General features: G+C 35.9%; 9 protein-coding genes, 1 long non-coding RNA gene and 1 other non-coding gene across 21 annotated transcripts; 5 read left to right on the top strand and 6 right to left on the bottom strand.

The window, feature by feature from the left end:
- Positions 1–284: 284 nt before the first annotated feature.
- On the bottom strand, positions 285–5,594 carry LOC113730805 (transcription factor GTE6-like). Its single transcript, XM_027255735.2, has 9 exons — positions 5,189–5,594; positions 4,178–4,294; positions 3,585–3,800; positions 2,254–2,331; positions 1,655–1,879; positions 1,315–1,413; positions 1,148–1,206; positions 898–1,048; positions 285–792 (listed from the first exon to the last, which is right to left on the bottom strand). Exons 1-9 carry the CDS (start codon positions 5,189–5,191, stop codon positions 583–585), a joined length of 1,158 nt encoding a protein of 385 aa, XP_027111536.2. The 5' UTR covers positions 5,192–5,594; the 3' UTR covers positions 285–582.
- Positions 5,595–6,193: 599 nt separating this feature from the next.
- LOC140035822 (uncharacterized) lies at positions 6,194–6,880 on the top strand. The gene is made up of 2 exons (XR_011839738.1): positions 6,194–6,358; positions 6,505–6,880. It is a non-coding gene; the product is annotated as an uncharacterized lncRNA (long non-coding RNA).
- Positions 6,881–15,027: 8,147 nt separating this feature from the next.
- On the bottom strand, positions 15,028–15,099 carry TRNAP-AGG (transfer RNA proline (anticodon AGG)). The gene has a single exon. It is a non-coding gene; the product is annotated as a tRNA-Pro (tRNA).
- An 88-nt stretch (positions 15,100–15,187) lies between these two features.
- On the top strand, positions 15,188–20,624 carry LOC113730803 (uncharacterized). Its single transcript, XM_027255733.2, has 2 exons — positions 15,188–15,370; positions 19,802–20,624. The coding sequence occupies exons 1-2, from the start codon at positions 15,295–15,297 to the stop codon at positions 20,428–20,430; spliced, it is 705 nt and encodes a 234-aa protein (XP_027111534.2). The 5' UTR covers positions 15,188–15,294; the 3' UTR covers positions 20,431–20,624.
- A 12,114-nt stretch (positions 20,625–32,738) lies between these two features.
- Positions 32,739–41,677, bottom strand: LOC140035012 (protein REBELOTE-like). The gene is made up of 14 exons (XM_072074234.1): positions 41,520–41,677; positions 41,271–41,392; positions 40,756–40,816; positions 39,758–39,866; positions 39,625–39,676; positions 39,401–39,495; positions 38,015–38,080; positions 36,749–37,258; positions 36,039–36,341; positions 35,610–35,933; positions 35,271–35,477; positions 34,544–34,633; positions 34,334–34,428; positions 32,739–33,060 (listed from the first exon to the last, which is right to left on the bottom strand). Exons 2-14 carry the CDS (start codon positions 41,380–41,382, stop codon positions 32,898–32,900), a joined length of 2,187 nt encoding a protein of 728 aa, XP_071930335.1. The 5' UTR covers positions 41,383–41,392; positions 41,520–41,677; the 3' UTR covers positions 32,739–32,897.
- A 4,863-nt stretch (positions 41,678–46,540) lies between these two features.
- Positions 46,541–56,144, top strand: LOC140035011 (double-stranded RNA-binding protein 2-like). The gene is made up of 3 exons (XM_072074233.1): positions 46,541–47,277; positions 53,503–53,722; positions 54,942–56,144. Exons 1-3 carry the CDS (start codon positions 47,032–47,034, stop codon positions 55,883–55,885), a joined length of 1,410 nt encoding a protein of 469 aa, XP_071930334.1. The 5' UTR covers positions 46,541–47,031; the 3' UTR covers positions 55,886–56,144.
- Positions 56,145–57,705: 1,561 nt separating this feature from the next.
- On the bottom strand, positions 57,706–65,405 carry LOC140035010 (mRNA-decapping enzyme subunit 2-like). 3 transcript variants are annotated; one of them, XM_072074230.1, is made up of 8 exons: positions 65,155–65,405; positions 64,129–64,280; positions 63,861–63,988; positions 62,460–62,555; positions 59,793–59,945; positions 58,777–58,880; positions 58,634–58,701; positions 57,706–58,154 (listed from the first exon to the last, which is right to left on the bottom strand). In XM_072074230.1, the coding sequence occupies exons 1-8, from the start codon at positions 65,235–65,237 to the stop codon at positions 57,970–57,972; spliced, it is 969 nt and encodes a 322-aa protein (XP_071930331.1). In that variant the 5' UTR covers positions 65,238–65,405; the 3' UTR covers positions 57,706–57,969. The 3 variants fall into 3 exon arrangements, with proteins under 3 accessions (XP_071930331.1, XP_071930333.1, XP_071930332.1); XM_072074231.1 differs by having other exon boundaries at positions 58,028–58,253; XM_072074232.1 differs by lacking the exon at positions 59,793–59,945.
- Positions 65,406–73,456: 8,051 nt separating this feature from the next.
- Positions 73,457–85,660, top strand: LOC113725813 (uncharacterized). 4 transcript variants are annotated; one of them, XM_072074227.1, is made up of 14 exons: positions 73,457–73,703; positions 73,945–74,333; positions 74,982–75,220; positions 75,443–75,623; positions 76,692–76,769; positions 77,204–77,278; positions 77,411–77,530; positions 78,247–78,411; positions 78,563–79,088; positions 79,342–79,498; positions 80,458–80,567; positions 82,237–82,346; positions 82,822–83,179; positions 85,030–85,660. In XM_072074227.1, the coding sequence occupies exons 2-14, from the start codon at positions 74,004–74,006 to the stop codon at positions 85,353–85,355; spliced, it is 2,775 nt and encodes a 924-aa protein (XP_071930328.1). In that variant the 5' UTR covers positions 73,457–73,703; positions 73,945–74,003; the 3' UTR covers positions 85,356–85,660. The 4 variants fall into 4 exon arrangements, with proteins under 4 accessions (XP_071930328.1, XP_071930329.1, XP_027104987.2 ...); XM_027249186.2 differs by having other exon boundaries at positions 73,458–73,703; positions 75,443–75,599; XM_072074228.1 differs by lacking the exon at positions 78,247–78,411.
- Positions 85,661–86,569: 909 nt separating this feature from the next.
- LOC140004001 (GCN5-related N-acetyltransferase 4, chloroplastic-like) lies at positions 86,570–90,055 on the top strand. Of its 3 annotated transcripts, none has more exons than XM_072074226.1 (3): positions 86,570–87,026; positions 87,771–88,167; positions 89,190–89,628. In XM_072074226.1, exons 1-3 carry the CDS (start codon positions 86,855–86,857, stop codon positions 89,428–89,430), a joined length of 810 nt encoding a protein of 269 aa, XP_071930327.1. In that variant the 5' UTR covers positions 86,570–86,854; the 3' UTR covers positions 89,431–89,628. The 3 variants fall into 3 exon arrangements, with proteins under 3 accessions (XP_071930327.1, XP_071930325.1, XP_071930326.1); XM_072074224.1 differs by having other exon boundaries at positions 86,574–87,026; positions 89,554–90,055; XM_072074225.1 differs by having other exon boundaries at positions 86,576–87,026; positions 89,587–90,055.
- Positions 90,056–92,243: 2,188 nt separating this feature from the next.
- On the bottom strand, positions 92,244–102,987 carry LOC140035009 (uncharacterized). Of its 3 annotated transcripts, none has more exons than XM_072074222.1 (18): positions 102,819–102,987; positions 101,337–101,546; positions 101,025–101,088; positions 100,183–100,366; positions 99,518–99,570; positions 98,112–98,200; positions 97,629–97,865; positions 97,282–97,346; positions 95,931–95,991; positions 95,735–95,852; positions 95,576–95,657; positions 95,421–95,493; positions 95,288–95,349; positions 94,584–94,679; positions 94,315–94,469; positions 94,144–94,240; positions 92,752–92,829; positions 92,244–92,671 (listed from the first exon to the last, which is right to left on the bottom strand). In XM_072074222.1, the coding sequence occupies exons 1-18, from the start codon at positions 102,823–102,825 to the stop codon at positions 92,564–92,566; spliced, it is 1,839 nt and encodes a 612-aa protein (XP_071930323.1). In that variant the 5' UTR covers positions 102,826–102,987; the 3' UTR covers positions 92,244–92,563. The 3 variants fall into 3 exon arrangements, with proteins under 3 accessions (XP_071930323.1, XP_071930322.1, XP_071930324.1); XM_072074221.1 differs by having other exon boundaries at positions 92,323–92,671; positions 95,931–96,009; positions 102,819–102,976; XM_072074223.1 differs by lacking the exon at positions 101,337–101,546 and having other exon boundaries at positions 92,323–92,671; positions 95,931–96,009; positions 102,819–102,959.
- A 7,382-nt stretch (positions 102,988–110,369) lies between these two features.
- On the bottom strand, positions 110,370–114,265 carry LOC113725809 (auxin response factor 18). 2 transcript variants are annotated; one of them, XM_027249177.2, is made up of 4 exons: positions 114,029–114,265; positions 112,522–113,741; positions 110,913–111,814; positions 110,370–110,799 (listed from the first exon to the last, which is right to left on the bottom strand). In XM_027249177.2, the coding sequence occupies exons 2-4, from the start codon at positions 113,650–113,652 to the stop codon at positions 110,730–110,732; spliced, it is 2,103 nt and encodes a 700-aa protein (XP_027104978.2). In that variant the 5' UTR covers positions 113,653–113,741; positions 114,029–114,265; the 3' UTR covers positions 110,370–110,729. The 2 variants fall into 2 exon arrangements, with proteins under 2 accessions (XP_027104978.2, XP_027104979.2); XM_027249178.2 differs by lacking the exon at positions 114,029–114,265 and adding an exon at positions 113,862–113,993.
- Positions 114,266–119,301: the final 5,036 nt, after the last annotated feature.

Here is a 119,301-nt window from a genome sequence, read left to right as displayed (position 1 = left end):
TAAGAGCATTGGGTAAATATACCTTGATTTTAAACTAATAAAGCTTCATAGTATTAAGGATTTTCGTTGCTGTTACCATAATTAGTAAAATTCATCGGAGTTTGGATTCGTCCATTAAAAAAAAAAAAAAAAAAATTTTAAAGTTTTTCATCCTAGCACAGTGACCAAAATAATGGGTTAGCCTAAGGTGGAGGAAATTGGGCACGAATGTCAAGCAGGTTGTACATAAGGTCCTAAGGCTGAACATCAGGAAGACATTCACGAGCATGCAAAAGCACCCAACGCAAGAAAATGGGACAATGCATCTAAAATTTTTCACAGTATCTCATACCGTTCGATTGACTGTCTTTCTTTACAGAAGGAAGCATGTCAGAACAGGAGATATTTCTTTTCTTATTCTTCAGGTCAGGTGCATAAATTGATGACAAATGACTTTGTCAACCTTGTAATCTTCAACTTCCGAACTGGCGAATTCAGACTTCAGTACTCACTACTCATTCATTCCTTTCCAAGGAATTTGATTTTGGTACTTCATCTAAATGGCCACTGTGGTGCATCACTGCATGCTTATAACTTCACAGGCTAAGGTGCAGGCATCTTATTCCGTTTTTTGGCAGTATTGGCAAGAGCATCAGATTTATCTTTCTTCGTTTTGGAAACCGGGTTGTTGCTAAGCTTGGTGGCGGCCTTTCGGTTGTCAGCTTTATTCTCTTCACAATTGCTTGAACCCCTGCCTTGCACTCTCAATGCATCTTTGACAAAAAATTTTAGCCTCCATAAAGTGGATTCACTCTGCATTCCAAATAGAAAAGTCATGTTAGTTATGAACATGCAGGAAGAAAATACTCTTTTTTTTTTTTAAAGGAAAGGGGGGAATTAACAATGTTCAATGATCACCATGGCATCTATATCAAGTTCCAGGTCCTCATCTCTCAGCACAAATTTTGAATTCGTTTTGGCAACCATTTCCAGTGCCTTAGTGAGATCTTCAGGACGTAACTTACTGAGACCTATTCCAATGTTTCTTTTCTCCTCGAGCGATATTTTTCTACAGTAGTGGTTTTAAGGTTAATAATAGCACAAGACACAATTTTTTCTTCATAAACATTATATCAAAGTAAAACTGAGATTTGGCATCAGATGGAACCTGCACTTTTTGACTACCATGTCCCTGAGTTCTTCCACCTGTGAATCGACTTCATTAAGCTGAAAGAATGTCAAGCAGGTTGTAAAAAACGTGGGCATGTATAACTGTACAGTCTGTATATCAAAGATGACACATTTCTGCCACAAAAGTGATCATTTATCACATACCTCATTGCTTAAATCTCTAGCTGTTTTGGCATGAGCTGCCTGCTTAGCAAGCTGCATATTCGACTGTGCCTCTGCTTCCTCCTCTTCACGTCTCTTTTCCTGGAGACACAGAATTCACCTTAAACAAAGTTCCAGGAATGTCATATGAGAGAACATATGTTACTGAACATTCAGGGATCCCTACTGCTCCGTGCTCAAGCACAAATAAAGCTAAAACTTTCCTATGCCTAATCAGAAGCCATCAGTGTGAGGTTCTGCTAATAGTATTACACCATGTGAGGCTATTATACCAAGGCCTACATACAACAGGAAACCAATAAGTTTCTATAACAATAATTACCTCCTCAATGACTTTTGGTAACAATTGTAGCCACTTCTCCTCAAACTTTGCCAACAATGTTTTGGCCATCCCATGAACATCACTCTTTTCATCATTGTACTTCATCGCATTTGTGAACACCAACCTCACATCTGCACATATCTCACGAACATGCTTGTAACCCGTACCATCCTTGGCCTCCATTTGATTCTTTATTGTACTAAAATCCATGGGCCTGTCAATGACCTAGAATCAACAAATTAATGCAAGTTCAAACTCACAATTCTAGACAGCACAATCAAATTAAGGTATAAACACAGAAACATCATGATAATTCTTTTGTAGAAAATCAGCAGATTAGTACAAATTACTGAATTAGCACCCACACACCTAATTAGTTTGACAGCTTTTTCAATCTGGAAGCAGTACAGGTAAAATCTTACTACTCGTCGGAGAATCTCAGTTTCATGACACTTGCAAAAAATCAAGCTACTGTTTCTGTTCTAGTTTTTAATGTTGGTTACTTCTTTTTCCTGCTTTGAGCATCAGGTTTCCTAGTCTAGTACAGAACTGGAATGGTGGATAGCAGGGAGAAGACAGAATGAAGCCAGGTGTTCTACCTCGTAGTAGTCATCCAAGCCCAGCCCTTCAACATCAACAGGCTGCATAAATGGCCACGCCCACTTGTGCTGAGTGATCTAACACAAATAAGAAGGAAGTATGCAAATTGGTTGAGTTACATGTTAGAACTCATTCCATCAACAATTCAAGATATAATGTGCCATTTTTAAAAGCTCAGCTCAATGCAACCACCAATGCTACTATAGAAGAACAGGTGTGATACATGGTACAAGACAATATAGGCACCTGAAAATAAGCAATTTCTTTAACAAGTGAGTAACCTTAAACTTGTATCCGTGAAACATGACAAAGTTTCTTAATATACATTATCATATCATCTTTATTCTCCATTAAAAGTACAAGGGCTAGGCATAAGCCAAACTGATATATCAGAAGCCCTTTTCTCCACCATGTATAAGCAAAAGGGAAGCCATGTAAGATTCTAGTAGATAAAAGGATGGATGGGTGAAATAAACAAACATCGAGTCGCCCTCTACAGGAAAATACAACACCTAGAAAGATCAGCCAAGTTACTGAAATCAACTTTTTCCTTTCTCAACTATGAGAAATGAAGGCAGTGGACAAAATGTGCACCACAATGTTATGGTTCCGACATGATAATTCCAGGCAAATGACAGAAATTTTAATTGGTGTCTTCCATGCCCAAGCATGAATACCATACCCAACAAATTGTCTATGGAATTTGTGATGCTTGGGCTGCCAAAATATAGTAAGAGATTTTGCCTTAACAGGGCTGAGTCATATCTTAATGAAATTGGTCAAAAGGTGGACTAACATTTTATTTGATTCTTTAAGATGTTACAAAAATGTCTACGCATTACAAAAGGGTAAATAGGCTCACTCATGAATTTTTCACTAAACCATGTTGAGTTTCTCACGGTGGAGTGCAGTACAACACAGAGTAAAAGATGGACCAAAATCCTCAACAATACCCTGAAATAGCTCCCTTAGGCAACTAGCACTTATTGTTTAGAGTGTGTAATAGAACTGGTGCATAACATTTAAAATTGGAGCAGATTAAGGAAAACTATGTTACAAAAGAATCTAGACAAAATGTGTTTGGATGGAAGTCTACTCCGCTTACAGTTAACTACTAGCTCTATAGGATTGCAAATGATTCTCTTCTATATGCACCCTGGTGGAAGGAGCAAATATCGCAGAAGCAGAAACATTTCAAGACATAGTTTTGAAAAAATTGTATTTTGGAATCAATTTATGCGTCAAGTGTACCAAGCTAATAGGTTAAATATGTTAAGTCAGTAGCCCCATTCATCTCCATTCATATATAGAGATAAAGATTGATGATTGCCTGACGTAGTATCGATCCAAACTGGCGCATAAGGTCTTGCATTCTCTTTGCAGCAGCTGCTTCTCTGCGTGACGCATCCTGTTGTAGCTTCTTAAAGCTGGGCGCATATCTTTCCCTATCTTTATTGTTCCTTGAAGAGGTACTCCAGGATGTGCTTGGCTGATTTAGGCTTTTACTTGAGTAAAACCGCTCAACTTCATTCACTCTTTGATCAAGCTAAAAATTTCAGAAGATACAAATTAAAATTCTTGAATGCCAGTGACAGCAGAAATAGATTATTGCAGACAAGAAATGGATTAACAACAAATCTCATATGCTTTACTTAATCTTACAAGAAAAACAAAAACTAAATGCCAGCAATACTATTGTCCACTTCATCTAAAAACAACTAAATAAAGACAAGTTATGATAATTCATCAGCATTTAGAACTAACATTTCAAAATATGGGAAGAAAATAACACCTATGGATCCTTCTTGGGTGATCTTCATCCAGACACAATAGCCACTCATTTGAGCTCTCCTCATCTTAATAAATGTTAAAACAAAGAGAAGAAGTGCATGATTCATTCAACACTTATAGCAATAAACTCACGTTGTCAACTTCCATGGATAGCTTATCAACACTGTGCTTGACCTTATCCATTTCAGCATCAGTACCTACCACCTCTGCATTCCTAGCACGCAGGTTTGATACATCCACTTTTTCCATCTGATACCAAAATTCCAAAAGAAAAGCTCAGTCAAAGGACAAATCCAAGACTAAACTGCATTGATTGATGATTTAATTTATTCATGATAGAGTGTTAAATCTCAATCATACACAGTTATGTCTATTTCTTTATGACAAGTAACCTAGGCAATAAGCAACAGTCAAGTGTTTTTCCCATATAAATTGGCATGCGGCTCCTACAGAAAATTTGTGGGGCAATTTCTCCAATCAGCATTTCCAAATTGAGGAAAAAACCAGCAACATATCAGACTCAGAAAACCAAAACCTTGTCATAAACTTTCCCCAGTACTTTCAAAGTCCATTATCCAATTCTTGCATTACCTAAAACTGCCAATCCACGCAGCATTTCCGGAGGTTTAGAATTCCTTCAGAAGACTTTTGTGTTATTCAAACAAAACAGCACAAAGTGGCCAATCACATTTTAAAAAACAAATAACTGGAAGTGCTAGAGGTAAGAATAATTTAATCTTGATAAAACCTCCCATTAATCACCTTAAACCTTGATGTTATGTAGATTTCAACTGAAGTTGTAACGTTTACATAGCGCTACTCTCTAAATTCGGCAGACTACGCCACAATTTGAACCTAGGAAAGTGGAGAAGTAAGAAACAATATCCACCTACAGCAAAAATGACAAAATTAATAACTTTACTAATTGGATTAAACTGAATAATCCGATTCTTGATAATGTCTCAGGACTAAGCTCCAAGAACTCTCGTATCTTAAAAGAAAAACGAAAATAACCCCACAAGGAAAGGCATGATTAATCAATAATCAGACACCTTAAAGTCAAATTCAAGGAGACAGAAAAAGAAATGATAACAAAACTGCAAAATTTTCGAAGAAATTGATGCATATATAGAAAATGAATACCATTTGCGGCGGTGGTAAGGATAGAGGGAGAGGCGGAGGCGGCAACGAAGCCCTTCGATCTTCGACTTGATTTCTGGGTTCTTTTCTTTCTACGTTGCTTTGTTTTAGGCAATGGGCAGAGGCTGGTTGATATTTTTATTACTACTGCAATTTTTTCTCCTCTTGAGTGAGCTAAAATTTTCTCCTCCTAGGGGCTGTATAATGCTTGAGTTTCGATTTTCAAGTTTAAGGGTTCAATGGGGTAAAGGGTCCTTAAATTTTTTAGTGTCTCCTTCCTGAAAGAGTCTCAATAGTTTGTTTAAGAAATTCAGCTGCTACTCTCGCCGCTTCTTCTTCATTTCCCTGCTATACACCACCACCACCAGCAGTCAGCAGTGCCAGTTGAAAGTTGAAACTGTGAGTGTGTACCGTACCAGGTTACGACAGTAGATCGCATTATTGTCGATAGGGGCAAACGAATTGTGCCAAGAAAAAAAATAATGAGTAAATATTATGTACACAGACATGTATCCTGGTCCAAACATATATCCAGTGCTGTTCATATACAAAAGTTAAAGTTCGATATAAATTGAGAGAACTGCACCAATCGTCCCTCATATATCACAGACATAAAAATTTAGTTCCTCAAAACAAAAATGATCAGTTTTAGTCTCTAACAAACAAAAAACGATCACCTTTAGTCCCTTTTTACTTTTCCGACAAAATTTTGGCCGGAACTCATTGGCTCCATATGTAATGCCCAATTTTTAAAGGTTAAAAGTAACAAATCACCTTACTGTTGACCACAAATGTGATGCTAGTACCAAAATTGCCATACCGCTGCACTTAGTGTCGTACAAAGGCAACAACATAGTAATGCAAAATGTATTAAGACCAGGATTTATTATTTTCCTAATCCATGCCGTCGCTTTCTTTTACCGTAAGTTTTGTTTTTTTTTTTTTTTTTTTTTGGGTTATTAGCATAATAATTTGTTCTTCTTAATTGCCACTCTTACTATTATTCCCTCAAACAACACAATACAAAGCCCACTCTAAAATACAAAATCACACCGGTTTCACCTCTTTCCTCTGCTCTTATTCTCTTCTCTCCCTCTATTATTCTTGTACAGAGTCAAAGCTACTGAGGGGTGGTCAAGAATGGGAGAGGAGAAGAGACTCGTGAAGAGGCTAGTAAGTATGTTGTTTTGTTTCTTTTTTTTTTTTTTTTGGGCTTTAATGCTATTTTCTATAATGACTTCCTCTATAGATCCGAGTGGGTTCACTGATTTAATTGCTATGCTGACACTTTTGCTACAACTTTGAGCTGATTTGTTCAGTATTCATCACTTGTTTCGAGCGTTTGCGCTGATTCCGGGTGGTTGTTGTGCATTACTGGCTGTGCTAATTTTGTCGTGCTCAAGTCTTTTTCTGGAGTTTGAATCCGTCTTATAGTCAAGATCCGGCCGATCCCAGCTTCTAGTTTTAACCGCAGCTTCTTCAATTGTCTACATTGTCGTTTCATGGCCACAATTTACCTACTAGTGATATATTCTGGGATTTTATTTTTTTTTTTGGCTGCCAAGGCTTTTTTGCAATTTTTTCTTTTGGTTTATTTGGTTTAAACGAAGGACTCGTGTTTGTCTGCTAGTTGAAGTGGTCTTGTACTCTTCTCTATTAATATGAACTACTGTTGGGATATTCTGTTTTCGGCTAGTTTGGGCATACATTGCTCTCTTGCTCCGACGTGGTACTTGGTAACAAGGGGCCTGTTTGGAATCTGAATTTTTTGGAAATTTGTCTAAAATTTTACTGTAGTGCATTGTAGAAGTTTTTAAAAAATTTTTGTAGAAGTTTTTGTAAGGTGAAAAATTTTTTTATAGAAGTTTTTGTAATGTGAAAAATTTTGTAGAAGTTTTTGTAAAGTGAAAATTTTTTTTTGCTTTTCTTTTTTTCCTTTCTTTTTCTCTTTCTCTTTCTTTTCTATTTTTCTTTCTTTCCTTTTTCTTTTCTTTCCTCTCTTCTTCTACTTCGTCCTTCCCTCTCCCTCTTTCTCGTTACCTCTACCTCCAACCTCCAACACCTCCGCCAGTACCACCTTTCTTCTTTTTTTTTTCTTTTCTTTTCTCCTTCCTCTCCCGCCACCCTTTTCCTCTCATCTCCCCCGCCACCCCTTCCCACTCCCTTCCCCGTTCCTCCCCCCTCTGCCCGCCACCCCTCCCACTCCCTCCCCTATGCCCACCATCCCTTTCCTTCCCTCTCCCCACGCCCCGCCACTCCCCTTAGGTCGCCACCCCTCCCACTCCCTCCCCCGCCACTCCCCTATGCCCACCATCCCTTTCTTCCCTCTTCCCCGCCACCCCCTCTGCCCTTTCCCTCTCCCCCCACCACCTCCCTTAGGTTGCCACCCCTCCCACTCCCTCCCCCGCCACTCCCCTATGTCCACCATCCCTTTCTTCTCCTCTCCCCCGCCACCCCCTCTGCCCCTTCCCTCTCTCCCCTGCCATTCTCTCTGCCTCTTCCCCTTTTCCTATTCCCTTTCCCGCTTCTCACCTTCCCTCTGCCCTTTTTTTTCACATTTTCCCTCTCCTTCTCCTCCCGTCCCCTCTCATTGCTCTTGCCGGCAGATGAAGCAGTGAAACGAAATTTTTTTTTGACAATTTTCCTTCTCCCCCCTCTTCCTCTTTCCCCGCTACCCCCACCCTCCCCCGTGCGATCTGGTCTAATGACTAGATCAGCCAAAGGAGAAGGGGAAGAGTGGTAGGGGAAGAGTGGGGGAGACGCAGAGAAAAAAAAAAGACAAAGGAGAGGAAGAGTGGAAGAGGGAAAAAGGGCAAAAAAAAAGAAGACCAGCACCGGAAGAGGTGATCGGCTCCGGAGGTGGTGGCCGGTGACGAAAGTGGTGGTGGGTTAGGGTGGGGGAGGAAGAAGAAGAAGAGAAGGGGAAGGGACTTTTTTTTTGTATTTTGGATATTTTAAGTGTGTAGGTAAAAAACTTCTCAAAGTTTTTTTGGGATTCCTGTAGCAAAAATTATTAAAAAACTAGTAGATAAAAACTTGTCCAAAAACCTGGCTTCCAAACAGGTCCAAGGTCATTATCTAAAATTGGTAAATCATATGCCTGCGGTAATGGTGCTTGCTGCAACACTAAAATTTGTTTTATCTACTTCCTTGATCGTCTTCATCTCATTAAGTTCAATTCTTTCTTTATGCTTTCCCTGCATATTCTTTTAATCTATCACAGTGCATATTCTTTTAATCTATCAAAGTGGAATACGCCAATGCTATACTGTTGAATTGCTGGGTATTAAGATTTTGGGTTGAGATGAATTGCAAATAATGGTGGGTTAGTTTTTGTGTTTTTTTTTTTTTATAAATGTTTAACTAAAGTTTTGTACAGTTGGTCCCTCCAATAATTGGTCAACGGTGATTTGTCGCTTTTACCCTTTAAAAATTGGGCATTGCACGTGGACCCAGTTGGTTCTGGCCAAAATTTGTTCGGAAAAGTGAAAGGGGACTAAAGGTGATCGTTTTTTGTTTGTTAAAGACTAAAACTGATCATTTTTGTTCTGAGGGACTAAATTTTCACATCTGTGATATGTGAGGGATGATTGGTGCAGTTCTCCCATATAAATTTTATATAGTTATCATTTAACAAAAGTTAATAAAGTACATATACTGTCAGTGTATGAGAGATTAATATAAAATTAATTGACCTTAAACAAAAAATTTGTATGTCTTAAATTATAGAATGTACATTACATTTTACGTAACACTATATGTGAGGTTTACAAAATAAAATTAAATATTTACATTATGTTCAAATTAATTTACATTATATACAAACAAGATTTAAGTTCAGGTGAACCAGCCTGACTGATCCACTGGATACAAAATTTTTCTAATGTTTCATCTGATTTATCGTATCATATCCTGTGTCAATTAACTTATTAGACTCTTCAAATTAATCAATTAATTTTTTCATGAATTGCTAGGTAAGGCTAGAGGTGTCAAAATAAATGATTCAACTAGATTGGGACGGATCATAATCAGGTAATAGGTATAATTGAATCAATCCATTTGTATCCATTTAAATAGATGGATTGATTCACCAATAAATTGAATCACCAATGCGAGATCCGTCGATATTTTTGCATAATGCTATGAATATTTTTTATTTAGATTCTATCGCTTATGTGATTCTAAACATGAATTTACAGTAACTATATTAAAATTAATCGCATTAATAATAAAACAATCACAAAATAGTACACGAATTTGTCCTTAAACATAATTAACGGTAACTTTATTAATTATGTAATAATTTAATGGTTCCAAATTAGTATTGATGAAAAACTTATTACAATTTTTAATTACTATTACTACTATTACTATTACTAAGTAATCACTACTACTATTTCCCATTAATTTGACAAGTAATTACTATTGACTTTTAACATACGGTTAACTATTTACTAATTACTATTTATTTTTACTATTTACCATATGTCTTTTTATTTTTACTAAAAACTATTTTTATTAACTTTTTACTATTCACTATCTACTTAATAGTACACTAGGAAACAATAACAAAATAGTACACTAGTAGACAAGCACGAATTTGTCCTTAAACATAAAATTAACGGTAACTTTATTAATTATGTAATAATTTAATGGTTCCTAACTAGTATTAATGAAACACTTATTACAATTTTTAATTACTGTTACTACTATTACTATTGCTAAGTAGTTACTACTACTATTTCCTATTAATTTGACAAGTAATTACTATTGGCTTTTAATATACTATTAAATATTTACTATTTACTTTTACTATTTATCATTTATCCTTTTTTTTATTTATTGAAAAACTATTTATTATTAACTTTTTACTATTCACTATTATTATTTACTTGTACTATTCACTATCTGCTTATGTTTACTATACATATTTACTATATGCTATTACTATATTTTTTTACTATTATTATTTACTTTTACTATTACTATTACTCTTACTATTACTATTGTTACTGTTACAATTTACTTTTACTATTACTATTACTATTTTTTATTTTTAATATTATTTACTAAACAGTACTTATATTATCGCTTACTGTTACTATTTCTAGTTTGACATTCAGTCAATCTATTGACAGGAAGATGTAATATAACTAATTAATAAACTATTACTAATTAAATTAATTCAAATACTAATCAAATGTAATAAATTAACACCAATTAAATGTAATAAACTACTGATCTAATAGTAATCATTTAAATCAAATGTAATCAACTAATACTAATCAAATATAATTAACTATTACTATTTAAAATGACACATGGGATATGTCGAATGTAGTACCTGTTGAACCAAGTATTCTCAGAGATTCTGGCCGAGCACCACAAACTTTAGATCCTAGAAAACTGCTTTTGCTTTTTATGAACTACAAAGGAAACCAACGCACGCCAATGCGCGACAATGTATACAAACTAACCGGCTGAACAATGGTGAAAAACACAATCGATTCTTTTTTGGGCAAAATTTCTTTGAGATTTTCTCTGTATATGAGGACGAAATTCGGAAGATGATGAAGGAGATAAGTGAAAGTATACTGATGGGCTTGTTGGAGTCAAATGGCTTTATTCGGTGATATATTTATAGCCAATTGCATTGATTATATCGACGCAATCCAATTGTTCATTCGAAATTAATCAACAGCTAAAAAAAAATTAAAATTGTCAATGGAGTGTATGTGTCATTGATCAACCCATAGAGTTTCATCGCATCCGTTAATGGATGTGGCTATACTAGACACCGCATCCACATGTGACGTCTGGATTAAAAAAAAAAATTTTGCACCAATGATCAACTATTGATCAATGGTGCTAAAATTCCGCTGCATCCAAAAGTGGTCAATTTTTTTTCCAAAAAATTCACACCGTTGATCAACTATTGATCAATGGTGCATAAATTGGTTTTGGATGCGAATGAGCTAGTCACCGCATTGGCAAATTTTTTTTTTTAAAAATTATTATTCATTTAACTTATATAAAAAAACTTAAAATAAATTCAATGTCGATCAATGCCGCTTTTCTCAATTACGGTGACCCCTATTAAAGAACTAATTTGTCGAAAACACCAAATTTGTAATGATTTCTTATTTCGGCATTATTTACAGAAATTCACCCTAATCGATGTGATGATATGGTACTTTGTTTTGATCTTAGATAGCTAAAACGCATTTTTGATGGTAAGAAAGGTTATATTAAAAGATGATGAATGTGACGTGTGTTTCTCCCAGCTCAATGCCGAAAAAGTTGGTCATTTGAAGAACCCAATCAGGAACAAGGAAACGCAAGTTGTGCCATCTTTTTTCCCCATACAGCAAATATTACGTTCATTGGTTGAGTTAATTAAATTATTAGGAATTTTTGCTTTGCTAGCGAAACTTGCGGACAATTTGGGACAATTCTTTTGAAAAAAAAATTTACTATAATACTTTTTTAATATAAAATATATGAGATAAAAAATAATTAAAAAATATATTTATAATGTAAATAAATAAATTTGTGCAAATAATTCACTGTCCAAGCAAAGAAAGAGTGTTAGTGCGCAAAAAGAGGCACAGGTAAACTGTAAGGATAGTCAAGACTTCCAATTTAACCAAATTTGGTCTACCAATTGAACGCAAATCTGACAGTAGAGGCTCCGGGCCTTGACCAGGAAGTAAATACTACAACGAAACGGTCGACTTTAAACAAACTTGCAAGTCTTTTTCTAACCAAACCATGGTTGAATAGGAGGTCCTAGTAATCCAAAAAAAAAAAAAAGTATAACACGATTTAAGGAGTGACAAGAAATAGGCTAAATTACCGTTTGCTCCCCGATACTTGATGTGAAGTAACGTTTTGTCCCTCTAAACTAAACTCAGGATATACACATGTTACCATCCATGAAAACCAATCAATCGAAAACACGACTAAATGATGTTAATGCCCTCACAATATGGCTGTATGTCCACAATTGAAAGGCAATTGGTAAAATACCTACAGATACTCGGACAGGAGATTATTTGTCCAAATTTATTTGCTTATATCACCATTACAATTTCAAATACATCTTTTTATTTTTTAAATTATCTTTTTATCTCATATACATTATATCATAAAAAGTGCTACAGTAATTATTTCAAATAATCTCCTATCCAAACACACTCACTGTTAAAAGCACTTATGAACATTCAAAAATCACCAGTTTTGCTCCAAAAAAAAAAACACTTTAGAATGAAATATGTTGCATTTTAGAATGTTACATAAATAGTATTCTAACTCTATGACTATTGTATGTATAGCTCTAATGAAATTTTAAATTGTTAATCACAAAACTAGAAGGTACATGTTTGTAGAGGTATTTTGGTCACAGAGAAGACGACACTCTGTTTCTCTCTGTCAAATAGCACTAACAATCTTAATGATAGGAGATAAATTGTATATACCTAGAATTTAGGGGGGCAAAGTGTAATTAATATTTATTCACAAATATCACTGACATATTCTTTTTAATTTTCTTTTGTCAAGAAAAAAGAAATCAAATGCCAATGATGCCATATAATCATGAACACAACGTCCATCCACAAGTCCCAATTCAAACTCCAGCAAAGACTAATTGGCCACTGGAAGGTATTTTCCCACACTAGCAGCAGAAGGAATGCAGCCGAACGACCTGGCCAACACGGCAGTGAGGTGGCCTCTGCCCCGCAACGACCTCACCATATTCCAGGTGCCACTCCTCTTTCCCTTATCTGCTGCTGCCGCCGCCTTCCCACCACTTCTGACCACCGCCTTTCCGCCATCCTTTACCTGCGTTGGCGGCGACATGGTGGTACTGGTAGTCGAACGACGGCCTTGCCTCTCCTTAATAGCACTCAGCTCCATTTCTGGCTTGAACTTGACTGGCCCAAACATGAACATTCTTCTTCTGGACTTCTTTGACATGGAAGTCAAACCAGATATGTTCACATTCTGGACACGATAGATTGAACCCACGCGAGACTTAGAATTCGAAATCTGGCGAGAAACCAAGCTTTTTTTCGCCGAAGAAAGGTCCTTTTCATCACGAGAAGAAGGACGAAAAGAGTGGGATCTGACCATGGTTAGATAGTCTCTTTTTTGATACTCATTGAGCTGATCATCTCGGTCCTCATGCATGAGTTTCCCGCAGAAAACGACATCTGGGGCGCTGAAAAATTCAGGGCATCGTTCATCGCTGAAGAACTCAAACAAATCCTGAGCTGAGGAATCTCTAGGGCTTTGAAGGACGGAGCTGTCTTTGTATTCTTGTATGTTGAGGTTGCAGAAAGAAAGAGTGTCCTCCGCTTCTTCTTCTTCTTCTCCAAAGTATTCCCAAGTAGTGTTTCCTTTGTTTTCCATCTTTTTCTCCTTTCTACCTTCTAGAGGGAGAGCTAGCAAGATCAAGTAATCAAGAATTCAAGATGTATAGTGTTGTGAGCTAGAGAGAATACGTGTAGGAATGTGTTTGATGAATGAAAACTGGGTTAGTGGGAAGTCTATATATACTAGGGCAGGTTGTCCATCTTTGCATACTTTATTTGGAGAGCATGTGAGCGTGTAGAATGCGTAGTAATGGCTCCCTTTAATTGTGACAGCTTCTAGACGATCTTATATAATTTATGGTATTCTTACCATTTGTTTGGTGACTAGATCTTTTGGTTTTGGTTAGACAATCTAGAGGAGTGATTGTCAACTTTGACAATTGATGCCTTGAAGGGCACTTAGTTAATGCTTCTTTTATTAAGTGGTGAAAACTTGAAAACAAGAAGACGCGGAAAGAGTAAAGGTCTACCCGAAAAGAGAAGAATATATAGGATTACTACTAGAAGAGCAAGGAAGGGTCAAAGCTGATGTATAGGGTGGAAGGAAGCAATAAACGAACTGGCAAACGGACCAGCTCACTCAGGAGAATAAAGAAAGATCCAAATTAAGACCAAGTGCTTCTGGAAGGAAGGCCATATATGGACAGTAGAGATAAATTTAAGGCCCTTTTTTTTTTTGGCTAACGGTGCTATCGGGCGTCAACATGTCTCTCTGAGGATATATATATATATATATATATATATCAATAAGAGCATTAATGATGGATGCATTAATGATGGTTGTTAACATAAGTTGGTGCAGTATTTTGACTTGCATAATGAATGGTTTGGCAAATGCAGTTTTACATTAATGACGAGTTTAGGAAGTTCTAACCTTGATTGTGTGCTGTTTATTTCTAAATGCAATTAAGTTGATAAAATCCACCATTATATACATCAACGTGTAGAACTTTGCCCATAAACACATACTCTCTCTCTTGCACAATAACACACTTTCCATGCTGATAAATTATTTGATTATTGAGAATTAATACTTTAAAAATTAATTTAAAATAAAAATAAAAGCACAATATTTGATTAAAATATATTCTTATACATACATAAGACACAATGTTCCAATTCAGTTATCAAATTCGGATGATTATCAAACAAATGTGACTTAATAAATTTAGCAAATTTAGATTTCAGTTTTACGAAATGACCTCGAGACAAATGCAAGTGGACTTAATTTGTTGAGTCATGTGGTTGATGGTGTCTCATGCAAGCACATCAAGAATTAATCAGAATTTAATTTGAGCCATGTGATTTACAAATTTGTACGGAAACATTCACATGATGGTTTAGTGTGGCAAAAAATGGTCAAAATAATGTAAGAATGGCTTCTGGATTGTAAGCTTATTACTCGGCTAATAGGACATTTGTTGGCCCACCCCCCCGGGGGGTGGCGGGAAAAAGAATCAAATATGAGGGGCATTCCGAGAATTGAACTCGGGACCTCTCGCACCCTAAGCGAGAATCATACCACTAGACCAAATGCCCTTGCTGACATGCATCGTTGCGGACATAAATTCTTCTATGCACTACTTTCCATTTTCTTTTCCACTGCAATACCCTTGGCTGGGTGTCTGAAGTTGGAGTTAGGGTTTTCTGATCTCTCTCCACTGAAAAGAAGAAAGAAAGCGTGTTTTTTTTTTTTTTGCTCCTTTTATTTTTTTGGTAGGTTTCAATTTAGAAATGGCAAGAACTGCACTGCTTCATTTGGTCCGCTCTCAAACCCATCAGCATCTCAAATCAACGAACTTCCACTCAGGTTCCTTTCTTTCTTCACCCCCTCATGATTGAATTGTTTTTTGAGAAGTCATTTTGCTTGTAAATGATTGTCATTTGAATTTGGTTTGTCTGCATTCCATCAAATATTTGGTGTAGTTAGTGTAGGCAAAAACACACAAAGAAAAGGGCGTAAGATTCTATTATTTTTTAATCTATGATAATTCCGGTAACTTATGGCCGAAAACTTGATTTTAGGTATTTCCACAGAAAGGCTACCATAAAAATGTGATTTTGTTTTTTGTGCAATTCAGTGTGCAGATTATATACCCCAAAAAACAAAAACTGTACCAGATTATGTGTTTGCACGTAGTATATCACGGTTTATTTTGCTACTTGTGTGTTTGTGGGCTTTTTTTAAAATTATTTTTTTAAGTCTTTATATAGGGCTTTGAGGCTAAGAAGTTGTTTATTGGCGTTGCATAGTTGATTCTTTGGAATAGACAATCGAAATGCGGACAGATATGTATATTATCTCAATGAGGTCTGCAATCAAGCGGAGTCAAGTTGGGTATTTGCATAATTTAGTCAAGGTCAGTTTGTCGATTTAAATCTGCCAAGCTCAAAATTGAGCTCGAGCTCAGTCCATTCTAACAAGAAGTAAATTTGCTATGTTATTATAAAAATAACAAGAATTTTATACTTATTACCATTTATAAAAAGATCGACTAAGCTTGATCAGCCTTTGAGTGGAATACTAACATACTTGAGCTTGACTCTTTAAGCTAATTGAGCAACTCAAGCTTGACATGAGCTCGGTGAACACCAAGTCAAGCCAAGTTGCAGCTTGTGAGCGGCTTGGTGTGCTAGCTGCCTGATCTCAACTTGATAATGCATGGATATGATAATGCCTTCTTTGCAGCATTTATTTTCTTAATCACAGAACACCCTTTATTCTGTCAAGAAGCAACCTTTTGGAACCCAACCATATGATTTATGTACATTGCTGGAATTTTGATGCAGAAGCATATAAAACATGTCCGAGGTGGAACCCAACCATTCAAGGTCTAAATTTCAAGAAAACTGGCTCTCAGAAAAAGCAAATAAAATGGTAGGTTTTCTTTATAGAAAAGCGGAATTAATTGCATTATTGATTAGTGGAACAGTTGGACTAGATAAGCCAATATTTGGCTTAACATGCAGCACCTATTCTTGCTTTCTGCACAAAGTTTAACAGTGTTTGTTGAAAGCACTTGGTTGTATCATTTGGTGTCTAGTGATCAATTGATGATTCACTTGAAGTGCAATTAACTTTTCTCTGGGCGAGCTCAACCATACATGTTTGAGTTCTTAATATAATGCTCTGTCTCTGTGTGTGTTTGTCTGCATAGATTTAGGATTTGAATTCTATTGTTAAGTTAAGTTGGATTGGTCTAGCAGTGCAGTTCTTGCCATTTCTTTTATTATTTTTTATTATTCTTTTACCAGTTTTAAGGACGTGAATTTTTGGGCTGAAAGCTTTATTTTCCATCAGGAATCTTTTAACTGCTCCAGAAGTGCCTCAGAAACTATTCATCTTTAATAGAATTTATTGGGCAAAGTACATGGAAGACCACCTATCACCATTGTATCATTTCTGCAATTTAACTATTCTTAATCTCACCTTAAAAGAGACTGAAAATTTATCTCAAAATGACCACTTACATCAAAAAACATAAGTTCTGGGTGCTTGCTTATTGTAGATTTTAGATTTGGCAGGATGGAGTACCCATATCCAGTACAGACCAAAAAACCTGTTCTCTGACTGAAACTTCTCTGATTTCCAACAAAATGTTTGATAGAGGGGGATTTAGATAGGGTATTCTTATACATCTTGGTGAATAAATACATGCCAGTACACGACAAGTTTTGCTAATTTCTACCGCCTATTTACTATTAAGGTTCATGTGAATTATAGGGGCTAGTTAATCATGTTTCTCATCGTAATTTCACCCTTAAGATGTTGCTGCTGAAGCAACCTTGTTACTGGGTCCTGGAGGCCTGATGAGGGATCAATAATTAACCACCATCTTGTTATTTAGTTCTTATTAAGAATCATTTGATCCTGATAAACTTTTATTTTGACATCAATTGTTCAGCTTCTGGCATGGTCATATAACATTTATTTGGGACAATCTAAGATCCCTATTTTTATGTACTATTGGTGATTGCTTAGGATCTTGTTGTTTTTTCGTTCCATCCTTTTCTTTGTTTGGAAGGGAAATGCCTATTGATGAATTATTGCTGATCCTAAGTTGCTTTGGAGTGTCTTAGTCTGAAGCACAAGTCTACATGAATGTGCAGTACATCTATGAATTTTTTGGTTTTTCTGGTCATTCTTTGTCCTAGTCCTGTGCTTGTATCTTGCTGTTAAAGAGATATGAACATGCTGATAATATTTTAGTTAAAGTTATACTGGAAAACCAGATAATATACTTTCTCTTGTTGATAAGAAAATATAAACATTCTGCTACAATGGGCTTATCTATTCGTACTGTCATAACAGACAGGTGTATTCAATACCTTTTGCTGATAGTTGTCATTTATTCACTCCGGCACAGATAGTCTGTGAGTTAGGCGCATATAAGTATGTATTTAAACATTGGGAAAAAGTCCCAATGGTCCTCTAACTATTAGCCGGGGGAACTTTTGGCCCCCCAACAATTAAGAGTAAACTTTTGGCCCTCGATCTATCGAAAGTGTAAAATGTTGGATCTTCTGGCAAGTTCAACAGTTAAGATTGACGGAAACTAACATCATGTGAAATGCATGCCGAAATACAAAGGCCATTTTAGTCCACCCAGTAGTTTCTATTCGGTAAAAAGGGATTTCTTCCTGAACAAAAAGCTGTAGGAAGAAAATCTCCATTGCAGTTGAAGAGCTTCTACTCAAGTTTTTTGCTTCATGTGATTGAAATGGAAAAGCTTCAAAACTTATTCCATATATAGAACAATTTTCAAACACATAAAAAAGTTACTCTTCAACTGAGGTAAAATTTACGTCTACTACAATTTGATCCAATTAAAGCACTACTTAGTGCCTTCAAGCAAGACAAAAAGGAAGTTTCAAGGATTTTCTGGGTATCTGATTCAGGGTTTTGCAGTTGAGTGATTGAAGAAAAGGAAAATAAAAATGCCAGTGTCTTGGAGACAAGTCATACTGAATCAACAGTACCATAACAAAAGGCCAAAAATCAAGGCTGAACCCATCAGACCTGCAAGAAAGATTTGTGTCTTTTGTAACGACCCGGATGCTATCGATACTGATTCATCAGATGATGAAAGGGTGATTTAAAAGAAACTGATTTAAAAGAAACCTAAGAGGTTTCTTAGGGAGATTATTCTCCCTATTATGGAGTTGAAAAGTCAACCTGGTTAGCCTGTGGTTGCAGCTGTTGGCCCAGAAGCTAAAACAAGAGAGCAATAATGGGGAGAAAAACAACTCGAAGAAAAAGAAGTTAGCTAAACCGCAGAGTAGAGGAAATACAAAGGCGTCAGGTAGAGGAAATGAGGCAAATGGGCTGCAGAAATTTGCTACCCACTTACGGGAAAGAGGATCTGGTTTGGGTACTTATAATTCTTTTGAGGAAGCTTCAAGAGGTGCACTAGTGATGATGGTTGACGAATTGCAGGGGCATCCAACCACTTGCACTAGAGAGAGAGAGAGAGCGGGAGAGAGAGAGAGAGAGAGAGAATGATATAACGCAACAATTAAGTTAAACTGATCTTTACTCCCTTTTTATTGAGTGGAAGATAGTTCAAACTAAAATACTCCTCGTATTTTGACATGCGTCTCAAGTAGTGTTGGTTTCCGTTGATTTTAATGTTTGAACTTGACAGAAGGTTCAACACTTTGCGATTTCGATAGGTCGAGGGCCAAAAGCTGACTCTTAATTGTTGAAGGGCCAAAAGTTCACCCGGCTATTAGTTGGAGGGCTATTGAGACTTTTTTCCCTTAAACATTTCTGCATGTCACTGGACTCAAATTTGATGGAAATGGAGAAGAATATGTAGAGCATCTGCAGTTATGTAGCTGGGAAGTCACTGTAAGTGTGAGTCCTGAAAAAGATTAAGAGCAATGGTAGTAACTGTTAAATATAGTAGTTTTTGAAGCCACAATTTGTATCACGGCCAATGGTTTTAGTCTATTAGCAGTCAAGCTCTATACTGTTATTGGTGGGAACCGTGGAGATAATCTTCTTTAGCAGTATTCTAATTTTTTGTCTTCTAACTTGTTTAGGGGTACTCTAATTTTTTTTGTCTTCTGACTTCTAGTTATTAATATTCAATGTGGGATTGCCTTCAATTTAAGTTTCCTTTTCACTCTTAAAAAAGAATTATGAATGTTTTCTCCTGATTCAACTTGTCCTCGAAGCTTTCAAAATGAATAATGTATTTCACCTTTATGGCCTTAATTAACATATTCAACTCTTCAGGTTGTAATTTGAGTAGGCTTGGTACATTGCTGCAGACATCCAGACCCTCCAGTGGCATACAGCCCACTGCTATCCAGAGACGGTGGTTTTCCACTGAGGATGATAACAAGCTCAGCATAGGTCCTCAAAAAGGGGGAGAATCTGGAAAAGATGAAAAGGACTCGGGGGTGGTTTACTATGGTCCTATATCAAATACCATAAAGAAAGTGAAGCTCCTATCTCTTTCCACCTGCTGCCTCTCTGTTTCTTTGGGCCCTGTCATCACCTTCATGACATCTCCCGAAATGAATGTGATTTTGAAGGGTGCTGTGGCATCTTCTGTTATCTTCCTTAGTGCCTCTACAACTGCTGCCCTTCACTGGTTTGTGAGCCCTTACGTGCACAAACTCAGATGGCAACCTGGTTCTGACAGCTTTGAAGTGGAGATGATGTCATGGCTGGCAACTTATATTCCAAAAACGATCAAATTTGCAGATATCAGGCCACCGGAGACCAATAGGCCGTTTGTGACATTTAAGGCCAACGGTAAATTCTACTTTATTGATGCTGAGCACTGTCATAACAAGGCATTATTGGCAAAGTTGACTCCACAGAAACCAACTCGTGACTCGGCCTTCAAGAACTTGTGATGAGCATTATCTTTGTAGCAATGAATGATAGACATAAAATAAATTGTTTTTGGCAGATTTAGTTGATTTTTGTTTATGTATTCTGAGAACAACAGCTTCCTTCAGATTTATGTCTTTGAGAAAGCAAATGGTCTCATGATGGGTTATGTTATATACAAAGCAGCAGAGCAATGGATAACTTTTTGCAGTTCTAATGCCAGAATCCTACTCCTAGCCCAACACCTCTCCGTCTAAGAAGGTCTTGAAGCTTTATTTATACTTTTCTGTTCCCCTGTCATACCGATTTGGTATTGGAATACGTGGGATGTTGGGTTAGGGTTACTCGTGAGATAAATGAAATACCTAGTCCAGCATTGCTCCTATTTCCATTTTATGGATTTGTGGCCGAATATCCGTGCTACCATGATTTGACAATGAGGGGTCTGGGTTGTTTTCTGCATTGCAGAGAGAACATTTTATGGCTTGGGTCAGCTGAGTTCAACAGCCCAGATCAGTCCGCGCTCAACCAGGCTGATATGAGATGTTACACGCATATAGGCATGGTGCTGTTGCAGAACAATGAGAATGCCCTTTCTGACCTCCGCAGAACTAAAGAATAGATGCCAATTTCTCAAAGTTATTTGTTTCATTTTACACCCCTCTTAAAATTCTTAAGACTTCAATTGATAATATCACCAAATGATAAGAACTTTTATCAACTAGTTCTAGAAGCATTTCTTCACAAGTCCAAATTTTTTTAATTAAGTCATCCCCTCAATTATATACTACTGCCTTGACGCGCTTAAGAATGCACAAATTTCTAGATACACGCATAAATTTGTACTCCCTCCGTCCCGTTTTATTAGTTTTGGTTTTTTTTTCACACAGATTAAGAAAGTGTAATTAATTTGGTTGGAAACATAAATTTAGATTAATAATTTCCTAAAATACCCTTATGCTAATCACGAAGAGTGCATTGGAAAAACTCAATGTATTCAATGTAGTGAGTTAGTATTTAATAACAATGTATTAATAACAAGATATTTAATAAGGGTATTTTAGACAATTTGAAAGATTACTACATTCCTTAATGGGGAAGTGGACTACAATTTGGAACGGACGAAAAAGAAAAACAAGACTATCAAAGTGGGACGGAGGGAGTATGTGTTTGTGTTCTTGACAAGCATTAGAAAATCTCAAGTATTTTATAATCCAAAAATCCATAAAAAAAACAGCGCGAGTGTGTTTGGACAGGAGATTATTTGCCCAAATATATTTGCTTAGATCACCATTATAATTTTCAATATACCTTTTGATCTTCCCAATTATCTTTTTATCTTACATACATCACATCATAAAAAGTGTTACAGTAAAAATATCTCAAATAATTTACAATCCAAACACACTCACGTTATCTCTCTTGTGCTGACAATAAAGAGAACAAAATGTAACACATCTCCTCATAATCAAAAACTTAAAATATGATTTGTTTGCACAATGGAAATTAACATAATTAATAAATGGGTTGGAAGGTACATAAAGATTGTATGTGACAAGTTTAGGTTCGAGACGTCTAGTTATAAAAAAATATATAATTAATGAAAAAGACAAAAGAAAAAATGACAAAGGCATCTAAAGCGGTCATCCTTGGTTTCTAATTACACTAGAATTTTTTTTAATGAAAACGATATTTGATTATATTGATGTCAAAAGTTGTACGATTATGAACAAAGGTTCGAATTGACTACACAGTCACTGTGCATGACACTGAAAAATTATAATTTCCTTATCTAATATAATGCCTAATGTATAAGAGCTAATCTTAGTATTTATATAATTCGTATCTCTACTAATAAAATAAAAGGAGTACATTCGAAACAATAACTTAATCAATGAATGTCTTCCACCCACCAACGTAACTATTCTGATGTCCTGAGTTTTCTGAGATCGAAAGTGGTTGAGAAGCTGATTGTTTTGCACTTGAAACAGCACTTTTCTTTCTTGCAGTGTTGCAGCTAGGTCTGCAAACGAATCGAGCCGCTCGCGAGCGGCTCGAGTCAAGCTCGAGTCGAGCTCGAGCCAGCTCGAGTCGAACTCGAGCTCGAACTCGAGCTCAGAATATTAAGCTCGTTAGCTCGCGAGCTTGAGTATATATATTTATATATATTTTTTATTTTTATTTAATAATAAAATTACGTATATTATATATAAATATATTTTAATTTTTTATTTTCATAGTGAAATTACGTATATATCCTTAATATTTTATTATTTATTCAGAAAAAAATATTATTTTTTTTATTTTTTAAAAAATAAAATAATTTTTTTTTATTTTTTTCGAGCTCGAGCTCGGCTCGACTTGATTCGAGTCGAGCTCGAGCTCGAAAATTGCCAGCTCTTCGAGCTCGAGCTCGAGCTTGATAAAATTGAGTCGAGACTCGGCTCGATTAGCTCAAAACTCGACTCGACTCGCCTCGTTTGCAGCCTTAGTTGCAGCTTTGCTCGTTGAGAGCTTTAAAGCTATTAAAGCCTCACCAATTAAAGTAGAATCCATTTGGAAGGTTCCAAGTGGACAACAGATACGCTAATGACAACTACCAAAGTCAAAGGTTTGCCAACTGGTCCCAGTTCCGTGTCGGGTCCGCAAATTTCCTTGACAAGACAGGAGGCGGGCTGTTGCTGGGAGGGGCGGGCGGGCGGGCGGGCGGCAGCGATCTTTCAGCTGAAATGGGGCCTACTTCTAGAATCAAAAGCCCAGCATATTTTTCAATGTCCAAAAGGACAGTTTGAAAAGCACGCCTTTTGACTCACGGGGAACGTGACGTTGTGGTTCAGCACTTGGACCTCAAGCAAAGCACAAAAGGTCTGAATATTTACTAGCACTACTACTTAATAGGAAATTTCTAGTGCCTCGGTTGAAGAAAAACGGAAAAGTCAAAAATTATCTAGCGGAGAAGCTAAACAAATGGTGGTGCTACGAGGATGGTGACCTATGTACTTGAAAAACAAAGAGAAAAAGGATGACGGGCGGGACTCAAATTACTTGGGAACTTGGAAAAAGCAATAGTCGTTGATGGAGGCATTTGAGAGCTGACTATAGACACGTAAGCAGGTTTTATTTTTAAGGTCAATAATTAGAACAAATATCTATCGGCCATTGTGGCTGCAGTCCTCTCTCTTCTCATTTGCCCATGTTCATAACAAAGTTCAAATTGCACTTCTCATTTAGCAGTACTTTGTTTATGAAAAGTACAGTTCAAATTTGGATATGTTAGAGCCGATTTGCATTATTGTTATTTTTTGATATTTTTATAAAAAAAAAAGTATACTGTAACTATATTTGATACATAAAAAATAAAAAAGTGATTGGTAAATATATTTATAAAAAAATATAAAATTTATTTACGAAGAAAAATGACAATTCAAACAACGTGAATGGTTGAACCCCAGCAGGTATAGTCTGACTGGTTACGTAACCTGATCTATACCAGTACGTCCGTGATCGATATTCGTGTGTTATCTCACTGTGTATCTTTGTGACAAGGTTCTACATGACCTTTAAGTGATTAGCCTGGCCAAAAAACTGGAATATCCTGAGCCAAAAAAAATAAAAGCGAACGGTTGAACGCTGGACAAATGCGTACTAGGAACTCTGAGATGCATGACATTAGGTCGAGGTGAAAAGCAACGACTACATTTGCAGTCATCAGTAACCATGCTTGGGTGTGTTTTCTTCGCGGGAGCCTAGACTTTATGGTTGTTACATAACATTCTCCATAGAAGCAGTTGTCCAAAAAACTAAAGAGGAAAAAACAACCTGCCCATTTATTACTTGAAAGACCAAAACACAAGACTCTAAGAAAGGTAGAGTTGCCTTCTCATAATTACCGTTCTAAGATACCTCATTCTCCCTTCACCTGAAATTGTGATTTGTGAACTCATATATATAGAGGAAACAAAAATTTTTCAAGATGCTTGAGGGCTATCATGGTAATTCTCTTTGAACACTTTTATTCTTTTAAAAAAATTTTAACGGGTGATTAATGGACGTTCTTTAGTCTCAATTTATACTCATTTTATACCATTTTAAAAAATATACACTTGCATGTATTGATTTTCTTTGTATTTAGACATTTTCATGATCATTTTACCACTTTTTCCCAAAAGCAACTTGAGGTCAGCCCATATTCATTGGTAGTCATTTACCTTTAATATTATATCAGCTTACGCCTATTAAGGTTAGCACATAGTCATTGGCTTTTTTTTTTTTTTTTTTTGGTCAATTGTCATCCCTACTCCTACTCTTACTCTAATCAGGGGGAAACTCAACTGAACCTACGAGGAACAGATGAAAATAGAATCACCACCCGACCAAACGGGTACACTACGTACCCGTCTAAATTTGAAGCAAAATCACAAGAATGGCATTTTGGCACGAGGCATCTTGATCCTTTTCATCTTGATCCATTTTGGTGGTGGCCACCAGCCCAAGAGCTGGTGGTTAGCACATAGTCATTGGTAGTCATAAACAATTAGGGTTCGGTGGTACTTGGACAATTCCACGTAAGATTTATTGTTGAATATTCCGTCTTAAAGGAATACCCTGATTGGTACTCAAAACAAGACGAAGTCAAATTCCACTGTATATATATAGTCTCTACCTCTCTCATCCTGCTCATTCGGCAAAGTCATCACATAAATCATCAAGTACTTCTTCTGCATACATCAAAGAATCACTAATGGATTTTGAAGAAGCCAATTCTGACTCAAACATGGAGAGCTTCTATGATGATGATACTGAATCAGAAGATACACTCTCACTGTGTGATTATTCAACCAATTCAGCTGCTGCCCATGAGGAAGAAGTTGAACAAGAATACTCACGGCAACTGCTGCAAACATCAAGCTCCACCACCACCTCTGGCTCCGATCAAGATCAGCATTTTGAGTTCTGTAGCGAAGAGTGGAGTACAACCACCACCTGTCATCCACCTGAAAACATCATTTTCTGTGGAAAAATCATTCCTTACGGCGAACCCTCCTCTGAAATCGGCTTCCAAAATCTTATGAGTGTCAAAGAATCGAAATTAATCAAGAAACCGGCAGAATCCTTTCCATGGAATGGTTCCTGTAACATCAGTACTACTAATACCAGGAGAAAAGAAAAGCAAAAGTTAGAGAAGCTTCCATCAGTTGGTAATAAAATATCTGTCTTGAATTCAGTAAGGAAGTTGAGATGGTCATTTCTTTTATTTGGAGGGTCAAGGACTGTTCCAACAGAGATGGCATTGAGAGATATAAAGAATAGGCAGAGCCGTAAAAATCCATCTCCATCCTCTACCTTGTTTGGATTGGGAAGTGACCATGATAAGAAGATGGCTGCAATCAGCCAAGTTGGAAGCAAAAACAGAAGTCCTCAAGGACTACTGGGGCTGCTCAAGACCATTGGTTCCGGTGGTCAACACCATGCTAATAATGTTGTAAAAGCATCTATAGGTTGCATTCCAAGATTGTAATTTGTATGTGAATGATTTTGTATCGAGTGATGGCAGGTCCTCACGACAGTGCTGAACTCCGACCTGGACAGCAAATTTTGAACAACTGAAATTGTAACATAATCTGGATTCTACACTTACACGTATCCAACTGTTATGATTTGGGAGTTAATTAATGCTTCGTGTTGCTTGTTCCAGGGTGCAAAAGTACAAATTGACCGTACAAGTTTCAACCATTATTGTTTGATGTGTGATTTTGTTTCTGGTAATTATATTGTGGGTTTCAGATGGTAGTAATATAAAGCAACGACATAGCAACCACATAATTTTGAAGTAGTGATCAACGTCTGTTTCTGGCAATACTCTTGCACATAAATTAGTTAAAAGGGATAGTTACAAATGCAGATTGGAAAGTACATTAATGTGACTACCCCTTTTAACTAGCACATTAATGTACTTTTCAATACATTTATCCACCTAATCTCTCTGTATTTTTATACAAGCATGTGACTGTGAAGTGGATATGTATTACGTTAGATTTTTATTTTTATAACAAAAAAAAATTGATAGTTTTGGCTCCACTATTCACTACAAATCAGGCTCAGATGTATTTTAAAATTACAATCCTCACATCTGATATTCAAGCAGTTATATTTAAGGATTACAATTCTCACATCATCAGCGGTATTCCAGGGCATGCACTATCTTTTTAGAGGAGCTAACTGATACCGGCAAATAACACTCTTTATTCTAGTTATCTCTTGGTACAATGTTGTACTAAATGATTTGAAGAGACCACACTTGGTTTCCATGACATTACAGTCTGGAAATTTGGACTGCAAATTAATTATTTTGTTTGGATCGTAAGTTATTTGGAATATTTTTACTGTAGTACATTTTGTGATGTGATGTATGTGAGATAAAAATGTAATTGGAAAGATAAAAAGGTGTATTGAAAATTGTAATGATGATGTAAGCAAATAAAATTGAAGAAATAATGCTCAATCCAAACAAACCTAATTATTAAAGATGTCACCATTGCATTTTTCCTTAAAAGAAAAAAAAAAAAAAAGAAGAGATGTTACATTTCAAAAAACCAAGAAACCAAGAAAGATATGATAGCAGCAAATTTGAGCACCCCATCTTTGGTCTTCTGTCATCAGATTATAACATTTTAGCGTTGTCTTCTTGATTCCCTGCAAACCTTCCGTACCCCATATCGCCAATCGATAATGCAACAAAGTGATAGATAGGCCTAACCATGTCAAACTACCCCTCAGCCTCTTCCCCAAGCAAAGAAAGCAGGCCAGGGCTAGGGGAGTTGGGCGGCTGGCTGCCGGGGGACCCCCAATTCTAGAATCCAAGACTAGAGACTCTTCAGAGTTAAGGTAGTTGTAATTCCCAAGTTATGAGGATTTAGTAATTTAGTACTGCTTCTTCTAGTAGCAGTAGGCACGAGGGATGGCGGGCACTTGGACTTGAGACCTTTCTTACAATCAGCCGATTGACTCAAAAGAGAGGGAGAAGAACGGATGATGGGACCCAACGCTGAGTGAAAATCCAAAGTTTCTGCCTCCGTCTTTTGTGTGTGTGTGTGTGTGTGTGTTGCTGGGGGGGGGGGGGGGGGAGATGATCTAGAAAGGAAATTTAATGGGAGTAAAGTTAATATATGAAATTTTATTAATTACAGTATACGCTAAAAGTTACGCGTATAATTAATTTATAGTTTAGTAACAAAATATACATCTCTCAAATATCGAATTTCTATGAAAGGATTCTTCAACTTCTCCTCTCACAACCCTAATAAATTTTCTTTAATTTTTTCATTAAGTTGAAATAAAAAAATGAGCAGTGTTTGTGAGTTCCAATGTGTAGTGAAAAAATTTTATAAAAAAAACTTTTGAAATGAGTTTATTATGTACAGGGAGCACGTTAGCATAGATAAAGAAAGAAGAATAAATGCAAATTGAGTCTTGTTTAGACAAGTTGGTGTCATTTATTTTAAGAATTAATCTTTCCTACACTGACACTGACAGTGAATATACACTATCAGCATTGGATAAATGACAATTATGTAAATTTAAATTTGAAATTCAATTTTTGCATATATATCATGAATCCAATGATGGTAGCGTAAACATTGTCAGTGTAAGAAAGATTTATTCTTATTTTAACTGTTGCTAAATTATTTAGATATAGAGACGCATAACAAAGTGTACACTATTACTAATTTAGATTTTGTTGAAAGACAACGATAATTACTTCATTTAAGTGTGAGGGCAAACCTACAATTTTATATGTATGTATGGAGATTTTGACGGACGGGGGCAATTCTCTAATACTTAGACTTTGTTGAAGGATAGTGGAAATAATTTCATTTAAGCGCGAGAGTAAAACTACATTTTTATATATATGGATGGAAAAAGAGTGGATACGAAGAAGATTTTGGTGGGATCAGCGGGGAACAATCGTCCTCACTGCCTCCACTTTGTCTCCGTCGTCTCTGCTCTGTCCCGACTAAATTCAAACTGGTGATGACAGGGAAAATTGAAAAAAATGGCTAATCCTTCTAATTAACCAGCTAGTTTTAATTTGCCATCTAGAAGACTAGAATAACGATGGCAGTCTTTTCTTCATGCAACGAATAACGTGTTTTGCTTGAGGGTAAAATTAAATTACTACATCTGATTGGAGGCATGGACCACTTCTTCATCTAGAAAATGAAACTTAATTATCAGTCAAACTTCCACTGTTGCTGCCAGCCTAGTCTGTGGAATTTTTATCTTTCACAGTGAATGAGTATTTTCATTACCGTCTAAAGTAAAAGCCACTTATATAATTTAAATTTTCACTCACATTAATTTTTTTTCCCTCAAACACGTTTGGCTATAGTAATTCTAGAAACTCTGCCAAAAATGCAATGCAGTTTAGGCAGAGGCAAACTAATGTCTGCAAAAGGCCCTAAAATTTTTAGCGCAACGGATCTTCTGTGTCACACCCTGTGCCACTCTCTGTTCCACTTTTTATTATATTACTATTTATTCTACATAAATATCATGTTTTAGTTCTTTTTTGTTTCCGTAAGATCCAATAACTATTAACTGAGTAATACAAAAAATTTAACAAACTCAAAAAATCAAAATGCATAAAAAATTAGATTTTTTTCTGAATTTTCTGCTATATTTTTAAATTTTCTATTATATATTACTTCTTTGAAACTGTTGTATTTATTTTTTATTCAATTAATAGTTATTGGATCTTAAAGAAATAAAAAAGAACTAAAATATGATGTTTATGTAGAATAAATAGTAATTTAATAAAAAAAATGAAACAGAGAGTGGCACAGGGTGTGAAACAAAAGATCCGTTGGACTAAAACCGCTGTAGCTATAATTTAACATGATTTCAACTTCTTAGGCTATGTGAAAAATAGTCTAGTATATGAAACATTTGCTCGTTTTTTGAGACTTGTTATGGAAATTCCTAGTCTAAAACAAGGTTGTCTATTGAGAATTTTATTACTAACGATGGAATTAATTGTCAATTTATAACTATATAAGAAAATTTTCACTAATCAACTGTGTTCGTAACAATTGCATCGATCGTAATCCTACTGGCTACAACTCAGAAGCAAATTGGATTAATCAAAATATTTCTTTCAATGCATCTCCCACTATTTTATTTTGCGTAACAACTCACTGAACTTATGATCATGAGAGGAAAAATGATGCTACTATCTATAATTGTCCTTAATTGGAGCATTTAACAATTGATTATTAAGTTGCATATGCCATAATGAAGGAAAAAATAGCCGGTTTAATTTATCGAGCGGAGGATCCCATCGGTCATCATATATAAGTAATTTACGTAATTTTTTGTGGAACCATTTGGGGATTATTAGACCATCGTGGACTTGCTTTTCTCATGCCAGTCTTCTATCTTCTAGATGGATGCCTATTGTTAAAAGTCACCAACCTTCCTGACACCCGCGAACGCCCCGCGATCTTTGTGCCCGTCTAGAAGGACATCTTGAATAATAAAAATCCCTCCAAACTGAACCCATATAAATATGCTGCCTCATTCCTTAATAGCTTATTCATCAAACCTATCCAAGAATCAAACTCTTGTGCAACTCCTAACTACTCACCTTCTTCGTCTGTGTCCAATACTCCCTAAATTATTGGATCAAAGTTCCAGCTTTGTTTTGGGATAGCAATTGATCCTAATGGTTCTTGTCAAGAAGTATTGTCCCACGGAACCACAGGTAGAAAAAGTTGAGCCAAACATGCATGACATAGACGAGGAGGATGAAGAAGAGACTCTTTCCTTTTGTGAATTTTCAATCAGCGGCGATGCTGATACGTGGGAAGACTCCTCAAGAGAATCACAAAACACAAGCTTCAAATCTTCCGAGGGAGACGATTATTTCGAGTTCTTTAGTGGAGAGTTGAGCTCGGGGAAAGCTTCGTTCTCTTATACACCACCTGAAAACATCATTTTTTGTGGTAAACTCATTTCTTTCAAACAGCCCATCTCCGAAAACGCCGAAAGAATCGAAAAGGTCAAGCACAAAAAGCACAAGAGAAGAGGGTTTTTTAGATGGAAATGGAATCTTGCTTCATCCCTTAAAAGAAGAATTTCAAGAAGAAAGAATGCTTCAAATTCCACGGGTGCAAAAAAGGGTTCGTCTGGAGGCTATAAATCGTTGCCAGCACCTGAAGCATCAGATCAAGGGCACAAGAACATAAGAAGAAAGCGCAATAAAGAGCAGGATTTGTCCGCTCACAAAATGTCCTTATTAACGTCATCAGGGAAGTCGAAATGGTACATGTTCTTCTTCGGAGTCACGAAATTCAGAACGAAAATGGAGCTGAGGGACATGAAGAATAGGCAGGCTCGACGACGAAGCTCATCATTTTCTGAGACCCGATCGGAAAATGATGATAGCAGCAATAACCACAGTCCATGCATGGCAAGAAGCAACGGATTATGGGCCGTCCTCAGAGCATTGAGTTGCAGTGGCGATCCCCGCGCCACCGCCGTAGTGAAGGCGTCCATCGGAGGCATTGCAGATGTGTGAATACTGTTTTGGTCGTGGCACGAGTATTTTGACCATCCCATTTAGTTAGTTCACGGCAGCCACAGATACTTGGGGTCTCTGTCGGCGTAGTAGTTAGTAGTAATAGTCAGTTGTTGCACTTGTATGATAGGTATTGTAGCAGCAACAAATTTTGGCACCAATTCAAATTGCGTCAAAAGGCTAAATATATTATTGTCTCTTTTAGTCTCTTACTATTTGTTTGGATTGCTTCATATTTTCCCAATTTTATTTGCTTACATCATCTTTACAATTTCCAATACACCTTTTTATCTTTCCAATATCTTTTTATCTCACATACATCACATCACAAAAAGTGCTACGGTAAAAATATCTCAAATAATCCCAAATAACTTACAATCCAAACAGAGTCTTTATCCCTTTTAATCGAACGCTAATATTGACCAAGAACTCAGCCAAATGAGCAAAAGAGGCTGGCTGGCTGGCTGGCCTGCTAAAGGACTGCCTGCATGCATGGCGGCTTGGCTTGTCGAACGATCAAATCTAATTTGACCATGGTCTTGCCTAATAAAGCTGAATGGGATCTACTAATTAACTACCAAGCCAACACCAGAAGAAGAAAACAGACACGACAATTAGAAGAAACACTACTACTATCAAGTATTAACACAACTTTGTGAAGGATATGGCGGTCGGAATTGGACCAAGAATAGTAAATCGTTCAAACTGTTGATTTGGGTGGACCATGATAATTCTACTTGATATTTCAATAATTGAAATATAATGCCAAGAGCCCATCTTAATAATTGTTGTCTTTTTCCAGCAAAAGAGAATCAATGAAATAGCATCAGCAATTCCGACGCTTAACCGAGTCTTCCTGAACGGCGGAGGGCTTCATAGTTCTTACACCTGTTAAAGTGTCCAAAAGTTGCGCTCCCAATTATGCACCATGCATTCCAGCGCTCTCAAAAGCAGGAAAGAGCCATCTTGACACTCGGACAGTGCTCCCAACCATGGTTCAAAGTCGTGGTCGCGGTCACGGTCGCGCCTTGGAACGTTCCACATCGATCTCGACATATCGGTCGCGGTCTCGGTGAGACGTAAATTTTAAAATATTTAATATTCTAAAAATTATTAATAATATAAAAAAGTATGCTAAACAAAAATAATAAAAAATAGCAAAAGAAATGGCCAAGTTAATCTGTCACGGTGTAACTCGGCCAATTTCTCGTCTTGACTCGGGATAACTCGGAGTGACTCGGTGTGACTCGGCCGAGTCAATCCGTCGCGGTGACGTCTCGGCCGATTTGTCGGCGAGTCAAATATCTCGGTATCGTTTCGTCACGGTATCGTATCGGTAGGGACCGAGACGGTGACGACTCGGCCGAGTCGTCTCGGTCTCGGCCGAGACTTCGAACCGTGCTCCCAACCCCGGGTTTTTATTGCAAGAAAATTTCATTTGTTAGGCTGCGCTTCATTAAATGCCAGCTAAGCCATTAACAAAGCTATTTGCTGTGGAAAGAAGAGCAAGGGTGTTTGGCAAAACTTTCAGTCAGCAACTCATTCCACTGAAGGTCAGGACATTAGTTGACAAATGTTCAGTAAGAGTTCGGACATCTGATAGTAAGGCTTGCTGGAAGTTTTCAATGGGACGCTTGTCACGGTATAACCACATTAAAACACAAGCATACAGTTTTTTTTTTTTCTTTTTAGGAGTAATAAGGGACTTGGGAGTGTTGTGCTCCAATTCTCCAGAGAGAACTTGCCACAAAGGCATCACGAATGATCCGCTGCTTGCAGTGATCTTTTATAACCAATAAGAAACTCCAAGAACCGGCTACCAATGAATAATGCATATGAAAACGCTCAGCTTAATGGCCGAAATAGGAATCAAAATCAATCACATTTCCTCAAACCTTTAATGAAAGAACAATGCTACATTCTTTTCACTTTCGGAGTTCGTCTTTCGTTCCCCTTGAAACCCGCAGTTCCATTGGCAGCAGCAGCATTCAATGCAGGATCAGCACCCGAACCTTCATCCCTTGAATTTTCTATCAGCTGCCCTCTTTTTCTCTTTGACTTTTTCTGCTTCAGTGAGCTGCAGGAATTTATTGATAAGTAGGTCATTAATTGTGAGATGGACAACAGACATTAGCAACCATTTTGGTTCTCATGTAAGAGGCTGTCTGGTTTTAAGAAGAAAACAGCTCATGTTTGAAAAACCAACTTGTATATTTATGGCAACATTTGGAGTAAACATTACGGTTCTCGAGCCTTTCAGTCCCATATGCAATCCATTATATACCCAGATGAGTTGGAAGATAACCAAAACAGTAATTCATCTAATCAAGAATACTATATCATGAAATTTTAATGCACTAAACAGGCTACCCTATTGATGTGATTGATAATAATTCTACAAATGTCATATCTGATGGCAGCAAAATATCAAGAAAAGTAAAAATGTCAGTCGAATACATTCGTCTCCATCGTTACAACCCATTGACAAAATAAATAAAGTCAATGAAAATAACTTCAATCTATGCATCAGGAAACATCAGTCAACTGCCAGTCTAATATCTTTGGGAGAAAAATTAGAGAAAGAAAAAGTACCATATCCATTTGTTCATATCTAACTGCAACTACAAATAGTACACACTGTATGTTCCTTTTTGTGTAAGGGCACCCTGAAAATCTAACATAGACCTTTCCCACTAATAAAATCGAAATGACATGTGATACTACAAGAGTATCTGGTTAGACGAACTAAGCACCTTAATTGCACTTAATAACAGTTTAAGCTCTCAGATATTTCGGTAACATTTATGAGACCAAAGCCAGGCTCACAAGGGATTTTGGACAAGTGTCTGTCTTCCTAATTCAATAGATTCAATACTCTTTCACCTTTCTGAGAAATTTTTCATCTTATCACTTGGTTGTTTTGCTGTAACACTTGTTTTGTTTCATTCATCAATTGCAAGTGCAATTAAAAGACACACCTGCTGCAGTATATGGCCTTGTCCTGCATTGCTAAAATAATACATCAAACTAATCATCCTAGGCGCCACCTCTATTTGGACACCAGAAATCTTTTCAATGCTTTTCATTTTGTTTCACTATTTGTCTCTCTTTCCATTCTTCCTCTACACAGCAATATGTGAACTATACGCATGATTAGGAAAGACAATCCTTCTTTCAGCAAGCATATCATTGAGCATGTGCTTTCATGTTGGAGAAATTATTTACAGGTAAACATTCCTCAGAAACAGTAGATATTGTTAAACATCTAACAAATTTCCAGTCTCCAAGCATCTCAATGAAGTATTGGATCTAGCTCATCAAAACAGTTACAAACTTGAAAGTACTGGTACCTTATGTTTTCCTTGTACAAACTTCTTAGAGCAGCCCTTTCCAGGATGCTTTGGTAATATTGAGTAAATGAAGCATTCTTTCCAGACTTTTCAAGCTAATAAGAAACATTTTTTGAAGTCAGATAAAAAGGTAACAGCTTAGGTCCCATCAAAGAATGATTTAAATTCCATTAAACAAAGGTTAAGAAATTGATTGATAAGGAAGAGAACCTGGAGAAATGTTTCAACAGATTGATGATCTTTGGGCGAAAAAACTACCTCATCTCTTCTTTTCTGCACAAAGTTGACATTCTGTTCAATCTGCAGTTTTCAAAGGAAGGTTATTACAACAACGGTGATATTGTGCACAGAAACCAATAAATAAGTTATAATCTTAAAGGCAAAACAAAAAATGGAAGAAACTGATAACATCTCAATTCCTAAAATCTTCTATCATCAGATCCCATTCAGCAAGATATGACAATAACCTTGTCTGCTAGAAAGAAGCCAAACTGGCAAGATGATGCAAATGACAATATGAAAGTAGAAAACATCACAGAAACATATAGTCAAACAAGATGTGGGAGTGTAGCAGTACTCCAACTTAAAGCAGAAAAAATTAATATTTCTCATTCTCTATATCTCCCTCTCTCTCGCTATCTCTCTCCCCAAAAATAATTCCCATGTACAGGTTCACTAGTTTATGTTAATACAAGATATTGAGGAACACAATAATGGAGAAGCCAACACCATGGGATCCATGGCAACAGGACCTGTAAGGCCTGATACAAATAGTGATCTATCTATAAGGTACAAATGGCAAGAAAAAAGAAGGGAGGATTTGGGCTAGAAAAAGTTTTTATATTTGAAAAATCATGTAATTTTCTGACACATTGGAAAATAAATAAAACTATATGAGGCCCAAGGAGAGAGAGAGAGAGAAAGTCAGAGCTAAAACCTGGTCAATCAAGCGCTTCACAGTACGGCGTAGACTTTCGGCACTGGTACGATCATGAAACTTTCTTAGATAAAAAAGAGGAATAGTTGCTAACTCTGGGAAGGAAATGTGATAACTCCATTGGGAAAAGTGAAATGACAATTGCTCAATCGCAGATGAAAGACATTCCTCTTGGAAGGTTTTTGATTTTAAACAACTTTTTGGCAACTGCACCATCCAAGAGATCAAAAATTAATATTAGGTAGCTAAAGGGGTTCAGTTTCAGAAGAGATTTCCAGCTCAAAAGGAACCAATAAGAGCAGCATGCACATATGCAATAACAGTCTACTGACTACCAACCCTAAGGACAGTCGAGAAGTCTAAGGCATTTCCCAGCTTTCCACCCTCTTTGACATTATCAATTTCCAGCACATCCAACACATATGATGCAACAGGAATAAAAATGCCACTCGAAGTTGATAGATTATTAAGCCACTGGATGCACTTGAATCTCAAAGGGAGATATCTTGAACCAGTAAACATGCAAGCAACTCCATTTATGAGCTGAATGATCCTGAACAATAAAGGTTGAAGATCGTGATCTTGTATGTTGACTGATATGAATCTAACCCAAAGGTCAATGCAGTTAGCATACTCCCAACTGCATATCTTTTTCAGCACTTCCTGTGTTACGAATAAAAGACCATATTATTTGAAAGAAGCCTCCTTAACACCGTCACATTAAGGAAGAAACGAGAAGGTTATAAGACAGACAATGTCATTGTATACCTTCTTCTTTGTTTGCAGGCCCCATCGCAATATCCTGGAAAGTTGAGAAATAGAATCTAGGACCTTACGAGATGAGTTTTGCACATCCAAAGAGCAAATTTCAACAATGCAATTTGCCAAAAACAGCAAGTGTCTATTATTAAGAATCTTAGAAACCCTGCTCTGAGCCATATAAGCAACGAAAGTTTTAGCTATGCAGGTGTCAAAGTAATCAACACTGAATAGTACAGCAACATCCCGTATTATTTGGAAGGAAGTTGAGGAAAGAATCCCTCCTCCAGTTGCCCACAAATGGACTGTAGTCTGCTTCAAATGAACAAGTGTTAGTGGATGGAAAAAAGTAAAGATGAAGAATCAAAAAATTCAAAATGTATTCTAGTATATGGATTGCCTGTGAAACAATAAACCTAATCTACAGGAAAAGCAGAATATTGCTGAAAAATAGCATGTAGTAATTAATCATTGTGTTGGGTTCATAGGCACCTCATGATGGTGATAAATAGTTTCCCTGTGATGAGAAAAACGAAGCCTTCTTTGTCACCACCATACTAATTTAAAGGGTACAAGATAAAATTCCAAGTATCAACCTATAAGTTTATTTGAATCGAAAGGGAACATGCTATATGGCCTAAAAACCAATTTGCTTTCAAGAAACTACGTGGCTTTTTAATGTGATTAAATGTTACAAAAAATCTTTCAAACCGTTCTACCTTAATGAGTCTGTGCAGCAGCGATGGGAAGACCGCAAAGAATATTAGAGAAGCTCTGAGTCGGTTCAAAGCAAAATTTAGGATGTCTGAATCAGCCACTTGATCCAACAAAAACAATGTACTTCTGAAGTAGGACTTGACAAATGGCTTTATAGTTTGCCATTTAGAGGTATTCTGCAGCTCTAATATGGTTTCCTTTTTACAATTGACCAACGATATCTGCAATTGCCTCCGAAATATATCATCTGCCTCAGAAAGCACAAACATCAATATGCTACAGAAGGTCTCGCTGTTCTGAATTTGATGAACTAATGACTCAGCTCCATAGTGGCAAGCTGCTCGATATGCATTAAGTAGACAAACAAAGGCAGAACTGCTATGCTCTTCTTTGACTAATTGACACCACAAATTAATAGCAGAACTTGTAAAAAGTTTGCCTTTGTCTTCAGCAGCTTCATTATTATCTACCAGATGTATCACTTTCTTTGACTCCTCATCTTCATCAGAATACTGTAACAGGGAAAGACTGCATGTTTAATGACAGCTGTAAATACAATTGAAGGAAGCTCAATCAGCTAAATCTTTCAAACCTTCAAGCATGTTTCAACCCTAAAAGTTTATTGTGTGAGAGAAAATCTATGTCACTTTAATTTGCCACTTCAAGAAAACCTCTGGTTTTATTTAGTGTTGCACAAGTAATGTAAACTCCAATTAGAGAACTTATCTCAAAACTAACAAGACAGGAATTATCAAGTGAGACATTCAGTACCCATCTGGTTTCAAAGAGAAGATAACACTGTAAGATATGTCAAGAGTAGGCAACTCGAAGTAGGTTAAAATAACGTCAATACATCATTACTTTACTTGGAGTTCAGAGAGATGACTAATGAGGAAGCAGACAATTTTAGAGATAGTCATTCAGTAAAGCATGCTTCATGTAGTTTCTGATTCTCCCATACGTAAGTAAACAGACACTTCTGTGGGATAAATTGTAACTTGATATTCAGCTATTCTTAGTGGCTTTTTGTTAAATGATTGTTCCCAAGTTAAACCTTCAAATCATTAACACTTAAATTTTAGACAACTGGTCTACCAGTTCAGAGATCAGGATGTTAGATCAACTAGCAACGACATCTGCAACATACACATCACAGAAATGAAGATAAATAAATATTGATCCGTAGCAATATTCAATCAACATCAGAATGAGCAAAGTTCATCACCCTAACATTGACAATTTTAATATCACCAGGAACAACAACCTACCATGTTTCCATTTTGAGAATTTTCTATGCCCTTGTAGTTTTTCAAGAACTTGCTGAATTCTGGATCCTGTAAATTTTCCAAGTGAATTAGCTTTGTCACATTAAGGGGAAAAAACAGCAATCTGCTAAAAAGGAAATTGTAAAAATCCAAGAGATTGATTTACACATGAAGGACAGACATTTAGCAACAATACAAGAAACCCAACAACCTATCAGATCTTCATACAAGCACATTTTCTATAACACCAAAGACCAAGTACAAGTTTATATGTATCTTACATACAGTAAATATCATTGCAAAGCAGATTACTAAGCCAACGCAAATCAGAATGCTGATTGCTAAAGCAGGGAATGACAAGGCATTCACAAGAGAAAGAAAGGAAAAAAGAAGGGCATGATGATAAGGGAAGACTGGGATAAAGAGCAGTGGAGATTTCAATTCAGCAAAAATTAATCCTAGGCCAGCAACCCATCCATGATCGTCAGCCTTTCAATAGGCAAACCCAATCAAAAAACTTAGAGATACAAAATTTAGTCAAGAAGTCAAAAGTACCTGTTGACATATCAGGATTTGCATATTTGTGGGTCTTTCTTAAACATATTCGATCGTGAGAAAATTAAGTGGCATAAGATACTCTAGGTATTGGAGTATGTGATGCTTAATGATGGATTCAACAGTTAGGGCGGCAGGTCACCAATGATCTACAGGTGAGCATCCAATGGGATGCGTTCTACTGATCATGACAGTGGAAATCAATTTTTGAGGGGTCAAAAGGACCTCGACATGTAAAGCAGCAACCAATTATAATTAGCCCATCATCAGGTGCAGCAGCAGACACTAGGCTTTCTGGTTTTTGGAGGATGAAAACCAAACATTTTACAGCTTCTGTTTGTTGTAGCTGCAAATCTATGTGGTCTAAAATAAACCATTTATCATTCCATAAGATTTGTTGCTGGTCCTTTAGTATTCCAATATTCTAAACCTCCATACAAAAAGTAAGACAGATCATCCCTACTAGGACGTTATGGGAAAGGCATTGTAAGGTGAATGCCCATGAAGAATGTCAGCAAGGCAAGAGATACAATAACATGTACTTGACTGAGATGAGAGATTGCATTTGTTGTGCGAAGTTTACAAATGCACTTTAAAGAGGTAAGGATCCCTCACTAAGTTAATAAGGATTGTCTGAGGTGCATAACAGCACAGTTTTACCTCCTGTGAGGACATCAATTTTATTAAGCCAAATTTTTATTGGAATTTAGCCAAAATTATACAGCTTCATTTTGCAGACGTTAAGAAAAAAAAGAGATTTCAGCACGAATAAGATCCAGCATTATTATCATAAATAAGAAATGTGGATATCTCAACCCATTGAACAGCAATCACCTTCTTCCTCAGCCTGTTTAATTTTTTCTTTTGCATGGCAAGATCCTTGTAAATTTTTTCATTCTGTGTTGATAATGAACTGAAAAGTTTATTTCCTGCACACAAGTAAACCAATCAAATTGTTAACATGATGCAGACAGCAAGATCAAATCTACAGATCAAATGATAAGGAAGAAGGAACAGAACACTTAAAAGAATATAAACCAAGGCAGACAAGAAATGACCTTCTAATGATTTGCCAATCTCACTTCCTACAACATGAGGACAGCTTGAGTCCTGATGAAGGCAACAAAATAATCAGCTATTGCGTAAAAGAAAATGTCAATAAGACACTAAAGGCATGATGAAGCTAAGAACCTCTGAAAGATATCCGTCACTATCTGAAATATCAGCAAACATGTCAGAGTCATCTTTTGTGAACACAGCATCAAGAGAAGTATCCCCAACATCTTCAACATCAGTGTTTCTGATAACAATTAAGGAATGATTAGAACTCGTTCATAAGCAAGTTCATGGAGATCTGCAAACCTTGTAAGATTTCAATTGAACAAAGTGTAAGCGATGGAAAAAGGCTGGGAATTAGTTCAAAAGGAAATTGATAAAAAAGGGAAGAGGCAATAAAAAGTCAATTCATAGAGAACCAGATAACAAAGTCAGCACAATTAAAACTCGATTAATTACTAAATGTTATGTGAACAATTCACTTTATTCCTTATATTTCTACATTAGTACATGCAGCAAGCAGGATTTCAAGAAAATGCTGCAATCTACCCATATCAAAATGAAGAACTACACATGGTTATTGTCAAGATGACAATAATGTTAGTAAGTTGTGATAAGCAACAGAACCATAAATTTGAGCACCTAGAGCTCATGAGGATGCTCATCCTAGGCTCCATTACAAGTTAAAGTAATGGGAGAAAAGGGTCAAAGAATAGAGAGGAAGCGTGCCACTTTCTTTATTTGGAAGTTTTAGCAGGAAGGAAATCAAAAGAAAAGAAGAAAAGTTTTCTTGGGAAACTGAAATAGAGGAGAAACTTTTGCCAAAAAGCAATTTTACCCAGATACATTCTCTGTCACTTGTTCTATACAAAAAAAGTGAACACTATGCACAAAGCAAAATGGAGCATCTTTTGTGCAAGTTTAATTTTATGATATCCACATAAGAAAAATGTCAACAAGACGAAACTTGGCATGTATAAAAATTAATGAAGAATGCTTAAAAGGAATCACCCTCTAAAGAATTTGCCCTTCAAAACTAAATAACATCAAGGAGAAGCAGTCGTCTTAAAAAAATTTTAAAAAAAAAAAAAAAAAAAGATACTCTAGTGGGCAATAGCTTTCACCCTTTTTACCTTCCCTTAGAGTGGTCCAGAGTGTCATCAAGTTTGTCTTTCCCAGGTCTCTGATCATCTCCTGCAGCAAACATGACGGAAATAATCATCAACATTTGCTTTGCAGATGAATATTATTCTGGGATAACTATATCACATCCCCTCAAAATTTTAGGGAAAATACAATCTTAGCTACTGAAGTTCAATTTAAAGCAAGTCCTCTGACTTTTTCCTTGTATCAGAAAAATTCCAGTGCATGATACATAACTTTAAAGAACGACATTGAGTACGTCCAGAAGATTAATATGTCCCAATAAACTTCGAAATTTATAGTCTAATACCACTCTTTTAGTCTGTTTCTCAATGAAATAAGAATTTAGATTCCAAAATGCTTTATCTTTACCAAAATAGCCACAGTTAAACAATAATTATAGGTGAATACATACGAAGAATCTCACAGAATTCTTGTCCATTAAAGAAAATGTGTACAATGTGTTAGTGGCGGGGAAGGGAGAGGGAGGAGTTAGAATAGTTACTGGAAAAAGATTTCTTCTTGGATAAAAAAGCCTTATTTTTCCTTCTCTGCCGAAGGACTGATTGAAGATTCTTCTTCGCGAACTTCCTCGCTTTCTTCCCCAGCTTCCCCATCTAAAAAATTCTGAAAGGAGAAACAAAGAGACGCTACATTTTCAAAATAATCATTTGAAGAAGAAGAAATGAAAAAAAAAAAAGGCTAGGACTACATACCCAAGCGAACAAGCTAGACAGAAGCGAAGAATACTTACCTTTTTTTCTTTTTCTTTATTGCTTCAATGGCGGCCGGCTCCCTTCCTCCAAATTTGCAGGTTGCAGTAGTTGGTTGTGGGGAATTATAGCATCGTTCACTTTTCAGAGTTTCAGTAGCTTTAATTGAGCTTTCAGAGGGTTTAAGCTGTAAGCCCTTAAGCCCTAAAACGCCGCGACCGGTGATATGCTGAAGTGACTTTTCTTTCTTTTTTCTTTTTATTTTTTTTTTTGTTCTGGTCACTGTATAATTTCGTTGAAAATATTCAGAATGAAAAGGGAAAAGGTGGGGGGAAAATCCAGAGACCATTTGGATTTGTTGTTTTTTGAGGTATTTTTTAAAAATTTTGCTATAACAGAGTTTTAAAATTATATTTTGGAATATTTTTTAAAAATATTTTAAAATATTTAAGAGTAGAAGAGTTTCTAGAATATATTTTGAGATATTTTTTAAAATTTTAAAAAATTTTAACTATATTTAGATTACCTTTTAGAGTACTTTTTAAAAATTTTATTGTTTTGAAAACTGGTTTTTGAAAAACACTCCCATCCCCAAATATTAAGACACGTGATGCACAACTTTGATTTTGGAGAATAGATACCGATCTCAAATGTTACAACAATTAAAGCGTGTATTACTGAATTCTTGTAATCTAAATGATGAGTTTTAATTTAACTATAATTTGTACATCAGTATAATGTAAATATGTTAGTGTACAAAAAATCATATATATTGATAGTGTATACAAAATTTATTTTAAACATAAAAGAGAAATATACTTGGTACACAATATTCTATTTTAAGTGGTTACACTCAATAATTGGAGAGTAATTTCACTTTTACTCGTGTGGATCATGTGAGTCTTTTTTTTTTATCTGTCTCTTCTAGCAATTAGCTTTCCAGTTCAACTTGCAAGTTTGTTACTTTCATGATGGTTTTTGGTAATGTTCCAAGCAAACTTCAATTAAGCATGTTTCTAGGAAGGTAAATAGGTGTGCGGATGCCTTGGACAAGAAGAGTGTGAAATTAAATGAGGATTTTTGCTTTGTTCAACTGTAAATCCCTTTTTACATGTAAAAAACCTTAAGAATGCTTCTAGGTAGGGTTGTAATCGAGTCGAGTCGAACTCGAGTATCGCCATACTCGAGCTCGACTCGACATACAGTTAGGGTGCTCGAGCTCGAGCTCGACTCGTATGGGCTCGAATCCATTCGAGCCTTATTGAGTTCGCTCGAGCTCGAGTTATTAAATTTTATTTTCTTGATATTTTTTAAGCAAAAAGACATTATTGCCCTTTTAAAATTTTTTATATAATTTGAAACATTTCATAAATTCGACAATTCTTTTGGTTATAAGGATAATTTTATAATAATGATATATTAAATAATTAAAATTAAAAATATTAAATAATTAAAATTAAAATGCTCGATAAGGCTCGTCGAGCCTTCGAGCATCACTTCTGGATGCTCGAACTCGACTCGACAGCCTTATCGAGCTGCTCGAACTCGACTCAAACTCGGTTTGACCGAGTTCGAGTCAAGCTTTTGACCGAGCTCTCGCGAGCAGCTCGGTTCGATTACATCCCTACTTTTAGGAGTCTATGGCTTTGTAAAATTACTCTATGACATTTTTAGTAGATGCAACTCCTCTCTTGTTACCAGGAACAAAAATAAATAAATAAATAAAAACCTTTTTTTAAAATCCTATTCTATTACGAAAAGGGTTTTGGACACCTCTTGCGACTTGCTGTTCTTATTTGCTGGCTTGTCAAGTTGTGATAAAAAATAAGTCAAATAAATTTGCAACCCTGTCAACGATAAAAAAAAATTTGCAATCTTGATAGAGATAGGAGAACCCTCGGACGGTGTCCCGACCCCTGGGGGTGCTATTCGATCCTAGATAAAAGGCTTGATATGCATATAATTTTTCCGTCAAATTGAAAATGGGCTATGTTCAATCTAAAGCCCAAGTGTAATTTAGTTGGAAAGCACCAAAAACCAAAGGTCACGTCATCCAGAAAGCAGATTGTAGTCTTCAAGCGTAATTGAAGATGGGCAATATCTTCAGAAAAAAAAAAAAGATGGGCTATATTAAAATGTACAATGTCCCATCTCTTCGGGACTTGCCAACGGCAAGCGCTGTCCAGGAAAGCCCAATTTCTACTTCTCTCGGTTTGTCACCGGTACCTCTTTATGCATAGATAATGACAGTGTGAAATTACGCTTCGTTTGGTAAATAAATTTTTTGGATGTTTATTTAAAATTTTACTATAACTTATACTAAAAATATGAAATTATGCTTCGTTTGGTAAATAAATTTTTAAGTGTTTATCTAAAATTTTACTATAACTCACTGTAATGTGAAAAAAATTTTAAGATGGAAAATTTGTTTTCTTTTCTTTCCACTCTTCTTCTTATTCCTTCCCCCTCTCTCCGCCGGAAGTTGCAACAGCAGAAACAAAAGTTTTTTTCTTCTCTCTCCCCCTCCCCTTCCCCTTTTCCCTCCGCATGCCGGAAGTTACGGCAACATAAATAAATTTTTTTTTTCTCTTTCCCCTTCTTTTCCCTCTCCCTCTCCCCCTCTCCTCCCCTTTCCCCGCCGCCTCTCCCTCCCCCAACTGGAAGTTACAACAGCTGGAACAAAAAATTGTTTTTTTTTTGCTTTTCTCTATCCCCTTTTTCCTCTCTCATCCCCTCTTCTCCTCTCTTCCTCTTTCCCTTCCCCTTCCCCCACGCAATTTGGTCTCGCAACTAGATTGGCAAATGAGGAGGGTGGCAGAGGAGGGAAAAGGAGAGAAAAAAAAAAAAAAAGAGGTGGCCGGCACTAGAAGAGGTTGTCGCATAGCGAAGATGGTGGTCGATTGAGGTGGAAGAAGAAAAAATGAAGGAAAATTTTTTTGTGTGTTTTAGATATTTTGAAATATGCACTTTAAAAACTTCGAGAAATTTTTTGACCGATAAAAGACAAATTTGGCAAAAACTCAACTTCACCAAACATGGCCTAAATTTTGTTTGGATTGCCATTTCTCTTTAAAAAAAATTATTTAATCGGTGAACGTATTTTTCAATTATCATTTTATGTTACATACATCAAATCATTACAGTATAATTTTGTACAAAAACAAAAAATAAAAAACAATTCAAACAAGTTCGTAATCAAAGCGTAACTTAAATCCCCATTTCTATCGTTCAATCATCTCCACGTTTGGTACAACAAAACACAAGGTGCTGGTATTTCAAGTTACTGTAACTACCGTTACACGAAGGCTTTAGTGTAATTTACCTAAAATGGTTAGCAAACTATTCCAGTTGTTGTAATTTCTAATTGCTTCTCAACTTTCGAGGTGTCAAAATTATGGCAATACAATAAATTGACTTAAGCTTCACCACATTAGATGGAGTTTGACTTCTTTACGGTGCATATGTTGTCGACTATTATTCGTGCATGGTATTTATTTCACCCACTCACCCAAAAAAAAGGGTCACGTACATCCAAAGGTGCATGTGATTGTGTATGTTGGAAGGAACACATAATTTCCAAAAGAAAAGAAAATTGACATGACAATTGAGAAATTAATACCTCCGAACAGTGACTCAGAATAGTAACACAAGCTATATTTAGTTTTTGATGTTCAGCAAAATAAATAAAAAAATATTGATCTAAAAGGAAAAAGAAAAGGAGAGGAGAGAAAATGAAGGACGCAAGAGGCTTGGTCATTATAAATAAGCCTAGTAGAGGCGACTTGTCACAGTCGGACCTCTTTGGATTAGGTGTTTAGCTATTCTTAGGGCTGCTACTGTTTGAAGTGCCATTTGCCGGTGATTGCTATCAAAATTAGTGGACAAAAAAAAAAAAAAAAAAAGAAAGAAAGAATAGCTCGTTTGGATCGCAATTTTTTGTCGAAAAATATATTATAAGAATGTGTGTGATAATGAAAGAGCGATTGAAAAATGTATTGAGAGAATTTTTCTATAAGAACTTGCAGTACAAACAAATTGTCCAGCAACGCATTCTTTGGAATGTCATTTTGTAGAGTTTTTTTTTTGGTAAAAAAATATATTATAATAATTTGATATATGTAAAGCAAAAAATGTATTTACGAAAAATATAAAAATTTTTCATAAGAAAATCACGTAAAATTTTAAAACAAATGCACAAATCAAATCTCATGGTTAAGATGTTGTAATCACTTAACCCAGTAGCTTTCCCTTAAATCATAATTATCATACTAATTGTAGAAATTGTTCCCATAAAAATTTAGATATCCCTTACTTCTGGACTTTGATTTTTTTGTCCCCAAATTAGTCTCTATCCCCTTTGTTTCTTCTTTGTACAGCTGCCACATATCTCTAACTTTTTAATAATCAAAATTTAAACAAATCAATAATAATTGATTAACAAGTTTACTCAAAATCAATTAAAACAAATAACTCAAATTAAAATACTTGTTAGGTTTTAAGAAAAAAATGATTTGGAGTAAAAAATAAAGAAGAGTTTTAGTTGATTTATACGTTTATGGTTAATAAGACTCTTTTTTGTTAAAATAACAAAAATTTTGAGTTATTTATTTTAATTGATTTTGAGTAAACTTATCAATCAATTATTATTGAGTTGTTTAAGTTTGCCTTATCAAAATGTTAGAAACACGTGGCAGCTGTATACAGAAGCGACAGAGGGGATAGATGGTCTGTTTGGATTGTAAGTTATTTGGGATTATTTGAGATATTTTTACTGTAGCACTTTTTGTGACATGATGTATGTGAGATAAAACGATATTGGGAAGATAAAAAGGTGTATTGGAAATTGTAAAGATGATGTAAGCAAATAAAATTGGGAAAATATGAAGCAATCCAAACAAATCATAGAGACTAATTTGAGGATAGAAGGTCCACAGCCCTACTTCCGACGCATTTACAGCAGTAATTAGTCATTACCGGTCACTTTATTAAATACCCTCCCCCAGTAAAACCGCATCTCTTTATTAAACTCAAACTACTCCTTCAGCTAATATCTCCTGCATTACTCCCCACGATTGACCTCTAAATGCCCTCAGATCAACCTACAAGTCCGGTTCCATCAACTCGGACTGGTCGATCCACGGCAGAATGAACCTCTCCATCACCCATACTGCCGCATGGTATCCCATCCCGAGTTCGAGATTAACATTAAATAATACCGACAAAGAGAAGCGCTGCACTTTTCTCCGGACTTTCGTCATTTTTAAAGTTCACCAGCGAGAGAGAGGTCAAATTCAGCCCTCTCTCCTTCGGGACTTGCTGCTCCTCCCCGAGTGAGTTCTCCTCAGCTCGCTGAGTCCTCAACTCACTCTTTCACTTCGTTTTTGCTACTTTTCACACACTCACACACACATTATGTGGAAACCTAACTCCAAGCTCTTTCGATCTCATTTCATCACGGATGATCTGAGCAAACTCTAGAAATCTTCCAGAAAAGAGGAGGAGAAGATTATAGTTTCATTTTTGGTTAATATAAGTTAAATTTTGGGATAGAAAATGTATAAGAACCAGCTGCAAGAGCTGGCGCAGAGGAGCTGCTTCAATTTACCGTCTTATACGTGTATAAGAGAAGGTCCGGATCACGCGCCGCGTTTCAAGGCTACCGTTAACTTTAATGGCGAGACGTTTGAGAGTCCACACTACTGCTCCACGCTTCGTCAGGCGGAGCACTCCGCCGCGGAGATGGCTCTTAACGCGCTTGCTGGCCGTGGACCTTCCAACTCCTTAGCCGCCAGAATTCTGGTGAGTTTTTTTCCAGCTCAGCCGTTAGCTAGGGTTTTGGATTTTTTTTCCTTTGTTTTTGTTTGGATGAATTTCTTCCGTCTGCTTCTGATGCTGAAATGCTTGTTGCTATGGTGACTTTGTGCTAGTTCATTTTTCAGTTTGCAATATTAGAGCGGAAATGAAAATGGGGAGAGTGAAATTGGTGATTTTTAGTCACTGTGTGCATTGTGGATGTTCATGCCAATTTGTTGTGAAACCGTACTTACATGAGAAAATGCTGTGGCTTTCATTCTTTCTTCTTTTTCTTTTTTTCCGTATTCGAGGCTTTATGTATTTTTGCCCAGTCTGCTGACGGGTGCTATAGAGTATTTGCTATCACAGATGATTGTTTTTGCTTCTGGGTGCCTATATGTTTTGAAATGTCTAGCTGCGGAGGTTCACATACCCTAGAGTATGTATTGTGCGCATGAGGCTTGTGTGACTTGCATTTCTTACAGTTGACACTTGCATGAGCCTTCTGTTAGTAAAGGAGCTAGAAATTGGCTAGGTGTATCCAACTTTAACCCTACTTATTATGTTGACTATTAAGCATTGCTATCCTTAGGTCTCTTCTTAGTGTGCATTATAGGGGGTATCTATCAGAGAAATTGGTAACTTCACTCATTTTCCTTTTAAATTAATCAGATAGTGGGGGTGAAACTTTTCCCCTTACTCAATTTTCAGAATTTATAATTTGAGATTTATGAATATATCTGTTAATGTACCTCCTTTACAAGCTCTAAATTATTTTGGGTGCCAAAAATGGTGTTCATTAGTGTCCGGTGGATATCGTTCAAATAACTATCTCAGAGACTCAGGCTGGAGTCAAGCTATGGAAAAAGTTGCATAATTTGGGAATAACTAACCATGTCTACTTCCTAGTAGGCTTCTTTTGTAACAGTTAGCAGGTAGATACATACGTCCCTGTGCCCCACCCCCCCGCCCCCTGGCGTGGCAACATGGGGGCCAAAAAGGGAAAGAGAGGGATTCGGTTTCTCTGGCTTTGAGCATAGTGGGCCCCTGTGGGAGGCTCGCACAATGGGCTATTAGCTCAATGGTAAATTCACATTGAGAATCTGTCCAGGCCTATTCTTTTTTTCTTCTTTGCGACGTGGCTTGTCAATGACAGTCAATATAATTTGGGGTATCGGGAATGCCAAGACTTACTAAGACGCACTCGGAGATTTAACTAGTGTCATTTTCCTATGCTTTATTGTTGTATCTGTCTGCACATTTTAGAATTGAGACGACCTCGTGATTGGCTGTCATTGGATATTCTGATTGTTTCTTTTCAAGATTTCCCAGTATATCAGGAAAAAAGACATGGAGGAGCCGAAACCAATGTCAATTAAGTAGAATACTTTAGAAGATGCCTTTTTATTTCTGTGGCTTCGTTGAGTGAAAAGTCAAAAATCTTTGGTACGTGACACTTAAGTGACAAAATTAACATTTCGGAATAAAAAAATTCTTTAACATAGATGTAGGTTACTATCGTTTAAAAAAAAAAATTGGAACATATTACTTATATCCAATACAGAATTATTGGAATGAATCTCAGAAGAAGATTGTTATGCAGCCTATATCATTGTATCATTCTTTTTGGCCTGAATTGAAATTTTTGTTGAGTATTTATCAAAGTATATACAGTTTCATCTGTAGCTTGAGTGGACTTGATGGATGAAGTCAAAATCTTTGAAGACGTTGCCTTTTAAGTTAAAATGTAAAACTGTTATGGCCAAGTGTGATAATAACAGATGCAATATGTAAATTCCATTGCACGAAAATTTTCTTTTCAAATAGTTGAAGACACATGAATGCAGGGACAAATGACTTCAGTCTTTTAGTCAAAGTGTTTTTGGATTCTTCTTTGCATGGAGATATCGATTTGATGCTATTGAAACTTCTTGTCAAATCATTCCACAATATTCTCCTCATTGTATGGTGTAAAATTATTCTGCCACAAATGCCTCAGCTCAGATGTACAAGGTTTTCGGCTTAAGAAAGGGTTGACGATGCTTCAGCTCAATGGCCTTTTGGTGTATAGTTTTGTTGAGTTTTGACATTCATTGAAAAGCCTGATTTCTTGTTCTTGAATGTAGACATTGGCAAATCTATTCTTCGGACTTTTTGAGATTTGGATTTCAAGGATCTTCTAGATCAAACTTGAAAATTTCATGCAGAACATTGGAACTTAAGCAGTCCAGAATTTTAAAGCTCTCCTTCTATGTGCTTATTTGGGCATATCCTGCCCCAGTAGGAAAAATTAGGTACACATATGAAACCACACTCTCCAAATAAGGAAGCACATAAGAAACTGTAAGAGATTTTGTTTATGGGCGATCTAGAGACCTAACAGAAACAACAGAGACAGCCATTTGTAACTGGTAATTCATTTCCACTTAAATCTGAAGTGTTTGCACTGGTATCTCAAGTAAATGCACTTGATGGCTGCATCTGTTTGAGTGCTCCTTCATATAGACAGTCATTCATAGATTGGTGGATAGTCATTTCTCAAAGCTAAATTTACCATAGGATAGCGTCAATTTTCCGAAAGCTAAATTTTAGGTTTATCAATTTAACAACTTAGCGCTCAAAAATAATTTAACAACTTGGGGAAGGGCTTTCAAATTTCGATTATCTGGAACTTATAAAGAAAATTTCAATTGGAGTGTTTTTGCTAAAATGTTATGCAGGGGAATTCTTCAAACATGAGTAGAAATGGAGATTGAGTAAAGCAGGATAGCGAGTAAACTTTAGATTCTAGTATTATTTTGAAATGAGTATTGCTTTGATTCAAAGCTCAATTAGATTTGTTAAGAAAGTAATGATTTTTCTCTTACTTCTGGAAGATAAGAATTTAGGATGAGGATAGATAATTGACTGTGTTATATCTTTTTTAAGATTCAGTTTGGTTCTTGTAAATTGGATTCAAATTAGAATTGTTATGAGAGTAAATAATCTGCCTTTGTCTTTTTGAGGAAGATAAGAACTTAGGATCAGGGCATCTGGATAAATGACTGTATGTTACTTCTTTGACACTTTTCTTTTTTATTCTAGAGTATGCCCAAAAAGATGTGAACAGTGCTAAATTTTAAGATACTGCACACTAGTGGAAGATAAATAACTGTATTCTATCATATGTTCACCTTGAAATTTTGTTGTATGTTTTCCTTGAAATTGTTTCTATATTACAAAATGTGATTTTTAAGTTGCTATAGGATTCAAAATGACTTTTCAAACTTTTCATATAAATGAAAATTTTGGATTTTTTCTTCTAACGCATGAAGAAACATGAACAAGATTTACAAATTGTTTGCCTCCAAATAGGTTTATTTATACCCATGTCCTTAAAAGAGTCGGAGTTCTTTTCATACTTTTCTATGAAATGTCTTAAAATGGGAGAAAATGTTAGTTTTTTCATCCGCATAGCGAATCATAGGTGACAATTTCTGTTACCCCGTCCCCTCTCTCTCTCTCTGATATACACATACAAACACAAGCACAAACATGCATGTACAAGAAATCAAACATGAATATCCAAAATATGCCTCATGAAGCAATTCAGAAAAGCAGAAATATGATGGGTAATTAACATCTAGGAGTACCAAAATATCAAGGGGGTGAAAAAAGCATTAGAACACATTTGCTGTATTATCAGTAGTACAACTAAGATCAGATTGCCGATAGGCCCACTACAGTCTTATCCTGTGCTATGTACCTGTTATTAATATTGCAAATCTTGTTAATTTATTGTTTCTCTAAGTAGTGGAAAGGGATAAATCTCAACTATCATTTATGTACTTACTCAGTTATTTTCTACTTATTCGGAGGAATTAATGTTGAAAGGAAATTTCCTTTCCTGCATGTTTTCAGATTTAAAATACTTCTGAAAACGCAATATCCTGCTCACTCTCCACTAAGGATATCTGCAGACTTAATAGTCGAATTAAAACACCGTCATACTCAGCCACTATTTAAAATTTACAGCCAGCCACACCAACATTTTGTCACGAGGTCCTGCCTTTTCCAATCCAAAACAAATGCAAACAACTAAGCGCTGTGCTTTGCCTCGCAATCTCTGTTCTTGGTAAGCTTTTATTTTCCTACGCTCCTCTATCCAACGTCTAGTACTGCCTTTCTCTATATAAAGGCTTTGTATGTGTAACATGAACCATAAATCTCTGGCCTTAGTTATTTGAGCTCACTGTTCCAGTCACTAGCTAAACCTCTTGTTTCGTCTTGAAGTTTCTCTTAGTTGCATAGTGATGTATAAGAATCGACTACATGTGCTTGCTCAAAAGAGCTGCTTCAACTTCCCCTCATATAGTTTTGTAAGAGAAGGTCCAGATCACGCTCCTCGCTTTAAGGCCATAGTTAACTTTAATGGTGAAAATTTTGAGAGCCCCAACTTTTGCTCCACACTTCGCCAGGCTGAGCATTCTGCTGCTGAGGTTGCTCTGAAAGCCTTTGCTAGCAGTGAACCCTTCAGCTCACTGGCTGCTAGGATTTTGGTGAGTCTCCAGAAGTCCTTTTTACCATGGCTCTCGGGATTTCTGACTCATACCAGTGACAATGTCTTTTTCTGTTTTTCTACTTTTGATATTTGTATCGTTCTTTATTTCTAAGCTCCAAAATACAGAAGTTTGATGCCTTGGACAAGGCTTTGGAGAGTGCATTTGCCACCCTAGCTCTTCAATTATACACATACGATTGTGCGACAAATTTTGTTTGCCTATTTTCTCCCTCATATTTGCATATACACTGAATATTTCATTTTCCAATATGATCATAATGAAAGTAAGCTGTCGGGTGACTACTCCAAATTTATGTCTACCTGCCGATATTCTCTGCCTCTTCATGCCCCTAAAGAGGGGTGGTGCTAGTTCCCTATGGTTAGGTGGGCAATATTGTTAACCTTTCATATGTAAGTTACTGTGCTAAACATATGATACAGATTCATGTGCCAAAACCCTTGGTTTTAATTAGTAATAATTTAAAATGCCTGAAGCTGATAATAAATAACCCCACTTGAAACGCCACCCCCCCCCCCCCCCCCCCCCCCCCAAAAAAAAAATGACAAGTATAGTTCTGGTTTGAGACATAGAAGGATCAGACGGCTAGAACTAGTTGAACAATTATCAAATCAGCTACTTGTTTTGCATGTTAAGATTGAGTCCATGTTGTTCATCATAGTGGGGGATGATATTGATGTTTTCAAATTGAGTGGTTTTGATAAAGTGATTGAATTAAAAAACCATAAATGGAATAATGCTTTTAATAGGATGAAGAAAACTTGGAAGGAGGAGCAGGAGAGGGGGAGGAAGTGTCGAACGTCAAGTGGTTCTGCTAATGCCACTAAGGGCAGGTTAGGGGAGATCCTGGATTTAGAAATTGGACAATCTTATGCAACTTACTCTATTTGTGCATAATTTATTTTCATTCCTGCCATGCTTTACAACATTAGCAGTTATGGTTGGAAAAGAGCTATTGATGAATTGAGCTCCTTAGGAATATAAAATTGAAAACAAAAGTCACCTTATGTTTTCCGTTGCTCACTTCTACTGGCGGTTTACATCTTGTTAAGTTGTGAGAGATGTAGACAAAAAGAGTCCTGGGTTCTTGTCTTATATATAGATTACTGGGTTAACTGGAAGCTGGGGACAAAGATGCTCAATCTATGATGGTTAATCTTTCCTGTCTTTACTTGCTAGAGGTTTCTTTGTTCATGTATTGCTTCACTAGAGCAATTGGAACTTTATAAAATCACAAGTGAGAATTGAATTTTGAGACTATAGCGATAAAACCCTAGATTCCTAGCATATAAGTGTGACTAAGTTTTATGTTTTGTCCTTTTCATCTCATTCTGTAAACAAATTTGTTGGATTCCAACAAATGAATGTGCTTTTGCCGTGCAACCTAGAACTCCTTGCTTCTGAAATTTTTCTGCCTGACCATTTGCTACTGAATTATGAAGATCTTTTTCAATGCATCTATCAGTTACCACAGTCAGTACTTGTCATAGATAGTTGTGACTCTTATTATGAAACAATAATACACGATATCTTACTTGATGTGCTATACAGTTTATACTAATAAGGCTTCTTTTACGTGCTTCCAACTGCATCAGATTTTACTTTTGCAAGTGGGATTTCGAATTGTATAAGTTGATATTTGATTAAGTGTGCTACAATTTGTAACTTGCAGGATGAGACAGGTGTATATAAGAATCTCTTGCAGGAGGTTTCTCAAAGAGTAGGAGCATCATTGCCAGTTTATGAAACTTTTAGATCAGGCCTGGGACACCTACCTGTATTTACATGCACTGTAGAGTTGGCAGGAATAATATTTACTGGTGAACCGGCTAAGAATAAGAAGCAAGCTGAAAAGAATGCAGCCATGGCAGCTTGGACATCTCTGAAATTAAGTGAGCCAGCTAAATCCATGTTGATAATTGCTGTTAAGATTGAATTTGTTTGGAATTGTTTTTAATTCTTTTACTGTTTAGAGGATAAAGAGTGAATTGGCTGGACTTTAGGATCTACAAATATTACACTGCAATTCCCTGCTTTAGTGTTATGCAGAAGTTGTTAGAATTTGCACGTAACATACAAGTAGAGGAGAACAACATGTCTTATGAGATATTGTATCCAGTGTGATTTTATACAATTTGAATGTTAATTAACAGCCACCTGACCTTTTTATCTGGGTTTTATTTGGTAAAGGGGGGAAGGGAAAAAGACCAAAACTTAAGCGATCCCAGAAATAAGGCAAACCCTCTAATTCCTATCTTATATGCACAACTCTGACAAAACTTAACAGTATTAGAACAGGATGCCCTGTAGACTGCCAAAGGCTCTGGAAAATATATTGCTTTGTCTTCTTGGCATTCTGGCAGTTTTTATCTCTTAAAACTTGAGAATTTGGGCATTAACTACAGCAGATCACAAAAATATGAATTGTTATCTTTTGTTTTTTGCTTGGAAGTGAGAGCTTTATTTTGGCAATGCTACACCAAAATGTATCACAAGCATTCCATTTTTTTTTTTTTTTGTGTGTGGATTCCTGGAGTGAGCCTAATAGGCTAATACATAGAACTACAGGGTGTGCTTTGTTATGGCAGTATAGTGACATTGTCATACATTGGAATCTTTATTTTTGGTCTTATTTGAATTTTCACTAGGTTTATAAGTGGCATCACTACAATTTTTAATAGGAGAATATGGTTCTGGTTAGAACTCCAAATTTTTAATAAATTGTCTCTGCAATTTATCCCAAGTAATATGTGACCATAAGATTGTCTTCTGTGAATGTTGCTCTTTCTTTTTATCTGCCTTTATTATCTGGTTAATTATTGCAATTGAACTAGTGGACCTGCTATTCACCGAGGCACTTTTAAAAGAAAGTGCAAAATTTGTGTGGTGGTTGCTATTTCAGGTATGCAGCTCTGTAGTTCCTTTGACTTGGTTTCCAGCAGGCTTGACCCTTGGATGTTTGTTTCAGTTGACTGACCATCCCTAAAACTGCTACAATTCAGATCATATTGTCAAATTTCTGCACTTCTGTATATTTATATTTGACTTTCTGTACTGTACTTTTAGATGCCTGTAAAGTCTGCTTGACATGCCTTTCCTATATCTGTCCAGTGGTGCAGCAGTCTGAGATTTCAACTTCAGAAAAGGTGAAGAATGACGAGCAGGAGCATGTAACTGTAGCACGGGCCTTGCAGAAGTACCTTTTTAAGGCAAGGTTGGCAAAAGAAACATTTCCAATTAGATTTCCAACACAGAACACAAAACCTCCAACTTCAATGCAGTCTCCAGCTGCATCATCCAAAATCCTTCCCTTTATATGTCCAAGACCAGCCCGCAATAGAGCTGTCATGGCAGCTGCAAACTCCAGTTCAATAAGCTCGAAAATATCTCCTCAAAGCAGATCCCCTATGGGGATCGTAAATGAGATGGTGATCTGTCCTAAGACAACTCAAGGCCAGCCATCAAGTCCTGCTGTTAATAATAATCTCTCACTACCCACAGAGAGCCATTGGTACAGGTGTCAAAAGTTCCCTGCAGCTGGAGCAGCACCCTACATTCCCATCCGACATTTTAGCCCTCACCAGAGAATTGCACCACCAGTAACTATTCGCAATGCAATTCCTGTTTACTCTTCGCCACCAATTCCCCCACCTTCTCAATCTCCTCGGCTGATGAGGCCTCCAACATCAGGTATGGCTCCGCCTGTTTGCCTAAGGCAGGCAATTCCCAGTTACTCTGCTCCACCTGTTCGGCTGGAGCAGTTATCCTTGTTAGATGCAGCCATTGAGGAGCAGCCACCATTTCCCAAACCTCCAGTTATTAAATTTGAGGAGCCATTAGGTTCTAAAGTTCCCCAAACTCAGATAGAGAACCCGATAAGTGCCAAGGCAATTTCCGGTGTAGTTCAGGAGCCAATGCTTTCTAAAGCTCCAGCAATTCCTGTTGAGGTGCCGTCAGGCTCTAGCATCAAACCAAGTTCTGAAGTTTTGCCAGTTCGAGTTGAGTTACCAGTTCTAAAGGTATCTGTTGGTTCTCCAGCCTGCTCAACACCTTAGACGGGACCTGGAATGCAGAAACCAGAAAGCTGTGCTGGAGATTAATGGGGACTGGGGGCTTTGAAATAGCTTTAAAGTCAGCCAGAAGTCATGCAGAACCGTAGTGTTTGTACTGGGTGGAATTCTATAAGTTTTTAAAGTAGATTTCAGTTTCTAGTGTTTTATTTTTCCTCCCGTGTAGGAATAGCAGTGGTTTGCGTTAATTACTAAGTGCTGTTTTGGATAATCTTTATTAAAGTATTTGAGCAGTTTGATATCATGGATCCTTTAAATTAGTCACTTGTTTGGTCTTTCGGACATAACCTGAAGATAGCTGGGCATCACTGGCAACACTGGAATTGAACTCAGATACCCTCTAACAGGACGTGATGCTAACCAACGAAAAATTGGAATGCCAAATTCTCCGTTCAACGGGTATCGCCTTCCGCCATTGATGTAATCACCGGGGCTAGAGCCGGTGCTCTATATTTCATACAGACAAGACAAAGGACATAAATTATACCATGTGATGCTAACCAACGAAAAACTGGAATGCTAAGTTCTCCTTTCATCAGGTGTCACCATCGGCCATCGATGTAATCACCGGGGAGACTTTTCTCTGCAACCTTTGGCGTTCAGCAGATTTAATACTAAAGCGCATCTTGTCAGGTATTCGTGTTTGTTTTAGTAAGCTTATCAACTTATCAGATGGTAGACGACTCAAAAATTTTGACATGCCATATTGATAGTATTTACTATTCAGGAATTCTCCTCTTGTTCGTTCGGAAGTTGAAATTCAACAAGCGACCTTGAACGAACCTATGATGCATCAATCGGTCTAATTAGGTTAGTTCTGGTACATGCTCACAATTTACTAGATTCTGAAACGGTGATGGCAGATTTTTTTAGCTGAGGAAGTAAGATAGTAATTATTTGCAATTGTTATCTTATGAGAATCATCAAATAATAATAATAATAATAATAAAAGGAGAATGAAGTACTATCAGTTTAGGAATTACGATCAGAATGACTTGGTTAAAAGATGCTTCGCATCCACGTTTTTCATTAGCTTAGGGTCCGTCTAGTTGGATACCAATTATTCCCACTGTTTCATTATTTGTATCATGTTTTCACTTTTTTTTTTTTATGTTTCAAAATAAAAGTCTCCCTTCTCTATTTCAAAGTCAACACAAAATATCAGTTGCTTTTCAATTTTACCATTTTAAAAAGTTACTTTTTATAAAATCCCAATACCCATTTACCAAGTAGATGTTGTAAATTTAAAGATTACACATGTTAATTCATGCAATACCACCTTATGTGGACATAATGATTACATGTCTTCTTAAAAAGTTGACTTTCCAAAAAAAAATGACTTTTAACTTGTGGGTTAGAGGGAGTAGTTTTTCGGAAATGCACTCCTCAAAATTTATTTTTATATTTAACTAGTCATCTCCCTAAAAATTTTCCAATGTTTAGATAGAACTTTAATTTTTTTTAATCTCATATCTTCTGTATTTTATTTTCCAATTTTTTATAATCGAATATCATGCGTATCTGTTTTTATTTCCATAACTTTTGACTCACCAAATCAAATTGCCTTTGACAGTTCGAGTCTTATTAAGTCACCAGACTCACCATTAAGCCTAGCACATTCAGTAGATCAGTCGGACTAGTAATAGAGCTTTTGGAAGAGAGTTTTTTTTTTTTGTGGTCCATAGTTAATTTCTTCTCCTACTCTAACTCTTGACCAAAAGCCCAAACATGGGCAGCCCCCTTTTATCCAAAAGAGTTATAGCAGTTCACTACTATTATAACCCTGAATGGACGTATACAAGAAATCGAGAAAGCTACCAACTGTTTCATTCTCTCCAATGGGCCTAGTATTTCTAGTGTCCTACAAGGGAAAAAATAAGGAAATAGTCTAGAGCCCGTCAAGGGATATGTACAAGAATCTACTTTGTACATGTAGCAACTACGAATCTGCCCATGCAAAATATGCAGAAGCTAAAGTAGGATGTTATGGCGAATGAAACTAACGTTGCGGAGGCCAATATTACCAGACTATATGCACAGAAACAACAGGATGCAAGGAATTGGCCAAATTACATAGTGAACGCAGCTTCCACTGCGTGCAATATCTTAGCTGTGTCAAATCGAAAGTTTTTGAAGCTCCTGCCAGGACCTGTATCAGGGGGACGTGGATCCAATGTTGACTTGTTAACTTGATTCTCAGTGACCGCAGAGCTGCTCCCTGTAGAACTGCTCGTTGCCTTCCACACGCTGATGCCTTCCATATGGAATAAGTAGAAGAAGTGAGCATCACATCATTGCAACTATATTTTGACCTCTCACGTAATAAATATAATACAATTTCCCAATTTTCCACCTGGATGTGAAACAACGCATTCTTACAAGGCAGAAATAACCAAAAACTTCTATCTGTGACAACAAAGACAACTTCTTTTAACCATCATCTTTCAACAAAGTTCTATTCATGACTAATACCATGCGGCCCCAACAGGCGAAGGTTGTTTCTCCTATTAAAATTGGATTCTAAAATAACCAATCTCAATATTTGATTATCTGCAAGTGCAACATTTAAGTTTATCTATACATAATAAACACAAACACAGCACGACACAAAGCAGGCGCACAAACACACATATACGCATATATATATATATATATATATATATATATATAGCATACATATGCACATGTAAGGAAGAGTGTCTGCTCATGTGTATGAAAAGAAAGAGGGAAAACCTTTCAAGGGCCTGTCAGATCTGGGTGGTACTGGAGGCTGATTTGCTGATATCCATGCTTTCAGATATCTGAAAGAAAGTATTTCATATGTATGGAAACGAACATGAGGATAACAAAATATTCAAAATTCTCAAAATACTTACGTTAAAAATGGAGCAACCATATATAGTTTCAACCCAGTGATGCCACGGGATATAACATCATCATTTGCTGGCTGAAGTTCATCAAGTCGTTGCCATGCTATTTCCTAAAAGAAGAAATACAGAGTAACATTGAACATAATTATCTCATCACAGCCAAATAGAAACCAATTAGCTCTAAATTACAGCACTTTCACATATTTGTAGCAGATGTAACTTTTATACATATGTGTAGTTACAAATGTAAAGCAAATTCCTTTTGTGTCACTAGAGACAGAAGCTGTATGGAAGGTAGCAAAGTAACATAGGAAAGAGAAGAATTTACACAATTCCAAATACAAATCCCTAAGAATTTGATAGAATTATTGACACAAAACTACACATGTACCATTGCTGTTTGGGGGGTGCAGCAAGTTCCCATGTGAAATCCAGTAATTAGATCGTGCTTCACCATAAATATACCAGTGCATAAAAGATTTCACTTGTCTGAAAGCAGATGATGAAGTTCGCAAATAGCAATCAAACAGGACAAAGACTTCCAACAGCCAAATATAACAAAGAAGGCAAGTCATTATCTACTAGCCTTTCATTCTCTTATTGGAAAACTGATTTAGATATCTATTTGATTTGTTAAAAAATTCAACTAAAAGCCAAACAACTCAACAAGTAAATGTATGACAAGAAGGACTCGTCTTTTTTACTGTTTTTGGATGCCAAGAAGTTGAATCTTACAACAAGTCGAGTGCTCGGAAAATGGAGCAAGAAAAATACTTTTGGCCCTAGTTACAATAAAACAAGGTCCGTAACAAAAGAAAGTGCTAATTTTTTTCTATCCCTTTACTTCTTTCCGGTTACGAGAGAAGAGGCAACAAGATGAGAAGCCAGAAGTTTATAAAATCTGCATTATACAAGAAAGAGTATTCACGTCCACACGTAAAATTCCATGCATAAGGAGAAATGAAATCAACAAATTTTCAAAATATTATCGGTTCAAGACTCTTAACAGTAGAACCACATACGCTAATCTCTTTTTTGGTAAGTGGGGCAAAAGCAGTATCATCTTTTACTCCAGCAACTATATATAGCCGTACTCTTTGCTGACCAAATATCATTTCAATATAGTCATCTTTGTTAAGAAGTTCTGAGACATCAAAACCTGTTTCCTCAAGGACCTACATCAAAGATAGCAAAACAAGTTAGGAAGATCAGCAGGAGACGTGATGGTACTAAAGTAATAAAGAAACAAACTTTTCTTGAGAACAATCATTATAACCAAGAAGCTTCCCTGCTTCATAAAACCTTGGAGAACGCATATTATCTACAGCAATGGGCCCAGAGACAGAAAAGAATATTCTTATCTCTCTATTCTGCTAAATGGCCATTATCATAAACATTATTCCTACATGAAGTCAATGATAGGATTCCCTTCCCTGTAGGACAAATGGTAACTTCTAAAATAGCTTTCCTGTTAAATACCTGGCTTGGGGCTTGACCTACCCAAAATCCATGAAGGAACTGGTCCAAGATTTTTACTTTCCTTAATTAAAAAAAATACATAAAAGTACACAAGTACAAGGAATAGAAGTCCTACAGAAAGAAAATCTAGTAAAGTGGCCTTTTTCCAGGTCCTCAGTAAATTTATCAACACACATCAGAATGCACATTCAGTTCACAAGGAAGGACAAAGGATAACTCCATTTCATAGCAATCCAATGACATAGCAATATATATCAGTGAGGGAAACACCGACATGTTTGGTCTATCTAAATTCAACTTATACTGAAATCAACTGCATTTACTCGAGATCTTTGCTTTTCTTTTTCCCAAATCTGAAGCTATATCTGCATAAACACAATGTCCAGTAAAAGAACTGAACAGCTCTTAGGAAATTAGCTCATTCTTTCTTTGGTTGACATCTACTTTCTGTGGGTAGTGAGGTTCCATTAAGTTGTTGTTAATCAAGTTAGTAAAGCTAAGGTCAAGATCTCTAGAACAATTCATAGTTATTTTGGTAAAATTTATTACTTGACCAGTAACTGAGTAATGTATTCTATTATAGATGGGTTGGTATTTTACAACAAACACAAGTGAGTTCCAAAAGAGAGTGCCAGAGAGTTGTTGGTACACGAGAGAAAAGCTACATGGGTTCATGGCCTGGGAAACGAGTTAGATAGTTAAATGTATTTTCGTCTTATCACAAAGGGCATCCATGCTCCTGCACTGCAGGCACGGTCATTAAGCCAAACCACGTTAATTTTGTGTCACTTGTATTTTGATCTATTTTTTCCTTCAATTAATTTTTATACTATTGATTCCCAAGTATTTGTGCTCTAATAGCAATTTATTAAGAAGAAATTACTTGAGAAGCCCACTAAAGAGACCCAGTGCACAAGCTAGAACCCAACTTTCACCTAAAAGCTCAATGTATCTTGGGTCCTTACATATATATTAAGCAAATTATCTATCCCTCCCAAACCAATGTGGGACAATACTAGACTAAAAATGATCCTAATAAGTCTCCCCTTTCATGGGTAGACAGTAATATTGAAATCAAGCTCTGCTCAAACCGAAATTAATACTCAACATAAACCGGCCTCTGCCTTAATTGTGTAGATGACCCTCAAAACGCTTCATGAAACTAAGACAGTAAGACTCAGGCTCTAAGTTGCTACACAAAGAAGAAAACAACTCAAGGATACAACACCAACAACACAACATACCATGAATTGCCCAAGATCACAACCAGAACTCTCATTATCACGAGAGGAATAACAAACAAGAATCCATGCCAAGCCCAAATCTTGAGTTTCCTCTCACCCCAGCAAAAATTTTCTCACCTTTTGTGTGAAATTCACTTATTTTCATTTCATATGGCACCAATCTATTTATAGTATACTTTACTTGGTCAGCACCCAAGTAATAGCACTTGACTCAAACAACGAGGAAATTCAGTAGAGACCTTGAACTTGGCTTTAAAGCTTTGTTAGCAAATATGCCAAATAATCAACATTTATCTAGGAAACTTCTCAAATGAACATTAGTCACCACACAAAGTAAATTTTGACCAAAGAAAAAGATGATCTTTAAGAACTCATTCATGATTGAATGGAAGTTAAACTTTGGAGTCCACTGCAAATGCTCAAATCCATTCTAAGAAAACAATGTTCAAATCGAGTCCATATGCCCAAAGTATCAAACAATCAAATTCAATCTTAAGCTCAAGCCTTGTGCACCTAGGTCATAGCTTTTAAACTGGTTTCTGGATCAAGAATCAGATTACTATTGTCATTAGTACACGCCTCTGTTATATGTTTTTGAATATGATAAATAAGGTTCCATAGTATTTATTGTAGGTTACAACTCTCTGTACAGCACAATGAAAACTATGTTTAAAGATATTCAAGTAATTTGAATGTCAAGGAATCACAGAAAAAAACCCCAACTCATGACAGAAATCCCTAAGGTTCCAGAAGCTTGACTAAATACCGAAACGGCGATTCATAAAAATTCACCTTCATACATAGAGATTCTTTCACACATAATGATAGAGGGGCATGGGAAGTTGCCCTTTACAAATCTGAGCCACATGGCCCAAATAATACTTGTTATGGAATTGGATAATAGAGAACTTGGGACAGGAACAAACTCAGAGAGTTATAAAAAAATCAGGAAGAAAACATGCATACCTCTCTAATAGCACAGGTGTGGTCTTCCTCGTCTTTATTCTTTTTCCCACGCGGAAAACTCCAGCTTGTCCCTTTCCATCCCTTCACTAGTAAGCACTGTGATTCCAGAAAAGCAACATCTAAATAAAAAGTGAACACTACCGAATAAAATTGTACAACAAACTTCATGATTACAGAAAAGCAACATCCAAATAAAAAATGAACACTACCAAATAAAATTGTACAACAAACTTCATGCCTCATTGATGTCTAATGACATGTTACTGTACAGCACTTGTCATCCAAACTAGACCTCTGACCTTGAGATATTAGATGTTTGACTTACCTACAGGTATTATTTTAAAACATACCACACAAGCTTTTATTCAGAAGAGAATTAGAGTGCACATCAGAAGGCCATGAAATGAATAGATGTAAAATTTTCCAACCCTGCTTCTCAAACACAATTTCCTCTTGGGTCCACTGAAAAAGCTTAATTCTTTTTATTTTTTGTTTTCTGTTATTCTAAATAGCAATTCGAAAAGTTGCATCTAATTTGATACACATCCTTCTTTTCTGTAATATAAAGAAAAAGTCAAAAGCTTTTCACAGTCAATGGTTCTAAATTTGGCACTTAGGCGCTATAAATTAGATACAGTTACACACTAAATCCCCTCCTATTTTCTTAACCTGAAACAAAAAAGTCTCGTCCCATGTTAGGAGGGTTGAGTCCAGCCTACCAACAGTATTTTATACTGTTTTGCCTAACAATTTTTCATTAACTACAGAAGAAATTGAGCACAAGTTGCAAATCAGCAACTGCATTACAACTTATTGACTCTAGAAATTTATTTATTTTGAATACAAGGACAATCACAATACAATATTTCAGAAGAGTCAGATTGATAGTTTTTGGGCTTCATCTCACGGTCAAAGAAGAACAAACATATTCAATCTGAAAGGTGTTGAACTCTTGAAACTGCTGCTGGATCTAAAGGCGGGGAGCACCCCCTTCACCCCCACTCCCCCACCGGAGATTTCTAAAATAGTTTCATAGCCCTTTATTAAAGTTTCCAACCTACATCCTAGTAGAAATTAGAATTTGACCCCCAAATCTTATAAACCCTTCAACATCCCCTTAAGAACTTTAAACTTCCTCCAAAGTTTTTAAAATATACAAGGGTACCTTCTTATATGCACATCTCTACTAATCTTGCCCACCCCCCAAACTTTACTGTGGTTTTGCCAGTGCTTGAAACAAATTTAAATGTAGTATCATTATAAGTTGTACAAGAATGCATATACTAATTCAAAATGAAGACTCTAAAACCAACAAAATGTGTAGTAGTAATTCCCTTGAAGACATATTCCACTATTTAGGAATAAAGACGGATCAAAATGCTTGTTATACAAAAGTCTCACCCTTTCAAAAGATTCATCCAGGATAATAGCCCCAGTTACAGGAACTCGAACCTTGTACGAGGTGAAGTCCTTGAATATATCATCTATATGGGCAACATATGGCTTTAAAACATCACAACTGTTAAACACTGTAGTAGATTAAGGAAAATAAAAAATGTTCCAATGTGTAAAATATAACATAGGATAGTATCAAAATAATTCAATAGTGTGGTTAGATCAGGCAAACTAAGAAAATAGGAAGCCAGAAAAGTCAAAGAGAAAAGGATACTTAATGAAGTAAACTCTTTTAAAGTGAATGACTTCAATGAAGGGTTCTTTTCCATGGCATTGTCCTCATAAAACCAATGAGCATATTCTACGAGAAATAAAATTCTCTCAAATGACTGTTGGTCCTCTTTCGGCACATTCAGAACAAACCGACTGCAATGAAATATAATTAATTAGTAGAAACAAATAATAGTTCATCAGAAGCATGTCATTCGAAAGCAAAATAAAATCAAGCAGGAAAGGAACAAGTTCAAACTATCATTAAAGATCATGTCAGATATGCTCACAAAGCTGATTACACTCAAACTAGAAGGATGTTTATGCAACCAGCCTTCAGAAATATCATCAATATTTGAACGTAATAGGACATTATGCTCTGTACAACCATGTTAAAGTTCTCTTTCAGCACCATATTCTTGATTACCCCGAATCCCTTTTTCATGATTTCACATTTCTAAAGTCACAACGTTGCCATTTAATTTTGTTTTAACTAATGCTTGTTCACAGAAACAATAAGATAAACCAAAAAGAATAAAGAGTTTCTTTCTATAATCAAAGTTATAGGCACCTCGATTGATCAAGGACCAAGTCACAATTAAATCCAAAGAAGCCCTCGAGTTTAGCTAATTTTAACACTATCGCGGTGGCTCTGTGTAAGCTTCGCATAATATAACAATGTTTCTAGAACCACAAAAAGACACAGTTTATGCTCTCATTTCAGGTGTAGAGCTAATAGCACCCAACCAGCCAAGGGCAGAAAGGCTATGCACAACCTGTTTGGTCCAGAATTGCAGAAATATTTACAAATTTCCTGTCCTTAATTCCATGATTTTTCCAATAGGCGCACCCTTACATCAGTTAATCATATATATTTTCAGTAACGGCTATAGCAAATCTTCCTCTTCTACTTTTAATTTTTCAGCAATTCTACAAGAACCCAGAAAATATACACCCGATGCTGGCGTTCACAACGACAATATAGACTAAAATAAGCAAATTTTCAAGAAAAAGATTAGCTTTATCTAACCTGCAGAGATCGTCAAGGAGTTCTTGAGGAGGAAGGGCATTCTTGGAAGAAGCACTGGAAGATCGATGAAGCCCAGCAGACATTTTCTCTGATCGAAAGAATTTCAAAAGATAAGATTATAAAAAAAAATTAACTATTTGTTATAATAGAGTATTAGCCCTAATTTGGATGATCGGTTGCTTTCATGATGAAAAGATATGCAGCAAAGTGATGGAGAGTGGCGAATACAGAGAATTGTTCTAGTCCTTTCTAAGTCAAGAAGGCTATCAATGGTCAAAAACAGTTTTTTTTTTTTTTTTTTTTTTGTTGGATTGGGTTTTTGTTTTGTGTTTTTTTTTTTTTTGGTTGGTGGGGGGGTGTGGTCGTCGTGTTGAGCGGGCTCTACAAGGGGTACTTTGCATAGCGGTAATAATCCAATTTCAATTGCTGCGCTTTTTTATTTTTTTGGGTCAAAAATCGATATTATCGTTAATGTATGAATAATCATCTCGTTCCCGTTGTTAATTTTAAATTTTAATCCTTTTTCCACACAATTTAAGAAAATAAGTAATATTATTGAAATAATAAATTTAGCCACCCTTCTTCATGAAATATCCTTATATTAATATTATATGACTAATGATTATATTAACGAACTATCACAACAATTAAGACCATTAATGAAAAGTTGAGAATCATCAAAATCATGAATACAATAGTTGTGGCTTTGGCTGATGTTATATAGTCAGAGCCAAAATTAGCTTCCAGAACAAATCTTAGTGAAGGGACAAATTTGCCGATCATTCAATCAAATATTTATTTTAATAATAGGAGAGTCAAGTATACAGGGATGACAATACAAGTAAATGCCTGTGAGAGGAGGAATGGGGTGTGGATGAGGACAGGGACGGGGGATTTTTCTCCCCTCCTCCCCCCTCTCGTGGATAAGGGGTACAAACGGTTGCAAGTGTAACTATTTTTATCGATTGTTTACATTTTTTACTGTGCGTAACTTTGATTGCACACGGTGTAACTTTCTTTGCACACGACGTCACCTTAGAACAATTTTTTGTGTGTCCCATACATAGCGTGAAAATCGAGTTACAATATATGATCTGAGCCGCATAAAATTTTTTTGCCAAATCATAGCCATCAAATGCCAGGACACACAAAAATTTTTTACAACCGTTCCTGCCCCATTTCCCCCTCTCCTGCCTTAAATGGGATAGTGGAGCATACTCTCGCCCATTCATCGCATTAATTAAATAAAATACACAAAATTATGTATATAATCTATATAATTAATAATTATGCATAACTTATAATCTAAATAATGTAGTTATAATAGCTATAGTATTTGTTGTCGAATTATATACATTAATTGTATAGTGATTGTTTTTATATTAATAACTTTGAATGTATATCATATGTTTATGATTTGAATTTCAAATTTAATTTTATATTATGTGGTATGATCTATACACTAACAATATATATATATATATATATATATATATATATATATATATATATATATATATATATATAATATCCCTCATTGTCTCACACCTGTTATTCCTAGGTTGCTGCCATACTGTTATTCTATTATGGCAAGTTGAGAGTTGGATTTGCTGAAGCAGCTTAGGTGGTCATCTACCAATGTAGTTTTCCATGGTCATACTTGTAACCTTTTTTATATATATATTTGTTTTGACTCATTCTGAGTACACCAAGAGGGAACATGGTGTTTAGACTAGAAGTTTATAGATTTTAGATTTGTTGGAGAATACAAATACTTGTATGTTTGTTCTTAGTGCACCTAATTTGTAGCTGTGTTTTCATCTTTAAAAAAAAAAAATCTCAGCTCAATGGCATCGGTTAGGGCTTAGGATTGTGGTCTTTCTTTCCCTTACGAGAAGTATCGCGGGGCAGGGGCGGAGTCAACAAAGCGGGAGCGGGAGCTTGAGCTTGGGCAGGGGCAATAGGGCTGTCAATGAGACCAAGGCAACTTGAGCTCGATCTATTCAGTCCAAAAAGGCTTGTTAAGTCTAAATTCTAATTTAAGCCGGATAAAGTTTAGGCCTAATTTTAAATCTAAACTAAGGGTCTGTTTGGAACCTGTTTTTTAGAAGTTTATCTAAAACTTTAGTGTAGTGCACTGTAAAAGTTTTTGAAAAAATTTTGTAAAAGTTTTTGTAAGATGAAAAATTTTATAGAAATTTTTGTAAGATGAAAAAAAAATTTTTTCTTTCTTTTTCTCTTGCTTTTGCTCTTTCTTCTTCTTTTCTTTCTTTTTCTTTTTTCTTCTTTCTTTTTTTCTTGCTCTTGCTCTTTCTCTTACTTTTTCTCTTTCATTACCTCCGCCACCCCCAGCAGCAACTCCACCAATGCCACATCCTGCCACTCCTCTCCTCCTTTTTCTCTTCTTCTCCCCTCCCCCCGCCACCCCCTCTGCCCCGCCTTCCCCTTCCCTTCGCCACCACCTCTGTCCCTTCCCCCTCTGCCCCGCCACCCCCCGCTTCCCTTGTTCCCCTTCCCGCTTTTCACCATCTTTTTTTTCTTTCTTTTTTTTTCACAGAAAGGTGGGAGAGGAAATGGAGGAGACGCAGAGAGGGAAAAAAAGACAAGAGGGGAGGATGGCAAGGGAGGAAGAGGGGGAGAGGAAAAAAAAAGGAAAAAAAAAGAAGAAGACCGGCACCGGAAATCGGCACCGGAGCCGGCAACGGAGGTGGTGGTAGGGGAAGAAGAAGAAGAAAAAGGGAAGGGAATTTTTTTATATTGCGTTTTAGATATTTTAAGTGTGTAGGATAAAAACTTTGATAAATTTTTGGGGTTCCTGTAGCACAAGTTGTTAAAAAACTAGTATAATCAAAACTTGGTAAAAAACAGGCCTTCCAAACAGACCCTAAATGTGAGTTGAGTTTGGACCATATTAGATTTAGACTCAATTAAAATCCACCTTGTACATGAGTATATAATTATATCTATAATTTATGATTATACATATTATGACATAAAATGTTAATAATTTACATATAAATTTGTAGTAATTTATAATTATAAAATATATATTATATATAATTATGTATTTAATTATGAGATTGGGTGATTTGAGCTCAAGACTCATCTAATAAAGAGATAAGAATGAAGAGATAAGTATGAGAATATGACTTTATATATATATATATACACACACACAAGATCACAATTTCAGAGCCACCAGTCTCGGTTCAAATTTGAATTATATTTATATATGTGTATGTGTGGAAGAGAGAGAGAGAGAGAAAGGCATTCAGATTAATAATAAGGCTCAAAAAAATAGTGTATTCTCTTAATTTACCTAATTTACTAGGTTAGTTCAGATTACAATCAAATACACCTCTACCAAGGACGTTCGAACTAAACCATTGAGTTTTATTTCTGTAGTCACCAAAAAGAAATTAAGTTCTTCTTTGAACTGTAGATCGGGGTTTGAACCCCACCTGCAATAAAAAAATTTCAAAAAAAGGTGTCAGGGCACCCATTTAATCTAATATGATCTGTATACCTATTAGTCTGATCTGTATACCTGCTAGTCTCTTATAGATAAGGTTATATGGATGTCATCATAACAAAAATTAAAATAAGAAAAAGAAAAAAGAAAAAAGAAAAAAAAGGTCATTCAAACTAAAACCATTTGTAATGACTAATGAACTCACGCAGAAAGTTAAAGACCAGAGCCAAACAATAAATGGTTTTGTCGTATCTTTGATAGTTCAAAAGAATAATTTATCTTTAACGAACAAGACCACACCCTACACATTGCACTTATCCAATGGTGGACGGAGTTAACAAAGCTGTTTTATTATAGGGATAATTTCAGAAACCTCTCCTGAGGTTTCTGACAATTTCACTAAACTCTCCTGAAATTTGAAAAATTACACATATCCTCATTGTCATTTAAAATGACAACACCGTCCTTAAATATTTTATTGAAATTCCCTTATTTGGTATACTTATACTTAGAATGATTTTAAAAATATTTTTTCATTCTTTTTCTTTCTTATTCCTTTTTATCTTTGTTTTCTATTTTTTGGTATTAAAATTAACAATAAATCAAAACAAAATTATCCAAAATCAGTATTAAATTATGATAATCCCACTATTCAGAAAATTCATAAACTATGAATCAATTATTTCAACATTTTATTTTCTATCTTATAAATCTAAATTCATAATAAAATATCATCAAAAGTATCTTATCATAGTGATAAAATTATTATTATAGTTATTTATCAAATAATAGGTATGAACATGAAAAATTGGACACCTTTTCCTTATAATTATATTAGATAATATTGTAATTATACGGGGAAGTAAATTAAAACTCATTACACAAGAGTATTTTTGGGTATTCATTTAAAAATTTGGCCAAGTCAATAGTATTTTAAGATTTTGTTACTAAAACTATTAAATTAAGAGAGATATGTGTAATTTTCCTAATCTCAGGAGAGCTCAGCAAAATTGTTAGAAGTCTCAGGGGAGGTTTCTGAAATTATCCCTTTATTATAATTTGTACAATACTTATGATATATTTATTAACAATAGTTTTTGAGTTCTTATTTGTTCTAACTTTCTTTATGTGTGGTATCAAGAAGTCTATTCAATAGGATATGGCAAATTCAGGGGGTTCTGGTAACGTAAGTTACACCGATAAGCAGCTTGTAGCCCTGGAAGAAATGTATGCTCAATGTCCATGTCCATCTGCTTCTCAAAGGCAACAAATGAAGCATGACTGTCTACCGCTTAAGGACGTTGAGGATGAAAAAATCAAGGTTTGGTTTCAAAATCGCAGGTAAAAATTCATATTCTTATCTAAATTTATTTATGTGCTTAAGTTACCTTCTAATTTTCTTTTCTCATTCCTATGTTCAATCATTCAAACAGGTCAACACTTAATCTAATAGCAGAATCTTTTGTGATTATTTTTAAACTATTTGGTTATGAAGTGTAACGTTCATCACCAATTTTTGACTTTCAATTTCAAGGCCCGCCTTGTTTGGATTGTGATTTTCTGTCAAAAATATTTTTCGGGAACACAGCTCCCAATTATTTTTTTAACTCACAAACATCAAATAGTTACTGTACATTTTCCTACAAACAGTCCTAAAAATATCAATCCAAACATGATTCTTTTCCAATTATATATGTGTATATATACACACACATATACATACACACATATCTACACACACATATATACACATATATATACACACATATATAATTGATCATCTTTTGAATACTAGAAACAGAAGAAGAATCGAGCTTTGCTATATATATGTGTGTATGTGTATGTGTATACATACATGTACATACACACATATATACACATACAGACATACAATTATATATACACACACATATACATATATATACACGCGCATACACACAGACATATATACACGCGCACATATATATGTGTGTGTATATATATACATATATGTGTGTATGTATACATACACACATTTAGTTTGATTTTCAATCAAGTTCTCATGTATTGTCTTGAGAAATTTGCTTTATCTTGATTTTAATTTTTTAGGAGCCTTGGTAAGTTGGAGAAAGACAACGCGGAGTTTCACTTGGTTAGGGAGAGACTGATCGCTACACATTTCCTTTTGAAGGAAGAAAATGACAATTTGAAACAAACAGTGATGGACCTGCTCTATGAGAATGATTACTTGCAGCAAAACTGTAGGATGCGTGTCAAGAACCTCTAGATGTTTAAATGGTTATTCATTCATTATTAAAATAAGGTTATCTCGTGTCTTGGTTTGATGAGGGTGTTTGGCTTATCAAGCCACTCGTGAAATGAGGACCATTGTTTTTAATTTTTTTTTTTAAATTTATTATAACTTGCTACAACATATGTTTTCTGATTTTATGTCTTGATCTTTATCTAAGTTATTTGTTTTTTCCTTTTTGTTTTTTGTGAGCTTAGTTATAAGCCATACATATAGAAGTCGTATCTTAATAATCTCTTTTTAAAGGTTTTGGTTTTCACATTTGTTTTTGATAAATATGGTTCACATGTTAATACAAAAAGTACAAGCTTTATAGATGTGGTCTAAAGTTCATTAATCTTTTCAAGTATGATATGGATTTAATAATTAAAAAGATTTTAGTGATCATGAAAGTTTGATAATATGTTATTGATATACAATTAAGTAACAATAATTTATTTTCGTATTTGCATATCATACAATTAAAATTAGTTGCAAGCTCGTCATGTATTGCCTAATTAGGTCTCTATAGCTTTTTAATCAACAAAAATTTAAAGATAGAAAGGACTAGAAATCTACTTTAGTATTTTTTTTCTTTTTTTTTAATGACAAAAACAAACATACCTAATTAGGGGTATGAAACCCTTAACCTAAGAGGGGGAGGAACTTTTGAAAGGGCCATTGGAATTCATCAAGCTATCATTATTCAATATCTATATAAAAATATTATACAAAAAGGATAACGAACCGTTCATTATTATATGTGAATTTTAGTATTTTGATATTTCAAATAATAATGTCATCAATGGGTTAAAAAGTATAGCTTTGCTAATTGATCTCCCAAAAAAGTTTTGAACGACACTTAAAAGAGTAATATTTTCTTAGAATATACTGCACATCGTTTTATGGTTGACCATATTGAAGAAAAATTTGCTCAATTAGCAACTAGAAGAAACCTATATATTTCTTGAATAGTTTCTTCTCTTTAATTTAACTATCTTCCTGCCCCTATTTATCTTGCATTGCTCATTATTTTTTACTCTCCAAAACCTATACTTGTCTATTTGATTTTGTGAACATTTTAAAAATCAAATAACATGCAATTGAGAAAGAAAAAAATTTGCGCTATTCAGTAGATGTCAATAGCGGTTTCCAATATAACGTGTGCTTATTGTCAAAATTTTGTGCTATTATTGTCGATTACTATTTCCAATATAATCATGTGTTCTTATTGAGGAGATTTATAAAAAATATATATTATCATTTATACCTATATATCTAATAGAGGAGATTTATGTCTATTTTATTTATATCGAATTACTTTTTAGTTCATTCATTGGGTAGGAAATAAGAATCATATAATATTAAGAATTTTTATAAGAAATAAGAATTGATATACATCCAAACAAAAAAGTAGCAAGCTACGTAGGAAACTACTTGCTGTCTCATTAAGCCATGTAGAAAAGAGAAAACGCGAAGAGATAAGTATGAGGATACGACTTTATTATATATATATATATATATATATATATATAATTACATATTACCTCCTTATAATTATAATATAGTAGCAATTCATTCGCACATAAAATCTATAGATTGCCAGACTAACAGTCAAATGTAAAGTAGTGAAAATATGTCATGCCCTTGATTGGATGAAAATTGTCACATGACTTCAAAAATATAAAATTTCAAAAATTATTTGAGCTTTTTAAATTTATCTTGTCTTGTTGAAACGTTTCAATAAGTTTTTTTTTTTTTTTTTTTGAATTTGGCCATACGATGTAAGTCTTTATACTCTTAGAACATCTCAATAATCTCTTTGTAAGCATATAATGTTTTGTCCTCTTACTTTTTTCTATTTAAATGAGGTACACATATTGACACGATACATACAATCTTTCTATGAGTGGTTGGAAGTCTATTAACTTTTTAAAATATGTTGAGTTCAATTGTTTTTTTGGTAGCTTTACAACAATGGAAGTTAATAATATGTTATTTTGCGTATAATTGAACAATAATAAGCTATTATTTTGTTGAAGAATATATTTTGTATATAATATACAACACCTTTTATATTATTCATGAAATTGAGATATATGATTACTTAAGATAAACTTTTGATAAAATAATTACTAGGAATTTTTTTTTAGATATTAAAATAAAATATTTTAGTTTTTTCTTCTCTCTTTTTTTTTAGGGCAAAAAATCTAGATGTTCTTCAAACTTTTAAATTGATAGGTTTTTAGCCCTCTAACTATTAAATATATATTTTTGCCTCTCTGTGAAAGGTATATTCTCTAGGCAAAGGTTTGAGTAGATCCTATCTATGTAGACACCGTGGTACAAATTTTGTCACATCATTTTATCAACTCAAGAATATACCTGGCCAAAAGGGTGAAGAATATGCCTTTTATAAGTTTGAGGGGCCAAAGTATATATTTAATAGTTGAAGGACTAAAATCGACAAACAATATAGTTTGAGTGGCAAGGAAATTGACAAACAAAAAATAGTTTGAGGGCCAATTGGAGTTTTTTCATCGTATTTTTTCACATGTTTGACTTGTGCGAGGAAACAGAACCCAAACAGGTTTCTGCCTATTTACGCGACGTCGTTTAGCAGCCATTGAATTCACTCGAGAGAGCAGGTGCTTAGATCAATCTGTTTAACCAACTAACGACTCATTCCGCTATTCCCCTCCTCTATACCGTCCTTGCCTCACGTCACTGCTCTTTTCTTCTTAGTCTCCACTCTTCATTACTGAAAGTTCCACCAAGAAGCACATTTTCGCATCTCAACTTAAATAGGCAAGTGTTTATAACTCTGTTTTGCTTTTCTTGTATCTGATTTCATATTTGCTATTTATATTGGTTATTCAACGTTAAAAATCAAAGCCCAATTCATGTAAGTTAAATTCCAAGAAAGATTGGTTAATGATATGCTTGTTGAGCTTTCAAGTTTTTGAATTTTGGGTTGTTCAAGAAACTGACTTTATCTCATAAAGATTTGAACTTTTTATTCTTTTTGGTGTGGATGATTTATCTTCAGGTCAGGTGTCAGGTTTATGTTCAGTATCTTAAAGGGGTATTACGATAAGGAAAGGGAAAATGAGAAAGAGGCCCAATAGTAGTTCTGCTGCTAAATCAAATTCATCTACCAGTGGTGATACAAGTGATAAAAAGGGACCCCAGAACAGTGATGATGTAGTAGTGGCTGCTAAGAGGTCAACTTTTGTGGTTCTGACATTGTTTGTGCTGGTCGTAAATGGGAGTTGGGCTATTTATCATTACCAGTTTGAGAGTCTGCCAGCTCCACTTTCGGCTGTGCAGGTGGGTAAGAGAGGATTTTCTGAGCTTGAGGCTATAAAGCATGTCAAGGCTTTGACTCAATTTGGTCCTCACCCTGTTGGTTCTGATGCTCTGGACCGTGCTTTGCAGGTATTAATGGTCTATTTTCACTGATGTAATTAACCTGCATCCCTATCTGTTTTCAGTTAATTTGATAGTCATAATTATTGCAATTCCATAAGATTCTCTGCCATTTTTCTGTTTTCTGTCTTTTAATTTCAATAAAATAATATAAATCCTAGTGTAAATGGTGAGTTCATTGGAATCTATTATCATTTAGAAAAACCCATGATCATACTCACCCTTATCTAAAAGTTTAAAGCTTTTGATCACTAAGTGTCAATTAACTAAAGTTTGACACCCACCACCCTATGATACTGTATAATCTAAAATACAAAGAGTTGATTCATTCCGCCGTCTAAAAGGAGCTGTTAGACAAGGTTACATGTGTGATCAACAATATAGCTCTCTTGATAGTTTTGTAAATAATGAACAGCAAGTAGAAGCTGCACTTTCTAGTAAGGGTTTAATTTACATGCCACATTCATGTTCGGTAGCTGGTATTTTTAGCTACAGATATTGTGCGCCGATAATCCTTGATGCTACTTTAGAATTTAATTTTGCTTGCCACTTACTTGTGGTGTGAAGGTTGCTGTATTCTTTTTTGGGTAAATAGTATTTGCATTTTGATGCTTTTCTATGTGCATACCTTTATAATGATGCCAACTTTCTTTCCAGTACGTCTTGGCAGCATCAGAGTCGATTAAGAAAACTGCTCATTGGGAAGTTGATGTGGAAATTGAATTTTTTCATACAAAATATGGAGCTAATCGTCTGGTTAGTGGCCTTTTTAAGGGGAAAACTCTTGTTTATTCAGATTTGAATCACGTTGCTATGAGAATCCTGCCCAAATACGCCACTGAAGCTGGGGAGAATGCTATTCTTGTCTCCTCCCATATTGACACTGTTTTTTCTGGGTATGTTTTTACTTAATTCTTCTTTGCATGTCCTCAGAAATCTGTTTCTTTCCTTTGGAAAGAATTATCTGTAGGTTTGCTGATTTGTACTTTGGATGACTGTCCTTGCATTTAGTCCATTTACAATCTCATTTTTTCATCTTCATTTGTTTGTTCTAAGATGCATTCAACTTTTTTCAGAGAATCTGGAGCTTCTCATTCAATGCTGACCTTTGTATGTAGGGAAGGAGCAGGTGATTGCAGTTCTTGTGTTGCTGTTATGTTGGAGCTTGCGCGAGGAATTTCTCAGTGGGCTCATGGATTTAAGCATGCTGTTATATTCTTATTTAATACTGGGGAGGAGGAAGGGCTAAATGGTGCTCACAGCTTTATAACTCAGGTTTTGACCAAGAGATGTCTATTGGTGGGAGTGTGGCCCCTAATTATTTTGATGTATTTTTTGGTTAATATTGGTTGGTGAGAGCCGATTTTTTCATGCACCATCTCAGCATGTTGCCAAAATCAATTCTAATGCTTGGACCTCCATCATTAGGAATAGGCGCGCACACCATTATTATAAGTGAATGTACGGAGTATTAGTTGCTTAACTCCTAGCTTGGAACCTCATCATGAAAAGCTTGTTAGGATTTTCTTGGGCACTAAACCATCAAGGTTGCAATCCTCCATCTCTTCCAAGATCTGTGAATATATACGAGCAGCTATAAATATGAAAGAAGTTTTTGGCACCAACCAACCAATTATAGGATTCTAGTGCCTGGTGAGAGGAGAAAATATTGGCGTCTAGAGTTTTGACGAAAAATGATGAAATTTTGCCTGATAATGTTGAAAACATAGTCAGCATAAATAGCAATAGATTTAGTTAAAAAAAATCTGGATGAATTTTTCCATCTTAGTCAGTTCTTTTGACTAATTTCCCCAGTTCTCATTGATTTTCTCCCTCTTTTTACTTACCCCTATTTAATGCCTTATTTTTCTTATTCCTTGTACTACAAGTTTGGAATTGATATGCATTAAGTCAATCAACAGTGCTCTAAAGTTCATTACCTGATAAGAAGGAACTTGCCCATTACCTGACAAAAGTTTCACTTGAGAACAGATATGTCCTCCTCCACCTGTGACCTCCACCTGTGAATTGGATGAGTCTGGAGCTTTGGATTTCTTACTCATCATTGTACTGATAAAGATCTCTGTTGGCAAATATATGTTGGGTGGCTGTAAACTCTAGAGTCTCTCTCTCAATTAATGAGAGAAGAGAACAGTGAGAAGGAATGGGAGAGGGGGAGGAAGAGAGTAAGGCTACCATGCCTTGGGATAGAAGTTGGGTAAAAAATTCTATACACTATAATTGCAAGTGGATATCCTTGGAAATAGAATTTAATAATGCTATTGTTCTGGTGTTCAAAATATAAGTCTTTCTGCAAAGTCCAACAGATATTGAACTTGGGAGGATTGACATATAATCTCAATGCAGCACCCTTGGAGTGATACAGTAAGAATGGCTATTGATTTGGAGGCAATGGGTATCGGCGGAAAGTCTACCATTTTTCAGGTCTACTCTGTGAATTAAAATCTCTCTCTCTCTCTCTCGCTTCCCTAGTTCCCTTAGCCTTAATGTTTCTCTAAATTTATTTGCTTCTGAAGTAGCAACTATGAAATATTTGACTTTTAGAAAAAACATTGTGGTGCTTCTCTTACATGCTATGTGTGGCCTAGCATGGTTCAATTGCTGATGGCAGCAATGGGTGCCAACAAAAGGACCAAGAATTGTGATGATAAAAAAGATTAACAAGCCTATCTTATGTGTTTAATGCACCCTCACAATATTAGATACATTTAAAATTAATAGATTCTCTTGCATTTGTGTTAAACCTAGAATAATGGCCTAATGCATTACCGTCAGTGATCTATTTTCAATTGGTATCCGTCATGACTCTGGTTAGGCTGTTTCTTTTCCTTATTGTCTTCTTGTTTGTTGTTTTACAGGCTGGTCCTAATCCGTGGGCAATCGAAAACTTTGCAGCTGTAGCAAAGTATCCATCTGCTCAGATTGTTGCACAGGTCTGTTGAACGAGTTTGTTTGTGTAGTATGTGGAGATAACAATTGTGTTGAATACTGTACTGCTTTTTTACTAAATTACATTTTCCAGGCAGGACAAAAACTTATATCTTCGGGATATCTTAGTGCTGCAGGATCTCTTTTCTTCTGGGGCAATAAAATCTGCAACCGATTTTCAAATATATAAAGAAGTTGCTGGACTTTCTGGACTTGACTTTGCATTTCTTGATGACACTGCCGTATACCACACAAAGGTAACCTGGAAGATCACATAGACATTTTATTCTCATGCTATGTTGCTTGATATTAAGATTTATATGGCGCTTTGGTCAAAATAGCAATCTAATGCATTTTTCGTAAAAGGCAGCTTCTGTCATTTCTATCTGGAGCACAATTATATAGAACATAAGTTGGTGTGAAGCAGAATAATGACCAACTTTTGCTCTTCTTTTAATCAAATGAACCAGACTCCAGAGCAGATTATTGATTTCATCTGGAGTATAATACAAATCAGTTCATCAATTCTCTTGATTATTTTAAACACCTTGATTTCATCGTCTGTGAGCATGACTTTTTGGATAATGCTTGCCTCCTGACTGACCAAAATTAGACTGAGTTGTGGCTGGGATCATCTCTCTCTCATGCTTAGAAACTATTACTTAATGATATATTATTCTGATGCGCCTCTTTAAAAAAAGAAAAAAGGCATTATTCAAATGTGCATGACATGAATAGAAATCTAACTAGCCTGACAATAATCTGCTTCTCGGTGGGTGGCATGAGCTCTACCTAGTAGCATGTCTTTATGGACATGTTATGTTCATTTACAACAAATTGGAGTAAATCTTCTCTGCAGATATGTCTAATTGCTATTTTAGCCCTTTTCCTGTATTTTTCTTTGAGATATCCAAAGCTAGATGGTTTGATTATACCAACAACTTTTATTAGGAATAAGTACCTTTTTGTGCAGAATGACAAATTAAAGCTTCTGAAACCGGGTTCTCTTCAACATCTTGGAGAAAATATGCTCGCTTTTCTGCTTCAAGCTGCTGCGTCTTCTCATCTTCCTCTGGGCAAGGCAGAGGAACAAGATGGAAATTCTAGCAGAGATGCTGCTATATATTTTGACATTTTGGTACCTTAGCAATACTTTAGCAGATTATTGTAGATCTGCATTTTCTTGTTTGACTAGTCAATCTCTTGATTACATAGATGAATTTTAGTCAATCTAACTGGATACAGATGCCAATGTCATTCTTAATTGAACATGTATGCTTGTGTCTCAGGGAACATATATTGTTGTATTTCGTCAACGGTTAGCCAACATGTTCTACAACTCCACAATTATGCAGTCACTTTTGATATGGGTTACATCAATCATGATGGGTGGTTCTTCTGCACTAATCTCACTGGCTTTGTCATCTTTGAGTATCATACTCATGTGGATAAGCTCCATTGCTTTCGCTGCTGTTGCTGCCTTTTGTCTCCCACTTGTATCTGCATCACCAGTTCCATATGTTTCAAACCCTTGGCTGGTGGTTGGTTTATTTGGTGTACCTGCTCTGCTAGGAGCATTCATTGGCCAACATCTAGGATATCTGATTCTGCGTAGATACTTGTCAGCTGTATACTCAACAAGATATAGGGACCTTTCTTCTTCTGTTCAAGCTGACATTGCTAAGTTAGATTCTGAAAGATGGCTCTTTAAGGCAGGTTTAATACAGTGGCTTCTGCTCCTGATACTGGGAAACTATTATAAGATTGGATCTACTTATTTAGCTCTTGTTTGGCTGGTTTCGCCTGCATTTGCATGTAAGTATGATTACAATAGCCTGCTTCATAGTGATGAGACCTAATGCAACACTAATGATACAACCTGAGATCTGATAAAAGCTGGATGTTGTCTCAAAATAGCTGTTTAGATATATCTCTATTTAAGAGAATTTTACTTCTTTCTCATCTATGATTTACTAGAATTTTTCTTCGATAGCTATTAAGTTTTTTCAAAACTTGGAATCATATCAATCCTGCTTTGTTTTGTCTAATCTATGTGTTGGAATAGCAGATGGGTTGCTTGAAGCTACTCTATCACCAGCTCGGTTGCCTAAACCACTGAAAACTCTGACCTTGGTGATTGGCTTGTCTTTTCCATTTCTACTATCTTCTGGTATGATTATAAGGTTGACAAGCATAATGGTTGGATCTACAGTTCGTTTAGAAAGGTAAACCAACAGTAAGAGGGTAAATTTTCTTGGAAGTCCTGAGTTATATTCTTTTTTAGTGCTGATATTGACACTCCACCGATTTTATATTTTTAGCAAAAGAACATGAAGAAAATGGAGTATCTCTGCCAATATCATTAACCTTTCTTATTTCCACTCTTTCTTTTGAATAACAGAGTACCATGTTGTTCTTCATTTTCTCATGTTTCCTTGTTTCTTTGTTCCATTGTATTAGGAAATATTGCACATTTGGTAAGTTTTAGCTTCTCAAAGGTTTTTTAGACTATCACATGCATATAATTTTTTTTAAAAATAACCTCTCTAGTTGGGGGACGGGAGTTGGTTTGATTCTACATTGTTATGATTTCACTTTTTGGCTGTAAATGCATCCTCTCCGGTGTTTTGCGGGATCTGTTGAGAATCTATGGATAATTTTAGCTTATCTTAAAGTTTGATAGACATCTGACCTAGGATATCTCAAACACCGACACAGAATCCAAGAATATGTTCTTTTTTTTTTGGTTCTTTTGGATTTTGTACACAAATATTATCAGGCTGCTTGATTAACATCTTTCTGGACAAAATAAATAACCTAGGATATTTCAAGCCATATTCTTGATTGTTTCTAACAATTTGTTGCCAAATAGAGTCATATACTTATGTTACTGTTCTTTGTTTGACATTTAAAGATGATATCTTTGTCTTTTACTTGTGGTTTTTTAGGTTCCATCTTATATCAATCTTAGGTCATTAGCCACATGAAAAAAATCTCTGATGGTCAGGTCCTTTCATTATTCCTGCATCAAATTAATCAGCAGTCATAATACTTCCTTATCTCAGCAAATCTGTAGAATATAAATGCTGTCTTTCTGCTTGGCAACTGCAGTACACCAGAAATTGTTTAACCAGTCTTTTGATCCGCTAGAGGAGTAATGGGGGTCATCTTTATCTTTTTGCAGGAATCCTGGTAGCAACCCTGAGTGGATAGGGAATATTGTGGTTGCAATTCTTATTGCTGCAATTGTGTGCCTTACGTTGGTGTATCTTCTGTCATATATTCACATCTCAGGTTCTTACTCGAAAGCTTGCTTGTCTTTGCAGTTGATTATGAAAAGTTTGTCCTAATCAAACACAAATCAATGAAGTTCAAGGTTGAACTTACAATTTTCAAATACTTTGGATGTAAGCAATGTTAGGTGCATGTGTCCTGACCTTCTTAGGCGCCACCCCTTAAAGTGAGGATTTGGATTTGAATGAACTGAGTTCCTTTTCAAGTGCATAAATACAGTACTTGCATAGGGGGCAGAGAGTTGTCTTTGGTAGCACGCCCACATTTTCTGCTTTCTGGTGGCATCTTTCTGATCGTGATAGTCCTGCACACAGTACATAGGTTATGTTTTGGTGTATTGCATTTTTACCAACAATTTATTGGTTTATTGGTTATGTTTAGACAAGATGAGAGCATTTAGAGATTTGAGTTATTTATTACCGAGTAGTAACAATATCCTTCTTACGTGAACACCAATATTAGTTTGAATTGCCGTCATTTTTTTCACAAATGCTACTGCCGGCCTTTGTTTTATGGCTTCTCAATCAGTGAACTATTTTAAAAAATTTAAGTTGTAACAGTTTTGCATGACCATAATGGGAGCTTCAATTGGCAATAAAAAATTAATTAAGAGCAAACACTTTTACCAAACACTTCAAGATCTGATTTTTCATTCTAAAGCAGATCCTGTGGTAAAGTTGTCTAATTGCAGTATATCAGTCAAATGCTGGTTATTAAGTTGAAGTGCATGATGTGCGAAATCATATAGCTTCTCACTAGCTTGAACTTGTATCAAGGAACATATCTGCTTGCTATGCATAGATAGAGGCGTAAAGTATGCAACTATCCAAAATAGCTTTTCAACTACTTGGCCTCAAATTTACTGTTGCGTGTCTTGCTTTTCTGCTAGTATATTTCATGCAAGTCCAATTATGATTCAATTACAGACCTGTCGTAACCTCTTTTTACTTAAAAACTAGAATTGCAATTACTTCAATCTCTCCCAATGTTTGAGTATTTTTTTTATGGGGTCTAAACTAGGTACTTGAAAAAGTTGGCTTCATCAAGTTGCTATTATTGGGTTTTGAGCTTGGACAGTTGGAAGAAACTAGCACGTAGTTTTTACAATTCCTCAGTTTCTTCTTTCACCTACAGATTGAACTAAAATAGGCAAACCTCCTTTGTGTACTATATTATACTTTGATCACTTGCCTGTGAAATAAAATGTACATTTACGAGCAGAAAATGCTATCAGCTACAGAAAAGGTTTGCAAAAACTCTACATGGTCCATGAAGGGGAAGTATGATGGATAATGGACAGCTAAGTGCTACAGATCTGTCATTCGAAAGTAATCTATCTTGTTTGTTATGAGTGAAGGGGTAAGAGGGAAAAACCAATTCACTGCTGGTTCGGTCCTTTTACCAAAGCACAGCATCAAGACCCACAAGATTTTGAAGGGTTTGAGAGTGCTAATTTGCTGGGCTTGGACACTTGACTAGTCTTACTTTGACATACCATTTCACCAACCTCATTAATAAAATGAAAGCAAGAAGGGAGATGGCTAGTTTCCCTGGATTTCTCATTTATGTCTTTTATTTTATTTGGTTGGTATACTTGAAGTTATAGTAGTGGAAAATAATCACTGGATTTTGCAAAATCACATGTTTCCTCCTGTTATTTACTTTCCAGGTGCAAAGGTGCCAATCATCATTATAACCTCTATCCTCTTTGGCCTTTCAATTTGTTCGGTAGTAGGTTTTCTTCAGGCATTTACTGAAGATACTGCCAGAGCTGTGAATGTAAGTAGCTGGTAGTCCTTGACATAAATATAACTTATACCTCATCTAAATATTCCATAACGCATGTTGCTCTAACTGCATTTTCGGGTAAATTTGTATTCCTGGATCAACTACTTTCTTATTCTCAACTAGTTTAAGATAGGTCACTGTAGATTCAAGTTCCTGCAAGTTCATAGAAGGAATTTTTTTCACTAAGGGCTTATTCTTGATTGCTTAAGATCAGCAGGTTCTTGCTCTTTTTGGCTAAAAGCTGCTTTTTGGTGTTGTCAATTACTTTATTTTGCTTCTTTTAAAAACTGAGAGGCCACTAAGGTACTCTGGAACTATCTTCTGGCTTGTAACTGCTTTAAACACAGAAATAAGCTTTCACTTTAGTTAATGGTGTAATAATCACGTTCACATGCTTGAATTTTTGGCTGGGAAATCATGTTCAGAATATGTTGCTTCTGATAGTTGGGTGCCATCATCTTTTCAGGTTGTCCATGTTGTGGATACGACAGGAAAACATGGTGGAAAACAAGAACCAGACTCCTATGTTTCACTGTTTTCAACAACTCCTGGAAACTTGATTAAAGAGGCTGAAAAGATTGGGAAGAAAATGGTTTGTGGCAAGGATAAGATGCCTGATTTTGTCAGTTTTTCAGTGAACTACAGCTGTTGGATTGATGAGGATGTTTTAGCTGGGTGGGACAAATCTGATATCCCCGCAATTCATGTCGAGCGTGATATGATGGATGAGAACAGAATTACTGAAATCTCATTGGACACAAAATTTTCCACTCGATGGACTCTTGGAATCAATATGGAAGAAATTGAAGATTTCCAGTTGAAAGGTACAATGGATGTTTCTCAAGGTTTATCCTTGTTTTCCTGTTTCACGACTTTTTTCCTCTTTGATTCATGAGTAGATTTTTACTAATGAATCATTCAAGTTCATTATATGAATACATGTAGACACATTCCATTCAAGTTCATTTATGTCTGTTTTGGAACATTTCCAATAGAAGAAGATTTTTATCAAGGGTGGCAATATTGGCAGTCTGCTTTTTGGTACTGGTACTCCATCCTCTGTGTAATTTCTGGATACGAATATGAAGCAAGTGGAGTATTAGTGTGATTACCCTTTCATTAAATTCTACTTTTTTTTTTTTTTTTTTTACCCGTTCTGGATTTACATGCTTGTAAGTTTTATCAATTTTCTAGAGATGTAAATTGTCAGAATTTAGTTGCTCTCAAGTTGCTTAACATAGACCTTTTCTTGTGTCTACTGTAAACCCTTGTAAAAGTGGAAAAGGCAGTACCTACATGTATGACAGCAATCCTTGATAACAACAGTTACTAGTATGAAGAATTTAAAGCTGTGCTAGAATGATGCAACATAGAGGAACCCACTGCATTCAACCTTGGGTTGACTGGTCTGGAGAAAATCTTTTAGCTTCACTTTTGCCTCCTGGGTAGCTGTGCTGCTTAAAGTCTAATGTCATTTGATTGGGTCCTGGAAAAGGCTTAGAAGAAACTGCATAAATGGGCAATAGAGATTCTATAATTTAAAGGGTTTGTCTAACACATGTTATACCCAAGGGGCTGTGATTTACAGGGCCTATAAGCTAGATGTTGAACCTACAGGGCTCTAATGCGTTAGGGAGGTTAAAGTTGGAAAGTACCTAAAAGCTAGATGCTGTACATTTAGATGGTAAAATGTTTTAATAATGAGTATGGTGGGGATTCCCATTAACGAATATTAATAATCTAAAGGCTACTATTGCAATCTGTTACTCTGTGAAGTTTGTTAATTTGGAGAACTATTGATAAATTGAGGAACGCCTTGTTAATGGAAAATTCTGTTTTGGGGGTTCAGAGTTGGGATTACAGATATAAGGTTATTCATCAAACTTTGCTGAAAGTAGTTTTAGATACATGTGAGTGAAGCTTATAGCTTCTCGCATCTGATGCAAGACATGTTAAGCAGTAAGGGGGACTGGGCTGACCGGTTTCAAAAATCACCGACTTACAGGTGACAATAGCTGCTTTTTTTTTATTTTTTTTAATTTTAACGTGAACTGCCCTAATGTACAGTCATTTTATAAATGCTAAATTGATACTAAAACTAGCCAAGGAATATTAATATAACTTGTAATTGAGTAAAATTTTTTTGGTGAACCGATGGGGAGAACTAATTACCAGATACATTGGTTACAATTGTTTGGCCACTAAGATGAAGGAAAAAGATTTTGATTCTGAAAAGTTCACCTTTGTTACATCCATCTGAGAGGTCTCAGGAAATTTAAATAGAATACTGTTTCTGTTGCATATTATTGGTAATGGTTATTAAACTCTATTCCTATTGGTTATTAGTCTTTTTCATTATCAAAGAGAGTTACTCCACTGTATATTAACCGGGTAAGAGTGCTGCATGTTTTTCAGAATAGTATTGTCATTGTCAATTGGAGCAAAGGAATTTAGCTTGGCTTCTTGTTCAGGGCATTTTTTGTGGCGTTTTGAGTATCATAACTGTCCATAATCTTTTGAAGTCATGTTTACTTCCTAAACTACTGATCATGTTTTTGCTCCAAGCTGAAACTGTTGCTTCACCAGAAGAATGGCAATGTTATCATAACTGAAGCCACTGGATATCATGCTCTCTTACAAAAAGATCCTTTTCTGTTAATGTTTTGGTCTCTAGATGTGGGCGAGTCTGAGGAGTTAATTCCGCTTGGTGGCAAGACAATTGTGGATGGATGGCATATCATTCAGTTTTCAGGTGGCAAGAAAGCGCCAACCAAGTTCAGCCTGACTCTTTCCTGGATAAACGAAAAGCACGGTCCGATGACAAGAAATGAGGGCAGTAGGGGAGAACGCCCACTTCTGAAGCTGAGAACAGATGTTGACAGACTAACTCCACAAACACAAGATGTTCTTACGAAGCTGCCTCCTTGGTGTTCATTATTTGGGAAATCCACATCTCCCCACACCTTAGCTTTCTTGAGCAGTCTCCCTATTGTTTTCTAGGCATTTGGAAATAGAATTCTTGCCTTGCGACTCCCCAGCTAAATGTTGCCTGCAGAGAACAAGAGACACACCTTCGCCAGAAGAATACACTAGTACTGTTTTTGTCTAGGAAACTTGGATTCAATTGCAAAACCCTGTGAATCAGTACTTGCCAAAAAAAAAAAGAATGTACTCCGTAGAATTTAAACACGTTCATAGCCAATATAAGTTAGAAGGAAGTATATTTTCGATCTGCCCACTTGTTAAAAAAAAATTGTGTGTACTTTTTTCATTTAAATTATTAATGACTTGAGAATGCTGATCTATCCGAATGCTGCTCGAGGGTTGTTCATTTAACTATCTGAACTCAAGATATGTCTTGCGTATTATTAGTCACTGAAAGAGATTACAAAATGTAAAGTGTATTATCAATTGAGCTGCGCTTTATTATTTCAATGATGAAAATTTTTTACAAAGTTTATTAACTTTTTGTTTATCCTTGATATTTGAATTTTAGATTTTTATAAAATATGTATGAGACTTTACGGCTAAGCTAGTATTTACTTGATGAAAAATAAATTTTACTACTATTTTAGCATGAATCCTCCTCCATGTCCGCGAAGCAAGCGAGTTACAATGTTATATATATCAGGCTTCGAAGGCCTTTTATACTACTACTAATTGTCCAAATGTTCTTTGTAACAGATACTTTTGATCACTTGTTAAAATGTATTTCAGGTGTGAGATTTTAAAAAAAAATAAAATTAATTAGAAAAAGTATATCAATGCAGACAAATGTAGTATGTGTATATATAGGATAAGTTGAATGGGATATAAGTGTATTAATGGATGCCAAAAACCTTATCCAAATTGCGTCCTAGTATAACTCAACTCAAAACAGAAGGAATTTTGCTGTGAATAATAAACTTGCGAGTTACAACTGGTTTACATGCTAATTATTTTGGACTGTAACTCAAAACAGAAGAAACTTCGCTGTCAACATCCTAATTAAGGATACGAGTCAAAATTTACATGTCTACAAGTAATAATTTAACCTCGAGTGAACATCACATGAAATGCTTGTGTTTGAATTGCATTTTTCATGATTTTTCATGAAAAAATTATTGTAGCGATTTGATATATATGAGGAAAAAAAGTAATAAGAAAATGTGATTACGAAAATAACGTAATTTTCTCGGACGGAAAAGTGCAATCCAAATAAGGCAAGATCTGTTTTCATTTGTGCAGAAAATCAAGAACAGGGTGTGATATGATCACTTGTCAGTTGTCAGGTAGCTTCTCAGACTGCTATTTTGCTTCTTCTTACCTTAACCAACAAACAAAAAAGAACGGCAAAGGAGAATCTGAATGTCTCCTTCCAATTCTTCCTTCCTTAATCTTCTACAGCCTTATTAAATTTCCGGCACACACGACCACACAAACCAAGAGTGTGTGTCGTGTGTGTCTCTCTCCAACAATATTCTGAATCAGCCAGAGAAAGAAGCAAGAAAATTTGGACCATGCCACCATTAACAGTATCAGGGACTTCCTCAATTAATTTTAACAGCTTAAGCCTCACCCAAAACCCATCTCTAAATCATCTCAATTTCTTCAATTCTAGGACATCCTTTCCATCTTCTTATAGGGCTCCTCTTCACGACCCTCTTTCCCCTTCCCTCCTCTCTTCTTCAGGTAAATTCTTTTTTTTTTCTTTTGCTTATATTTTATTTTTTGTTATATGTATTCTATATTTATAGTTTAGACGCATGTTTGCTATGTAGGTTTGAAAGCTTTTATCTTTTCTGGGCTTTGGGTGTGATGTTATTCGATTAGAAGCTCAAAGCATGATGCTTGCTGCATATGTATGTTGGTAAAATTTGGAAATTGAGGATGAGAAAGGAAAAGGGTATTATACTTCTATTTGCTATTGCATCCCAATGTGCTGTTCAACTAATGAGTTAACTTTTTCTTTTGTTTTTTGGGCAAGATTTGGTTTTAATCTATTTACTGTCCACCCTGATACTGTATCTAGTTCTTGGAGGGCGTTAATAGGTATTTTGGATAGCTAATTATATAGGTGTTTTTAAGATTTCATTGTCCCCTTTACTAACTTTCCAAGTGCCAGCGCTTTGTTTTGGAAGGGTGTTTCTGCAATTAAGATAGCAGACGAGTTGAAAATGACTGAAAAGCCATGGGTTGTTTACCACAATATTGTGGTTCTAAATCAAAATTAAAGAATTATTGTCCTTTTTATTCGTCTCTTGTAACTACGGAAGTCGATCTCTGATCTTTAGAAATTGATCTTGAAGAAATCAATTTCTGGTTAGATAGCCTCGTGAATGACAAAGAAGTTAATTTTTAATAGACTTGCGCAACTATTTAATAGACTTACGCAACTATGGAAGGTTTTATTGAATGATTCTGTTTCTGCTATAGGGCTTTGTAGGGCCAGTCAGTTGGCTGAATTATTCCCAACCATGTCTCCTGATATAGTTGTGAGAGAGGCCAGATTAGAGGATTGTTGGGAAGTGGCTGAGACTCATTGTAGCTCTTTCTTTCCACAATATTCCTTTCCTCTAGATTTTGCATTGAGAATTGACAGGCTGATTGGAATGCTATTTGGGTTCTCTTTGCCCGGTGGTTGCCAGAGGACCTGTCTTGTTGCTGTCACTGGCCAGTCAGATGAAGATACACTGCATTTCTGGAATGAAGATTTAAAAATTGGAGGTTTTGATGGAAAATTCAGTCTAAATAAGGGATATGTTGCTGGGATATTGACTGTGGATACTGTGGCTGATTTTCTTCCAAGAAAAGGACCCCTGCGGCAAAGAAGGTTAGTATGGAATTGATTCTTCATCTCTGAATCAATCAGAATACTTCGATTTTCATGCATTTGAAACATGAATGTGTAACTTTGCTAGTACTTTAAATTAATCCAAATTGACCAACTTGATTTATTATGCAATTTGCCAAGTAGATATTGTCTATACATTGAAGAATTAGTTACAAAGGGCTTGAAGTTAAAAAAAAAAAAAAAGAGCAATTCAGTCAAATAAAGATTGGTCTTTTGGACGTGAAGGAATGTGAAGATGTGGCTAGTAGTACTGAGAAGCTTCTGGCACTCAGTATATTTTTCTTGGTTGCCTAAAGGGAGAGAGAAAAGTTAGACATCTTATTGATTGACAGGGATTTGGGGATGAATAATAAAAATATTGGATGGCTTCTCAACAACTTAACTAGCAATGGTTTAAACCATGTTGTGGGTGTTTACTTCTGCTCCTTAAATCTAAGATGTGAGATTAGACTCTATAACCTTTAAAGTCTTTCTTGTGGGAATAATGGTCGTAGGTCGGATAATGGAGAGATGATGGCGGGACTGTTTTCTTTCGGATGAATGAGAGATATTCCAAAAATTTATACAATAGGAATAAGGCATACTCCAGAAACAGTGCATGGTTTGTTAAACAGATTATTGTGACATGATGGTGGTTGCTATGCAAAATATCGAATAGTCATCTAATATGATGGGATTAGTAGATGTGATATTGATAATAAGGATGGTGATACTAGTGGAACCCTTCTTTTGTTTTCTAGATTTAGTTGTATTTGTAGCATAAACCTACTTGTTGGAACGTCACTGCTTCAGTTGTCTGTCAAGTCCATTGGTCTTAATTTGTTTTTGCAATTGGTGCTCTTGTGAATTCAATAAATTATACAGTAAACTTGCTATATGACCATACAATGATTCTCATAGGTCTACTGTTATGTTATCTTTGTTGTTTTATGTTATTTGCTTATCAATGAGCTATTGACTTGCTCTTAATGACGTATACATGATGAGCATCCTTTGTCTAGGCATAAATTAATCTTACATCTTGAGCATAGGCATGTTGGATTTGGACTATTGCTTTTTAGTGACTCCAACACAGGGAAGAGATATATCGGCATGCTGCTTTCTTGTTCTACATTCCCTTTTTGGTTAAATCCAGTAAAATATTCGAAGAAAAGGACCTCTACGTCCACTCAATGCCCATGCTTACTGCTGGCAAAATATAGATTCATTCCAATTGCTATACTTGCTACTGGTCAAATCTAGATTCATCTGTAACCTTCTGAGTGTATCAGAAAGGCACCCCCATACTTAGGTTCAGTTGGTGTATACTCTGAAGTATTCTTTGTTTTGCATTTCAAATGGAAAAGATTCTGAAAATTTCTTCAGTGCAATTATGTATCAACGCTACCATATCATCAGGAAAGGTATTGCATACATATCAAATGTTGCCGTCCGAGAAAATTTCCGCAGAAAGGGAATAGCAAAAAGGCTCATAAATAAAGCGGAGACTCAAGCCAGAAGTTGGGGATGTCGAGCCATTGCTTTGCACTGTGACCTTAATAATCCTGGAGCTATAAAATTGTACAAGGGCCAGGGCTTCAAGTGTGTTAGAGTTCCCGAAGCAGCAAACTGGCCACAGCCCAAGACTTCACCAGATGGACAGTTTCACTTCATGATGAAACTTCTGAAGTGAATAGTGAACACCTCAATCAATTTCAAGATTCCTTTCTGCAAACGTCCTGTTTTCAGATAAAAATACCATTGAAAGGGGGGAAAAAGTTGTATACTTATAGTGTACATGTGTACATTGCGGAAGCTGCAGATATTGAACGCAGCATTGTTATTGTCCTCCTGGCTGTGATATAAAATTTGTGCTAGTAATGGACTATTATATGGAGTTCTCCTACAAAAATTGATGACATGTCTAAGTGATATATACAAATATACAAATCCCTAAAATTAAGGAGGTGGGCCAGTATTTAGTTTGTATATGTTGTTTAAATCGTATGTTATTTAGGGTAGGATTTTCCCATTATATGTAGCATTTTCTTAGGTCTTTAAGCCGATCACACCGGAGATGCAAATTATGCCTGAGGGCAGCTCCAATGGGGGTGTAATGGGGAGCCATTACACCGCTCCATGACACGGCTCCCCATTGGTGCCGTGTCATGGAGATTACACGCATCACATGTATGATGCGTGTAATCCATTGAATGTGGGCCCTATGGTAACGGTAAAATTCCAGCACAAAGCACATTTAACATTTCCAACGGTAAAATTCCAATTTTGTATTTTATTTGATTTAACTTATGTAATATTATGTTATGGAGTTCAACTAATTACATTCCGAATTATTAATTAAGTATGGATTATTATGATATCTTCGCATTTGAAGTATCAAATATTTGTTTAATTTCCTACATAATTATTTTTAAAAAAATAACAATACATTATTTTTGAAACATAGAAAAAGATATATTATTCAAACTTAAAAATTAATAATATCATTTTTAGAAAATAAAAAAATTCAAAATGTACAAATTTTAACGAAAGTTAGTACTTTATTTTTTAAAAATAACAAAATTAGTTTTAAAAATTACTTTATTTATTTATGGGATATGAGTTATGCATAATTAAAATAAATATTTGATTAATTGTGGACCCATGCTATTACACCTTGTGGAGTGTAATCCATTGTGAGTAGGGCTGCAAACGAGTCGAGCCGAGTCGAGCTTTGAGCTAATCGAGCCGAGTCTCGACTAAATTTTACCAAACTCGAGCTCGAGCTCGACGAGCCGGCAAATTTCGAGCTCGAGCTCGAGCTCGGAAAAAAATAAAAATAAATATTTTATTAAAAAAAAATAAATAAAATAATATTTTTTTCTTAATAAATAATAAAATATTAAGGACATATACGTAATTTTACTATGAAAATAAAAAATAAAAAAAATATATATAATATACGTAATTTTATTATTAAATAAAAAAAAATAAAAAAATATATATATATATATATACCCAAGCTCGCGAGCCGGCTCGCGAGCTAACGAGTTGGCTCGCGAGCTAACGAGCTTAATATTCTGAGCTCGACTCGAGTTCGATTAACATCGAGCTCGACTCGAGCTTGACTCGAGCCGCTCGCGAGCAGCTCGATTCGTTTGCAACCCTAATTGTGAGTGAAAGTGTAATAAAATAGGAGAAAGTGGAATGCTGACATGACATGTGGATTACACTCCACAAAGTGTAATAGCATTGTGGATGCTCTAATAAGATACTGCATCTCTGCACTGCATATGCTGCTATCTGTCACGGATAGGTTTGGAGTGTCAATTGCTAATACCTCCTGCTCTGTTTTTCACCATTAAAAATCAGCTGTTCTATGCTTGCCTCCTTTCTACAGCTTGAGATGATTGTGGAATGCAGTAGCTGAGAGGCAAAGTTTCTTTCATGTAATGTTCCCTGAAAACCAGTTCAAAATGGAACCTTGAGCTCCAGTGTCGTTTTCTCAAACTGGCGGTTTTTCAACTTTTTATCAGTGGCCCTATTGTGACGTTTACTGATTTCATTCACCCTCCCAGAAACCAAAAAGTTCCATCATCTCGCTACAATATGCAGGAGAAGCATTTATATTATTTAACCACTCTCAGATCCTACAATTCCACCTCATCAAATGCACAGTGACTATCCTCTAGCCGTGGTGGAAATTCTACTTAGCCTCAATATACAGTTTCCATATTTCCAGTGTAAAGGAAAAAATTAGCAAATGGTAATAGACTTGCAATCCTGCAGCAGGGACCCCAATGAAAGAACTCCCTACTTTTCCTTTCCATTTTTTTTAATTCCCTCTGCTGGTTTGAGCACACTTAATATCTAAGCCAGTCAGATCAACAACTGCCGTGTTTAACAGGAGTCATAAAACAGTTTCCCAACGCTAGTCACTGATTAGCCAGGCAATTCTGAAACCTAACGTAGACCATTCTGCTGTGAAGCTGTTGCAAAGCAGAAGCATAGTTTCGGTCCGAGAGAGAGACTGTTATGCACCATGAGCATCAATTCTTGAATATTTTGCAATTCACTGACCTCAATCCTTGATCTTATGTCGATTTCAAGTAACTATGTATACAAAATCGATCGCTCAAGTTAAAAACGTTGACAGACAACAACCCAGACTAACATTATTATCTTATTTATTCCCCAGAATTAGGACTCTGTCGTGACACAACCACCCTTTGAGTGTTTTCTGGAGCTGATTTGCTCCTATAGTTTCTATAGTCAAGACGCTACAACTATCCATGCCTACAATGTCCTCAGTGGAGAAAATAACCTCGAGACTTTCTTGAGAACAAGCAGCATATTCTAAAACCAAGTTCGAGCAGCCAGCTGGAAAGACTAGTGCTTATGCTTGGACAAATTTGTTTAGCGCAGATACATCAAGAGCTGGGAACTCTCTTGCTGCAGAAAGCACAACAAGGGCAAGTTTCACGGCGTCCTCTTGACTGGATGCCTACAAAATCAAAGGTTGCAATCTAGTTTCATTTTTCAATTTATATATTGAGCTAATAATACTGCGTGGTGGATGCATACCTCTATGTTAAGTGGCAGAACTGGGTCATGAAGTGAGAGTCTAAGAAGAAACCACCCACCATAGCCAGAAACCCTTATCTGTTCACAGAAGGCAAAGTCAACCAGCATATAGCAATTTTTGGTGACAACAAAGGTCAATACAAGTTTTACCCAAGTATGTGATCTTGTTTAGGTGAGAGTGCCATCATTGTCAAACAAAATAAGAACATGTATCCCAGGAAATATTTACAACCATGTGCTTCACCTAATATTTCAATCCATATCATGCTTGAAGTGATTACTTTGCAATCTACTAATGAATGGTCATTTAAGGAATGAACTAAATCAATAACTGCTCATTTAAAAGCTAAATGGAACCTTTTTGACAATAAGAATTGTAAATAAAATAAAAAAAGAAAAAAAAGAGCTTCAAAACAAGAATAACTTCCTAAGTTAAAGAGTGCAGTATTTAAAATGCTTCAAACTTAAGAAAAAAATTGATAGTTTTATTCGTTTTGCATAAATATAGAAGTTGATTACTTTAAAGTCAACTTCTCCATTTGTTCCATCCCCTGTTTACTTTTCTTATCCTCCTCCTTTTGCAATTCATACAACACTCCAACAAACAATCTAACACACACGGCATTTATGCGGTACACTAGAAATCCAACTTAACTGATCCAAATAAGTGAGTAATTATTCACACCAAAATTTTCAAGCAACTTTCCAACACAAACCGTTTGGAAAACAAGTGTCCTTTCATTGGACTTGATGGTTGCAAAGAAATTGATGTCAGGAGGTGTAAGTTGAATTCACGGACAAAGTATGTTAGGCACCATTGCCACACGCCAGTTGGTCCAAAACAAAGAATTAAAACTGAAGAAGATTTATAGGTGGAAAAGGTCTTGGGTTTTGGACCCGTGTGAGAATATTGGTTTGAATTGCAAAAAAGAAGATGAGGAAGAAATGTGACTTGAAGAAATCGACTTCTATTTTTTAAAAATAAAATAGAAAAAAAGCATCAACATATTTTTCATTTAGAATAAAAATAGCACCATTATAATAATTAACCCTAAGGCAGAGTAGAACTGCATACTAAGAAAAATTCAGACTCTGTACTCGATCAAAAGAGAAAAAGTTCAGTAACCCAAAAAAAAAAGTGAGATAATGGGAGTCTCCTTTCCCAGCATTAGCAAGTTTGGAAAAGAAGAACACCATTATTTCTCTCTGTGTGGTCACCTCTACCTTAAAAGCCACCCTTCCCTGACACTGCACGAGGCAGCAAAATCACCCACAGGTGTACCATGACTATCAGCAAACAGTGTTATCCATTTAGGCTCCAAGACAAGCACAAACATGAAGATAAATTTTTAAACTAAGATGGACTGCTTGAAATCAAGTCATTGGACTTACTCCTTCATAGTTAACAGGCGCTTTTTGAAGCTTTGGATCTGTAACAGTGATATTCTCCAGATGATGTATAACTGCCTCCCCATACTCCCGAAAAGACCTAGATGCACTAGCAAATTAGTTAAAACACCTACGAAAAATTGACTTGACCAAACATCAAGTATGGTGGCATACCCTCCTTTAAGATCTGCATGAGTCTGATCAATCTTTAGTCTCAACTCAGCAGCAAAAGCAGGTTCCTCAAGACCTTCCACTAAACCTGTAAGAACCTTGCTGCCTCTGCCTTCACCAGAAGCTTTAGCTGATGCAAGCTTGTTCAAAAGTTTGACCTGCAAGCATGGACTATTTCTTGTTTAGGATTTGTTTTTGTTGAGAGGGGAGAGAAAATAGAAAAAGATTTAAATCCTTGTTACTACCTACAGATAAATGAAATCAAAACTTACCATAAGATATGCACCATCATCAAGCCAGTGATTCTCCTTGAGAGCACCATGCCCACTGGTTTCAATAGCCAAATGTGACTCCTCACCAACAGAGTTCTGTAAAATAGTGTTTCACCAGCTGTAAACTTTTTGTTGCTGAAAAGTGTGGAGCTTAGAAAAGGGGCAAATCATTAGTAAAATGAGACTACAAGAAGACAATGTCACTTCTTTGACAAACAAAATCTTCAATGTCAGTCCTCCAAATATGTACCACAGTAACAAGATTCCGTATTTGACCTTTACGAAAGAAACACTTCCCTAAAGATGGTCTACTTTCCTTTTTGCTTTCTTTGGTTTAAGCATGTCAATTCAGAGAACTTGCATGTATGATATTTTGCCATTCCTCAAGAATTAAAGCAAAAATTTTGAAAGATTTGTGGAAAAAGCATTAAGCCATATTAGCACAAGTATGTTGGTTTCAAGAGCTATGTGGAGTTGAGAGGATGCATAATGTTTATTTATTTATAGCTTGTAACTTTTGAAAAGCAATGACATAATCAAGTAATATCCAACCTCTTCCCTTATCCAATATTCCAATTACTCCAATTATTCACACCTGTCTATCCTGAGGGTATCAGTCTGTACTTGATTCTTTGAGAAAACCAAGCGCTAACTACAAAGCAGAAACAAACTACTATAAATGTGTCAAAAAAACTCAATCATACCAATCGGATTGCTTCATCAATGACATTTTTATAGCCCCTTTTAAAACGGCGGTGCTTCCCTCCTGCACAAAACCAACTGCATGAACACCTCCATTATGAAAGATAAAGCAGGAAACGTGTTTACTTATCTCACCTAATTTCTTTTCAATAAAAGTGGTCAAACCATCTGAAGTCACACTGTCTGTCACAATAGTTGTTCCTGGATGCTAATTGATGGCAACATAGAAAAAACCCAACTTAGATTCAGATTAAAAGCAGGCAGTCATTTAAGTGTTCCACAAAAATTACCTCCTCTAAGACGATAGCAGACATTAAAGCAATCAAACGGTTTCTATTAAGTTCTCGGCCTGAGGAATCTACAGCAGCAGATCTGTTAAAAAGCACTTTAGAATTAACAAATCAAAATCAATTGGATGCAGATGGGTGTGATAACACATAAATAATCACCTATCAACATCAGTATCAAAGATTATCCCCAAATCAGCCTTGTTATCAAGGACAGCCTTGGTGATTGCTTCCATTGCTGCTTTATCCTCTGGGTTAGGAATATGATTAGGAAACATACCTGAAATGAAAATTAACAGTCAATCAACAAATATCTTGATGAAACCTATGCAAACGGAAGTTTGAGTGAAAGTAATACCATCTGGTTCTAGAAACTGACTGCCAGATGCAATAGCTCCCAAAGGCTCAAGCACTTTACCCTGCTTAAACAAAAACAGCTATGCAGTTGTCATATAACTAGAAGAACTGCACATATACAGTCTAATGACCATGTTAATAGTATAACAGCCAAAGTGAATGCTGATTGTATTAACTAAAGATGGGAAAAGGTTGCAATTATATGGATGTGTAAGAACCATATGTCTCCATTTTACCAACTCGAGTTCAAAAATCAACCTAAGTTCGGAGGGTAGTTATGTGGATTTAGCCTGTACAGAGGAATTGAAGGTTTTCCTTAAGCAAGTTGCTGCCAGACCTCTTCTCATGGGTTACTTAGTTATATACCAAACCATCAAGGTTAGGGACACATTTGGATAGGTCGTCATCCATTAAACAACAATGACTGCAATGTCATCTCAATTTGCCCATGTGTGTTTCTGTATAGGACATTCTTTCAATTCCATCTATTTCTAGCTAACTTAATGCTCAACCCAATTCACAGAAAATCAAAGGATGCTGTAATGGAACTAACTGGGTATTTAATTCGAGTGCCTTTGAAATGAACTCAATTCAAAGCTTCTCACTTCCATTTTCTCACGGGCTTACATCATTTGAATAGCCAAATAACATGTCCAGCTTTTAAGTTACCCTACAAAGTCCAAGTTATTCTTGACTTCACTTTTGAAATTCAAGTAGCTTGAGGATACATATATGTTTCAAATAGGAGCTCCGCAACTTTTGGATGACTAGCTATTACTTGTATATTTCCAAACACTACCTATTTGAGCAAGCATCTTCTCCTTCCTAGATAAACAATTTCCTGAATTCCCCTAATGACAAGCGATGACTCAGATCTTCTTGAATATTGGTCCTTTCCCACCTTTGCTAGAAGATCGAATAATAAGACAGTTTTCATATCAGAAAATTTTATTTTAAAGAAAGAGTTGGTCAGAGAAAGACTAAATAAAAAACTGACTATAAAAGTGTGATGGAGGAAGGGCGGGGTGGGGAGACAGCTTTCAGATTGCTGGATAATCATTAGGATGAGAATGAGAAAGTATCAGCTGTACTGCAGAACCATAGATACTGCACAAGACATTTGTTGAGCATAACTGGCTCTAACTTTGTCTGTAGGTATGTAATCAACTTTAAGGTTATGAGGTCTTAAAATCATACAACTGAGATACCCTTTAAGATGACAAACATTGGCAAATTAAGTAAATTTATACTTCTGAAATTAGCATTTTATTAAGTGCTTTTACGTCCTTTAAATACTGTGACGAAAACATGGAGGAAAGGGAAGGGATTTACTTAGAAGAACTAAAACTTACAGCAAAGAAACCTCCCGCTCCATTCCCTGCATCAACAACAATATGGAACCCCTCGAGCGGTTTCTCTGATAATATGATGAACAAATAAGCAAAATTTGAAGCAATAAGAGTTAAGAAAGGTGATAAACAAATAAGCAAAATTTGAAGCAATAAAAGTTAAGAAAGGTGATATCTTTAAGACTGACAACACGAAGCCAGAATTTTGGAACAACTTTGATAGCACTCAGTCAAAAGGAAATACTTCATCCACAGAGAAACAAGGACACTAATCTTCTAAATTATGCTTCTGTTTCTGGAGGTACTTTCCATTTTGTTATTACATAACTCTGCGTAAAAGAAGTTCTTACCAATATTTCCTGCAGCTTTGCGAACAGCTTGCACAAGATTGGACGTATAAATGGTCATGTATTCCACTCTTCTAATTGATTGAGAAGCTTTTCTTTCTAGATCCCGTAAGTCTTCATCTGTAAAGGTTTTGTAAATACTAGCAGCACGCTCTAAGATGTCTTTTATGTCAGCTTTCCCAAGCCCTCCAGCACTTGTAAAGAACTTAAAACCATTCCGGTTGTAGGGAAGATGGCTTGCTGTATGCAAGTATAGGCAATGAACAGTCTATTTTAGCACTCTATAGCTAAGGATGAACATAATAGCATACAAAATCTGTAACAGCAAATTCAACTATCACAGCCCTGTAATTTAGTTCTTTTTTGTCTCACAGAATAAAAAAAATTAAAAAGACTGACTGACTAGATTTTTTGTACACTTCTTTTATCGTAATTGGTCCAATTTGATTTTGCATATTTGTATAAGAAATATCATATTACATTCACCTGTTATCATTATCGACCCATCCACTGGACACAGAAAGTCCTCATTTTCAGTCAGTGTACAACTAAACATTGCTGGAGTGGATGCTAGTCTACAAAAAGATTCACAGTTGTCAGCAAAAAAGTGAGAGCCGCTGTGCTTGAAAGACAGAGATTTTCTTGCTAAAGCAAATAAAAAAAATACATGCTTTGAACAATCGTTATCATGGTCTCTTCTGCATTACAGATCAATATTTCTCCCTTCCCCCCCCCCAAACCCCCCACTCATGACATATGGCAAAGAGATTCTCAAGATAAATACACTCTCTCTGACACACACACACACACACACACAGACATAAAAACACACACAACGCTCAAATTTGTAGTAGCCTAGGAGAAAAGCTTGCAAAGGGCCAGCCAACACACAGAACTTTTCTTCATTAAGGGCACAGCATCAAATGGGAAGATCATGTGAACTACCCCTGTGCCAAATGTCATAAAACTTGGAAACAAAAGATTTTCCAGAGAGGAAAGTTTTGTTGTTAGAATGAATTGACAAAAGGCACGTGAGCTATTTTTTATCAACAAGTATAGATAGCTATATCAGAAATTTTTCACAATACACAGTGATACCTTCAGAGAAGATTAGGCCCTAACAATATCCACTCCAATTCCCTCTAAGGTCATGCCACCAGGAATTAATCATCCCAATACTAGGAAACCAAAACCATGCAAATGCATCCTTGTTCAAAAGTTAGGAGAAGTATTTGACAAATGAGAGAAATGTTTCAACTATTTTCTACATCGAAGAAAAGATCATATGGTGAGAGCATGATCGTCGACGCATGCATCCAATGCATTGCAAACAAAGACATGCTGATACACTAGAATTTTTTATAGTAAAAAACTTTTAAGCAGTCAACAAAGAGTAGTTCTTTTTGAACTTTTTTTGCCAAAAATTCAAAAGTGTGCATTCTTGAAAATACTTCAAAAATATACATTCTTAAACATGCTTAATTTTCATTCTAAGTTCTTAATAAACAAATTTACCAATGTCTCTGTTGTAAGCTGTGAAAATGCTTTTTTGGTCAAGAAAAGCAATTTACAAAATATCAGTTTTGTTAGAAGTTTAATATTTTCTTTTATGTCTTTCAAAAATTTTGGATAGGTTCCAACTATAATAAATGAGTGCTAGCGTTATACGCATATGAAGCACCCTTCCACAACCTCAAAGCATACGCTCTTGAGCATATTGAAAGCGTATGAAGCGAAAGAGAAAGATGTATAAAGACTAAGCTGCGCCTCAACAGCTCCTCTCTCTAGAAGACTTTAACTCGTCCTATGTGTAGTGTTCATCAGGCAGCAAATCATTAAATATATGGGCTGATATCTTTTGGGGGAAAATGAATTTAAGAAGCACTACGCACCCGTATTGAATGACATCAAGGCCTGCACGACCAATTCCTTGAGAAACTGCATCCTGGAAGTTGATTACTGCAATTTTTAGTCACCAGACAAAACTGGCAATACAAGACGTTATGCGTAGATAACATAAACATACTCCAACCATTAAGGTTTTTAAGGAAAATGGATAATCCAATCTAACACAAGCAACTTTTCGGTTTTCACAGCCTTTGGCCTACAGTACAAAGCAATCAACTATAGCAGAACAACTAAAGTATAGAATCAAATCAATGTCTGACAAGCATTCCACCAGAGACTCATGGTGGAATGAGGAATACTTTATGTTTTAAAAAAAGAAATTAAATCACTATCACAGTACCTCAGGAATTTCCAGTCCCTCATTTAGATTCATTGGTCTACTCTAATTCATCTAAATGATTTTTCATGAAAATATCTTGAATAGCAATCCACTTTTTGGCTCAGGTATAGCAAAGCACGACTAAGAAGTTAAGATTTTGATATAGGAATCCAACCTAGGAAACTAGCAAGGAAAGCTCAGTCAAAAGAGATACTTGGCTCAACCATCCAGAAAGGATAATATCTTTCTGTGACAAAATAACCTTGGATTCTCCTCCATCTATGATGGTTTCAAAAAAACGGCTTCTGCAGACAAAGTACGTATGAATACCTGTAATGTTTTTGCAGATATCCGAGAATCATGACCTATGGAAACCCTCAAACGTCTAGCAGCATCTGGTTGCTTTCTATCCTGCAACCATGAAGCAAATGCAGCAGCTATTGCTTCTGTGATTGGTTCAGTTAGGGTAACAGGTTCTCCCTCAACACCAGCAACAGCAACACCTCGAATATCACTGTGTTAAGTTACCATTGGCACACAATCAGTATTACAGTGCACATTGCGTTTATGAGCGTAAAATTTTATGCATTATTACAACTCTTCTTAGATGTGAATAACTTCATTTGTGCCGAATCATCTTCACCAGATACTTAAAGAGGAGGATAAATAAGATGCTCTGCCAGCCTTGTGTTCACATTCATGCAATACTTTGACCACTTTGTAATAATTTTTTAGCATCATGTTGGTTGATCTAGAAGGAAATAATCTGATATCAGATCAGGTCATTTGTAGCCGTCATCTAGGTACTGTTCTTTTTTATTTTGTCTCAGGATGAATAACCTCCATTAAAGCCAAAGCTCCACAAAGATGGATTGTATAATTTCAAAAGGAAGAGGTTGGACAGCTTATCTTGGGGAAAAGTGAGGTTGTAGATAGAATCAATTGGCCATATTGCCTATTAAAAATGAGTTAAATTTTGGCAGATTCATCATATTAGACATTTTCCAGATCTTATCCTGTGGAAACCCAACATGGAATTCCTCATTATGTTTATATCATGTAAATTCTAAACACTTGAGGGTTTAAAAAAAATGGTTATGCCTGAAACAGATACCATACAATCAGTATAATGCAAAACTTTAGAATGAAAAACAAGAAGCATGAACAAGCACCTTCCATTCTGAAGCTTAAGAAAATCACTCTTTTCAATGGATGATGCTGCTGTAGGTGGCGCAGCTGCAACAAAGCTCAAGTATCATTAGATTTAAGCATGATGATACATTTTACTTCTAAACTAAAAAGTTTTTCAAGATAATCAGGATTGACATCACAGCAAAATCAGGAAGAAATCATACAACAGAATTTAGAAGGAAAAACATCAGGAGTCACAAACGGAGGTTAATAGTTTTTAAGATTTTCAATGTTTCTCCAATTTGCAAGGTTGAATCTGATATCAACCTGAATAGTGAGAGTCTAGAACAGACCATTGCAGAAAACAATCCTTCGCTTAAGTTTTGAAAAGGCACGCAACTGTATTGTGGACATGCGACTCCGTGCCAAATTCCCCCTTAGGAAGGGAGACAAGTTGCACCTATTAAGGTTACAACAGGCTTGTCGATATTGGGTGCTCAAATGCCTATTCTGCTGGCAGCTCTTTGCTACCAGAACATGTTCGATAATCTTCCCTGACATGGCTGCATGAAAGTTAAAGATTTGGATTACTATTAGACCTTTTCATCAATAAGAGTTTAATGTATAACTTCCTTTCCTATGAGAGAAAATTACCCATCCATCTTTTAACTAATATACCTACTCACATCCTCCACCAAATCCATTCAAATAACTACAAATTAGCCCGTCTCAATAAAAACGTACATGTTTTCATCATTGACTTGAAAGGAGTTGAAAGGAGCACAATGGTTTTTTTCTCTTCTTAAAAAAAATAATAAAATGAAATCTCCTGATCCCAATATATAAATCAAGGAGCATGATCATCAGACAAATAATTGGAAATGCAGCATTCACTCTTCAAACAAGTCAAATGGCAATAAAGCAACCTAGAAACTAGAATTTATTATTCCCAGAAGCTTCCATAAATGTAGCCAATTTTGCTTTCCTCTTGAAATTCCAAGAGGCAGGCATAACCAATTTACCTTTTGCTTTGTGTTCAAACAGAAAAGTAGAACATGAAAGATAAAGAAGAAAAGAATCCATCATTCATAGCAAGAAATCATCACCGTGACCAAGAATAGCAATCATTGCAAGATGAGAAAAAAAATAGGTTTTTGTATGCAGGAAGATTGCACCCAGCACAAGGCATAGATGTAAAATTTTAAATTGGAATAGGACATGAAATCACATTCAGAATCAAAAGTAATTAAATCCACCCGAATTTTGACGCAACACTCCAAAAATTGCGATTGCAAACTAACCAAAACCTTGCTATACACTTTAACATTAAAATCCACCCAGTTACAATATCAGCCTATCTTCTCTTGATATTTCTAAATTCACTAAAAGACTTTGTCTGTTGCCTACCAGAATGCCACTGTACTGTATAAAAATGTCGCCTAACTTGAACAGAATACAACTGCAAATTCCAGTTCTGACAGGAAACTCGACACAGCCTCAACATACCTTGTCAGTTCTGAATTGAAAAAGACAACCACTTTCTTTGCTAAAGTGCTTACGAATTTTAAATTTAAGACAGAATTATGCGAACCTGTACCCATATACAAATCAAGGCCTTTGTATGCAATCATTCAAGAAAACAAATCCAAAAGTAAACATAACTAAAACACGAGGAACGAAACAATAGATTAGTTGATTAAAGACAGAGACTTTGAGTGCTGAAGTGTTCATGGATTCAAACAAGGAACCGATGCATTTCAGAAAAGTCATTCAAGAAATCAGCATGAAAACTGAAAAATAAAACAAGAAGGATTGGTTGGTAGAGCGTTGATTACCTGCCATGTTTGATGAACCGAAAACAGAATACAGAGATGAGGTGCTCCCGTTTTGCAACTGGGTGCTGGAAAGAGAGTAGATAGTAGACAAGGCGACTATAACGAGGGAGACTGGGGGAGAGATAACTGATGAGTTCGGAGTAAAATAGGACGGAGGAAGTATTGTAAAGATCTCCAGAACCCAACAGAAGCAGGCCCCAAAAGATATATTAGGTGGCGATGTATTAGGTGCGCATGTATATTCTAGTTTAATGCTAGACCTCGACTATAAAACCAACCATCAAACTTGACGTCGAAGTGCACCGATAATTAACAGGTTACGGGTTCAAGTTATTAATGAGACGACGGATTGAGTTATTAAAAGAGTAAGTAGAGAGTCACAGTTCATTCTCTTCGAAAGTCTGCTTTATGGAATGTTTGGATGAAATTTAGGAATCGGAATTGTAATTGAAATCATATCCAAAAATTCAGTATCGGGTTTTGATCAAGAGTGTCATTACAATGACTAATGTTTGGTATTATATTTATAAGGTTTTGAAATTAATTTATTTTCATTTTCTTTTCTTTATTTTTTTCTTCTTTCCTTTTCCTTGCTTCCTTTTTACCAACCTTTAAGTATTCGTATTTTACCAAGTTCTCTTGAATCACCATTTGACCATCACCAATCAACCTTGCAATCTGTAGAGTATTAGAGAACGACTGACAAGAGATAAGAGAAAGACTTACACAAAAAGGGTTGGGGAAGAGAGGAATGAACTAGGATGGAGAGAAGTAGCTGCCATTGAGTATTGGAGGAGAAAGAAAGAGAGAGAAAAAAAAGGGAATGTGAGAGAGAGATTGACGAGAAATGAAAGAAAGAATCAAATGGGGTGGGAGCTGCTACCTTGGAGGGGTTGGATGAGAGAGTGAAGCGAGAAGAAAATGATGATAATGAAAACCTGCTCTGAAAGATGAGATAAAAGAGAAAAGATGAAAGAGAAAATGCTGCAATGAAGGTTGGGTCAACGTAAGAGAGTGATGAATTTTATTTTATTTTTTATGTCCTTGAGTCAAATTGAAAGAAATTTGGAAATCCACCAAAATTCCCAATTTGTTGGGGATTGAGAATTTCTAAATTTTAATGATTCAATTCTGAATCCAATACATGTAATCCAACACAGTAAGAATTGAAATTATTTCAATTCCTAATTCTAATCCCCTTTTACTAAATGGCACCTTATTTTTGAATAGATGGTTTAACTTGGAGCCAAAGAAATTGGGTGAATTCAAAACTAGGCACCTACCAAAAAAAAAAATAAAAAATCAATCGATTTAAAAGTACCGGATGTTCCGGTAAACCCAAAAAAAAAAAATCTTTAAGTATTTAACGGAGTTTAAATATCATGGTATTTGCTCTGTCTAAATCTATTTACATTAGAATGTAGCCAAAACGGAAACCAAAAAAGTAACCACAAAAAAAAAAAAAAAGAAAGAAACATGTTCAGTGGATTTACACTTCAACTGTTATTTATGACGTTTTACGTTTAAACCTCCATTTTGATTCTCATTTCTCATCTTTTGGCAGCTTTCGTGTAAATTGGCGACATTTTTGAAGGCGTGAACGTCCCAAGGTTGCTCGTGCGACTGTACCACTAAGAAGAAAGTCAAGTTGATTAGTATGCTGTAATCAATGAGCTTGGAGTTAAACTCGTATGCATTTAAAGGCTTTGTCTTAACCACCACAGCCTTGATGCAAAAAACTGCCCAGAAGATTGAAAATAATCATCAAAAAAGAATGAATAAGATACCATACCTGAGTATTTTTTTTGGGGTTTCAGTGTGTAAGTTTTTATTAATTTTTCCATACTCGTAGCATTTGTTCTTTAAACCTGTTCCGTCTGAATATCACAAATATAATTTCTGCCAGGTTCTATGAAATTATTATTCTTTATAAAAAGAAAAATGAAAAAGAAAAGGTGAATGATTATGAAATCTGTATTAGCATGTGTCATTAGCATCTACATCTAACTCTAATAGAGCAAATCACTCATAAATCCCAAAAGAAACTTATATTGCTATTCCAATTTAGATTAACATTTTTTTCGGAAGTAGAAAAGGAAGAGCAAAATTCCGTTCGTGTTAGTCTTTTGATTATTCTTTTAATAAGAACATATTATGATGTACTCCCTCCGTCCCACTTTGATAGTCATGTTTTCCTTTTTTGTCTGTCCCAAATTGCAGTCCACTTTCCAATTGAAGAATGTAGTTGTATTTTCATTTTCCTAAAATATCCTTATTTAATACAAGTTGTTGTTGCTATAAACCTACCCCATTTAATGAGAATTGATTCTTTTTTTACCATCAATTCAAGTTCCCATAAAGTTGTACTCTATTTAATGTGAGGGTATTTTAGGAAAATAGCAATCTAAATTTACTTTTCCAACAAAGTTAACTACTTTTTCTTAAACTGTGTGAAAAAAGAAACAGGACTATCAAAGTGGGACGGAGGGAGTAATATGGATCCGTGACATCCAGAACCTTTAACAGCAGATAGCCCGTATCAGATTTGTCAGATTAGGCCGGAGAACCTTTCCTTGTTTAGATCCCAACTCCATGGCCCAGAATCGAAGCAGCTGATTCGTTAGCCGGGAGCTAACTGTTAGCCATCAGTTGATGTGGTTCACGGTCCGATAGATTTGTTAAGGGTACCAAGCCCAACTAAAAACTTTGTCTTCAAATTGGATCACCTAGTTAACAACATGCTTTGACGACAACAAATTGTAGTCCAATACCAAAGGCGGGCTATCCATCAACTGATTTCTTGCGCGACTTTGAGTTTAAAATAAAAAAGAGCCCACGATGTCCGCTTTGTGAAATATGGAGACTTGGAGAGTTCATGTGCAAGAATCAAGTGAGCAACTAGAAAGTAATAGAAATAACTGGTCGTCCAGTCAATTCTAATGTTTAAGAGCAACCCCTCTGAGATACTGCTAAATTCCCAATTACACCTCCTTTTGTTTAGTTAAAGTGCTACCTTTTGAGTTGTAACATCATTACATAGATTCCATTAATTTCATAACATTTTTGCTGCACTCCCATTAAGTCTTAACAGTATCTGGATGTGAGATTATTTAAAATAATTACAGTAACGTTTTTTTTGTGATGTGATGTACGTGAGATAAAAAGATGATTAAGAAAATTAAAAAAAAAGTTTGTCGAATGGGTGTTTGTGATGCAAGCAAATAATTTTTTTTGACAAATAACTCCTATCAAAACATACCAAATTTGTAAAAAGAAGATATTGAAGGTTTTGTAACTTTTTTGTATATAATTGCCAATAAATGAACCAACCCTCCTCTCAAATTTTTACATAAGTGTAGTATTGGACACATTATAAGTCACACTATAAGCAAACTACATTTGTTGTTGGCTTAAGCATTGCTGAATAGATCAAATTCAAACTCATAGTTTCATGGTGCACGGGAGGAAAATTTTATTTCCATTAATTTATCATCCCGATACCACGAAAGGCTTAGGATGCCGTCTACATTTACAAAACACAAAGCTGTTCCATGTAATCCGTGTTGACCTGAAATCAAGACATAAACACCACAACTAACAATGGAGATTAGACAAAAACAACTATCAAGACATATACTAATTAATTAAACCCTCTATAATTTTCACCTTCTGTATGTCCAATACAAAAACAATGGAGACAAGACAATGGATGGGTGGACAAAAACAGGTTGTAAATTTCCATAACGGTAACCTGATTTCAAGGGTTGACTCTTGACTGGTTTTCTATTTTCTTCATAGGCCAACATCTCTCGGGAATTCTTGGATCTCGGCCTGTTCAAAGAAGTGTGTATAACATGGATTTCTAACACATGTAAATGAAAAGCTAAGTAAGACCATGAAATTCTGGGATTAGCTTCTCATATTCAACACTTTCTCCTCGTAATGCTTGTTGTGGACCTGACTTAGCTTAACTTTTCATAATGAATGTAGTATAAACATGTTTGTACTTAAATTGCAAGTTGAGTACTACACTGTTTTACTCAAAACAACTTCATTACCATAATTGCATGCCCCCCCCCTCTCTCTCTCTCTCTCTCCCTCTCTCTCTCACACACACACACAGACACACAGACACACACGCACAGAGACTTCTCGCACGCAAAAAGAAGAAGATGGATCCACATGGATTGAACTGAGTTCATGCATGCATGCATGCAATCCCATTTGACTTTTCAAGATACCGTGTGAAGTTTTCCACCGGCTAATAAATTTGCTAAAGAGACAGTAGTAATATTCTAAGGCTTTTGGACCAAGATTCATTTTATTGTCTTATTATCATTTTTTTTCCCGCTTTGATGAATATGTGATGTGTGCGTTCACTTTCATCAACCACCCCCTATTATGAAGAGGGCATGGACCATGGATATGGAGCAGTTCCGAACTGCAGGACAGAGCTTTATTGGACCTGCCTTATTGCATAAAAAGGGCCGGTATCTCGTTCTCCTTTTCTTTTTCATCTTTTTGGTGAAATTTTAAATAATTGTTGGAGTGGAACGAATTTACTTCGATGACTGATGAAGGACTCCCAGTTGGGATGGCCCGTGGACATGGGAGTCTCCTGCAGGACAGACAGCTTTAATAGAAAGCCTTCGACCCCATACTAATACTATGTCCGTATGACACTGTCATAGCCTTCGGCACGTACATAACTTAGAGAAGATGCTTTGTCGAGAACTTTATGATGGAGGAGTGACTGCATTTTGGGAGGATACATAAGGCTGGAAACTTTTATGGCATAATTGATGATTCTGGATTTATCACACATTCACCAGAAAAGAAGAAAAAAGAAGAAGAAGAAGAGGGTTTTCTTAATCAAAGTGTTGACTACAGTTATTGCAGCATAAATGATAAATACAATCAATGGCCCTTAATATTAGTAGCAGGTGCCTTGGGATCTTAAATGAGGTATCACATGACATGACAAAGAATTTCCGGGTAAGATGAGTAATAAGAATATCTTTGACAATCAGGTGAAGGATATTAAGAAATGGTTTAGAATGCAATAAAATACAATAATAGTACTATACATGAAGGGTTTTTTTTTTTTTTTTTTTTTTGTTTGAAGGAAGTACTATGAAGGTTCAAAGCAACAATTGGCAACCACTGGCACGACTTTATTAATTATACACTCTGAGTATCCTCAATTGTGTTGTACACCCGTTTGATCTAGTGGTGGTTTAATTCCCTTCGAATTATTCCTGGGTCTCCTTAGGTCAACTCCTCCCTCTTTGTGTAGAATAAATTAGGTTATACAACTGTTGTCGTCTTCGGAAAAAAAAAAAACAGTTGGGATCCAATAGCAATGCATTTTTTAGATATTACTCTTCCCTATATTTAAAAAAAATGAAAGCTTGACATACACAACAATCTCTCCACAAGAGAAGAGCCTTGAAGAGAGAGAGATAAGTGTAGCTGGGTGATCACGTAATTTCAAATTAACTTTTCTGTTTTACTTTCTTTTTTTTTTATAGTTTAAGTAGGAGAATTCGATGTCTAGTCACTACAACTATCACATAAAATCCTTGAAAAAAAAAAACGTATTGCTCCAGGATATGGTGTATTCCTCTCAGGTATAGAAAAGAATAGACGTTGCATCCCAGGTCAACAAAACAACACAGACAAAAAGATTATATATATGTTGTCATTGAAATCGTAACATGGGCGGAGTCCAATATTGAAAGCGCGACGGGTGAACCGGAAAGTCGGAACGAGGAACGATGGATGGGGAGACAAAGTCCAACCTTCAAGACGGCGCAACCGTGGTGCGAAACGGGTTGACCAATGGAGGCCGTCACGTGACCCAGTTGTTTTTGTCGCCTTGGGATCGTCAGATTACATCATGCGGGTCCCACTCCTACCGTCAGAATTGTCTCTGTACTCCTTGTAGCTGTTGCCTTGTGTCATCAGTGTCATTTGTCAAAGACATCCAACCAAACAATACCTTACTTGCAAAGCTTGCACCCACGCTCCACCTATCCTTCCTTACTGTCACGCGCCTCCAAAATTTTCCCCCTAGTATTTTTTTTTAAAAATCCCCATGGTAACTGGATGGAAGATTATTTGGATAAAATATTTTAGAATAGTATTATAGCATTTTTTTATAATGCAATATAGGTGAAATAAAAAAATAGTTGAAAAGTGTACAAGTGATTTAAAAAAAGAAAAAAAATATTTGTGATGCAATGAAAGAAAACTATATCGATATAAAGCCAAACTTACATAAAAGATTATTATTAGAGATAATTCACAATAATGATTAGATTTCAAAAAGAGTTGGGGGTTTTATTACAATTGCCATTCTTGAAAAATTATGCAATCTAAGAAGAATTAAAAAAAAAGATGTACTTTTTGAGTTTTATTCTATTTCTTAAATCATATAGTAAACACCCAAATTGGCATCCCATTCCAGGCTATCCCATACGTACTCAAGCAGTACAAATTGGTTAATTCCTTTTCTTACCATGGGATTTTAAGTGTTCGTATCTCAAAAAAAATACTGGAGAGAATGAATGGAAACGAGCAATTTCCCAACCCCTTGTGGCATGGGCGTGCTACATACGCTACTTAATGGAACGTGAGAGTAGCACTTTAGGATCCCCGTAATCTTTGTTTGTCCCATGACGACTCATTGAAGTCATTTCCATTCCCACTGCCCCGCGGGAAATCATTAAAAAAAGAAAAAACCCTAAAAACATTTTTTTTAAAAAAAATTGAGAGATGAATAAATCTCTGCCCGTTTGACCGACAGCTTAACAAACCAGCATCCCAAGTTGAGTTGAGTTGATTGTTAGGCCTTTACTTCAGGAGATTTGATAAATGGTGAATCGAATCCCAATTGATCAGATGATGCGTTAAGGTAGTTGGGCAGAGCAGTAGATTAGTATATATCCCAAGTGTTGCGGCACCACCGGAGGATTTCACAGTTGTTGTAGAAACGTTGGACTTGGGATTTGGGCTACTATTCCAGCTTGCAGAAGCTACTATTCCCATTGCCTGTCTGAAATTTCTTCTCCTACTATTTTACTACTCATTAGCAGTTTATGGTATCATCATTTTCATTTCACGAGAGAGAGAGAGAGAGAGAGAGAGGCTACTATTGCATTGTCTCCTGGTGGTTGGGTGGATAGCTTAAATTGGATGTTCAAAAACAAGGCATGTATGAATATGATGTATACAAACGAAACGATTGTTGAGACCCCCGCATGAGGTCAATTTGAGGGGTGATAAGCAAAACTTTATCCGCACAGGGCATTGGTTCTTTTCTTTTAGATTTGGCACTCTTGATCCCTACAACGTATGTGGAATATGCAACCTAATGGCCATGATGTACATTCTTCCTGTCATGTAAGAAGGGAGACAAGCATCACTTTTGGCCAAAAAAAAAACTGTTAGGTAGCCTAAGTTTCAACAGTAAGCCAGACTCTTGCAGTAGCATATAGCAGTTGGAACTGTTTAAACAATCAATTTAGCAACTGTTTGGAACCAAGAAAATTCACAAGGCAAATGATTAACTTGCACTATGGAGATGGCCAATTAAGTCATCAGCTGAAATGGTCATATTGGTTGCAGGGTAGGCATTTGTTCCGGCAAAAGATCTTTTATACAACTTCCTTTTCTGTCTTAATAAAAATGTCCTGTGTGTTTACTCAAACAGCTTTTCATCACAAAGTTACAGAGACATGTTGTCTTCCTTGATAGATCGGAATAGGAAGTGGTATAAAAGATCCATGGTCTTTTTATCCCAACAACTGAGAACAAAAGATAAAAAAGAAAACATGAAACGAAAAGATGCATCCTAACTAAGGCTTGACATTCAAATGTACAACTGATGAAGAAGATCAATTCTTCCCTCTATCGGCCTACGTTGTCACTGCCCGAGTCGGTTAGAATTGTTATCCTTCTTGCTGCTTTCAGGAAGTCGCTGCAATACAGGACATCATGAAACATAATCAGTATACTCCAACGTTCACAGATACCACAAAAAGGCATGCAAACAGGATCCATTGGATGCTTGAAAATACTAGAATATATTACCTGAATGGTTCATCTCCACTGTGCTTAACAACGCCTGCCGGGTCCTGATAAAGCACATTGCTCAGCATCTCCGATCTTTCAAGACCAAACATCTCCGCCAGCTTTCCATAGAGCTCCTCATAAGAGCCAAAAACTGACAGGTCCAGAGTCCGGCCAACGTCTTCAGATTCCATAAACACCTTACAGTGACCTGTCTCCAATCCAAATTCAAGTTTGGGATCTTTGTACCACGGAAGGACTTGATCTAGAGAGTTCTCTGGATGACCACTCTGAAGAACTCCTGATCCTGAACCACCAGAGACAGTTACAGTATTTTCTGGATTCCTCTCTGATAAACTGCTGCGAGCTGTATCCCCAGAGGAGCTCTGGGAGATCTGCTGCTCAGTGAGAATTGGTTGACCAAACAAAACAAACAGGGGTGCTTCTGTACGAACATTAGGCTTCGATCCTTGTACAGAATTTCCGATAGTCAACACGCAAGATACATTATCCTTGGATTCATAATCTTCCATGAAGCAGCTACTGTTAGGGATTCTAGAAGCTGCGGCAGCAGCATGTTCAAGCTGCTTCAGTTTGAACGGGAAGAGGCCCGCCTGCAGTTTATTGAAATGCGGTTCTGATGAGGGTAATCCGAATTGAGCATGCCTGGCTCCCTGTATGCCTGCAGGAATCTTGTCTGGTAAACAACACAAGGGACTACTTGGGCTTAAGGGGTTGCTGAATAGTGATGGCATTGGAAGTTGGCCAACAAGGGGAAATTCCGGAGGTTGTGGAAGCCTCAACTTCTTTCTTGGTGGGGAAAAGGGGGAAAGATTGATGGCAGGCATATTTGACACCAGCTCAACCAACCATGGACTGACTCGCTTAACATTCTGAAGTAAATCTGGTTCATCCCATGCAACCTACATTTTGAATATTAACCAAATCATGTCAGACCCAAATTACCAACAAAATCAGCAGTCTGAATCTAACTGCAGAGAACAAGAGCAACAAAGATTACAATTCATGCTTCATCAATTCATATACATCAAAATACAGTAAAAAAAAAAAAAAACTTGAAATGTCAGTTAAGCAGCAGGTAAATCACCCACACACGCACGAATACCAGTTCAGTTAGATTCTAGAAATTTAGGACATTGTATTCAATTTTTGATCCAGACAAGATTTACCTACTTAAGTGGGAGGTCCTGCGTTTATGGCCTCCCGCTTACACTTAAAAAATATAATAAAACTTATATTAATGGCCAATCCTAAGAGCCAAACCGAATTGTTGTAAGTGGTGTATAAACTACCCCTTTCTCATCGTCTATTGACTGTGATTATGAACAAAATAGCTCCACCATTCAGAGATATTCCACTCTAGCAGAAGAAAATTCCTCCTATCTCAATCCAGGGATCTCCGATATGAAAGTATATTTGTACAACAAACAAAGAGCAATCGCAACAGCACAGAAAAGGACCAAGGACAAGTAAATCAAACTATCTGCTCACACAGCATAGTTCTTCTAGGCATGACTGAGAAAGTAAACCAGTAAGATGCACAAAAAGAACAGAATAAATTAATTCTCAAAACCAATTTCCAAAGAACCATCAAATGTAAGTTATGTACCTGGAGAAGGCGCCAGGGAGAATTAGGCCAATGGATGGGGTCATCAACTTGAACAGAGGATACAGTTCCCATAAACCAGCTTATCCGTGATGAATCTTCTGTCTCGAAAGGCATCTTGAATCTCATCCCGGAACACCACTGAATTCTTATTGCAGCCTTTACAGCTGAGGCCTTTACAACAAACTCCGGCGTGCTTGCACGTGGATAGTAAATAACCTCAAATGCCTGCCCACTGGCAGCAAGATTGGCTGCTTCAACAACAGATTCTGCCCTAACTTTACCCCTTCCCCTGGCACCTATGTCACTGTTATTAGTCCCTCCCTTAGGATTCCTCATGATCCTGTTTTCCTCTTCACCTAGAAGCCTGGAGAATCCCCCATACAAAGAGGAGGTGCAATTCCCAGCACTGGTATTCCATCCAGATGGTGCCTCAGGTCCACCACCAATTCCTCTCTTCGCTCTTCTGATCCCAACACAAAGATCCCCATTTTCAGCTCTCAAAAACACAATCGAGTCCCCTGCAACAAGCTTCTTCTGGTTCACAAAATTACTCCATCCAGTCGTCAAAAGGTGACGACGCGGTGTCCCCCTGTAAATATGCCTAAATTTCCATATCTCCCCATGAACATCTTTGGCCAAAATAGTCTGAACTGGGGGTTCAGCTGAATAGTCCAACCGCGGAAATATGGTCTCAGCACAGTACCGTGGCACAGAGAAACCCCCACCGTTGTTTGCATCAGACTGTGTTAATGTCTTTGCAAAAGAACTAGGCTTTTCCTGACCGTCATTCTTATCAAAAGCCAACAATCCATCATCACCATCATCATCGCTACATTCATTTCCTCTCAGCGGAGCCAATCTTATTTTAGCGAAAACCTCATCAGTCTCGGTATCAGCCAGGTACTTTATTGATGAGACTCTACACAAAATAAGTGGTGGGATTCTGCAAAAAGTCCCGAAATCCACACTTTTGTGAGCATGCTCAGCATGTCCTTGAGGAAAGTAGAAAACTTTGGAGTTAACAGGTGACATTTGCACCATTCCGCCAGCGCAGGCATGCCATAACTGGGGGTCCAGGGATTTTTCCACTTCATTCATGGGTTCGTTCCCAGAATTCATCACAGTAATCATTCTTCTTTTGCAAATCTAAGGCCTCAAACGCATACACAACACAAGCAATCCTTTAACTGGGTCCTAGTTTTTCTCAATCAATCAAATCTCTGAAACAAGACAACAAGATTACAAGTATTAGGATCTGAAGTACTTTAAACACAAAGGGATTGCAGGACGAGAGTAAAATACTGGAAGAAAATAAACTGCAATTGCGAAGACGAAGATACATTTTTAATGTTGTTGAAACAACCCATATAAAAATAGGCAAAATACATGGATTCAACCCTTCAGTCCCCAGCAATCAATCCAAAGGAAAAAAAACTGAAGAAAAGGGTGAGGGGGATATATAGAGAGAGAGTCGGGAGAAATACTAGAACAAGGCATCTTGAGTTACCTTCAAGATACTGGCTTTTTGACAAACTGATGTTCCATTCTCTCTTTTTTGCTCTCAAGGGAACTTTAAAGAAAAAAAAAAAAAAAAAAAGGCCAACCTTTTTCACTAGTTTGTGTTGATTCAAAGGAAAAACAAGAGGGTGAAGATTATTGTGGGGGTGATGTAAATTTCTTTTGACAGGAGAAACACGACTGATGATAGCAGCAGCAGCAGTCCGGACTCCAGTGGTTAAGTACTAAGTGGGATGCTTAAGTTACGCGAGGAAAAAAAGAAAAAAGAAAAAAAAAAGGGGGGGGGGGGGCTTTTATTGGAGATTTTCAAGCATTACAAAGGCGGTATGGACCAAAGCAAACGGGCAGTCTGATGGGGACAGACGGAGACGAGACACAAATAGAATACACGCATGTGTACACCCACTTTCTCACACACACACAACACCTGAAGCTTCGTTGCCGACCAAACCATACCAGACCAGAGCAGAGGGTGGCAGAGGGAATTGGAATTGACAAATGACAGCCAAAAGTTTCATATTAAGTAATACTTAGTGTTTTAATTTTTAATCAACTTGTCTTTTTAACTAAAGTAGTAGTATTAATACTAAAATAATCTTTGCCTTGCAATAGTTTGGACTTTGGAGGAGGACGAGATTTTTCCGGAAAGCTGTTCTTTAAGCGGTTCTGTTGTTATGCAAGATTCCATGCATCACATCCCAAATTCTGTCCAGCTCTTTTTCCTTCTGATGATTTCTACATTTTTTTTTTATTTTTTACTGAAAATACACTGCTGGTTAGGCAAGTATTTTTATTGGGTTTGAGGCTCTAAATTGTGTCCCTATTAAATTCAATTGGATTGACATGTCGTGCTCACCTCATAATACCATATGGGGCGCTTCCATTATCTCATGCAATTAAAGGTGAGAAGGAATTCCCGAAACATAGGGGATAAGGGCATGAGTGTCCCAGAGAGTTTAGGTTTGGCATGATTTAGAAAGATGTTCTTTAGCAAAAGCCCTCTTAATTTACCAAAAACCGGCCTCCTTAAATTACAGAAAATTGAGTACCCAACATTTTAAGAGCGCCTTTCTTTTGTAAACACACCACCGCAATCCAAACGTGAGCTAGTTTAGTAGGTTAGGCACGGTAATTCTCTGAATCAAGGACACAAACATGTCATCAAGAAGTCTTTAACTCTTAACCCCACGAGAGTGTAGTTTGCTGCCAAAGTCCATTCATAAAAATTATCACTCTTAATTATCGGTTTTCGTTAGCTTAACCTCCTTCCATCACTCTTTTGACACTATTGTCTGCTCTAGTAATCCTCTCCACTTGGATGTAAATTGCTAATCTTGGACTTGTGTGCATATCTAGATCCTATTTTACTGGGATCTCCATCTTTTAATTATTGTCGGGTAGCCCACTCTCGTTTTCAGGTGATGCTCTTACGCACTTGAATATTCTATTATACAACAAGTATTTCATTTTTCCTGGAAACTAATAATGTAATTTTTCTATGACATATTTGCTAACTAAATACTTTAGATGCTTATATGTGGATATTTTTAAGATGCTTTAAATCCTTAGATCTTGTTTAGATTATCTTTTTTTTTTTCAAAAAACTTTACATTTTTTATGAAAATATTTTTTAATCTTTTTTATCTAACATATATCAAATTGTTACAGTATATTTTTTTTTATAAAAAAAATTTTTAAAAAAAAAAGGAATTCAAGCAGACGCTTGCATGATATTGTGAAATTATTATGGAATAATATTAAATGATACATAATGGCTTTTTTAGGAATATTAAATACTAATAATATGGTAATGTCTTCTTTATATGGTGGCCTTCAATTGCTTGATAAATGGTGGTATTAGTATATTGGTCTGCACGATCTTTAAACCTTTTTTTTTTTTTATCTGTCTTGTTTGTGGGGGCTTTACTAGAGCGTGGTATTCCATCAAATCAACAAAGCAAGTGGACACGAGACTTCAACATCAAGACTTTGCCACATTTTATTTTATTTTTATCATGCACAGCAGCAGTGTAAAGATTTCCTGTATTTTGACTTGTCAACGACACAAAACTAATTAAGCAACAAAGTTTACTTCATTACAGGTATGTATGGTTGTAAGGAGGGTAATTAGTTTGGTTAGATGCATTTATATCGGGATATCTCCCTTAACTAATTGCCTGACTTTCGCTGTTAATCTTCTCTGAATTCTAATTAAGTTTTGGGCCAGATGCATTTAACTGTCTTCACAAAATTAATTTACCATCATCGCAATGTGAGAAAGACCCGATTCTTCAGCTTGGCATAGATTGAATTCTCAGCAGGTTTTGGGCCAAATGCATTTAACGGTCATCGCAAAATTAATTTACCATCATCCAATGTGAGAAAAACCAGATTCTTCAGCTTGACATAGATTTAGGTTACAAAGTCAAAACAGTTTTAATTTAATGAACCATGGTTAAGCCATTACTAATCTTGAATTTCTTTTTCTTTTTCTTCTTTTTTTTTTTTATTTCACAAGAGACCCTACGCTAAATAGGGATATAAATGAGTCTAATCAAATCGAACGTCTTAATGTTCAAATTTTTTTATTATTTTAATGAATTTAAGATTTTGTTCAACTTTCAAATCGAATTTGAACAAGTTCTTTTATCAAATTTGAATATTCTCAAATACAAAATGCTACTCAAGTTTAGTTTAATTAGTTAGCGAACAAAGTTTAAATGAGTCCTTACCAAGTCAAGTTTGGTTCTAAAATAATTTGATTCATCTTTCATCCCTAATATTAGAAAAAGTTTTAATGGTTTTCTTAGGAATATTAAATATTGATCCATTTGAATTAGCTACTTTTTGGGTTATTTTTGAAAATTTTACTGTAGCAGAGTTTTTAGAGTATATCTTGGGATATTTTTATAATATATTTTGGGATATTTAAGTGTAGTAGAGTTTATAGAATATATTTTGAGATATTTTTTAAATATTAAAAAAAATATATTACTTTTTAGACTACTTTTTAAATTTTTATAATATTTGAAAAACTAATTTTTGAAAAACTGATGGATCCAAATGGACTGTCTTCATTATATGGTGGCCTTTAATTGCTTGATAAATGGTGCTAGTATAAAGGTATGCACGATCTTTGAACTTTTTTTTATGGTTTGTCTAAAAGGTGTTTATAGAGCACTCGTTAAAATATATTTCAGGTGTTATATTTTTAAAAATATAAGATTAATTATGAAAAGTAAATAAATACAATAGAGAGTAGACAAGATTAAATATGAAAAGAAGAAGAACCTAATCATAATGTGACCACTAGATGCATTGAACCTTAACCAAATCCTTAGAAAAGAAGAAGAACCTAATCATATTATCTTAACGAAATACGATGCCATTTCATATGTGACCACTAGATGCATCGGTTTGTTAGTTCGGAACCTTAACCAAATCTTTGAAAAAGAAGAAGAACCTAATCATATTTATGTTAACGAAATGTGATGCTTTTTTATTTCATTTATGACTCGTCGATGCATGGATTTGTTAGTTCGGAAGCATTAGGTTGCGTTTGAATTGCATTTTCCATGGATTTTTCGTTGGAAAATTACTGTAGCGATTTGATGTATGTGAGGTAAAAAGGTGATAGGGAAATGTGTTCACGGAAAACAAGGCCATTTTTTCGGTAGAAAATGGCAATCCAAACAAGCCTTAAAAACTTCCCCTTTTAGATATTACAAACAAATGCATTTAAATCAAGAATATAAATTCGAAAGTTGAAGAACTCCAAAAAAAAAAAAGGGTAATATATGGGGGTGAAATCGTGAAAAGGGAGCGTAATTGAGAAGTTTCGGATTCAAACTCTTCTATTAACACTAAAAAAAAAAAAAAAAAAAAGTTCGCAGTTGCAGAAAAAAAGTAACAATAAAAAACTAAAAAGAGTGGAAAAGAGCATTAATAAGCTTGTAGAGAGGAGAACATAAGAAATAACTAGTATTTTAATTTTAGTGAACATAAGATTGTCTACCCACTCGTAGTTTGAGATTATAATAAAACGTGGGAGATAAAAGCAAGACAGTAATTTTGGACCCAGATTTGAGGTGACATTTCGATCAATAACAAATAAATATGACATAAGGAGTAGGTTATAATAAAAGCCAAATGAAACGGCTGATGATTTTGACTTTTGAATTAGCAAACAGAGAATGCTCATCTTTAAGGTAACAGCACAAAAGCCGCGTCACTCGACTGAAAAAAAAAATTTTTTTTTTTACAGCCAATGGAATATAATCCGCACTAATTAAATTCAAAAGCCGGTTGAGCTTCGAGGGGTTGATGAATTACATGTTAATTAAGTTGGATGTGAAATAATCATGAAATTGGTTGGTTGATTTTGTTTCCTACGGCAACCAGTTCACTTAGGTCAAGCACTACGACAATGTGTCTTTTGACTCGTGCATTTACCAAATGTTTCTCCATCTGTAGCTTGAGAAAAGGTCAAAACCCTCTAAAACAAAAGTCCCTAACATATGCATCATGATGCTTGTTTGTTAGTTTTGATTAAACAGTTCAAGAACGAAGTGTTAAATGAGTGATGCAGTTTTGTTTGGATTGGCCTTTATTTCCCCAAATATATTTGCTTACATCATCATTACAATTTCCAAAACAACTTTTTACCTCACATACATTACATCACAAAAAGTGCTACAGTAAAAATATCTCAAATAACTTACGATCCAAACAAGAGATCTTGGATTCAACTCTGGTCACCATGCATTATATTCTAAGGGAAGTTTGGGGGGAGAGATTGTAAGTAGAATATCATGAATTCAAAGATTTTTCACTCATCAAAAAAAAAAAAAAAAAAAAAAAGAGAAAGGAACAAACTATTCTAACCGTGTAATTATGGATATTTTTACATTTATAGTATAAAATTTGTACACTGATCACTTGTATAACCTAAGGCTGAATTAATAGGAGAGGGTTGTTCAAATCATTGTATCTAATGCTAATTATCGTTTGATGTGGTGAATAAAATGCATATGATTTCTTCGAAAAAAAAAAAAAAACATGTAGCCCCACAAAAGCCATTCACTTTATAATCTGTGAACAGAAACTCATCGTCTGTCATTTTTTTTCTCATTTCAATTCTGCAGTTGCAATTATCATGTCTGGGCATTCATGTCGCGCTCTGAAGTTTAATTGTTTTGATAAGGACGTAGTGACCGAAGAAAACACCAGTTTGGACCCCAGTCCTATAAAGTAGATTGCAAG

This window comes from Coffea arabica, chromosome 2c (genome assembly GCF_036785885.1).
Source record: "Coffea arabica cultivar ET-39 chromosome 2c, Coffea Arabica ET-39 HiFi, whole genome shotgun sequence".
Classification (NCBI taxonomy): domain Eukaryota; kingdom Viridiplantae; phylum Streptophyta; class Magnoliopsida; order Gentianales; family Rubiaceae; genus Coffea; species Coffea arabica.
The sequence above is the reverse complement of the archived record's forward strand: the minus strand, read 5'-3'. Positions and strand labels throughout refer to the sequence as shown.

What these genes read in the sequence shown, in the direction of transcription:
- LOC113730805 (XM_027255735.2), bottom strand. An exon ending in TATCCATGGAAGTTGACAAC is followed by an intron (nt 3,801 to 4,177) that starts GTGAGTTTATTG and finishes TGAAATTTTTAG; the next exon opens with CTTGATCAAAGAGTGAATGA. An exon ending in TTGGATCGATACTACGTCAG is followed by an intron (nt 2,332 to 3,584) that starts GCAATCATCAAT and finishes TATTTGTGTTAG; the next exon opens with ATCACTCAGCACAAGTGGGC.
- LOC113730803 (XM_027255733.2), top strand. Translation starts at nt 15,295, where the DNA reads ATGGCAAGAACTGCACTGCTTCATTTGGTCCGCTCTCAAACCCATCAG. An exon ending in ATCAACGAACTTCCACTCAG is followed by an intron (nt 15,371 to 19,801) that starts GTTCCTTTCTTT and finishes TCAACTCTTCAG; the next exon opens with GTTGTAATTTGAGTAGGCTT.
- LOC140035012 (XM_072074234.1), bottom strand. Translation starts at nt 41,382, where the DNA reads ATGGGGAAGCTGGGGAAGAAAGCGAGGAAGTTCGCGAAGAAGAATCTT. An exon ending in ACTTCTCGACTGTCCTTAGG is followed by an intron (nt 35,478 to 35,609) that starts GTTGGTAGTCAG and finishes TGGATGGTGCAG; the next exon opens with TTGCCAAAAAGTTGTTTAAA. An exon ending in TTGTACAAGGAAAACATAAG is followed by an intron (nt 33,061 to 34,333) that starts GTACCAGTACTT and finishes AAATTCCTGCAG; the next exon opens with CTCACTGAAGCAGAAAAAGT.
- LOC140035011 (XM_072074233.1), top strand. Translation starts at nt 47,032, where the DNA reads ATGTATAAGAACCAGCTGCAAGAGCTGGCGCAGAGGAGCTGCTTCAAT. An exon ending in CCTTAGCCGCCAGAATTCTG is followed by an intron (nt 47,278 to 53,502) that starts GTGAGTTTTTTT and finishes TGTAACTTGCAG; the next exon opens with GATGAGACAGGTGTATATAA. An exon ending in TTGGACATCTCTGAAATTAA is followed by an intron (nt 53,723 to 54,941) that starts GTGAGCCAGCTA and finishes ATATCTGTCCAG; the next exon opens with TGGTGCAGCAGTCTGAGATT.
- LOC140035010 (XM_072074230.1), bottom strand. Translation starts at nt 65,237, where the DNA reads ATGTCTGCTGGGCTTCATCGATCTTCCAGTGCTTCTTCCAAGAATGCC. An exon ending in AAAAGAGTTTACTTCATTAA is followed by an intron (nt 63,989 to 64,128) that starts GTATCCTTTTCT and finishes AATCTACTACAG; the next exon opens with TGTTTAACAGTTGTGATGTT. An exon ending in TTACCAAAAAAGAGATTAGC is followed by an intron (nt 58,881 to 59,792) that starts GTATGTGGTTCT and finishes TTCTTCTTTTAG; the next exon opens with GAAATAGCATGGCAACGACT.
- LOC113725813 (XM_072074227.1), top strand. Translation starts at nt 74,004, where the DNA reads ATGAGAAAGAGGCCCAATAGTAGTTCTGCTGCTAAATCAAATTCATCT. An exon ending in ATACTGCCAGAGCTGTGAAT is followed by an intron (nt 82,347 to 82,821) that starts GTAAGTAGCTGG and finishes TCATCTTTTCAG; the next exon opens with GTTGTCCATGTTGTGGATAC. An exon ending in TGAAGATTTCCAGTTGAAAG is followed by an intron (nt 83,180 to 85,029) that starts GTACAATGGATG and finishes TTTGGTCTCTAG; the next exon opens with ATGTGGGCGAGTCTGAGGAG.
- LOC140004001 (XM_072074224.1), top strand. Translation starts at nt 86,855, where the DNA reads ATGCCACCATTAACAGTATCAGGGACTTCCTCAATTAATTTTAACAGC. An exon ending in TTCCCTCCTCTCTTCTTCAG is followed by an intron (nt 87,027 to 87,770) that starts GTAAATTCTTTT and finishes TTTCTGCTATAG; the next exon opens with GGCTTTGTAGGGCCAGTCAG. An exon ending in GGACCCCTGCGGCAAAGAAG is followed by an intron (nt 88,168 to 89,553) that starts GTTAGTATGGAA and finishes AAATTTCTTCAG; the next exon opens with TGCAATTATGTATCAACGCT.
- LOC140035009 (XM_072074221.1), bottom strand. An exon ending in TGGGTCGATAATGATAACAG is followed by an intron (nt 97,866 to 98,111) that starts GTGAATGTAATA and finishes ACTTGCATACAG; the next exon opens with CAAGCCATCTTCCCTACAAC. An exon ending in TTCTGCCACTTAACATAGAG is followed by an intron (nt 92,672 to 92,751) that starts GTATGCATCCAC and finishes TTGATTTTGTAG; the next exon opens with GCATCCAGTCAAGAGGACGC.
- LOC113725809 (XM_027249177.2), bottom strand. Translation starts at nt 113,652, where the DNA reads ATGATTACTGTGATGAATTCTGGGAACGAACCCATGAATGAAGTGGAA. An exon ending in CTCCCTGGCGCCTTCTCCAG is followed by an intron (nt 111,815 to 112,521) that starts GTACATAACTTA and finishes TTCAAAATGTAG; the next exon opens with GTTGCATGGGATGAACCAGA. An exon ending in AGTGGAGATGAACCATTCAG is followed by an intron (nt 110,800 to 110,912) that starts GTAATATATTCT and finishes CCTGTATTGCAG; the next exon opens with CGACTTCCTGAAAGCAGCAA.